The 121,896-nt window shown below is 54.7% G+C and overlaps 1 protein-coding gene across 1 annotated transcript; it reads right to left on the reverse strand.

The window, feature by feature from the left end:
* Positions 1–58,833: 58,833 nt before the first annotated feature.
* On the reverse strand, positions 58,834–106,195 carry EFNB1 (ephrin B1). The gene is made up of 5 exons (XM_058813882.1): positions 105,981–106,195; positions 77,506–77,783; positions 65,253–65,345; positions 64,196–64,324; positions 58,834–63,277 (listed from the first exon to the last, which is right to left on the reverse strand). Exons 1-5 carry the CDS (start codon positions 106,094–106,096, stop codon positions 62,889–62,891), a joined length of 1,005 nt encoding a protein of 334 aa, XP_058669865.1. The 5' UTR covers positions 106,097–106,195; the 3' UTR covers positions 58,834–62,888.
* Between the last annotated feature and the right edge of the window lie 15,701 nt (positions 106,196–121,896).

Here is a 121,896-nt window from a genome sequence, read left to right on the forward strand (position 1 = left end):
CGTAAAACACCTCGGCCGTCTCCCATCCAACATTTATGTGTTTGGCATTAAACTTCCCCAAATTAGTGCTAAGTGCATTAAAGTTGTAAAACTACCCGGAGTAAAACCCCATTAAATGCTCAAACGGGCGGATGCGGTGCACCCCCAAACCCCTGGAATTCAGGTTGAAATCCAGGAGCCCCGTGACGCCCCGGGCTTGCACCGGGAGCAGCCGGGAATGCCGTGGTGGAAGGGATGAGCCATTCCACCACCACCTCCCGGAGCAGCTTTTTCCCAACAGGGGATTCCTTTGAGACGTCAGATGTTGCAACTCTATTAATTCTTGCTGGAGCATCGGATACAGACAAGACAGGCTGTGGGGACAGGAGGGGAGGATGCAGGAAACATCCAGGCTTGGATTGGTGTCCCAGCATCCCTGGCATGTCCGGGGACAGCGGGGTGGCAAAGAGCCCCAGGAGCTGAGGGCTGGCCTGAGCTCTGCTATTGTTGGGCTGCAGGAACTCAGTCCTGCCCCAGCTGCTCGGGATGGAGCTGCTGCCACATTCCAGGAGGAGCCCAGAGGGCTGCCAGCATTTTGGCAGGAAGTTTTGCATGGATCCTCTGCCCCCCCCCAGTAAGGCTGGGGAACCTGGGAGACCCAAACCACAATCCCCCAGAGTTCCCCAAACACCTCAGGCATTCCCTGTCCCCCCAAACCCTGTGCCAGCCCCTGACTCCATGTGCCACCGGGAAGCTGGCATGGAGCCTGCCCTATTCATTCCATCCCCTCTCCTCTGGCAGCCCTGTGTGTGTTTGGTGTTTACATCCCGGGATCCCTGGATACTGCCGACCACACTCGTGGTGCTTCCCGTCACTGGCTGACATCTTCCTCCCGATGCTGCTTCCACAGGCAGGAAGCGGCTTGGCTCCTAAAATTCCTCCTGTGCCAGACCATCCATGTGAACCCACTGATGGCAAGGACACGTCACCAAGTCTGGGAAGGGAAATATCCCACAGAAGGAGGGATGGGGATGGAAGGCAGGGAAATTGCCCTGATTGCCCTGGGTGAAACCCAAGCTCTCCACAGGCAGGAGCTGTCCATGCAGCGAGGGAAGGTCATATCTTTGTGTTTGCTTTTCCCACGTGTTCCCAGAAAGGTGGGGATCTCTTCCCAGCTTGCTCCTGGCTGACGTGATCCAGGAATTGTGCAAACAGCCATAAAATCCCACAATCTGAGGAGGAAATAGCTCTGCCTCCCTGGCAAATTTTCCTAAGGGAGGTAATTATCAGCTTGGCCTCCAGCTGAAGGGCAGTACTGCAAGGGTCAGGGACAGGCATTTGGCTTCTTTGATCCAAGTCAAACTCCAAAGGCTCTGACCCATTCCTTCTGCTGTGCTCCTGCCTCTGCTGCACATTCCACACCACCACTTCCAGAGGCCCACACAGAGCTGAGCTTGGTAAAGAGGCTTCCCAATTTAATCCCATCCATCCTGTCCCACCTGATCCCATCCCATCCCATCCCATCCCATCCCATCCCATCCCATCCCATCCCATGCCTTTTCCCGTTATCATTTTCCACCTCTCTCCCTTGCCCTGCTCCAGAGGCAGGAGTAGGATGCAGGGCCAGGTCCATGCAGGCCCTTGGCCATTGCCTCCCGTTCCTGCTCTCCAAGGTACCTGTCCAGTTTTATTACTGTCCCTTCCCAATGCTTTGGAAACCTTCCCAAGATGTACTTACAGAATTACTGTTCCTGCTCTGAAGAGAGAACAGCCAAATCCTTGTTTTAATTCCTTCCCGTTAACATCTGAAAGGGGGATTATCCTCCCCACAAAGGGCCAGGGTTTGGGTAATGCTGTTTTCACTCATTTAAAAGTGAATTTTGTAAAGTCTTTCCCTCCCTGTGTCTCCTCCTCCAGTTCTTTCCATACCTCCATCCCATCTCTTGGCACATGGAAGGTCCCAGGGTGGGTATGGAATGGAGACAACTGCCACCACTGATCCAAAGAGAATTCCAACATTAACAGGAGAAAAATTCATTGAGTCCTCAGGTCAGGGTTGGAGAACTGAGCCCAGAAAGGATTTGTGGTGCCCTCACTATTTCAGTGCCAATTCCAGCAGCGCTGACAGGATCCAGGCAGGACAAGGACGGGATCATGTCAAGAACGGATTTCCCCACAGTCAGCAACAGCTGCACAATCACCTCCAGGACACAAAGAATAGGGGGGAAACAGGAACAGAATTCCAGCCCTGAAAAGCTTCCAGCACATCGGAGTGGCTGCCGACATCTCCCACCCTGAATCCCTCCATCCCTCTGGCACTGAGCACGGAGCCTCCAAAGCTTCCTGATCAACGGTGATGTTCTTTTTGAGCAGCCACGCTATTTATAAATGGTTGGTAAAATATTTATGTTAGGAGCCACTTTGCCTTGCTGCCTTAGAAAATTAATACGACGTTAACTGGGCTCCAAACATTTTGGGTTTTCAAAATCGAGCTGAAAATTAAACAATCCTTGGATCTGGGGTGGGAGCAGCACGGCAGCAGGAGGATTTATCACACGGAAAAGCAACGGGGCCACCACTTCTCTGCCAAAGCCATCAGAATTCAGAGGTATTTTTATGCCTTGAGTAAATATTCCCCTTTTATTTTCTTGAAAGAGTTTAAAAAAAAGAATAATAATAAAACCTGGTCGTTAAGGACAATCAAAGCCAAGCTGAAGACATTGATGTCATATTTAAAAAATACAGGAGGCTTCAAGATAAACTTTTACATTGCTCAAATATAGAAACTAATTAGACCTTCCCAGCCCCTACAAGGATTTCTCTGGAAGGTCCCTCTGGTTTTGTGCTCTTTAAAGAACTGCTGATGCTTCATGGAAAATACAGATAAACAATTTGTTCTCAGCCCAGTCTGGCTCTTCCCTTTTCCCTCTATTTATCTCTTTTATCCTCTCCTACTGAGTTCAGTGATGGAAGTAGAGGCCAAACTCATTTTTGGTGGAGATGCTCTTAGGGGGTCATTCCAAGGCTGTTCCACCACAGCCATTCCCAGGCATCTTCTCCATCCCCTCCTTCATCACCCTCACCAGGCCAAGGAGTGCCAGTAGAAATGGGTAAAACCTCAGGAAAAAAACTGCTTTTCCCCTCTCTTTTCCAGGCACTTTCCAAGAGTGTGGTGTTGCCAGAGGTCCACGGGCAGGTGGAGAAAGGGCAGAGTCAGAGGAGGAAGAGAAGGAGGAGGAAGAGGAGGCTCTTGGATGGTTTCCTCCTGCCCTGGAGGCAAATGTTTCCCTTCAAGATGGGACACGCCAGCACCTGCAATAAATCCTGGAGTTGGCTTTCCCAAAAGAGTCAGGAAGGGTGAGTGAGGAGACAGAGCTCTTCCTATGGGGATGGATATCCAGTTGAGTAACTCTTGTTTGAGTAACCCTAATTAAGCTCTTACATCAATGTGAGCTGAGTCACTGGGAGAGAAGTAGCCTGAATCTTCAGGAATAACCAGGGATTTGGGACCCCAGCTGGAAGATGGCGCTTGGAAAAAAATCAGCGCTGTGTGTTTGTCTTCCTGACCTCAAGAGGCTGGAAAAGGTCTTGGAATGGGCATCCCAAAGAGCCCCTCTGCTTCAAACTGCAGAGGAAACTCTCCTGGTAAATCCAAGGAATGTTCTCATGGTGCAGTTGTGCAAGAGCAGGCTTGTCCATTCGCTGCTGGCCCTGCCCATGGTTATAAAGCTGGAGGTGAAAGGGCTGGGATGGGGAAAAAGGCGGATAAAAAACCTCAAGGAACACCATGGAGGAGAAGGCTGCCCTGAGTATCAGGGATCAGCTGTACCACCATGGGAACCAAACAATTCCTTGGAGAGAAAGAGAGAAAGGACAGAATGGAGAAGGTCCGGGTGGATTGTCATTCCATGGATGTGCTGAGGTCAAGGACAGGGAAAAACAAGCCCAAGCAAGGTGTGGCAGCAGGGAAGGAGTCACCAGGCTCCCCTACTCCTCACATTCCTTGAATAGCTAAAATAACACCAACCAAATCCAAACTCAGCTGAAGACACTGATGTCATCCTCGGAAAGATTTTCCAGACCTGCATTTTTTATCCTAATAAAATAAAGGCAGCAATTAATTAAATCCCAGCAGGCTTTAAAAGGCATTTTTGTGGCTGGCGTGTCTGGAGGCCACGGGGCTGGTGTGCAATGGTGGTGACACACAGAGAGGGAACAGGATATTCCTGAAGGAGAAAGGAGGTCAGGAGCTGCGGAAGGGCGAGCTCTGGGAAAGGGAGGTGAGAAACAGAGGGATGGCTGTGTCACACAGGGAGAGGGGAGCAAAGCATCGTGGAGTCATCCAATCATTCAGGTGGGAAAAACCCTCTGAGATTGAGTGCAGCTATTTTCCTAGCCACTGTTAGCACATGTTCCCCAGTGCCACATCCACATTTTTTTTTTTGGATACTTCCAGGGATGGTGATTCCATCACTGCCCTGTTCCAGCACTTGACCCCCTTTTCTATGAAGGAATTTCCCAATATCCAACCTGAACCTCCCGTGGCACAGCTTCAGACCATATCCTCTCATCCTGTCCCTGTTCCCTGAGCAGACCCCATCCCTCTCAGCTGTCCCCTCCCTTCAGGGGTTGTGCAGAACCAGAAGTTCCCCCCTGAACCTCCTTTTCTCCAGGTTGGAACCCCCGGGAGAGAGACTGAGACTCCAAATTGAGCAGGGGGAAAACCAGCAAGGAACACCTCCCACTCCAGGTGTGCAGAGCCAGCGAGGCAGCCAAGGTGTCCCTTGTGCCACCCTTCCAACCACCCAACCCTGGTTATGGCTGGGACAAGAGCTGAGTGCTTGGGCCACCCAAGGAAGCCCAGGAGGATGCGCTGGGGCCACCACCAGTGTGAGGACCTGTGGCACCATGTGTGAGGGTGGGTGTTGTCACATGCAGGTGTCCCCTGTGGAAGGCAGCTCCATCCTGGCAGAGCAGCAGCTCGGTGGGCCCGGCAGAGCAGAGGAGCCTGTGTCCAAATTGCCTCATTGACTCCATTGTTCAGCTGACTCCGTTGAAAATGGAGCATGTAATTGTTTCCCCGAATAGAGTCGAACACCATTAAACGTTGGGCTGAAGCTTTGCCATCCAAAAAATATTCCAGCTGGCTGGCAATCCTCTGGGATTGGCTCTGCATCACCATGGTTACGGGCCGGCCACAGCTTTATTCCTACGGTTAATTAAAAAGCCCCTTTTCCGAGGTGGATGTGCCTGGGGATTCTCTGGCCAAGGGCTCTTCTGGTGCCCATCCATGAATTCTGTGGCCCTGGGAAGGCACCAGACACCCACAGAGAGCTGGAGATGTTGCCAGAGATGGACATCCCATCCACAGGGATGTGGGCTTTCCAGGGGAATTTGGGAGTTGTAAACAAGAGGTTTGTAAACACAGGTGAGGGATTGCCTTTTCTGTCCTGTCTGCTTGTCCATCTCCCACAGATTAGACAGAGGTGGTCCTTGAGCAGTGTGAGAGCTGTTCCCAGAGGATGGGGATGGAGGGAGAAGTGGCTCTGAAGGACCTTTGTGCCTTCAGAAGGCTGAGGTGGAAGCACAGCCCAGCTGCCACGAGGGGGTTGTGATGTCCTCGGGCACCTTTTATCAGCAGAGTTGTGAGATCACCCCTGACAGCAGGAAGTGCAGTCCAGGGAGCATCTGAATTTCAGAGAATCATGGAATAGTTTGGATTGGGAGGGAACAAAGCTCATCTTGTCCCACACCTGCCATGGGCAGGCACACCTGCCACTAGCCCAGGTTGCTCCAACACCCATCCAGCCTGGCCTTGGACACTTCCAGGGATCCAGGCGCAGCCACAGCTTCTCTGGAAAACCTGTGCCAGGGCCTCTTCACTGTCATTGCAACTAGCTTCTGTATATCCCATATAAATACTCTTTTTTTAGTTTAAAACCATGGCTCCAAAATTCCCACCAAAAATTCTGTTCCCAGGTAGAATCTGGGAGCCCAAGGCAGGGATGGTGCTGGGAAGGGAAGGGAAGGGAAGGGAAGGGAAGGGAAGGGAAGGGAAGGGAAGGGAAGGGAAGGGAAGGGAAGGGAAGGGAAGGGAAGGGAAGGGAAGGGAAGGGAAGGGAAGGGAAGGGAAGGGAAGGGAAGGGAAGGGAAGGGAAGGGAAGGGAAGGGAAGGGAAGGGAAGGGAAGGGAAGGGAAGGGAAGGGAAGGGAAGGGAAGGGAAGGGAAGGGAAGGGAAGGGAAGGGAAGGGAAGGGAAGGGAAGGGAAGGGAAGGGAAGGGAAGGGAAGGGAAGGGAAGGGAAGGGAAGGGATGGTGCTGGGAAGGGAAGGGAAGGGAAGGGAAGGGAAGGGAAGGGAAGGGAAGGGAAGGGAAGGGAAGGGAAGGGAAGGGAAGGGGAAAATCAAGAAAACAAGAGAAAGGGAGGGAGGAAGGGAAGGAAGGAGAGGCGCGAACATCGAAGGAAAGCCTGCACACAAATGAGCCTTAATTATCTTAATGACATGGAGCTGATTATCAAAGCCAACATTTAGGGCTGGGGATCGGATACCATCTGGTGCTCTGCAGCAGCCTGGGAAGGGCTGGGACTAAACAAACTCAGGTTAAATCCCTGGAAGTCCGGCTGGGGGGTGCTGTGTCAGGGGCTCAGCTCTCAAACCTCCCCTCAGTCCCTCCCTCGGGGGCTGAACATCACCGGCCCCCCAAACCACAATCCCCAGCTCTGGGGCTTTCATCCTCAGGTTGTTTCCCAAGCAGAGCCTGCCCTGCATGAGGAATTCCATGCTTGGATTCTGGGAGTGAGCCTCGCTGCTTTATGAAAGAGAATTTTTGAGTCCTTTTGTCAACAGCTAAATGTTGCAGTTGACAAAGTCAATGCAAGATGCGATATTATAAATATTAGATTAATTGTATTGTATGGGATTTATAGCACCTAAAGATCCAAGGAGTTATTTTTACCTCTGTGAAAAATAAAACAAGAGAGTTAAAGTGATTTGTTCAGACACATTCCTCTCAAAAACTTTGTCAGAACCAGCAGATTCCCCAGGAACACTTTGATTTCCATAAAACTGCATTTCTCAGTAGGGAAACCAACCTGTCAACAATTTCAGGCTGAGCCCTCCCACAGAACCAAGCTGGCTCCAGAGAGGCACTGCCCAATCTGTGGAGCCAGTTTTCCATCCCCAGGGTGTGGGGGTCCCCCTAGGCTGCCCCGTGTCCCTCAAGGGCTGCACACAGTGACAAAGCCATGTATGTGCATCCTGTCCCCGTGCAGGTGAAGGTTTGGAAGTGCTGCTCATTGCTGTGAAACATTGGTGCAAGTTCTCACCAGGATGAGATGCAGCAGCCAGGGGCTGATCCCACATCCCAGGAACTTCCCAAGCCCTGGGACCCACAGGGATCTGTGCACACTCAAGGGGAGAGATGGTCTTGGAGTCCATCCATGCATGGAATGGTCAGGAATCATCACTGTGATTTCATCAGCTTTACTTTCCCAGCAATAAAAAATAGCCTACCTAAAATTCCAGGGAATTAGGGATTAGCTCCAGCCTGGAGAGGCCCATGTGCCTGCCCTGGTGCTGTCAGGGTTCTGCTGTGCCAGGCTCTCCCAGCTCTCCCACATCCAATTCCTGCTCTCCAGCCCAGGTCTCCTTGGATTTGAGGCATCCTGGGATGTGCTTGGCAGCACCGAGCCTCCATTCCCACAGGCACAGGGATGGGATGTGTCCTCATGGCACACAGAGGGATGTGTCCTCCTGGGGGACACGGCCCTGCCAGCTCCTGAGAGCCTCCAGCCTCCACTTAAACCATTTAGAGGAGCTGGAGCTATGTCTCTCTGTCCCTGGTGATGGTCTCAGCCGTTCAACTCCCTGACGGAGCACGACGTGCATGTCTGGAACATCCCCAGCTTCTTGGATGCACTTGGAGCAGGGATGGTGCTGTTTTTGCTGCAATTCTTAGCAGCCACTTTGCTTCCTGTGCTGAGTGTTGGGCTGGTGGTGCCCCAGTCCCCTCTGCTCCCGCCTCATCCAGGTTTCCCAGACCCCCTTCCTGGCGCTGCTGGTGCCATTTCCCCTCCACTCCCCACTCTGGTGGCTGCTGCTGCTGCTGCTAAATTTAGCAAGGAGCTTCTGTCCATTCTAATACTAATAGGCCCATTTTTAATAATGATGTTTTCACAGCAATTTCAGCCCATCACGGTGTCACGGGGGGATTGAGGGAAAAAGCCTCTAATCCCTTTTAATAGATTCCATTTGACAGCGAACGTGTCTCGGGGTTCCTTCCCAAAGGCCCCGCTGGGCTCGGTGTCACTTAGGGCTGACCTTGGAGGGGAACAGGACCTTCTCCAGAAGAATGGCCCAGTGTCCATCTGTAATGGGCCTCCCCACCCCCCTCAGTTCCCCTTCCCCATGTCTCAGGTTTCTTGGAAGGTCTATTTTGGGATGTCCCATAGGGTGGAGGTCTCATTTGCTTTTTCTTCCCTGCTGGGCACAAAAGTAGGTGCTCCTTCCTTCACAGATGAGGAGATAGGGAATTTATCCTCAGCCTTGATACTAGGAAGAGGAAAATCCTCTTTTTCCACACTAGGAGGTAGGGAAAGAGCCAAGGGATCAGAATGTGCCTGCTCTGAATAATCAGCAGGAGCTGCTGGTCCCTGTGGTCCCAACACACTGCTGGACAGACATGAGGTGGGTGTCCATGACAAGGAACCCTCTTGGAGCCTCACAGTCCCCTCAGAGCCAGCCTGCCTGACCTGTGGACTTAAATATCCCAGGAAACACCTACTGGAAGGTGTCAGCCAGCACCTCACGAAGCTGCAGGTCCGGAAATCCTTAAACAGGGAAGAATAATCAGCAGTTCCTCTCAAAGCATGGGGAGCTCAGGCTCCATTTCCCCAGCAGTGGAGGAGCAGGATCCATCCCCCAGCACCTCCCAGGATGGACAAACAGGGGATGCAGTGTGGTGGAAGTGCCTGTGGCCGGACACCTCCTGCTGCTCTGCGATGGGCCGTGAAGGTGTGAGAACCCCCCAGCCCTGCTCTCCCCCCTCTCCAAGGCTCCTCCAGCTGGAGGTGGTCTGCAAAGGGGCAGGTCAGCCCTGCCTGGCTGTGACCCCTGGCCCCTGCCAGCCCCCAGCCCTGACCCCTGCTCCCCCTGGCTGTCCCCTCGCCCTCTGCTCTGTCCGGCTCATTCCCCTCCTGTGCCCTCCTTTCATCCTGCCGGGATGGAGCAGGGGCTCCGTGTGTGTCCAGGGGCTGCAGGCAGGAGCCAGGGGCCCCTAGCAGTGTTTTGGGGGGCAGGAGGAAGGGCAGAGCCCTGCTGTAGCTCACAACTAAATGCTGCCTTTCACTCCAGCATTCCTGGGGAAAGTAATGAGAATAATTAAAGGTAATTTCATTTATTTCAGCTCCAGAGTGTAAAGCAGATGGGGGTTGGGGGTTTCAGGCTCTCACTGAAGGAGGGGAGGGCAGAAAGCAGAGCCCCGGGGCTGAGCTGCCTTCAGGGGTTACAGGGATGCCCTTTTCCCTCCTGGGACCACATCCCTCTCTCTGAACCCAGATGTTTGTGTGGCTCACCTGGAAGAGAAGATCCCACAGTGTCCTGGGGACGCTCAGTGAGTGGTTCTAGGGGGAGAAAGATGGCCCCAGAGGGAGGCTTGCCTTTGAGAGGCCTGTGCTGGATAGAGCTGTGGAATTACCCAGGAGAGAAGCATGGAACAGGGAGAGCTTCCCTGGAGCCAGGCTTCCCCCATCCCTGCACAGGGAGCACAGAGTGAGGCCCAGCCCAGCCTGGCCAGGTGGAGCTGTGCCTGGGAGCCCCCTCAGAGCAGGGCCCGTTGTTCTTGGGAGCCTAAACCCCCAGAAAGGTGTCAAGGGCACTTCCACCATCCTGATTCCAGTGAATCAGTGCTGGGATCCAGAGCAGGACTTTAACAGGCTGTTAGCCCCACAAATACCTTGCGTGGAGGGGCCTCGCTGGGTGATGATGATGTCCAGCTGGGTAATTTGGAGCCCATAAAGCACCCAGGGAACAGGTCCTCCAGCAGCACATTCCATCCCCATGAGCCAGGTGATGCTCCCAAACACGCAGACATCTTTGGAGACTACAGGAACTTCATCCCAAAACTCCATCACCTACAGCATCACAACAGCATCGCTGGGTGGCTCCAGCTGATGGGAGAGCTGAGACAACCCCGACTGCCAAACTGTGACTGTGCTCTGACACATTCCAGCACATGGATTCATATCTCAGAGCATCCCAAACCACCTCCCTGCAGGTGGGGACAGGGTGACAGCGCTGCTGGGCGCTGGAGCAGCTGAGCAGAGACACCCACGTCCCACGGTGCCTGTTGTGACACAGGGATGCTTTGACTCACACGAGCTCCCGACCCCATTGTGTCTCTTCCACATGAATTCTGCACACAGGCTCATGAAATATAAATTGGATGCTCAAATATTCAACAGCAGCATTTGGAATGGCGTGTTTGGGTGCGTCTGAAGTGTTCCCTGTGCCAGGGAGTGACAGGAGCCACCCAACTGTGGGAAAGGAGAAATGCCAGGCCATGCCCGTGGCCGGGTGACAAGGATGAGTTTCTGAGCATCTGCTCTGCAGGGATTCACGGGCAGGGATGAATGTCAGGGAGAAATTTGTAATCTTGTTCCTCACAGTAAATGTGATTCAGAGAAGTGTCCTTGTCACTGAGTCACTGAATCACTGAATTACTGAATCACTGAATCTCACAGTCCCAGAACGGTTTGGGTTGGAAAGGATCTTAAAGCTCATCCCAGCCATGGGCAAGGACACCTCCCACTATCCCAGGTAGCTCCAAGCCCTGTCCAACCTGGCCTTGGACTCTTCCAGGAATGAAGCAGCCACAGCTTCTCTGGGAATTCCATCCCAGGCCCTCACCAACTTCACAGGGAAGAATTTCTTCCCAATATCCAATCCTGAAGTATCATTAGAAACAAAAGAAGAGAAGAAAGGCAAACATCCCAGCAGGAATGCTTTCCTTGCATTTTATTGTCTTCACATCACCAAACCCACATCCGTGGCTTCCTGACCTGAGGGCATCTGGATGCCCTGAGGGTGCATCCAGGACAAGAACCAGCTCCTGCCGCTGTTGGATACCTATAGTTCCTCATCCCAGGAGTTGTGAAGATCCATGAAACCTCAGAGGGCACCACCTTATCCCAAGAGTTGTGAAGATCCACAAAAGCTCAGAGACACCACCTCACCCTCCAGCCCCTGGTGCCTTCGGGATGGCGGCTGCCGCTCACCCTTCTCCTGCTCCCAATTCCCGAGGCAACTCCATGAACCCACTGCCCTTTCCCGGTGCCCCAGCCTTGGGGAGGGGGGCCGGGGGCTGGCAGGGAGCCCCCAGGTCCCCTGGATCCCAATCAGCTGTGATTGAAGGCAGCCCCGAGCCCCCGTCCCTGTGCCTTTCCCGAGGAGCATCCGTGGAATCTGCAAGCCATTAGCTGTGTGTTATCTTTCGGGAGATGCTGAGGTGAGCCATATGGAAGCACTTACTCGTCAACAGCCTGGGACAGGGTTTGGTGGGGTGGCCAGGACTCAGCCCTTTGTGAACTGCAGAGAAGCTGGAACGAGTCCATTGACCCATTTAATGAGCTCCGGCAAGGGGAATTTCACACTGTGCCTGGAGCAGCAGTAACCTTATATGTAGGGAGAGGGGGAGATAATTCCTAATCTTGTCAATCACGCCGTTGTGAAATCCACAGCAGGGTTTCTGGGAGCGGGAGGGCCAAGGAGAAGGCGAGGGCCTGATCCAGCTCCTCGCAGAGCGGGCCTGCACAAGAAAGGCCTTTCATTATTTTTCTTCGCAGTCTCCTCATTTCCTCGCTGCAAAAAACAACAATATATTTATTAACTAGACAAATATTTGACTGGGACAACATGCTGGAATGACCTGCAAACGCCTCCTCGTTCCCACCAAGAGGGGTTCCTGCTCCCACCCACGGCCCCAAATCCTGCAGGGCCTCCAGCAGCTCTGGTCACCCCCTCCTCCTTCTCCAGAGGAGGAGGAAGGCAGGGAAATGCCTCCCCCAGGTATCCCACTGGCTCAATCCTTCTTGCCACTTGCCAAAGTTTCTTGGAGGGGCTGCTGGGGGCCACCTCAAGACATCTCCTTGGGATGGGGGCACAGCTGGGCCTCAAGGAAGGACAGAGGACAAGGGTTTGTATTTAGTGTTACCCCAAACAGTCTCTCTCACATCACAGAATCACAGCATCACAGAATTATGGAATCATTTAGGTTGGAAAGGACCTTTGAGCCCATGGAGTCCAACCATCACCACCAGCAGGACCCTCTGATGCCACAGTGCTGCTGCTCCATGGTCCTCACCACAGGGAACCGCTCCAAGATTGAGCTCCAAGCTAAAGAAACAAACAGACCCTTTTTTCCCTGTTGTTTTTCCTGTTTGCCTAAGAAACATAATCTTGCCCCAAAATGAAAAAAATAATAATAACTCACAGGAAGGCCCCGAGCATGAGGCGCTTTCTGTGTGATTTCAATCAAAACAGGCTTTAAAAAACAAATTCCTCCGATATTCATCACATGTGTAAAACACAGTAAAGGAGGATGGTGGCCCAGGCCAGAGCAGCAGAGCCCTCCAACTCCTGCCCATGCTGGAAGATCTGACCAAGCATCACCCAGAGCTTCTCCAGCCTGGAGAGTCCCTGCCCTAGGACCATTTAGCTTGGAAAAGCCCTTTGAGCTGCCAAGGCCACCACTCAGACGTGTCCCCAAGTGCCACAGCTTTTTAAATCCCTCCAGGGGTGGGTCTGGACAAAGGACAAGGTGCTGCTCCAGATAAAGTCCTTACATTCTGTGTGAGCAGAGAAAAGGAGAGATCTGTGTTTTCCTGGCCTAAATGGAGCCTGGGAGATGGAACATTTTAACTCCACATATTGGGAATTCTACAAAATCTATGTTAAAATTCCCATCTCATGCTCTCCTTTGAATCTCTGACTTACAACAGCCTTGTGGCTTCAAAAATTGCCATATTCCTGGGTTTCATGCTGGCAGAAGCCACAGTGCCAGGCTGCTCCTGCCCTCTTCAGCCGTGTCCTTGCAGGTCCCATCTCTCGTGGCCTCATGAGCCACCTCAGTCACACTCCCGGCCACATTCCCAATTCTGCTGTTGTTTTTCCCTCTCATTGTGCTGGATTCAGACTTATTTGCACATAAACCAAAGTGAGGGGCACAGAAGAAGCCCCCATGTCCCACTCAGGTCCTGCTGCCTCTGGCAGGGTCCCTGTTCCCTGAGGATCCACAGCAGCTCCATGCTGGATCATTATCTTGGAGCAGCCCGGCCTGGCTTTGGTGGGTTCCTGTTTTTATGAGGTGTGATGGGGAAGGAATGCTGTGCACAGTTTAATTAGGGATTGGGAGCCTTGGGGGCAGTGGGAAGCTGCAGATACCCTGGGCACAGGCCATTAAACTGCCCCTTTGATGTCTGCAGTCCCACTGTCCCACCTCGCTCTGAGAGCAAGGGCAGGAATCTGGGAATTTGGGAACTCGGGGCTGCACTGTCCAGCCTCCAAATTTGGAATTGCAAATTTGGAATTGCAAATTTGGAGGTTGCACTGTCCCAGGCCCTGGTCTGGTCCCTTCTCCAAGAGGCTGAAGCCCCATTTTCCCCCAGCTCCTATTATTTTGCCCAAACACCTCTGGGAGTGGGAGCCAAGGGTAAACACAGACAATTTCCAAAAAGCAGCCAAGGATAACAGGATGTTCCAGCCAGAGGCTTCACTTCCATGGCCAGGGCAAGGACAAGGACTTGGCTGGCTCCTGACTCCCAGGAACTTGGGGCTGGGTGCTGCTATTCCCTACTTGAATGCCCCATTCCCTGCCTGGGTGCCCCCATTCCCTCCGTGATGCCAAACAGTGACACAGAAATGGGATTTGGCCTCAGGAACATTTAAATTCCCAACACCTCCCCAGCAGATCCCTGGCCCTGCCAAGGAGACTCCTTTTCCCCCTGCAGTCCCTGCAGTGAGGGGTAGCTCCCAATGTTCTGGAGGGTGTTGATCCCAGCCCTCCTTCCTCATCCTCATTGCTTCCCATCCCCACGGGGCTCTTCCCAGTGCCCTTTCTGCACAGACACCAGCGCTGCTCCCCTGCCTTTTCCTCCTCCTCCTCCTCTCCCACAATGTGACTCCTTTGTTCTGTAAATAATTCCCATTTCCATTTCGTAGCGCCAGGGTGACACATGGAAGTGGAGATGTGAACTCAGCACACACACAAATGCCTCCCCTGATTAGGACAACTTTTAAGTAGGTCAGAGCTTGGATTGGAGCTGCCTGACAGCTCCCCTATAAAACATCCCGACTTTAATGCCCTGGATATTCCTGGTGGTGTGGAGCAGGAGCAGCTTCCAGGGGCAATGTGGGGGAGCAGATGTTGTTCCCATGCTGGGGAAAGTGACTGCTGTAAATGAACTGGTGATTAAGGTCATTAAAGAATCTTAACCCAAGGGCGCTGCTGGGACAGGAAGGGGACAGCCATCAGCACTAACAAGCCACTCCATCCCATTCCAGCCAGCCCTGGCAGCCTCAGCTTCCCCAAGTGCTGAGGAGTGTCCATACACACCTCACTTTAGGTATCATTGGGCACCTTCTGACTCTATTTATAAATTCTCTTAAATCTCCAGCTCCCAGAGCCCTGTGATTAGAGGAGAAAGGTCATTTTTAGCATTGCCTTTCCCTTCCCATTTTTTTTTTTGGGAGTAAAAATAGTAGGTCACCTACATTTGTGGCTATGAGAAAATCACATTTAGGAAGAAGATCCCTCACCTGGCATCCCCCAGCTCACCCTCAGTGCCCAGAGGCAGCTGTCCAGGGACTCACTCATTCACCCCCAGCTCCCCCAAACCTCTCCAGCCCCTCAGTGCTGCTGTCACAGATGAGAAAGGAAAGAGGCACGATTTAAACGTGACCTCTCACCCCAAGCTGTGTCTGTAATCTGACGAGCAAACCTTAATAGGCCGAGCCAGGCAGCGGAGCCCAAAGCCCAGATAAAACCCAGCCCCGCCGACAATTCAATTTCCTTCCATAAGATCAACTTGCAGCTTTAGCAAACCCACTTGTGTGGGCACTGGGCTGAAACAATCTGGGCTGGCAGGCACGGCCACGCTGCCTTGGGCTGCCACCACCTGAGCCCAGCACCCTCCTGGGGCTGTCAACCAGCCCCAGCACCTCCCTAGGGCTGCCAACCACCCCCAGCACCTTCACAGTGCTGCCCAGCATCCTTCTGAAATTGCCAACCACCCCCAGCACCCTCCCAGGGTTGTCCAGCACCCTCTGGAGCTGCCCACTACCCCCAGCACCCTCCCAGTGCTGCCCAGCACCCCCAGCACACAGCAGAGCCCAAGGACACCGATCCCTTGGAGCAGGAGCACACAGGACTTTGTGCCTTCAGGGGAGGAATTTTTTTCCAGGGAAAGCTCTTCCATGCCCCAGGGGGTTTGTGGGCTGCCCAGGGGGGGGCAGGCTTGTCCCCCTCCCCAGAGGAGCCATGGGCATCACCAGCCAGGTTGGCCAAGGTGTTGGGAGGGTGGGAATGTGCTCCTGGGGCTGGGACAGTCCTGCCTCCAGGCTGATCCCTCCACAGGCACGCAACCACCACCTCCTCCTCCTCCTCCTCCTCCTCCTCCTCCTCCTCCTCCTCCTCCTGCTCCTGCTCAGCCCGGTGTGGAAAAGCTGAGCCTGAAGTGCAGGGGGGATGGATGGATGTGTTTTCTGTGCCGAGCAGCAAATAATGTCCGCATGAAAGGCGCGGTGCTGGCTTTTGCTTTCTCTTCTCTTTTTTTTTTTTATTGCTGTTGCTAATCTTTGACCTAGATAGCAAAGGAACTTGCTGGGAGAGGAGGAGGAGGGTGCAGGGGCTGGGGCACAGACAGGGCTGCAGCCAGAGCCTCCTGCCAGGGCACGGCGTGGGGGCTGCACGGGGGAGGCCCCGAAACCTTCGTGAGAGCAGGAACAGCAGTTTTGGAGAAAAAGCAAATGAAAAAAAAACCCCTCTCAAGCCAAATGTTCCTGAAGAGTGTTCACATGGATGGAGTCCATGGAGTATTGCTGTGTTATATCATTGCAATGCCAAGTTTTCAGTGAGAATTGGAGTTTCTTAATGTCTTTGTGTGTGTTCATTGATGGAGCTCACATTTATAGAATCATAGTCTCAGAATGGTTTGGATGGGAAGGGAACTTAAAGCCCGTCCAGTTCCGCCCCCTGTCATGGGCAGGGACATCTTCCATTATCTCAGATTGCTCCCAGCCCTGTCCAGCCTGGCTTTAAGCATTATACAGACTCATTTTCATTTCACATTTCATGCACAGGAGTGATGTGGAGGGCAGCAGGCAAATTTCTGCCAGAAGCCAATGCCCCACTTTAGGGCTGGAATCTGCAGCATCACCCATCTCTCCTTTCCCAGCCCAACTGCCTCCATGCACACCCAGTCCCCCCATTCCCAGGTGGAATTGCATTGATTCCCAGCATTTGAGCTCTCCTAGATGCCTCCAGTTTACAATACACTGCCACCCACTTCCAGCCCACTGGCACCAGTCTGGTCCCTATTTCTCTCATCTGAGCGCACACAGGGATCCTTTATTAACAAAGCAGATCTTCAGGAGGAGGCTTTTACTTTAAACGTGCCCCTCAATAACCACAGAAAGACCAAATGTAAAACTCATCATCCCAAACCTCAGCCCTGCATCTCCTGCATGGGCTTTGCTCAGCGATCCCAAACTCCCTCGTGTGCCGCATGCACAACTCCAGCAATCCCAGTCTCAGGGAAAAGATTAGCTCTTAATTCCCTGAAGCCAAATCAGGACACGACACAGCCCATATTGTTCCAATTTACACCTCCTTATGAGCTTCCTCAGCTCCCTTTATAGTCTCAGTCTCTGTGCTGTGAATCTTCCCCATTTCCAGTCGCTCCAGTCTGGGGGCCCAGCAGCCCCAGGGTCCCACCTCACCCCGGGAGTGTGGGGCCACTCCAGAGCCCCACAGCTTCCCCTCCATGGGCTGCACGGGTGGGACCCCCCAACAGCTCCTGGCCAAGTCCTGGGTGTCTCCCATGCCCTGCACAAGACCCTGGGCAGGGTGACCATCCCAGACAGAGAGATGCGTGACCATGTCACAGCTCTCATGGGGACACACTGGCAGAGGTTCAGGGGTGCCTCAGGCATCCCATTGTGGCCAAGCTGAGCTCAGGAGGGCCCTGACCAAGAGTTGGGGTTCAGCCTTGCCCAGGGTGCTCCACACTGGCAATGGCAGCTTCAGGCATGGAGAGGTTTCTCCCACTCCAGGCTGTTGCTATTCTGAATTGGAGGATTTCTTAATTTCTTTTAATGAAACATGAGGATCTGATGAACGAGACAGCAGCCTCAAATAACCTCTAGCTTGGCGTGGAGACAAGTCACGGCTGTTTGGGATAAACACCAGCCCTTTCCCAAGGCCAAAGCAGGGATCCTGTGGGAGGGGACGCTGGGGAGGTTGGGATGGAGCCATCCTGCTGTGGGCTGAGGAGCCCTGGGCACCCAAATCTGCTCTCACAGCACCTTGCCACCTCTGTACCCCTGCACTTCCATGGTCCCCACACAAGTGGTTGCACACCCAAGGAGTGCCTGGTCCTCTCTGTGCTGGGGACCCTCCAGCCAAACCACACACAGACACCCTGAAACCCCTCCGTGGGAGAGGGGCAATTTATCCCCAGATTCAGCCCTCTGGATGAAGGGATCTGATCTGGCATTTTCTGCTGTTAAACAATGGGATGAACACAGCGAAAAGCAGCAAAGATCAGGAGCTTTGCTGAGCCTGGCTGGGCTGGGGGCAGAGCCGAGTGTCCCTTGCCCTGGGGGAGAAGCTGATGGTGTTCCCCATGTATAAACTCTGCTTCCCACAGCAGCCATGTTCCCACGGGATGGTTTTCCCCATGACCTTTCTCTCCCTCCCTCATTCCATCTCCCAAAACCCACCAGCTGCTTCCCACAGCTGCAGCGCCATGGCCAAGGCTCTCAGCAGAGCCCGGGGCTTGATGTGGCCATGCTGGGGTTTCACCCTCTGTGGTGCATGAAGGAGTTAACGTGCTGAAAACCCCACATCCTCCTCCGGGGGGTTTCCAGGGATGTGGAGCAAATCCTATTACAGCAACACTTACCTGGGGAGCCATGGGGAGGGCAGCCATGCAGCAAACCTCAGTGGTTTGCTACTTGATTTGTTCCCCAGGAGCAGAGAGCTGGTGGTGGACCAGTCCAGGAGCAGCTGGAAAAAGCCCTCACAACCCCTGGGAGCTGCTTTTCTGCTCCAAATCCCATCATGGGAGGCTTGGAGGTGGCATTCGGGATGGGCATCGCTCCCCTGGAGCCAGGGCCACCGTGTACAGTGGGGGTTATGCTTTGTTGTGCTCACAACCACCCTTGTGCCTTAATTTTGGAGGGATCTGGACACCAAACTCATGGTTCTGGCCGCACCTTACCCAGCCCCATCTCTGCCCAGCCAAGCAGGGAGGAGAGGAAAAAAAACCAGGAGAAATGATTGAAAGTGAGCCCGATTGCCCCGAGAAGAGGAAGAGGAAGGCAGGAGCAGCCTTTTCCACAGCCACAACCTGGAGGCAGCCGGGAATGAGCCTCGGCACGGCCACGTCTGCGGGGCTGTCAGAGCTCGGGATGGAGAGGGCTTGTTTTGGGCAGGCTAATAGAGACCTAGCGGGATAATTGGCAGGAGTGAGAGAATGACACAGCCCTCTTCCGGAGCTCGGAGCCCTCCTAATGGGAGCCAGGTGGCAATGCCCCTCCAGCGCTGACCCCGCAGCGGAGCCTGGGCACGACCCCGGCCGCGGGATGAAAGCGGCACCCGACAGGTGTGGGGTGGCCGTGTCCCCCGGCACAGGCTGCCCCCGACACCGGCAGCAGCTGTGTCCCCAGGCCGTGGCACGTTTCCTGATGGCCGGCAGGACAGGCGAGATTTCCAGCGCAGGCGGAGAGAGGCGGAAGGGCTCTGCTGGAATGTCAAGGACGGAGGGGACAGATGGCCGTGTCCATCAGGGGACGGAGCGCTCCTCGGGCCCTTTCTCCCCACGCTGCCGGCAGGGATGTGCTTTCGGCTCGGGGGCTGCTGCCGGGGAGAGGCAGGAGATGGGATCGGGGACGAGCCACCCGCCGCAGCCATCGCCACCTCCGGCCAGCCCTGTGGCATCCCCTCTGCTCCAGCCAGCAGGGCTTTTTGGGAAGGAGGGGTCTTGGGATCAGGTTTTCTGTCTGGATAACCGAACGAGCCCTCCCAGGAGCTCCCTCCTGGCACTGAAACTCAAGAAATGGCACCAAACCAGCCCCTGTTCCGCTCCCCAGCCCTGGGAGCAGTGGGTGACTGGGAAGCACTTTTCCTCTAAACACTGTTTCTGGAGGTACAGCGATCCAAGAATAGAGTTTAGGCATAAAATTGGCCTCCTCAGTGAGGGTATGGAACAGCAGCCCAGCCACTGGCCCATAAATCATGGCTCATAAATCCCCGATAATGCAGAACCTGCGTGCTGGCTGCAGCCCAGCTCCAGGTACCTCGGCTTGGAGAGGAACCAAACTTGGAGCAACATGGAAACCAGGAACAGGACAGACCCATCCCATCCCTCCCAGCCCCACGATATCCCACACTCAGAGCTGCTCTGAGCTGCTCTGAGCTGCCCCAGCTGCAGCTTTTGGGGACAGGGACAGCAGAGAGGGCAAATGGGATGTCCCCAGCATCCCTGAGCTCAGGCTCCTGAGGTCAGGACTGGCTGGAAATGCAGGGAAGTGCAGGAGAGTCTCCCACATTCCTACATCAATTCCTTCTTATTAGGAAAAATTACCCCCTGTGAGGGTGGGCAGGGCCTGGCACAGGGTGCCCAGAGGAGCTGTGGCTTCCCCATCCCTGGAAGTTTCCAAGGCCATGTTGGATGGGAGTTGGAGCTAACTGGGATAGTGGGAGGCAGCCCTGCCTGTGACAGGGGATGAAACAAAAGGATCGTTAAGGTCCCTTCCAACCCAAATCATCCTGGGATTCCACAGTTCTCCATCCAGGATCACCATTCCAGCTGGTAAGCAGCAACAGCCCCTGGTACCAAGGGACACTTCAGACATTTGGTTAAAGCACCCAAATGCAGAAGTTTTTATTCAAAGCTTCTCCCAAACACATTTCAGCTTTCCAGCTGAGCTGGAAATTTCCTGAGATTCCCATGAGGATACTCTCCCCACAAGGCTTTTCCAGGTCTGTTCATGCTACCACGCTCCAAACTGCTCCAGAAGTAAAGGAGCCCATTTATGCCTCCATTTGGAAAATAAAAGATCCCTCTCCCATCTGCTCATCTTAGGGGCATAAGAAGCACCCTCTCAGCAATATGAGAAAGGAATCAAGACTTCCAGCCTGACATTCTCAAAGTATCCCTGGGAAAAATGGATGTACCTCCCACTTGTTGATAGACAGGAGATGGTTATCAATCCCTCTCAGTGTAGCGTATCCTGCCCAAATCAAGGCTATCATCCCATGAATCACATCCCATCCAAGGCTATCATCCCATGGAACACATCCTGCCCAAATCAAGGCTACCATCCCATGGAACACATCCTGCCCAAATCAAGGCTATCATCCCATGGATCACATCCCGACCAAGTCAAGGCTATTATCCCTTGGAACTAATCCCACCCAAACCAGACCTGACTTCCCATCAGTTGGAGTGAGGAGGAGGATTCCAGACATTTCCGCTTCACAACTATGCAGGGACAGAAGCTGACCCAGCCCCACCATCTCCACTGGGAAAGAAGATTCATTCCAAAAGATCTGTGTAATGCCAGGCAAATGTTGTTTCCAGCCAGTGCATCCCTGTCTGTACTGTGGAGTCAGAGAGCAGAGTTCCCAGCACTGACATCCCAGATGGAATTTCTTTGCCCTGCTGCCTCGCATGTATTTGTTGGGTTTTATAATATGAGGTGAGACTGTTTCCATCCTGACTTCCAAAAAAATCCCATTAACATTCACTTGCTTCTCACCAGGGATAAGTGGAGCAGCACGGCCAGCAAACAGCTCAACTGGAGCTTCCCAAAGTGGGAATGGTCAGATGGGCAGAGCTTTAGCCATGGCACCTCTTCCCTTTCCACAAGGATTGTGCCAGTTAGGCATTACTTAGATCCAGCATGGTGCCAGCAGTGCCCTACAATGGGAATCCAGGGTACTCCAGCAGCACTGAGGATGTGGATTTTATTCTTGCACCAAATGGACAGCAATAGTGCAGAAATTGCAGCTCCTTTGCCAGATGTGCTCCACTGCTGTTATCATGGAATATTAATCAGTAAAGCCTGCGTGTGATTCTGGAGTTTTGATTAGAGAAATCTCTCTTACAATAATAATCAGGCTGGGGCCTGGATAAATACCAACGGCTCCAGGGTTGTTGTTGGGATAAAGTGGCACGTTGATTGCTCCGCTCGCCTGCTCATCAATCATTCACATTGCCCCCACCTTCTCCATCCTCCTGGACAACCCCATTCTTCCCAGCTCCCCCCAAGCCTGCCCTTTCATTAAGAGCCACCTTCCTCCTCCCCTTCCTCCCTGACCCCACCGCCATCCCCACGCTCGCTCCCAGCCCCTTCTTCCTCAACTGCTCCCTGATCCCAGCATTCATCTCCCATTATATAAAGTTTGGCTGCCTTGAGTAAAATAAATTGCAAGCTTTTGAAGGGCTGGGGCTCTGTATATTTTTACGGTTAATGAATCTTCCTGTTTGAGTTTGGGAGATGGGAATGTCGCTTTCCAGCTGCCATGGGCAGCTCTGGCCGATTGAATCGGCAGGGGCTGAAAACTTCACCCTGGCATGGGAGAGCTGGGTGAAAGCTGGGTGGGAGAGACCAATGAGAGCTGGGTGGGAGAACAGAAGGTGGGAGAATGGCGGATGGGAGAGTATTGAGTGGAAGAGAATTGGGTGGGAGGGAGTTAAGTGGGAGAGCATTGGGAGATAACTGGGTGGGAGTTGGGTGGCAGAATGGCATGTGGGAGACCATCAAGTGGGAGATCCCCTGGTGCAACCTCTGCCTCCTTCCCCACTGGTCCCTTGACCACCACTCTCCGTCATCATGAGCCAACTCACAGCCACACCAACCCATCACTTTGAGCTGGACCCAGGTAAAAGGAGAAGGGATGAGGAACCAGCCAAAAATAAGGGATGAGGAAGAGGCTGCTCTGGCAACAGTGATGCTGCCCTGGTGGCAGCCACCTGGCTGCTCTGCACAGGCTGCGGAGGCTTCTTCTGAGCAGAAACTGCTTTTTTTCACCCATGCAAAGCCCTGAAGAGGCTGCACAGAGCCTGCCCAGCCCTCAGGGCCACCAGGGAGAGCTTTGGCTTGGAGGAAAAGTGAGCTCTGGGCAAGCTGTGTGCATGCCGTGTTTTTCCTCGTCGGCCTCTCCGAGCCGCCTATGGGCAAACTGCTCCAGCCCCTAATTTATTCATCATTGCAACTGATTCATCATCTACATTTTCTGTCTGGTTCCTTGGCCTGTAGATTATCCGCCAGCAGTTTGTTGAGCATATTTGACATGTGAAACTCAAGCTGTGTTTACTTGTAGTTCATGTACCATGGCGTTTGCCTTGGCCGCCTGCCATCAGGCACGTGGGGCCTGCGCCGTGCCCGGGTTGGTGGAGCGCGGCTTTTCCATGGATGCTCACACGCACCGCCTCAGCCCTTACATTCCCTGCTGCTGGTAGCACTGGCCTGGCTCCTCCTGGCTCTCCCCCGCTCCAAAGCCTTGTTTCAAACGCATGAAATCCCATCAAACCTGGAAGAGGAGCCGGGGAGGACCTGCCAGCCCTGGAACTGCTTTCTTCCTCCGAATTTTCCGAGCTATACAGAGCACAAGGGAGTCTCTGAAGGTGAATTTCCACTCTTGCTGCACAGCCGTGACCCTGAGTGAAGGAAAGGAAACCTTTCCCAGTGCTAGGTCCCAAGAAGAGCCGGAGGGGTGCCTTGCCCTTTTTGTAAACCCATAAGGGACTCCAGCCCTCTCCACGGGGCTGACCCAGACAGGGGAAGGGGACTGGGTCCCCTGTGTCACACCCTGCCACAATAACCCCATTAACGTCCCCACACATCAGAGCCAGGCACACACCGAGGGAAAGGCGAAAAAAGGAGCCTTTTCTGTCTGATAGGCTTAAAAAATATGTATTTGATTTTCAGATGTGAAGCTGGAATTGCATCCAGATGGACTGGGGGTCACCCTCCCTGACACTGGCTTCCCATTACATTGATATTGGATGCAGATATGCTTTATCCAGATAGCTGACAAATACAACGTGCTGCTGATTCTCCTGAGTTTTTTTAAGCCATTTCCCCCACCAGTGACAACATCCCCAAGTCTCCAGTTCCCTGTCACTGCCTGTTTGGTGTCCCAAATCCATCCCAATAGGACAAGGGAATGATTCCCTCCACTATCCAGCCCTCACAGCCTGGCTGTTTACACCCCCTTGTTTATTTCCCTCCATCACTCTGGAGATGGGGCCCAATTTTCAGGCACAAATCTGACTTCCCTGCCACCGGCATCATCCTAAACACAAACAAACCCAAAGCAGGATAAAAAGCAGCATTTAATAATATGGCAAGATTTGTGGGATTAATGTATAGTGTTAAATGTGGCCATAAAAATATACAGCTATTAATTGGGTCGTTCTAGCTCTGAGGCCCCCAGGCAACTTCAATCCTTGCTCCTGTGTTTTACGGTGTCCCCGGGATCTGTTGATGGAATTACTGCCGTGTTCTAATAGGAATAGTAATAATAATAATAACAACAATAGCAGTAATAATATATTTCCTTGCCTCCCGCCTCTCCCAGGGTACTTTGCAATTAGATCCTCGCAGAAGCCACAACTCATAACCGTCTCTTCAGCCTGATTTCCTCGGGAAGGGATGAGCCCAGTGGCGGGGGGAGCAGCGAGCACGGAGGATTTGCCCTTATCCATCTCTATCCATGACCTGCCTTTCCCAGGAGCCCCGTTGATGGAAGGGGATGCATGGGGGCCAGGTTGGCATCGTCTCCATGGGAGGTGTCTCATGTTGATCCCCATCCCTGTGGGAGCTGCAGCCATGGAGGAAGGGGAGTTGTGCATCCCCCAGCTCCCACCACGTCTCTGGTGGCCAGGGAGGAGCAGATGTGGAGCAGGAAAGATCCACTCAGGTCATTATTTACAGCCTCTGCCTGTGCTCCGGGAAGTTGTGCTCCTTTTTTTCTGCTCATTGAGTTATCTGGGAAAGGATCGCTGTTTTCTCCAATGTATTCATTATCCAGAATTATTTGGGGCCTAACTTAGGGGGATCTTTCCACTGACTTAGCTGGGTTTTGGATTAGGCCCTTAATGAATAATTTCTGCACATAATTCTTGGCCTGTATCTTGTTCACAGGCAGTTTACTGCGAGAATTCCAAAGTCAAGCTGCTTTATTGGCCCTATAGGTCAGCTGGGATTATTTCCCTTCCCTGAGTAGATGACTCTGAGCACCAGGGCTTCAGCACACACATTTTGTATTAATTCAAAATTTGCTTTCTATGAATATTTTACAAGAGGGCCTTAAAATTCACTGTTTCCATGGCCATTCCTCCTTGTAACTCATTCTGTTTGCTTGAATATTTGAAGGCAAACAGAGCAGGGCCATGTGGGGATTGGAGCCTGAGGAGCGGGCATGGAGACTAGAGGGGAATTCCACTGAGGAGCACTCCACAAATGTCAGTGCAGATGAAATAAATAATCCTGCCTGCTATGGCCCTCACCTCAGCTCCCTGCTGCCTCTGCATCCCACCGGTGCTCGCTCCAGCAGAAACGGAAACAATCCATTCTCACTTGGCAATTCGGGCTGCCCTTCCTCACCAGGGTGGTTGGAAGCACTAATAAAGTGTGGAAAATGGGGAATGGTGGTTGTGTTGTTTACCTGGCAAAGCCTCTCCCTGCAATCCCGACCACCCTGCATGCTCCAGAGGAGCCTTGCTCATGGGATATGTGTGCTGATAGGGAAGTGACAGGAGGACCTCTCCAACATCTTCTGCCGGCAGCAGACTGCCCCCAGGCAGGAGGAGAATTCCCACCCATTTCCATCTCCAACACGCTGCCCACAGAAGCTGTGGGTGCCCCATCCCTGGAAGTGTACAAGGTTGGACAGGGCTTGGAGCAATCTGGGGGGAGTGGAAGGTGTTCCTGCCCATGGATGACCTTTAAAGGCCTCTTCCCACCCAAACCATTCCATGATCCTGTGCTGTGTTACTGGGAGTCAGGAGGGAGAGAAACCAAAGCCCTTGACACCCCTTGGGGTCCCATCTCCACTGAGCTGTGTCTGCAGTCCCAAAAGCAACATCCTCTGGCCCTGGAAAACCAGTGGGAATAGAATCTGCTGGTGCAGGCTGGAGGGACAGGCTGGTCCTGAAGGAAGAGGAGCCCCTGGAACATCACCCTGTGGGACCAGAGGTTTGCACCATCCCTCCTCTGAGGAAGCCAGAGCTGGAGGGTCACATTCAGCTCCCAGTTAAAGGGAGGAAAAACCAGAACACCCCAGCTGACCTCAGCCTTTCCAGTGCCTATTTTCCCCAGTGCTCTCCACGGGGGAATCTGGCCAGCAGCTTCCAGGCTGTCAGGTCCATCCCCTTCCCAAGAAGCACATGTTTCCTGGCTGTCATGGAGTGAGGAGCTGAGGAGCGGGGAGGGCTCTGCCTGTTGGAATGTGCCTTGCATTTGGGCTGGGATTCTAATGGATTCTGATACGATTTTTTTCCCCCTGATTTGTACCAGGCCATCTGGATTTGTTTCTGCGAGATGCTGCTTTAATACACTTCAAATTTCTCATTGAGTCTCAGGCACCAAAGAGAGGGGGAGGGGGTGAATGAAAAGCAAATTTAATAACAGAAAGACCTGAAATCTATTAAATCTACATTAAAATACATTTGGTTTCCCAGTGGGTGCAAAGTGCCATAATGTTTTACTGGGTTTATGACGCTGGCAGAGGCTCTGGATGAAAATGGAGGAGCAAGTCCAGGGTCCCTGCTCAGTAGTTCACCGAGGTGGAGAGAAGGAGTTGTCTGCAGTTTGCAAGCGCAGCAAAAACGGAAAAGCCTTCTCGGGTAGATCCGCAGAGAGCTCGTTCCACATGTGTTTCCGTTAAGGATGTTCACAAAACCTGAACAGCCAGAGACGGTCAGGTTCTCAAATTATTCGGGACTCTCATTTTCCCTCTCGTGCTCCAGCTTTGGCAGGGCCCCTCTGCACAGCCTCCCCCCAGCTCCCTCCCGCTGTTCCACAGCCCTGGATTTGGAAAGCCATGCAGGGACTCAGGAAAAGTGCCACATCCAGACACAGGGCTGGATCCATGGGCTCAGGTTTTCTGCCCCAGCAGGAGCAGGGAGCACAGGCAGGAGACAGCAGCTCCCACATCCCATCCAGCTCTCTAATAATAAGAGCACATGGCATTCGTGTGAGACAGTCTCTGGGAGTGTTGTAGCTCCATCAGCATCCACATTTTCAGAGGATTAAACCCCTCTGCACATTGCCAGGAGGTAAAACACCAGCACAGGCTGCCAAGAGAGGTGGGAGATGCCCTATCCCTGGAACCACCCAAGGTCAGATTGGGCAGGGTTTTGAACACTCCGGTCAAGTGGAAGATCCCTACAGGAGGGTTGGTCTAGATGGCCTTGAAAGGTCCCTTCTAGCCCAAACCATTCTAGGATGGCTCCCTGTGTACCCAGAGTGCACCAATCCCATCCCCACAGTGTCCCACTCCCCTGCTCCTGCTCCCACTCTGTTCCTACAGCTCCTCATGGGCAGGTCTGCAGCCAAAGGCACTTCTGGTTTATCCAGCCCTGCTGGTCTGGCTGCTCAATGTCCCACCCCTGCTGTCCCTCACTGGTCAGGACCACCTCGGGGGCTCAATTCCTCCCCTACCTGATCCAGACCCTGGCATTTTCATCCAGAGTGTCCAATCCTCACAGAGCGGAGTTTGCCAAAGGGCTGAGAGGAATCCTTGGATGCTTCAAGAAGGGATGTTCCAGATGAACAGCCTTCCCCTTGGTGAAGGCCCCTCCATGTGTGCTCATCCTTCTGCCTCACATCCAGGCCCTGCCTGGTGTCCCAGCTCCAGGATGGCAGGGACAGGCTGTGTGTGCTCGTGTGTGTGCTCCTGTGTGTGTTCCTCTGTGTGTTCCTCTGTGTGTTTCTCTGGATGCTCCTGTGGATGCTCCTGTGGGTGTTCCTGACCACCCCACGGCCGTGCCAGCTGCAGCCCCGCTCCCGTCAAGCCAGCAGCAGATGTTTAGGGCAGAGCGAGTCATCCCCCGGCCAAATTTCCATGCTGGGAGGGAGACTCCTTCCCCTGCCAAAGCCAGGCCGAAGCTTCCCCCAGGATGGGGTTAGCCAGCAGGCCGGAGATAATGGGAAGATGTTAAGGCAACACAGCTGGCAACCATCAGCAGCTGCTCTGGCTGCTGCAGCTCCGGCTCCATTGTTCGTGGGGAAGAGGGATACCGACCTCTGGCCAGCGGTGGGTAGGGAACAGGAACAGCACAGGCTCTGGAAAGGAGGCCAAAGCCCAGCCTGGATGGGTCACAGATGATTAATCTCACAGGGATCTGCTCCCACAGCTCCAACAGCTCCAAGAGTCCCAGAGCTAATGAGTCAGCGGGTGAATCCCACCACGCTGACTTTAACAATGGACTGGACAAACTCCAGCCCTTCCTCTCCCCCTCCCTTTTCCCACAGCCACCCCAACCAAACCCTGCCGAGCTCTGCTGGGCCTTTATAAATTCTACCTTGTGTAAGCACTGAACTTGGGAAACTGGGTGAAAAGGCCAGGATTCAGAGGGAGTTCTGTGGGTGGACATGGGTGGTTGGGTTCCCTTTGCTTTTCCTCTCCTGGGCAGTTCTCCAAGCCTCCAGCAGAGACAGGGGTACAGCTCAGCCTGTCTGGAACATCTCTGGTTCATCAGACCTGAAATAACCAGGTCCTGCAGACCCAGGAAGTGCATCCATGGACAATCAGCAGTGTTCTGCTCCCGTGGCACCCGGAGCTGGCAGTGCCAAGGTCTTGTGACCCCTCAGCCGGAGCAACACAAATCCAGGGAGAGGAGCGTCATCCTTGGCTGAGCCACAAAGGAACAGGGACAACCACCCCTACCAGGCCACATGGCACGAGGGGGATTCTGCCTTCAGTGCTCTCATCTGCACTTCCAGCCGGAGAAGGAGAGCTTGGAACGGGTTCAGGAACGAGCTGGGAGTGAGTCAAGGCAGTGGAAAATGTGCATTACAGTGACAGAGCGAAGAAGCTCCGGCTGTTTGGTTTATTGAGGAGACCAAGAGGTGCTTTGCTCACGGGCCACGAGCATATGCACGGAGAAGAGATTTCTGATAGCAGCCGGCTCTTTAATCTAGCAGGAAAAGGCATTACAACATCCCTCCTTGGAAGCTGAAACAAGACAAATCCAGATTAGAAATAAGAAGCACATTTTGAGCCGTCAGAGCAATTAAGCGTTGGAACGAATCCCTGGGGACAGAGTGGGATCTCCATCACTCAAAGGCTTTTCACGGAGACTGAGGATCTTTCTCAAAAATCTGTTTCGGTTTGAGCACGAGCAATGGGGTCTCTGCCAAGGCTGTGGAATGCAGGGGGTCAGCCTGGCTGGTCACAGCGATCCCTTCTGGCCTGGAAATCCATGAATGGGGTTAGAATTTTCTGAAAGGGACAGAAAATAATGCAGAACACGCTGGACTATTTCAGGGTTAGAATTTTCTGAAAGGGGCAGAAAATAACCCAGGACAGGATGGAGCATTTCTCAACCTGGGTTTTTGCATGGAAAGCCTCAGAGATGGAGCCCAGTACTGAAGCCCCATGGCAGAGATGCCCACATTGGGAAAGGGAGGATGAGCCAGGACCAGAGCACTGATGTGCTGGTTTTGCAATGATTGATTTTTGGTGAAGAGGGAAAAAGTCAGCTGGTAACACACAACTGGTATTCCTGGGATACCACAGCAGGTCAGTTCTGCTCTGCTGTGTCCCCATGGCCAGCAGCCATGGAAAGTGTGCATTCTGGGGACAGCCACCATACCCCAAGACATCCATACACAAAGAAACCTCCCCCAGGCAGCTCTGGGAGATGCAGGTTCATACCCAGCCCAAGGTGAAGCAAACCCAGATGGAAAATCTGTCAGGGCTAGAAGGAAGCCAGCTTGGAATGGCTCCCTTTTCAATTAATTTAATTTCATTTTTAATGATTATTTTCAGGCACTTTTAGTCCTGAACAAAAGGAGCTTTAAATTCTTCAGGAGCAGTGACTGTTCCAGAAGGGGCGAGGGAAGGTGGGAAGCCCGCGGGACTTCATTAGGAACGCTGGAGCCGATGGGAAGGAGCGGCTCAGCACGGCACAAGCCAGCATGAGGCAAACCTGGCAATTAGTCCAGCCCAGCAAAACCCCCTTGGCCTGTCCTTGCCCTTGGAAAGGCTCGGGAGCAGATCCAGGAGATACAGCACCGGCAGACACAGAGGCACCGTGAGCAAGGACAGTGCTCCCACACTGGGAAGCTGCCTGCTCCTGGTGAGATCCAGCAAATGTCAAGCTGCCAATCCCACAGTGATTTGGGACCACCAGAGATTCCCCTGCATGATGGTAACACTGCTCCAGCTGCAAAATAGGTGTCCTTGGCTCTCCCAGCTCCTCCAGGAGTCAGGTGAGTCTGGCCATTGATACCACCACAGTCTTGGCACTGCTGAACATCCATGATCAACATCACATGGAATCATCTTATTCCATCCCTGCCATAGGCAGGGATACCTCCCACTCTCCCAGGCTGCTGCAAGCCCTGTCCAACCTGGCCTTGGACACTTCCAGGGGTTCACAGTTGCTCAGGGCACCCTGTGCCAGGGCCTGCCCACCCTCACGGTAAAATCCTTCTTCATGGCACAATGCTTCCTCCAGCAGACCACAGGACATTCCCAGGGTGGGATGACCAGTTACTGGATGTCCCATCAGCAGCTGGGATGAGGCTCAGCCTGACAGGAACAGCAGAGAGAGAGAGAGCACACATTGAATTTCCCTCTCCAACAGCGTGAGATGTTGGAGGACTGGGAATTGTCTGGTGCTGCAACTCTGTGCTCAGTGTGGGTGAGAACCAAGGCCAGCATTATTCCATCCCCACCAGGACAGACAACAGAGGGACAGGGGGATGGAACATGAGCTCTGAGGGGAGAGGTTTCCTTCACTTTCCCTCACCTATGGATAACCAAGAGTGGGTCATGAACTCACCAGCTCATAATCTCCAAGCTTTGGTTTTTTTATTTAATTTAATGCTCCTCTTTCTCCTCTTTAATTGCATTTATCGTCATTAAAATATCAACAGAAGATCCTGGCTCTGGCCCAGGTGCACTGATGCTCCCAGGAAGTTTCCCATTTATTTGATGGATTCAGCCACCTGCTCTTGGCTCTTCCCTGCTCTGTTTGCAGAGGGCAAAACCTCATTGAGCCAAAAAAACGGAAGAAAATCAACATGGGCACAGAAATTCACCCATTTTGGAGCAGTTGGAGAAAAGGTGGGGCAGGATTCCACCTGGGATTTGCCAACCTCATCCTCGCCAGCTGAGGGAATTCTGGTGGCATCAGTCCATCTCTCTGGATATTCAGTATTCATGGAGCAGTTCCTCTCTTTCAAAAGGAGTAATAAATAGGAATTAGGTTTTGAGACCACTTTGGCACGACTCAGATGTTATAAATGTCAGGAATTAAAGGCAAAGCAGGAGGCAGCTGATCCGTTGTGGATGAAGGCAGGGATGAGGGTGAGGGAGGTTCACACCAGCATCTCCCAACGCCTGGAACTGCACCTTCTCCTCCTCTTCTCTTCCTTCAGCTGCTCCTCTCTGGATTCCCACAGATGAGCACCCAAAAATCAGGGAGAGATGGGGAATGGCTGCCTCATCCCCCCTCTGGACCCAGGAGAAGCCTCTGTGTGTGTCTCCACAATCCCAGAACTTCATCTCCCCGCCCACACCAGGGTGAATGGGGTTTGGAACAGCCTGGAGTGGGGAATCAGAGCAGGTGGAGAGGAGCAGGGAGGGATCCCATGGATGCACAGTACTGGGGTACCTGGGGAGCTTGGGAAGGCCAATGTGGATCTGGCAGTGTCCATGAGCAGGAGAACACGGGAGTGTTCATTACACCACTGAGGTGACACCAAGGACGCAGAGTTACCATCAGCCAGTGTGTGCTTTGCTATGGGGAGATAGGAAAAATCCCACAGCAGTGGAAAAACCCTGTGTCCTGTTTGGGGATGTCCTCAGGGACCCAGAGATAATTCAGAGTCTGACAGAAAGAGGCCCAGCTCCCCCCTTCCCTTTAGGTAGGGCTTTGATTCCCTCCAAGTCCCAAGTCAGCTGCTCCCTCCTGTTTGCTTCCCAGCAGAAAGACAATCCACAGCTTCAGCTTTCCAGTCCAGCCCAGGGCAGCTCTGGCAGCCAGAAAATGGGAGGCACAGAGCTGCTTTGGGCTCCAAAATGGAAGCAAAACCCAGACACATTTGCATGGGAGCATTCTTGCTGTCTCTGGAGCAGCAGAAATGCCTCTCCATGGACTCGTGTGGTTTCTGCCCGGGTCTGTGATGAAATGTGTGGCACGGGGAGGGGCCCATCAGCACAGCCTTCAGAAGGTCTTGCAAAGGCCTCAAGTCCTCCAAGATGTTACCACAGGGAGAGCCAAAGACGAGTCCTTGGCTCCAGTTCAGCACTGCCTTTATTGCAGGAGGCCTTGGAACGGGGCAGGAGGAGCAGAGCTCTGGCAGCACCACGTCCTGGCCCATGGGTCACAGAGCCATGCAGGAGGAGCCACCCCCAGCCAAACCTCCCCAGTGTCTCCCAAGGGTGGGAAAGGGTCAAACGACGCTCCCAGCAGCGAAGAGATGAACAATGGAGCCAGACAGCCAGAGCACAGCTCTGCCTGGCCAGGGGATCCCATCCCATCCCATCCCGTCCCATCCCATCCCATCCCATCCCATCCCATCCCATCCCATCCCATCCCATCCCATCCCATCCCATCCCATCCCATCCCATCCCACCAGCCCCACTCAGTGTCTGTGCCTATGGGTCACAGCCCTAGCCCCATGGGGTAGGATATGGGCTGCACCAACCCTGGAACACCCAGACACTCTTCATTTAGAATTTGGAACATTTCAGCACAGATGAGCCTTTTGTTGGGGAAGAGGCTGAGTGTCAGCTCTTACAGCTTCCAGCAGAAGATGCTCATGGCTGGCTCATCCCTGGAAGTGTCCCAGGCCAGGTTGGATGGGGCTTGGAACAGCCTGGGGTAGTGGAAGGTGTCCCTGCCCATGGCAGGGGGTGCAACAAGATGAGTTTTAAGGTCCCTTCCAGCCCAAACCATTCTGGATTCTCCAACTCTGAGCTCTTCAATACCTCAGGTCCCCTTGCACCAAGGATGGGCCCACAGTAGAGCTCTCCCTTCCCAGCCTGGCAGAATAACCCAGAAAAAGCATTTGATAATGCAGCATCAGATCCTCTGTGCCTCCTCCTGAGACACAAAGGGAGAGCAGTGCCTGGAGCAGAGATTCCAGAGGAGATCTGGGCTCCATGGAGGGTCCCCACCAGTGACCCAGTGCAGCTGCATGGTAGGGACACCCAGCAGACAATCCTGTGCCACACAGGCAGATTCAGCCCTCCAGATGGCACAGAGATAACTAATTACTTGCTAATTAATAATCAGTTTCCGGTGATTTTATCTTAATTGGGCTCTTTTCTACCCAGCCTTCTACAACATGGCCCTGGTTTGGAGCTGAGCTGGGGTCCCCTGGCTGCTGGGGTCCCCATTCCTTGTCTGTGAATGAAGGGAATGCTCCCATTCCCTTCCCAGGATGGGAAGGGGCTGAGTTGGGCAGTCTGGGAAGGCCTGGGAGCTCTCAGAGCTGTTGATGGGAATGTTGTGCCTCAGGGCATCACCTACAGGCTCTGTTTGCCCATAAAACCCTGAGTACTTTACAGAGGAATATGAATAATAAATACATAAAAATAACCAATAACAGGAGAATTCCTGGTTCAGGGCTGCCAGGGACACGTGGCAGCATCCATCCTCTCCTCCTCTCCTTGTGTCTCCCCTGCCAGGCCAAGACAGGACATTTTAATCTCCCCAGTGGAGCTGACACTTCCCCACCACCCCATCCTGCCCTTTCCAACACCTCAGACCCCCCAAATTCCCCAGATCCCTCTGGATGCAGACTGAGCCAAGCAGCCCCTGGCCACACCATGACTGTCCCCCCATCCCTGCTGGTCCCTGCCAGCCCCAGGTGAGCAGCAGCACTGCCCTGGCTCCCTGCCCTGGAAAACTCAACCCCATCCTCATGGAGCTCAGGGGAAGGGGCACAAACCCTGGGATTTCCTGCTGGGAAAGGAGCTCTGGCACAGCGAGCAGACACTGGGCTGCAATGATCCCTTCCAGAATTCCTGGGAAGGAGGTGTGTGGAGGGCTGGGGGTGTCCTGTCCCCATCCCTGGATTCCAGCAGCTGGAGGGGATGAGGGGCTGGGAAGAGGAGCTTGAGGAGCTCCAGCTTCCAGAAAACCCCATTTGTGTTCAGCCTCACTGCTGCCTCCAGGCACAACCATGAGGAAGAGGAGGGTGAAGGATCTCAGCAATTCTGGACTGGAAAAGCGTGGCAAATCTCCCCCCAGGTCTTCCCTAACTTTCATGCCAGCCTTGCCCAGCCTTGGCTTTGCCCATGGATGTGCTGGCACCCCCAGGCTGAGCTGGGTCCCACCAGGACCCCCTGTGCAGCAGCAAGGTGGGGAGAACTTGGGGCAGAATGAATCCCTGGGAGCAGCTTTTCCTTGGTTTATTCACATTCCAGGTATTTTGGTGCGTTGGCTGTAATTACAGTTCAACATCTGAGGCAAAACAAGAGCAAAAAATCTCCCAACCACTTTAAAGAACGACTTTGAGTGAGGAAAGCAATAAAACACCCCGTGCTTAAACAAATCCTTCCCACCTTTCATCATTCCCCTTCCCAGTCCTGGCTAATTATCAAAGCCATCCAAAGTGTTTTGGGAATGGGCCCCTTTCCCCCTCCACCCTGCCTTGCAGTCCTTCCTCCGGGGTATCCCAGTCCTTCCTAGTGAGCAATGCCAGGCTCAGGCTGGGAGGAGCTGGGGGGTCCCTCAGCAGTGCAGGGGAGGTGACAGCAGCTCCCAGGGAGGGGACATCCCCTCCACAGCGCAGCAGGGCAGGGGGCTCAGCATCCCCAGAGCTGCTTTGCCTGTGGCTGCCCCTCATCCCCACGGAATAATGGAGCCTCACATCCCTGCCACGGCCGGGCTGGCATTGTTCACTGGCATGGAATTCATCCCAAAATGATTTATTTTTAAAAAAGGGGACAAAGAGGGGGGTCTGGCTTGGCCGCGGGGCACAGCAGGGAGGGACAGGGGGGGAAGGATTGAAAGCTCCCATTGAGTGCTCCAGCCTTGGGAGAGCTCCCTGCCCTGGGGAGGCTCAGGGAGCACATCTGGGCACTCTGTGCCTCCCCCTGCCCTGCTGGTTCCCAGGCTGGAGGGCTCCTGCCCCCCAAAGCAGCTGCTTTTTCTCAGGAGAGCAGCATCCTGCAGCATCCTGGGGCAGATCCCGCTGCTCCCACCCATCCCAGGACCACCAAATTTCCATTGTGGGCCCCACAGAGGGAGAGGCAGCCCAGCCCCACACAGGGGGGGCACAGTGCTGAGATAAATGGACAGGAGAGCAGCTCCAGGGTGGCAGAGGTGGCTGTGGGGCACTGGGAATGCCATCCCTCCAGGGATCCGTGCAGGTGCTGCTAAAGCCAGTGGTCCGTGCTTCAAAGCATCCCTGTGATCCCAGCAGCTCGGGAAAAGCTGCTCCCACACCTGCTCCCAGCCCTGATTTATCTGATGAGGTTTCCCCTCAAGCCTGGCAGGAAAACAAAGAGGGAAATATGAGCGCGATCACTGAAATAACAATTGCTTTAATGCATTATCAGGCACAATGATTTCCTGGTGGCAAAAGGATGATGGAGTGGGGCCGGCAGGGACTGAGGGAAGGCAGAGCACAGCATTCCAAGAGGCAACAGCGCGGCTGGACCAGCCTTGGAAAAACCTTGGGGATGGGAATTACCTTGGGACTGACCTTGGGGAGGGTCCTGCAGGAGGGGCTGAGCCAGAGCTTGGGAGAGAAATGCCGGGAAAGGCAGTAAAGGGAATTCCATTTGGAAAGCAGGAGCATGAGCATGGGGAGACCTGCTGCTTTGGTCTCCATGCAGGAGATGAAGGTGAGGGAGGTTCACACCAGCATCTCCCAACGCCTGGAGCTGCACCTTCTGCTCCTCTTCTCAGGAGAGGAGAAGGTTCCCAGAAGATTCCCAGAGCCAGCTGTGTCCTCGGCAGCAGATAAAGGCAAAGCCGTGGAAAGAAGGTTTCCAGCCCCTCCTGGAGCTTCTCTTTTGAGGAGTTTTGGGAGCAAACTTCCCAAAAGGCCCAGAGTGCAGAGCTCCCAGCTCCTGCAGCAGCCTCACAGAGTCCAGGGATTTCCCTTCCTGTCTCCAAGCCAGCTCCTCCAAGGGCTGATCCCTGCCCCAGTGTATGCTCCAGGGAAAAGCTGGATGTTCTCCACTCAGTGCTCGCTGGCAAGAGGGATGCACAGCCTGGGAAGGGCAGGGCTGTGGAGAGGGGAGCCTGCTGCTCTCGTCCCTCTCCTCACTGGGATCAGCAGCACAGAGAGGATGCAATCAGGGATCAGAGATGTCAGAACCTGCCTGTGGGTGGGATGTCTCCTGGTCCCCGTGGCTCATTCAGCATCAGGAAGCCGTGGGACCTGCCAGGAGTCAGGATGGGAGATGGAGATGAAACACAGGAGCAGAGAGGGCAGCCCCAGTGCCAGGCTGGGAGGTGACCCCAGGGCAGGACACGTGGTGACCAATGGCACACGGCTGTGGGGCATAAAGAGCTGCTCTGGGTGGCACTGCCAGCATTGTCCCATCATGGGGACACTGCAGCAGGACACTGGAACAGTCTCCAGCAGCTCAGGATGGGCATGGAGGTGGGATCCAGGTTCATCCCAGAAAAGGGTTTGGATGTGGTTGTGGATGAGTTGGGTTGCCCAGAGAAGCTGTGGCTGTCCCTGGATCCCTGGACATGTCCAAAGCCAGGCTGGACAGGGCTTGGAGCAACCTGGGATAAGGGAAGGTGTCCCTGCCCATGGCAGGGGTGGAACAAGATGAGCTTTAGGGTCATCCCAACCCAAACCATTCTGGATTCTGTGACTTCTCCATCCTGCTCCCCCATGGATGGGTCCCTAGATCCCATCCCTCCTCACACCCTTGCCAAGGCTGATTTGCCCCTCTGTGGTGCCATCACTCACCCTGTGACCCTCACACATCTCCCTGCACCTCCTCACCTTGCCATCCCCCTGCCATCTCTGTCCCCTGTTGCTGGGTCACACTGCACTGACTCCCTGCCCCATGGAGATGCTGCATTCCCAACCCTGAGCAGTGAGCATGGAGCTGCTCTCCCATCCACCTTGTTTTTGGTCTGGATTCCTTTTTCCCCTGAATCCAGGCCTGAGAGGCTGTTGGCAGGTCAGGCCCAGGCCATGCCAGCCCTGCCAGCCCCTTGCCAGCTGCTCCTGCTCTGAGTCACCCGGCTGGGCACATTCCAATGGAAAGTGCATTTTTTCCCTCTCTTCCCCTTCCCCCTTCCAGGAGCCCCCTTTGATTTAGTGCTTGTGGAAAGCAGCAGGACAGGCCCCAGGGCACAGTTCAGGTCTGGAGCAGCACAGATTACTTGGGATTAACCTGCCTGGGAACGGTGCCCGAGCATCCCGGCCATGCCAAGTGCTGCTCTGTCCTGGTACCCAACACAGAGCCAGGCTGGGAGCCGGAGCACCTGCTTCAAATCCCATGGAAAAGGGTCTTGGACACCCCAAATGCAGATGTGTGGGGAAAGGCACCAGCAAGGGAGAGCCAGGGATCCCCCATCCCAGTGAGGAGAGAGCTCTTCCTGCCCCTGTTGGAGCACGACCACAACCATCAGGGAACATTGTGGTGTTTCAAGTCTCATTTTCCCAAATTCCCAAAGTTTTTTCATTGAGGAAAACCTCCCCAGAGCCTGTGCAAATTCAGGAAGGGAATGAAAATCAAATCAGCTACACCTGCAGAGATGGAAGAGGGGATTGGTGGCCTGGCCCCAACACAGGCTCTCATCTAGAATTCATTGGGATTGGATCTGGATTTGGAACAAAACCCAGGAAAGCTGGAGGGCTAAAAACTGGGAGCTCCCATTTCCACCTGCTGGCATGGGCAGCAGGGCAGGGAAGGATGTAGGTCAGGAGCATCCCTGCAGCTCCATCCCTTCCACTCCAGCTCCTGTTCCATCCCTGGAGCTCCATTCCTGCCAGTCCATCCCTGCAGCTTTATCCTGGCCATCCTTCCTTGCTGCTCCATCCTTGCCTCTCCAACCCTGTGGCTCCATCCCAGCCCTGCTCTGCAGCTTGGAGGGCTCAGGATCCTCCTGAAACAAAGCCACACGTCGGGATGATGCTTTGGAGCGTTTGAAATTTGACCACCGCCAAGGAAAAGATGAGGGAACCAAAAAGAAAAAAAAAAAAAATAATAAATTGCAAACATTCCTGTGGTGGAAGTGGATTCTCTTCTCCTTTTATCCCTGCATATTGTCCTCGCAGCAGCCGTCTGTGAAATTGCACTGTTATTGAAGTAATTCTGGGGGTAATTAGAGTTAATAATTCAGTATTTTATTTCTATTCTCCAGTTACTGCAGGGGGAAAAACACACAGATCCATAATCCAGGGAGCAAAGGCACAGTTTTCCTTTTCATGGCAAAAATAGCTTTGGTTGGGTCCAATCCTTCCCCGTGCCCACCCACAGCCCACGGCACTCACTTCCTGCTGCTCCCTGCCTGGGGAATTCCAGCGCCATGAATATTCCACAGCCTTCAGAGCATCCTCGGGTGGGATTGGGGTTACTGGAGCAGGGAAAGAGGGTGATTCAAGCACCCACAGAGCCCCAGGGAGCTGGGGAGCTGTCTGATCCCAGGATCCCTGTGAGGGAATGCCTGATCCCAGAATTCCTACAAGGGGCTGCCTGATCCCAGAATTCCTGTGAGGGAATACCAGATCCCAGGATCCCTGTGAGGGAAGGTCTGATCCCAGAATTCCTGTGAGGGAATACCGGATCCCAGGATCCATGTGAGGGAATGTCTGATCCCAGAATTCCTGCCAGGGCCTGCCTGATCCCAGGATCCCTGTGAGGGAATGTCTGATCTCAAAATTCCTGCAAGGGCCTGCCTGATCCCAGGATCCCTGTGAGGGAATGTCTGATCCCAGGATCCCTGTGAGGGAATGCCTGATCCCAGGATCCCTGTGAGGGAATGCCCAATCCCGGTGGGCACCCACAGGGTGCCAGGGCCCAGTCACCACCTCCTCACATTTCCCCCTTTGAAACATTAAAGGAGTTTCCCGTTCAATTATTTGGAATTAAGTTTGGCAGCGGAGCCCTTTGGGAGGGATCAGATTGATTTCCTCAGTGAAATGACTTTGGAGAGGACTCGAGCTGGTTCCTCGTGCTAATTATCGCAGGCAATAATTAAGCCGTCAGCAGTTGTGGGGCTGGGAGTTTGTCTGGGGAGGGGAGGGGAAGGTGAGCCCACCCCAGGGGCTCAGCCCGGCCCAGGGCTGGGCTCAGCCTCTCCAAACAGGATTAGGGCAGGAGACAGACCCAGCACAGGAGTTATTAGAGCAGGAAATTTCAAATTATATGGAAATAATCTTTGGAGTGCGAGTTTATTTTGGAACTTTAGACTTAATAATTCAGCACTTCTGGGATTTGGCATGTGAAGTGACAAAGATTAAAGGCGCATTGTCAGGTTCACAATTCCGGGTTTTCCAGCGTCCCGGGCTTTACCTGGGTTACAAACACAGCGGGATGGGGTTGATCCTCATGGATTCCCTGTGCCTGGAAGTTCCTGCAGAGCTGCAGGGATTTCAGAGCCTGGACAGTGCTGGAGCAAGGGCTCGGATTACCAGGATGAAAATACTCCTCAGAACATGTGCGAGCACATTACGAAGTCTAATCATAAATAATTAAATTTTAGCTACACTTGTCAAATAAATGAACAAAGTACAGTTTGTGCTGCATTATCCTCGCCTTCCCCCGCCGCTGTTTGTCACCAGCTCCTCGAACCGGGCAGACTATTTATAGCAAACAACTTATTCCAAGCATTTTGCCCTTTTTGTTTTCTTTCTTCCTGCCTGGGAATTGTTCACGAACAGCCTCTGATTCTTTGCTAATTTCTCCGCTCTCCATAATTGCTCCAAATCCGTTTCATGTGCATTGACTCCAGTGCTGGGGTTGATTGCAAACAGCTCCCAGCACATCCCAGCGCTGGGTTTGCTGCTTCCAGCTTTGGAATTGCTCTTCCAGCCCCCAATGCCACAGGGAGGGACCAGATCTGGCGTTTACCTGGAAGCTGGAGCATCCTGAGGGGGTTTGAACTGTTTGGGCTTGGAGAGGTTTTCATTTTGTAGAAGTGGCCCTGCTGTGACCCCACGGATACTGGAGATGGGAAAGAGGGGAAAGATGGTATGGAGAGATATCCTGTTTTATTGCTGAGGTGTGTGAGGGAAGAGAGATGCAAATTCTCGCACTTATTTTTTAATAGTGGTGGAGATTGGGAGAACAAGTTCCCACTTTGTGTCATGTTTTGTAACAGGGAGGAACAGAATTCATATTTCAGTGTTTGGTACGGAGGAGGAGTTGGAGGGTAAATAAGTCTGTTGATATTTTAGACTTCATAAGGAAGATTTAAGAAGGGTTTGTTTATAGAGAACCATGGAATCATAAAGTGAATCACAAAATGTAGAATGAATCACAGGAGAATTTAGGTTGGAAGGTGCCTAAAAGCCCATTCAGACATGGGACATTCCCACTGGACCAGGTTGCTCCAAACGCCATCCAACCTATCCTGGAACACTTCCAGAATATAAACCCTGCACCTTGCAGATCATGTTCGCCTCCACTTGCTGTTGAGGAGGTGGAAAGGGCTCTCCATTCCCACCAGAAGATGTCCAGGGATCCAATTCCAGCACAAATCTCTGTTCCAGCTGCACCAAGCTCAGTCTGTCCATGAGAAGCAGCATCTCCATGGACAGATCTCCCTTTTCCACTGGTCAGGCTCAGCCCCCCAGCCCCCTCCCCATCCCACCAGGCTCTCTGGGCCATGCCTGGGAAGCAGGGCTGGCTGGGATAACACAGCTCAGGGCACGGCTGCTGTGGGCTGTGGCCACTGGGGCAGGATTTTACATGACCCAACAGCTCTTTGTGGCTGCTTTTATGGCAAATATGCACCAGGAGATGCTGGAGCTGGGAGAAAAGGGTTTCAGAGCCAGCGTGAGCCTTCAGGTGGTTCCTCGTTCCCGAGCTGGGTTATTTTCCTACAGAATTACATCGCTTTGGTTGGGGATTTTTTAATAAAGGAGAAATCACCTTCAAAGCAGCATTTCCGTTAACCCCTTGCTGCCTGTGAGCCAGAGCCAAGTTCCAGCATGGAACAAGGAGGCACTGGGGCAACAGCTGTGGCTGTGGCAGGGAAAGATAAGGGAGAATCCCTGAAAAAATCAACCACCTCCAAAAAACTCATGTGACCACCCCAGTCATGAACATCCACACTGACTTCTGCTGCTGGGGGACCACTGGAGCATGCAAGACAACAACAAGAATCTTGGCCAGTCAAGGTGGAATGGGACCATGGAAAATTGCTGCAGTTTTAGTGTCAGTTTTCAGTTTAAAAAAAAAAAAGTAAATAAAATTTAGTAAAAGAACACAAATTTTAAAAAATTAAACAAATTCAAGGCACTCTTCTGAGAAGTCAGAGGATGAACGAGGCAGTGTCCAGGGGTGAAACCTCTTGCAGTGCATGTTCCAGATGATTCCCCAGTGGCAGGAGCAGGCGATGTGGGATGGGGTGGCACTGCCAGCTCTGCCCTGGCTGCTGCCAGTGCTGGGTGAGCCCGGAGTGACTCAGGGGATGGGAGCCAGCCGGGCTCACCTTGCCCGGGGGCAATGTCTGGGAGCTCCGCTCCTGCAGGGAGGTGTCGAGCCCATCACCCGCATCCAGCGGCCCCGAGAGGGGGAGATGAAAGCGGGGCACGGGAGGCACCCCCAGACAGAGGGGGCACACCCCGAGCCCTCCCTTCCGGCCGGGGCCACACCCAGACAGAGACAAAGAGCCCGAGCAGGAATTTGTCCCGGGGCTGGTGTCTCGTCAGGGCTTCGTCATCCCGGCCTTGTCTGGGATGCGCTCGGGAGATTTCCAGCCGGATCTCGGGAGGAACGTGGCACCTCGCACCTCGCACCTTGCCCCGGGGCGCAGCTGCCCCCGCACCTCTCTCATCCTGGGGGTGCTACTGTCCCTCATCTCCCTTATTCCCCGGGATGCTCCTGCCCCTCATCCCCCGGGATGCTCCTGCCCTGCATCTCCTTCGTCCCAGGGGATGATCCTGCCCCTCATCTCCATCATCCTGTGGGATGCTCCTGCCCCACACCTCCCTCATCCCGTGGGATGCTCCGTGCCTGCCTTGCAGCCCCCTCTCCCCCTCCACAGCTGGTCCCCCACTCCTTCCCCATCTCCCCAGCTCCAGACAGGCAGCTCCCGGGATTCTCCTGGTATTTCACTGCCCCGAGGGAGCTGGGACCTTGCAGCTCCCCAGTTCCCGGGGTGGCTGGTGAGGAATCACAGCCCGGTCAGCGCAGGGAGTCACGGCGCAGCTCCCGGGCTCAGCCATGCCAAGGGATTTGGGAGGATTTTAGGCCTTTCTGTGTCTTTCCTAAACGCAGAAAATGAAGAGGCACTTAAGAATCTGCTGTTTATATTGAAAGCCAAAATCCCTTTAGAATTTAATCTCCCGGTGATGGATTTAATACTGTTACAGATAGGCGAGTTCTTTTTATATCACGGGGGTGCTGGGAACTCTTTGAAGCAGGATTTCATTGCAAACAGGGTATTTGTCCCCAAGGCCCTGTCACGGCTATGTCTGGATCTGTGGGTGACAGAGTGGCCGGGGAGGGGAGGTGCCACAGGGGACATTCCTGCACTGTGACATCCAGAGGTCACACTGAGGCCCCCGGTGACATCTCAGGGTGCACGGTGACACCTCAGAGAGTGTGGTGGCACCTCGGGGTGCACGCCAAACACCGTCACTGCCAGGAGCAGAGCTTTGCTCTGCCCAAGGCCTCCTGGAGTTCCAGTTTTCCCAGGGAGGTGGGTGATGCTCCAGGCTCAGCAGATGCAGCACCCGGAGCTGCCCAGCTCTCCCAGGGCTGTGCTGGATGAGTGGCTGCTGCTCTGGGACTCTCACTCCCTCTCTCACATAAAAACAGTCCTTTAAACTATAAAAATACCCTATTCTTTACATTTCCAGCGAGAAGGGGGTGGCCCAAAGGCCGGGCCTGCAGCAGCAGAGCTCCCCGGCCCTGCTGAATCAGCCCTGGCTCAGAGGGAGCAGCGGCACCCTCTGAATCACCGGCCCGGTGCCGCGAGTGCCGGCCCGGCTCCCACCGCTCCCATCGCACCGGCTGACCCAGTTCCCACCGGGGGAGATTTTCCATCCCGGACACCGCGCCCGCGGGCCAGGGAGGGCTGAGCTCATCCTGACGCGACGGGAGGAGGAGGATGAGGGAGAGGGAAGGGGACGGAGCCGCGGGGTGGTCCCTGACACTGCTGCCAGCACCGAGACCCGCACGGGGCCGGGGATGCTCCCGCCAGCACCACGGCACAGCGGCAGGGAGAGTGGAGAAAAACCAACACGGGGGGATGGAGGGCACAAAGATATCCAGCCTCCCATCCCGAATCAGGCAGTGGAACAGTGCTGCCCATCACCCTGGAGCACCCAGGGCCGGGGAGGTGCGGGGCTGGTCCTGTGCGGGCTGCTGGAGCCTCGGGAGCGCCCCCGAGATCTGAACCTGCCCCTCCTCAGCAATAAACCTGCCGGCAGGAGCCGCTGACCTTGTCCCCATCTTTCAGCTGCTGTTGCAGGAGACCGAGAGGGGACACACAAGGTCACTGTCTCTCGCCGGCAGCGGCTGAGTGGCCGTTTCATCACCGAGGAATGGGCTGGTGTGAAGAACGCCCGGGCCGGGGAAAGGAGCTGACAGACGGGCGGGGGGCTGGGACAGCGGGGAGGGGGCTGCAGGGGCTGCGGGGAAGCTGAGACACTTTGTCCTTGTCCAAAGACCCCCTTTGAGGTCCTGCCCCGTGGGGGGCTCTGACACAGCCCGGCTGTGGGGCACAAGGGGTCCATCCACGCACAGCTCCTTCCCCTGCCTGGAAAAAGCAGTTCCAGCCTCAAATCCCTCCTGACATTTCCCTGAGCATCGGAGCTTCCCATCGGAAGCTGCCTGGCTACCATGCATCTGTCTCGCTGGAGACTTTCTGGAATGACGTGCTCGAAAGAGCTGTCAGATTCGGTTAAAATTAGGCAGCCGACTCCAAGTTATTACTGGAGGACAGATGGACACTCTGGGGGTGCGGCGTGTGCCCAGCAGCTCTGGAAAAGCGAGCCCCAGCCACCGCCGAGAGACGGGGCTGGGAGGGGCCGGGGGCCTGGGGCTGGGGGGGACTGTGAGACACGCCGGGCTGGCCCTGGCAGATGGTGTCTGTGCCACAGGGGCTGGAAATTGGGCTAAAACCTGTCCTGGGGGGAGCTGGCCCCGCGCCGACCCGGCGGAGCCTCGGGTTGCTGCTTTCCCCAGCCGGGAAAGCTCCAGCACGGAGGATGCTCCTGAAATCCTTCAGAGAGGAGCGGGAGAGCGGCCACCACCCAGGCTGGCAGCCCTTCAGCAGCCGCCCTCAAGGAGAGAACACGCTGCTCAGCAGAAAAGCTGTCATTCGAGAAGGAGACCATGACCTCCTCCCGCTCCCCGCGGCCGCGGGACGGGAAGGACAAATCCCGTGTCCGGCAGTGCCCTTGGACCGGCAGCGTGTCCCGAACGCCCTCCTCTCCAGGGCCCGAGCAAAGCTGCTCGGGAGGCACAAGGGAAAAACCAGGGAAAAATCCCCCAGCTGGAAAATCCCTTCCTGCGCTGGAGATGCCCAAAAGTCCCGACACTTCCCCCATGAGGGACTGCGGGGTTCAGGGTTCAGGCTCTGCCTCAGGGGTCCGTTCTCCCCTTTCCCATCCTGTATCCATCCCGGTGAGCATCCCCGGGGCTGGCGGTGCCGCTCTCCCTCGCAGGCAGGTGATTACCATGTCCCCGAGTCGGCTGTAATGAGCCCAGGTGCTCCTTTGCCATCCAAGCAATTTAGCGGCGGATCCTGCAGCAAGAGCCGGGTCCCAGGGAAGGGGCCGGGAGCGCGGCTGTGCCGGTCATGGATGCGAGGACACGGCAGCAAAATTACCTGCTCCGGGGGGAAGGGAAAGGGGCTGGGAGCGAGGGGAAGGAAGAGACAAAGGAAGGAAAGGAGTAGTGAAGGGGACAGGTGGTGGTGGAGGAGCAGGGAGGGCCAGGGAGCATCTCTGTGAGAGGGAAAGGAGAGCCAGGATATGCAGCTGGAACATGGGTGCTCCATGCCCCGTGGCTGAGGGATGCTGTGTGTGACATTCCCTGCGGGTGACATTCCCTGTGTGCAACATTCCCTGCTGTCCCATGCAGACAGAAAACCCTGACTCCTAGCCCTGGAAGGTCAGAGCTCTGTTCACAGATACCAGGGGTGAAAGAATAAAAACACACCATAATTCACACCAAAATTAAGCACCTCCCTCCAGGTCCTTCAGGCTGACTCAAATTCCTGGTAAATTTCCCTGTGTTGGATGTTTTCGTGTCCAGCAGCGCAAATGCTTCCATGAAATTCCAGTCCTTAAAGGAGAGCTGTAGGAAAGGTGGAAGCAGTGATTTGGGCAGGGACTGTTGTGACAGGCCAAGGGGAGGTGGTTTGAAAATGAAAAGGGAAGATTTAGATTAGATATAAGGAAAGATTTTTTTCACAATGAGGGTGGTGAGAGCACAGGTTGCCCAGAGCAGCTGTGGCTGCCCCATCCTTGGAAATGTCCGAGACCCGGTTGGACAGGGCTTGGAGCAACCTGGGATAGTGGAAGGTGTCCCTACCCATGGCAGGGGGAGGAATGAAATTACCTTTAAAGTCTTTTTTCAACTGAAACCATTCCACTATTTCTTTGAAAGCCACTGAGCTCATTTCCAGACCCTGCCAGGCTCCTTTCCCCAGGGGCTGCCCCAAGCCTCCACCCATCACCTGGTCAAAACCTTTCCCTAATTCCCAGCCTAAATTAATTCTTCACCAATTTAGAACCATTTGATCTCACACTGATATAACCACTGGAGTTAAATGCCTTCCCTCCTTATTTATATTTTTCTCCCCCAGGTTTCCAGGGAGCCATTCCATCTCTTCCCTTTTGTGGAGCTGAGCAATCCTCTGTCCCTGCATCCCCTGTCACCAGGCAGATCCAGTGACACAGAGCCTGGGATCAGGAATCAGCTCCCTGAGCCACAGGCGGGCGCCTGCAGCAGCCCAGGCTCAGCAGGGTCAGGTCCAGAGTTGCTCTGAGCATTCACTGCCCTAGTTCTGCTCTGCACATTTATCTCACTTGCAGCTGGGCAGCTGATCCAAATGTGAATGTACCCAAAACGGCCAGTTCAGCAACCCTGCTCCCTGCAATGGGGCTTTTCCTCGTGCCTGTGCTGCAGAACAAGGGATTGGAGCTAACAGAGGGCTGGGCAAGGCCCAGGCAGAGATAAAACACTATTAAAAAAACCAAATGATCTAAATGTTAAGGGAGGAAAAACTTAATATATTAAATGTAAATCTATTTTTGTTACATCTGTTCAGATCCTTTAAGGAGCTTTAGGACAGCTGTTCCTATATCCCATTTAATCTTGATGTTATTGTAATGAGCTGAGGCTTGGGGGCTGAGCTGATTGTCTCTGCAGGCGAATTCCTGAGCACCAGTGAAAGCGCTGCTGCCAGCCTGGAGCCACTTCCATCCCAGGCACGGCCGGGTTTTTCCAGGCCAGGGGGGGCTTTGCCACCCAGCAGCCCCTCAAAGCTCCGGGGACACAGGGGGGGCACTCCAGGCCTGGCTGATGCAGTGGGGACCCCCATCAGTGCTTGGGGCTGAGCTCCAGCCCAGCTCCCGCTGCTGCAGGCAGGGCAGGGCAGGCAGGGCTGCAGCCGGTGCCTGTCCCAGCCTGCACACCCTGCACAGCCTGGGGGGCCAGGGCTGAGCCCCCCACCCTCCAGGCTCCCATCCTTCCATCCCTCCCTCCATCCCTCCCTTGTTCCATCGCCCCTCCGGCCGCTCCTCCTATTTCCCTGCCCTGCACTGTCACGTCCCCCTTTGCTCCTCAGCTCTTCCCCCACTTTGCTGGCAGAGTTATTCCCCCGACATGAGAGGCTTTGTTTTTAATTTCCTAAATTACAGCATAATTTAGGCTAATTATTGCTTTGTCCCTCTGATCTTATTAAACCTTTAATCCCTCGGTGATTCCCCACCCAGAGCAAAGTCTGCTTTTCTCACATTCATTCCTGCTCTGGGTCTGCTCTTGCCTCTTGCCCGGGGCAGCCTCACCTCCCAAACCGGCTGCTGATGCCCTGGATGTTCCCTCCCTGGCTCCCTGTCTTCCAGTGCCATGGGAAGCTCTTCCAGAGGCAGGGAGAGGCTCGGCATGAGGGCAGGAACCCCTGGGGAGGGATGTGCCCCCTAGGCCGGCCAATATTCCAATATGGAGTTTTAAACCTCCCTGACTTTTTTCCTGCAGGACAGTGTCCAGCTGCCTTTTGATCCCAGGCCCTTTGGGGTGGCACATCCCGCTGAGCTCCATGGAGACCTCGATCCTCCCATCTCCAATGGGGTCAAGGCCAGGCTGGACAGGGCTTGGTCCAGCAGAAGCTGCCCCATGGCAGGAAGTGGAGTACAATAAGTTTTAAGGTCCCTTCAAGCCCAAACCATTCTGTGATTCTGTGATGGGCAGCCTCTGGCATGGATCAACCCCGTTCCCTCCTTGCCAGGTCTACAAACAACATTTAATAACTCCTTCCTGTCCCCCACCCAATTATTACTGACTTCCCAAAGGCTCCTGTGGGCACCATCTTCCCAAGGTTTTTCCATGCTGGGATGTGCTGAGATTGTCACCCATCCATGGGCACCTGGGGCCACCTAAGCCACTGCTTCCCAAGGAGCAAGCCATGGGATGAGGGGAAACAGCCTCAAGCTGTGCCAGGGAGGTTTAGCTGGATATTGGGACAATTCTGTCATGGAAAGTGTTGTCAAGGCCTGCCACAGGGCAATGGGGGTGTAAGAGGCCTGGAGGAGTGGCACTGGGGGACACAATCAGTGGTGGCCCAGGCAGCACTGTGAATGGTTGGATTTGAGGATCTCAGGGAGCTTTTCCCTCAGGTGACCCCCAGCTGGATCCAGCCAAGGCGCCAGCATGGAATGCTCACCTTCATTTGCTTGGGCAAAACAGATGATGGAATTTTACTTTTTATAGCTACAAAGTTGAAGGATTTTCTGACCACAGGCTGCAAAAATCCCCTTAATGAAGCCCCAGAGCTCTCCAGGGCTTTGGGAAGAGCTCTGGCCCCCGGCCCCCCTTCTCCACTTGAAGTATTGTTTCTGTCTTGAGTCTCCTGCCAAGAATCTCTTCAGCTCTGCAGCTGGATTTGATACAGGGGTGGGGAGAGGAGCTTAATCACAGCACTAAAGAGAGAAGCAGTTCTGGGGGAGTCTTTCAAGGAGCTGAGTTGAAAGAGTCCCTGAGAGTGAAGGGGGCTCCAGCTTGCACTGCCCAAACAGGGAAAAAATCCCACCCCAGAAAAGCCAAACAAAACCTGGCCCAGGCTTTGCTGCCCCTAACTCATGGCAGGCCCTGGATTGAAAGCAGGTCATTGAAGCAGCTGTGGGAAGGGCTGAGGGCAACCCTGCCTGTGGCACTGATGTGATGGTGGTAAAACACAGCCCCACTGAGGCTGCTGTGCCTGGAGAGGAGCCCAAATCCCAGCTGGGTGTGAGAGGCACCACTGCATCCCCAGCCCTGGGAGAGGGCACAGCCACGGCAACCTGGGGTCATCCATGGCCTGAGAGGGTCAGGAGCAGGGTGGAGAGGTGCAGGGATCAGCTGGGACTGAGCCATGGAAGCAGGACAGGGATGCTGGGACCGGGTTTTGAGCACTGAGCTGGTGCTGGGGCTCCAGAGAGAGCCGTAGCACTGCTGGCTTCCCATCTCCTGCTCACCTGGATGGGCTTGGAGCAACCTGGGATAGTGGGAGGGGTCCCTGCCATGGCAGGGGGTGGAATGGAGGTTTAAGGTCCCTCCCAATCCAAACTGTTCCAGGATTCTACAGTTCTATGCCCTGACATTGCCCAATGCCCCGGGCAAAAGCTGCTGCCCACAATTGCAGGTGGGATGGGGAGCTCTGGTCCCTCCTCACAGGATGCCTGGCACTGTAATGATTTCCAGCTCAAACGAGCTCCAGGTTTGGTGCTGCCATCGCCCAGGGCCAGCAGCACCCAAACCCCAGAGTCTGGGTCAGAACCCCTTTTCCTGCCCCAAAATCACTGTGAGACCAGGGCTGCCTTTGCCACAGCCACACCATCCCTCTCTCCCTGCTCTGTGCAGCCCCTCCTGGGCTTTCCCTGTGTCCATCCTGCCCTGAGGGTACCAGGAGGGATCCATGCTGGAATCCTGCTCCAGAACCATCCATCCTGGGAGCAGGACCCCAGCAGGAGCAGGAGGGCAGGCTCAGAGGGTGACAGCAGAGCAGCACATGCCTCTCCCTTGTCCATTATTGCCACCTGAATTTTTGTGCCCCAGGAAAGACCGTGACACCTTTGTACTTGCAAAAGCTGAGGGGGAATGTGTTCCCTGTGGTCCCTGGGATGGGATTGGCACCTTCCCCCACAGGGGACTGTTGGGGCTCGATGGCCACACACCAGGAATGTCACAGCTCCTCTTCTCCCAGGGTGAGCAGAAATCCAGGGAGCACCAAAGGGAGAGGAGAGTCAGGGGAGGGAGAGGACAGCGGGGGGGGAGGGAGGGGGTCTCATCCCCAGATTAATAATAATAATAATAATAATAATAATAATAATAATAATAGTATTGAACAACTCTTTGCCTTAGCCATAGAAGGAAGTGCCTGTCATCAGCTGTGGCTCTCAGCTTTGCCCTGTGGAGCTGCAGGGATCAGAGGAGAGGCTGAGATTCCCAGTGACGCTGAGTACAGTGAGCACAGAGCTGCAGGAGGTGCAGGAGCTGCCACATTTCCCAGGGCTGCTCCAGATCTCTTACCCTCCTCACCTCACACTGCAGCCTTGGTGAGCTCTGAGATTTGCCATGAAAGCTCCTGGTTGGACTTTCCCAGGGCTCAGAACCCACAGGAGTGGTGAGTCCTTGATGCTCCAGCTGGGAGCTGGACCCTGACAGATGGATGAGACCCCATGGCACGGATGGGGAGCAGAGCACAAGGGGTCCATGTGGGAGAATCCTGCTCCTCACCTCACCCAGGGATGTCAGCAGAGCTGGGTGACCCTGTCCTGGGACGTGATTGCTCCCCAGATTCCCCTTTCCAGTGCCAACAGGACCCAGCTCCCTCCCCCAACCCCTGTGCACGTGCAAGACATCCCAGGTGGGCAGGCCGGATCCAGCCTGCTCCAAACCACACTGCTCCAAACCACACTGCTCCAAACCAGGCTGCTCTAAACCATGCTGCTCTAAACCAGGCTGCTCTAAACCAGGCTGCTCTAAACCACACTGCTCCAAACCACACTGCTCCAAACCAGGCTGCTCCAAACCAGGCTGCTCCAAACCAGGCTGGTTCCCAGCCTCTTCCAGGTGGCCGAGCCCCCAGCCAAGGAGGCTGCTGAGATCTGCAGGACCCTTCTGCTCCTCCCGGAAGGAACCCGCAGCCTCCCACCAGGCCAGAGCATTTGGAGCCCGTGCAGGAGGAGGGCAGCGGGGGCTCTCCCTGCCTGGTGCCATCCCCCTGTCCCCACCGTGGGGGACACAGCCCCTTCCTGTCCCTGCCAGCTGATGGCTTGTCCCGTGGCCAGCGGGATGGGGCTGCCTCCAACGCATCTTTCATGCCAAGTGCAAGCAGGCATTGAGGATCTTCAGCTGGCCATGAGCACCCCCCTCACCATTACAGCTCCCTGCCCACCAGCCTGGGGCGGGAGAATGTGGGCACAGGGAGGATGGAAATGGCTGCAAACGCTTCCCTGGGCCTGGAATGTCCTGGGGGTGTCTCTATCCCAGTCTGGGGGGTGCTCCGTGCCTGGCTCGGGGGTCTCTCAGCCCAGAGCTGTGCCAGGGCTCCAGCATTCCAGGAGCACTGACAATAGGAGGGAGAGCCGGCTCTGCTGGCGCCGCCGATCCTGGGCCGCCGGACTCGCCACCCACGGCACAAAAGCAATTAAAAGTTGCACACAGAGGCCACAGTGAAGAATGAGGACACGTAGCTGTGTCACCACCACTCCGTTCACGCCTGTCGCACCAGCCCAGCTGGTCCCGGGGGATGCAGCTGGCGCAGAGATGTCAGGGAGCTGCTGCTCCAGCAGGACCTGGATCTGGGAAATGGTGAGAAGCAGGGAAAAGGAGGCCTTGGATGAGCAAAACTTCCTCCCCCACCATCCTCTCCCTCAGCCACGGCTCGCTGCCCCCAGCCCATAAGGGCAGTGACCAGCAGAGCATCCACAATGACCGGCACAGCATCCCCATGGAAAACCCCACAGAGAGGAGTGGGCAGGAGGAGGCATGGGGGTGTCCATGGGAGGGTGATTTAAAAGCCCAGGGTTAGGGTTAGGGTTACACCTAGGGTTAGGGTTTTTAAAGCAGAAAGCCCCGAGCTCCAGGCACACTGCAGCTGAGAAAGGCATCCCAAGGGGAGCACAAATTGCCACAACATGGCTGCCTCCACAGCTTTTTCCTTGGGACCATCCCTAACCTTAGGCTGATTTACCTGCCTAGATTTAGGGTTAGGGTTAGGGTTACGCCTAGCTTTAGGGTTATGGTTTGGTTTAGCCCATTGTGTAACATGGCCGGGTCATCAGGACACATCTCATCACCATCGTGGCTGCGCTGCTGAGGACCCATCAGGGGAACCTGCAGGTGCCCAAGCTGGGGGAAGGGGAGCCAGGCATGAGCCTCAGCTTGCACGGGAACACCCCCTGTTTGCTCCCCTGGAGCATCACCCACCGCCCAGCCCAGTATCCACAGAGGATCCTGGAATTAGAGTTTGGAAAAGACCTCAGAGATCTTCCAGAGCTCCCTGAGGAAAGGGTGAGCGGGTGGTGGAGCAGGACATATCCCTAGGGATCCCCCTCCCATGGCATCCCCTTGGTTTTGCTGCTACAAAATCCTCCCAGCCTGAGCACACACAGCCTAAAAATCCCTGAAGTACGCACCTCAAAAACAAACAAGCACCCCACAAGGGTCCATCCATGGGAAGTGATGCCCCAAATCCCTCTTCCTGCTGGTGGGTAATGGGAAAGTACTGGAGAAAACCCCACTGCAACAAGAGGTGTGAAAATAACGGATTTGGGGTTTCCTTCAGCGAGCAAATAATAACAAAACCCAAATCATTTCAAGGATCCCAGAACAAACAAGGAACACCACAAAAGCAAACGCAGTGGTCTGCACGAGGATAAACAAACAATCCCACGTTAAATACAGCCAGAGAAAAGGCCAAGTTTGTTTGGGAAGGCAGAGTTAGGCTGGAAAAAATGTTTTTAGAAGTGCTCCCTATGGCTTCACCTGATCTCCCCGTTCAGACTCCAAAGGCAAAGCCAAAATATTTGATTTAAAAAATGTTGAAGTGAGACATTTTTATATTTTTAAAAATCCATTCTTTTGGCCATGAACCCAGAACAAATGAATAGTCCAGGCCAGTCCAAAACTGCATATTTTTGTTGAGCACAGCTTTAATTGAACACGTTTCACCCCACTCTGGTAGAAACAAAGGCACCACGGCTGAGCCAGTTCCAGGTTTGGTGCTGGAAGGTTTTGGGGAGCAGAGCATGGGACACTGGGCAGGAGTGGCAAGTTCAAAGGACACTGTGAAGTGGGAAATGTTTATTATGGGACTTATAGGGCAAAACCATTCCTTTAAAAACCTGCTGGAGGAGAAGGAATAGTTTCCCCATTTTGCAGATGGAGGGTGAGAGCCAAGCTCCCCCAGGCCCCTCCACGGCTCCCCCAGCACCCCCAGCTCTGGGGTGGGCTGGGAGCATTCCCAGCTGCCCTGCTCTTGCTCCTGGTGGGGTAAATCCCATACGGCTGAGGAGCCTTTGCTGTGCCAGCCTCCCCTGATGCTGGAGATGGGAGGGGCTCCCATCCCAGCTGGAAACCCCCCGCAGCAGGAGCAGCCCCGGTGCTGGGTCAGGAGGATCCAGAGGGGCTCGGCAGATCCCGCCGTGCTCCATCCAGCTCCGTCATCCCTGCCCATCCCGCCGGGGCCACGGGGCCTCCCCGGCTGCTCCGCGCTCCGTGCTTGGCTGCACTCCCTGAAAGAGCCTTTCTCTCACATTCAGGGCAGGATTCGCCCGCCCGGCTCTCCCCGCCGCTCTCCCGCAGCCAGTGGTGCCACAGGCAAGAGAGGAGGGAGAGCGGGATGCAGCGGGGCTGGATCATCCCATGGAGCATCCCATGGAGCATCCCATGGACCCATGGAGCATCCCATGGATCATATCATGGATCATCCTATGGAGCATCCCATGGAGCATCTCATGGATCATCCCATGGATCATCTCATGGCGTATCTCATGGATCATCCCATGGAGCATCCCACTGATCATCCCACAGAGCATCCCATGGATCATCCCATGGAGCATCTCCAGGCAGGCCATGCCCAAGACCCACTGCTGCTCCTTTTTTGGCTCCTTCCAAGCCCCTGCCCATCCCCAGCTGAATGAGGGGGTTCCAACATCCAAATGGCATTCCTGGTGGGAATTCCTGCACTCCCCTCACATGCACAGGGTTCTGTGCCTGGAAGTCCTCCTCCAGCAGCTGGGATCACCAGGAAGGTGCAAAACTGATTCTGAGAAACACTGCAGGATTTTCTTCACTGGAAGTGTGATCAGGCCCTGAACAGGTTGCCCAGGGAAGTGATGGAATCACCATCACTGGAAGTGTTCAAAAAACATGTGGAAGTGTCACCTGGGGATGCAGCAGTGCTGGAAGAGCAGCTGGACTCCACGATCTCAGCGGGATTTTCCCACATTAATGATTCTGTGATCCTATGATAAGACATGGAATAAAATCCCCACCCCCAGGCTTCACTGCCTCTGCCTGAGCTGTGAGAGAGCTCTTCCTAGCTGGGATTTCCTGGGATTCGGGATGAGTCCCCTTGGTCCCCCAGCCCTCTGCACCCCCAAGGACACCCAGGCTCATCTTCCCCTTTATCAGGAGCTAATTGCCCCTCTGTTGGCTTTGAGAAGGATCGCGGGGTGTTTGGAGGCTCAGCCTTCCTTAACCCTTTCCCCCCGGGCTGAGGCGGGTTTCCGGGTGCCCCGGGGGGCACAGACACTGCGCCTTTGTTCGGCTGCTCCCGCTGCCGCCGGGATATCGGGATATCGGGATATCGCCTTACGAGCCCAGCGCCCCGGCCCCACTCCCGCGTCCAAGAGCAGCAGAGCCCGGCCGGCACCGGGATTATTGTTGGAAGCCCAGGGAGGGCGAGGAGAGGTGTCAGGCTATGGTACAGGGATGCACGCCCCAGCAGGACCCACCTCTGCCTGCTCAGAGCTGCCTTCTCCCGCTGGGATGAAGTTCAGCCCTTCCCATCCATCCCTGGGAAACCTTTTCTCTGGTCACAAGGTCCCCTGAACCCTCGCTGTGATCCAGCCCCTGCAGGTGCCCCCAGCCTGGCCCTGTAAAGTCCGTAATTAATGGCCAATCCCATTTTGCATCAAGCAGTGGGAAGCCACAGTTCATCCTCACGAGCTGCTCTCTCGTTTCCAGCCAGGACAAAGTCATGGATGCAGGATGGGAGCTGCCATCCTTCCAGGTTCCTGCAGCCCTGGCACTGGAGCGAGCTGGGCATTGGCACAGCCACAGTTTGGGGGGCACCAGGGCGTCCCATGGGGCAGCAGCCATGGGAGCTCTCCACCCCATTTCTCCAAGGGCAGCTTTCCCTGCTGGGGCTGGGGCAGCGGGAAAGCTCCTTTGTTGATGCAAAGGGAAATAACCCACAGGCAGCTGCGGGTTCACCCACTGGTTCATCTCCCCAGATATTCCCTGTATCCCTCCCCACCTCCATCCGCACCAGGAGAGGCCCATCTCCAGCTGGGGCACCCTGGGAAGCCCTTTGCCTGCTGCTGGGCAGGGCTGGCACCCCACAGCACCCCATCCCCTGCCGCAGGGATGGTCCCACCCCAGCTCTCAGCAGCATTCAGGGCTTTTTCCACCCCACTCCAGACTCCAGCCGGGCCACGTCCGCGCCTGAGCTCCCCCAGCCCCCAGGTGGAGGAGAGCAGAGCCCCCCAGCCCTTTGGGGTCTCTAGCTCGCTTTTCCTTCTGGCTCAGCTTCCCTACAAAGACCCCAGAGCCACAGGCAGAGCCAATTTCCAGCAGGAACCTGGCGCTGGGCTCGCTGGGGAGGATTACACCAGGCTGCAGGAATTAGGGGGGAGCTGGGCTGAAACCGAAGCCTCGCTCGGCCCTTCCCAGCCAGGGCAGGTCCAAGGCTGGAGGCGATCCTGGGATGGGAACCGGAGCTGCAGGATGGGAACAGCAGCCCAGCTTGTCCTGGCTCTGCCCAAATCCCATCCCTGAGCCCTGGGATGTGGGAGCGGAGAAAGGCTCAGCCACATCCCTCCATGGGGCAGGGTGAAGCCATGGGATCACACCTCCCCCTGGACACATCCAGTTACAGTGTCCTTATTCCCTGAGCCCTGGGGAACAGGGGAGAAGCACAGAGTGACCATTGAAATGGGGCAGCCTCCCAGCCAGATCCTGGGCTGGCTCAGAGGAGAGAGAACCCCTCACAGGGTCCTGGGATTAGTGAGAGGCAGAGCAAGCCCCATCAGGATACCAGGATTGCTGAAAAGCAGGACAAGCCCCTGTCAGACTCCCAAGATTGCAGAGAGGCAGAACACCCCAAGACTAGTGGGATCCTGGGTTGGCTCAGCAGCAGCTCTCAGGGTGGCCACAGCTCTGATATTTCCCATTTTTCTCTCGTCCTCCATCCAAAACAAAAGGAAAAGCTCTGTGTTTCCTTCAGACCCCCTTCCAGCAGCTGGGGGACCCTCTCCAAGGGTTGTGTTTCAGGAACATTAAAACCTTGCACATAATTAACTGATGTTTGCTGTAGAGCCGTGTTCATTCCTTCTTAACGAGCCAAAACCTACTGGATTTATCCTGAAGCTCCCTGTTTCTCTGGGACAAACCTTCCTCCTCATCCCCCCGTGGTTTCCTAGCCCTCTCCTTTGCCTTTTCCAGTCCTGTGACCCCTCCAGCCCAGCCCTTCCTCATGGTTATCCCAGCGAGTTGCTGGCAAAGCCAGGGAGGTCACTCACAGGAGCCCCTGCACATCCCGGCTGGCTGGGATATGACCAGGGAAGAGCCTTTTCAGGATGCTGGAAGCGCTGCCAGGGGAAAAAGGCTGCAACCATCCCTGCTGGCTCCGGGCCTGCCTGCAGAGGGAAAACCTTGGCAGCGTGTGACGCTTTTCTCCGAGCACTTGAGCTCCGCTGGGTCCAACTGCAGCGCCTTTGTGCGAGCGGCGCCGGGCCCGCTCCGCCCGGATCTGCTCCACCTCGGGCACAGATGGCTGCCCTGGCACAGGGATGGGGCTGGCAGTGGCACAGGAACACAGGGAGAGAGCTGGAGCCCGACCCGCTGCCTTGCCAGCACCAGCTGTGCTCTTTTCCTCCTCTGCCTCACCCTTCTCCTCCTCCCATCCCATTCAGCGTCTGACACAGAGATCACTGTCCACATTCCCACCTCCTTCCCATCCCCTGCGTGTCCCCATCCCTGTCCCATCTGATCCCACCCCATCCCATCCCAGTGACAAACAGCCCCCCAGTGCATTCCCGTTATTGCTCTTATTACGGAGCCCGTGGGACTCGTTGCATTCCACGACAGCCTAATGGATCTTCCAGGCTCCTCTCCCTGGAAACCAGGTGCAGGCGAGCCAGTGGATGCAGCAGAAGGCCTGGCTGTGGGAAAAGCCCACTGCCTCAACCAGGAAAACCTGTTAGTTATTTTGGATACACTGTAGGGAAAACAAGGATAAACTTCCCAATCCTGGCGGCCGCAGCTGGTCCAGCCAAGGTTTATGAGCAGGAATTGCCGTTATCCAGCCCCTTCCAGGCTGGGGGGGTCAGATGCTCCCCTTGGAGTGGAAATGCCAGAGGAGGAGGCTGAGTGTGCTGGGAAGGGTGGATGAGGCCAGGAATGGGCTGCAGCAGTGGGGTGTGATATTGGAAAGGAAACCTGGGATATGTTGTCCTGTTCACCCTCAGCTCTGCTGAGATCCAGGGAATACAGCCAAGGATGGGAAGAGCAGAGGCTGGAGGTTCTGGTGCTCCAGATCCATCCCTGCTGCCTCCCAGGGCCAGCTTGTCCATGGATGGGCAGCAGCCACTGCTGCTCAGAGCCTTGAGAGGAGAGGGAAGCTCCAGGGATGGCAATGCCTTGGCAGTGCTGGGATTAGGAGGGAGAGGATGGGTGGAACAGGGAGAGCACCCTGTCAGCATCAGGGCCACCAGCACAGCCCCAGAACACTGAGCCAGTGTTCTGCGAATCCTGGGGTGTTCCTGTCCTGTGCTCCCCCTCTCCAGAGCTCATTCTGACCCCTACAGCAGCCCCAGTGTCCCATCTCCAGCTGAGCCTGGTCTCAAACTGGAGCTGGAATTGCTGCAGGTCCATCATTCCCGGCTCACCTTCCAAGGGGCTTTGAGCTTCCCATCACTTAACCAAGTCATACAGGCGCTTCCCATATGGGCTCCCCTTCCATGGGGGCTCCACTCTGGCCATGGCACGGTGGCACCATTCCTGCACCTGGGGTGACCCTGGCATCCTTAACCCCAAAATGCTTCTGCACCAGGGACATGGTTACCCCAGCATCCCAATGCCCCTAAACACTCCTGCACCAGTGACATGGTTACCCCAGCATCCCAATCCCCCTAAACACTCCTGCACCAGCGACATGGTTACCCCAGCATCCCAATCCCTCCAAACACTCCAGCTCTGCGGGCCTGGCAGCCGCCCCACTCCCAAGTGGGATCCGGCCAAGGGCGAGTTAATAAACTCGACAAAAAGCTCCTTTATGTGAAATAATTAAAATAACTCCTCCAGTCCTGATGGACATCCAAAACCATCAGCAGCTCTGCAGCTTTAATGAACTTTCCAGATCCAGAGGCTCCCGGGTAGGATCCTGCTGATCCCTCACTGCCAGCCGGCCTCTGGGAGCAGAGCAGAGCCACCACATGGCCTTGGCACCCATGTCCCCATGGGCACTGACTGGCAGCAGGGTTTGATGTCCCCTCCCACCACAGACAGGGACAAGGGTGCTCCCAACCAAACCTTTCCTAGCACGGGGACTTCTGCAGGATCTCACACTGGGGTGGGATCAGAAGGAGAAGCAGCTCCAGCACATCCCTGTCCTATGGAACCCCTCAGCAGCTGCCTCAGGGCACACATGGAGCACCAGGAGTGACCCCGTGGGGCTCACAGGCTCTGCACCCCCAGTCCGTGCTGGTCCCACCCAGAGCAGCCCCAGAGCCGGGGGTGGGTTCCAGGAACCTGTTAAAGCACTTTTCCCTCTGCTGGCAGGTCCCAGCACGTTTGGCACTTCCAGTTCTCCCTGCAGGCATCAGGGCCCAGCGAAGCTGTTTAGAATTAAAAGCCTTATTTCATTCCCACTGGGATCAAAGCATGCAGAGAGAGAGGATTTTCAAACCAGCAAACCACATTTGAGCCCAGCTGGTGCACCCCAGGGCCCCCCATCCCGACCCCCATCCCGCCATTCCCTGCTCACTCCAGCAGGCTCTTCGCATGGTCCCAGAGGTTCTGCTTGAGCCCAAGCAGCTCTGAACCATCCCACTGTGGTCCATCTCCAAGGCTCACCTCACCCCAGGATGGATGAGTTTTCTCCAGCCTCTCTTGGTGAGGTTGGTGCCTCAGCCTCACTTTAAGATCCCATAAACCAGACCCATTCCCTCCCATACCCCTGTGGTCACCCCAGAATCCAACACCCACAATTCCTGACAGGACAACCTGGACTGGAGCAGGTGTGGTTTGCACCAGGCAGGAACTTCCATTACTCCATCCTCTCCTAAAGCAACTCCAGGGCGAGGAGGAGCCAGCCTCACTCCCTTCCTGCATTTCCCTGTGCCTGTGTGGGGCAGGCTCATTCCTGCCAGGAGTGGGGACATCCCTGTCCTGTGCCACCAGCAGCTCCCAATAGGCTCTGCCTGCTCCAGAGCACAGGAACAGCCCCTCACACCTGAGGGGAATCCAGTGGCCCCCAGGAGCTTCCAGCGGCAGGGACAGAGCCATGGAAACACAAAATCGTTTGGATTGGAAAAGACCTTTAAGATCATCAGGTCCAACCATATCTATGGAGTGCCCAACAATATCCAACCCTGAGTTCATGAAATCCTGAGTCCATGCTGTAAATACTGAACAAAAATATCCCAATTTTTCCTGACTAAACCAAATCCACCAGGTCCTTCCAGGACCAGCTGGTGAGGACCTGTCCCAGCCAACTCTTTCCAGATCTCTTCCACTCACTCTGCACTTTCAAACCTAGGGCAGGAATAAAGCACACGGGAGACAGCCAGGATTCCATAGGAAAAAAACCCTTTTATTTAACAATATATCAGGTTCCATCACGGCTCCATGGAGTTCAGCTGCCACAGAGCTGTTACCGATGCCGATGATATGCTACTGGGCGGGAGAGCTGGGAGAAGGCGAAAGGAATCAAAACCAGGATCGTGACACGAAGAAAGAAAATCTGCGGCGCCGGGAGCGCGGCCGAGGGGATCCCGGCACTGCCGGAGCCCCACCGAGAGCCGAGGAGGATCAACCAGCATGGGGATGCCAAGGCTGGAGCCAAGGAGGTGCCAGCACAGAGGGGCCTGGCTCCCCCTGTGCCCGTTCCCAACCATTCCCGCTCAGCCCCGGCCCCATCCCGCATGCCCCGCACCAGGAGCACGGCCAGGCTCCGTATCCGCCCAGGGCTAAGGGCAGAGCAGGGTGGACAGGGAAAATCTGTCGGCCCGGCTGCTCCGGTGGTGGCACAGGGGTGGGGCAGTGGCAGTCCCAGCTGGTTGATGGCAGGGCCGGGCCCCTCGGGACAGGGACGGTGCGGATGTGACGCTGTGGGATGTGGAGGTGGCACAGCTCTGAAATGTGGGAGCGCGGGAGGGACGTGCGGGGGCGCGGCGCTGCCGGGATGGAGAGAGGGATTGTCCATCCCTGCTCCAGCACCTCTGGAACCTCCCAGAAACCCTCTGTCAATATAATGCAGGTTCAGAGCCCAGCTCCTGGGAGCAACTGGGGGAACTGGGGGCTCCCTGATGCCTTCCAGCTGCCCACGACAAGGGCCACATGACACCAGAGATGGCTCCAGGCACGGCCACCACCCCTGGGCAGGGACCCTGCACTGGGCACGGCTAAGGAGAAGCCATCCCAGCCCTGGCACCAAGAAGAGATGGAGCCATGGTGAGCTGGCAGTTGGCAACCAAAACAGGCAAACACAAAATGGGACAGTTGGGAAAGGGACCTGTACCAGGAGCAGCTCCACAGGCCCAGAAAATCAGAGCAGGATCTCAGGATGTTGCATGGAGTTCTGCATCCCCAGGTCAGGGATTTTTTGGTTAAAGTAAGAAAGCAGATAAATTTGATGTCCCTTTAGATCACCATGTGGTCCCCAAGTCTCTGCCTTTGGCCAGGACAGGGCTCAGAGCTCTGGGAATGAGCCACAGATTCTGGGATGGAACAGAATCCCATATTCCTGCCTCGCTCTCTGCTTGGAGCCCATCTGATCCTGCATTATATTGAGGGCAGGTCCCCAGTCCCAATCCCGGCAGTTCCCACACTCCAGCACAGCCCACAGGCTCCAGGCTGAGCTCTATGACAATGTTTTACACCCGTTCTTGTGGTTAAAATTTCTTTTTTTTTCATCTTTTTTTTTAAGTTCTCATTTGTTTTTCTAAGAAAAAGCAACCAGAAAATAATTCGGAGTTTATACAAAACATCTTTACATTATTTCTTCCAAAAAAGACTAGTATTTACACAAACAAAAGGAGGGGGGAGGAAACAAAAAAATTAAAAAAAAAATTAAAAAAGGAAAATCAACCAAATTTCAATGCTTTCCAAGAAAAGAACCCAAGGGACACACTCTGATCCAGGACCCAGCAGCCCGAGGTGCTCAGCAAAAACCAAGAGTTCTGATTTCACCCTTTCTTCACATATTTACAAGATTTTGCAGCTGTTCCCAGCAGCAGGAGTGGGACTGATGGAGACCTCAGCTGGGGACAACCACCATGAGAAGCCATCAGCACTGTCAGATCACTTTTGGTACAACCTGTGGCCAGACTCTGTCCCTTCTCCACCAAAACCAAACCAAAACGACATTGCCCCCTCACTTCCCCCTCCACTCCGGTCACTATTCCTAATGGATTCCACTGTCACTTTCACCATCACCACTGCCACCACCATCCAGCCAGGGCTCCTCCCACTTGGGGAAACACAGGCTAAGGTTTGGCAAAGGGAAGAGGGAAAGGGGATTTTTTTAAGACACAATTCTCTTGGGATTTCCCCATTGGGGAATGGGGGTCCTGGTGGGGGCGGCTCCCAGGCCAGGATGGGCAGTGGATCCCACAGAGGAGAGAGGGATGGAAGGTGCTACACGGGGGAAGCAGGGCTGGGATGGGGAATAGGGGGAGCACCCACTGGGGTGCATCTCTCCCGAGGGAAGCAGCTGGTTTGGGGCCCTGGAAGCAGAACCACCTCAGGATGCCAATGGCAGGAGGGGAGCTGGGACACCCCGCTCCGCTCCAGCCCAAATTCCTGCCCTAAACCCAACAACATGACACCACAGGATGCTCCCATCCTGCTCAGGGCCAAACCCCAGCACAGCAGCCGGGTGACCAGATCCCCCCGGGCCACCGGGTCCCCCCAGGTCACCAGATCCTGCCAGGCCACGGCCCCTGTCCCTGCTCTGCCCCCGCCCCGCCCGCTCCTTGTCAAGGCACTTTAGCAGAGCAGCTCCCTCGCTCTTTGGGCACTTCCTAACGCGGGATTGGGGCCCTGGGGACAGGCGGGAACAGCCCAGGCAGGAACAGCCCTGCCGGCCCCACTCCTGCTCCCTGAGCAAAAGCAGCTACTGCTGGAAGGAAAAGAAACTGAGGAAGGGGGACAGCCCGAGGACAGGCAGTGACAGGGCACTGCCAGCCCTGCTGGGCTCACTGGCATCAGCCACAGTGCTGGCGGCTCCTCCCGGGAGGAGGAAGCTGGGAATGATCCCACCAGACAGGCTCAACCCCTTCCAGTTTTGGTGGGAGATGGGCAAGGCAAGGGCAGGGGAGCCCGGGCTGGGGACCCCTGGGAGGTGGCAGGACAGGGAATGCTCCTGCACCAGGAGCAGGGCAGGGAACAGGCACAGTGGGGCTGGTCCCCTAAGCAGGTCCCACCGAGGGGCACTGGATTCTTCAGGTAAACCAGGAGGGTGGAAGAGCCTTTGGCTCAGCTCCCAACCAAGCCAAGCCTGGTGCTCCAACCTCTGGGGGTCTTCCAATCTCGAGCACCAGCCTCCTTCTGACACTCCTGGCACAAGCTGCAAGTTGGGAACCTTTGTTTTCCAGTTTTCCTTTCCAAGGACAACCACCTGCAGTATGCCCAGCTTGGGAGGGGGCTGCAGCTTCCCTCTGCCAACCCCTACTTTGCTTCCAGCAGGCTTAGCCCCAGCCTGATGGAAAGCCAAAGGCTTTTTTCCACAGTGGGATGCTCCAGAGGGGTTGGGAAGAGCTGCCAGGCCATGGCTGCTCCACGTGGGGCAGGAGCAGTGTCCAGCTTGAGACTGAACGCTTGAAACAGGGTGGAGATAGAAAATTTTTTTTCTTTCTTTCTTTTTATAAAGAGACTAAAACAAGAGTCAACAGCTACGAACACAAAAGTTTCCAGGGGCAGTGGGGGGAGCGGGATCTGCCCCATGGCCGGCAGGATGACGTGCTGGAAGGAGGTGATGGCGTGTGCCCAGAGGTGGCGGGCCAGAGTCCCGCCCGGAATTCACAAAAATAAAAATGTTACAAAAAAATTAAAATAATTATTATAATAATAATAATAGTAGTAGTAGTAAATCGGGTTTGCCAGCTTCCTCCCTGCACAGTTGTCTGCATCTTGGCACCATGGCAAAGCATCCTCCTCCTCCTCCTCATCCCCCTGTGCGCTCGCTGCTCCTGGGACCGAGGCCCCGGCGTCGCTCCAGGCTCCGGGACCCTGCGGCGCTGGCGGGCACTTCCCACAGGCCCGGAGGGGTGACGCGGGGAAATCCCAAACCACAAAGGGGAGGTGGAGTCTCCGGGTTTGCCAGCGGTGTCCCGAGCACAGAAAGGCACGGCGCCCGCCCCCCACGGCCGGCCACAGTCTGGAGAAGAAGAGGAGGAGGCTGAAGGCTCACCCTCAGAGTCTCGGGATTACAAAAGCTGAGAACTACAAAACTAAATACAAAGGGGAGAATCAGCACGTGAGCGTTGAGCCCCCTGCTCCCCAGCGCCGCTCCCGGCGCTGCCCGCGCCGTGCCAGGGTGGGGGGAACGTTTCGCTTCCTCCCTGCGGCGCCAGCCCCGCGATCGGCGCTCCCGCGCTGCTGCATCGGCCGTTCCCAGGCTGCTCCTCACACCTTGTAGTAAATGTTGGCTGGGCTCTGCGGGGGCATCTCCTGCACGATGTAGACGGGGTGCCCGTAGTCCCCGCTCACCTTCTCGTAGTGCGGGCAGTAGTTGTTCTCTGTAGTCCGTAAGGGGATGATGATGTCGCTGGGCTCTGAGCCCGCGTTCCCGCTGCATTTGGGGCTGGCCAAGGTGCTGAGGGACAAGGCTGCGGCTCGCTGCTGCGTGTGCTTCCGGTGCCGCTTGCGGATCTTGATCAGGAGCACGACGAGGAAGATGATGATGAGGATGAAGATGACACAGCCGGCGCCGATGGCCGCGAACACGGCCACCTTGGAGCTCAGGAAGCCATCGCTGGGACCTTGGGTCTCCTGGCCGTCCTGGTTGACGGAGCCTGCAAGGCAAGGGGAGATGGGGGTCAGAGAGGCAGCAGATCTGTGCTCTGTCCATGCATGGATCACACCTGTGGAGCAGGGGGATGAGTTGCTCATTGGAGCCCCTCTCTGCCCCCTAAACTCAGCACAACATTCTCCTGCCGGGCTCCCAAGGAGGGGAGTCCCTCACCTCCAAGGGGACGGCACTTGGTCCCCACCTTCCCACCCCAGTCAGACCACACATCCCTGGGAAGGACTGGGCAGGGCAGGCAGGAGTCCCAGGCATCCACAGAGGGGGCACCACATGCGCTGTTCTCCATCCTGCACCATTGCTCCCCTTCCCATCTCCCAGCCTATGGAGCAGAGTGTTGATTGTGTCCAGGTGACACCATTCCAGACCAGGGTGCCCTGGTGAATGTGGACTCTGACACCCTGGGCCCCCCAGTCTCCAATTACTGACCCCTGGGCTGGAGCAGCTGCAGCCCCTACAGGGGCAGTGCTCAGAGGCTGATCCAGGCAGAAAGAAAAGAAAAATTTCCCAGCTTCATCTGATTCCACTTTGCTCTCAGAGGGGTCAGGAACTCAGGAAACCACCTTCAAAGGGCTCTCACACCCAAGGACCTCACCTCCTCCAAGCCCTCTCAGATGTCCTGTGAGGAACACATGGGAGGAGGAGGAGGAGGAGGAAGAGTGCTGAAACAGCACTTCTCTGCCAAGCTCTGCCAGGAGCTGAGGAAACAAACCCAAGCTGCTCTGCAACCTGGGCTTGGGACAGCAGAGATGAGCATAACGCTTAAAGCAAACCCATCCAGATCCCCGATCCAGAGAGTATGGTATCCCTGGCATCCATGCAACAAGCTGAACTTGGAGGCATTTCATTGGCCCCATGGCAGGCAGAGGATGCCCATCCCTCTCCTGGGGATCCCTGGAATACCCACCTGGCTTGCCAGGCTCCTCCACTGCTGGGACCTTGCTGCGCGGGCCCTGCGTGACGACCTTCACGGTGTCATCCGACTCCTTGCTCGGCCGACTCGTCGTCAGCTGCTCTGGGATCACCGCGTTGGGATCTGGGAAAGGAGAGAGGAGGGGTGCATGAGAAGCCTTGGTCCAACCTGGAAGGCAGCAGCTTGTCCCCCCTAAAGAAATGCCCCCACTTGTCAGCCACTCCCATGGGGCACAGGAGCACTGGGAGATGCCGAGAGCAACAGAGCAAGGCTGAGCTGCTCCAGGGCTTGTGGGAAGCAAGTCCCCACCCTAATTCCCTGGTTTGCTGTCTGCAGAGCTCCCGTGTGTGGGCTGGGACAGGTTTCTTGCTTGGGCAGCAGGAGGAAAGGAAGGGAAGGGCAGGCAGGAGGCCAAGGCTGCAGCACAGCTTTGCCTGTTTATTATAAATATTGGCCCCAACGTGCAAACACAATAATGAGAAGCAGAATCGGGAGCTGCGCATCCGAGTCAGGGCTGAAATGAGGCCGAGGCATCAATGGGGCTGGGAAGCAGCTTAGGATGGAAGTGGAGGGGAGCAGGAACTCCAGGAGAAGAGCCCGTTGGTGACACCCTGGTGTCCTACTGCCACTGAAGTCCCCACAGCCTGGTGGCCTCCAGAGCTGAGAGCCACCAAGCCCAATCCCTGATGCCTGGCCAGATACAATCCCCCCTTGGATGCCCAGGAAGTCACAGGGCACTGCCTGTGCCAGCCCCCTGAGCCACTTGCAGGGCTCATGGGTCCTGTGCTGAGCTCACTTCCCACTGGGATATGGCCCACGAGGTAACCGGGAACAATCGCTCCCTTTCAACCCCAGTGCTCCGCACGTGCGCCATGTTGGCAGGACAAAAAAGGCAGGAAGAAAGATCCTAAAAATGAAATTCCAAGAGTGCTCCCCGGAGCAGCTGGCCTGGCCTCAGTTTCCCTGCAATCCTGAACTCCTACATTCCCCAGAGGAGCAGGGACCCTGGATCAGGGGGCAGCAGGAGACCCCAGGGAATGGAAGGACTCACCCTGCCCCACTTTCATGACAATCTTCATGGAGCGTGTCTGGCAGACCCCTCCTTCCCGGTTCTCCAGGCCATCCAGAGTGCCATTGGAAGTGGCTGCAAGAAAAGAGAGGGAATGTTAGACAGGTTCCTAGGAGCTGGAAGGGCACAGCTGGGCAGCTCTCTGCTGTTCCCTGGCATTACTGTACAGGTCCTCACTGTCCCCTGGCACTGCCACGCAGGTCCCAGCTATCCCCTGGCACTTCCTACTCCAGGAATTCACTCCTGACCCCCAATTACAGCCACATCTTCACACCCCAATCCAGAACCCTCCAAATTTCCAGATCCCGCCCCTTCCAAATCTGCCTGCAGCAGCGAGGACATGATCCCTGCAGCTTCCTCTCACTGCCACATCCACACAAGTGAGCCATTCTCCACGCCTGCACCCTCCTTCCCCTTTAATTCCTGGATAATTTCCTTTGCTCCTGGTGCAGAATGGGAACACTTGCATATGCACAGTTTAAATTATACATCTCTAATTACACCCTGTGCCTCGGTGAAGAATGTAAACTCAGAGCCCCAGTGGACTCCGGGGGCTCTAATTGCAGGGCAGAAGTCACTTAAATTCACATTAACTTTTCGCTGGAGCCGGCACGGAGTTTTCAGCCCTTGGATCCCATGGGAGCACAGGGAAGATTCCCCCATCCTCCCCCATCCTCCAGCCCTCTGCAGGGCTCAGGGCAGGGGGAACACAAGAGAGAATAAACCCAAACACAAAGATTTCAGGATTAAGCACCTAAATGGCAGATTCTGCTAAACAGACTCAAAAAACTGGTTTCTGACTCCACCAGGGCCCTGGATGTGGGCACTGTGCCTGGCCCAGGGACCAGGATGGCTCCCACCCCATCCCACCCCCATGCAAACACAAAGCATCCCAGTGCTCCACCAAATCTAACCACAGGGATCAATTCACCCCGGGAAGCAGGGAAACCTGGGAGGAGCTCAGCAACAGCTCGGGGAAGGCAATGTGATGGAGAATCATGGAGTCCAGGAATAATTTTCCAGACACAAGGCAGGACTTGGCCAGCACAGTGCAGCCAACACTTCCCAGAGCCTCAGGTCAAAGCTCAGCCCCAGGGTTTCAGGTTCCCTGTGCAGCCCAATTCCTGCCTCCATCCTGCAAAAAAGCAGGTCTGGGAGGGCAGGTGACTGACAGAAATTTGGGATGAATCCATTGGACCCTGCTGGGTGTTGCTGAGGGGACAGGAAGAGTCTGGAGGACAGAGCAATGAGGCACCCAGCAGGAGGTTGGGTGCCTCCAGGAGCCTCCACGCTGGGATAAACTGGAAAGCACGCCCAGATCCCTCCAGGAAGCAGGCTCTGAGTCCATCAGCTCCTTCCAAACACCTCTGTGCAATCAAGGCTCCTGCCTGAAATCCCAGCAAATGTTTTCCTAATCAGAAAGTCCCTGGGCCATTTGCTGAGTTAACACCTCTCCCACAGCAAGGTCCCCCCTGCCAGCAGCTCCTGGGATGGGATGGAGCCGTGCCTCCAGCTGGGATGGTGCATCCAGCTGGGATGGTGCATCCAGCTGGGATCTGCTGGCAGCCCTTCCAACAGCAGCACTGTCAGCACCAAGCCCCACGCAAATGCCTGGGAATGTGGAGAAACGCCCCTGACAGCCTGCACGAGTTCTCTGGAATCCAAACAGGATGGACCTGAGCTCAGACTCCCCGTAAAAACCCATCAGGAGTGAACTCCAGCAGAAGCTCGGCAGCCCAGTTCTCCCAGGCTGGAGGCGCCAGTTTGGGGGTGAAATCAGCAGGTACATCCCAGCTCACAGCCCTGAAGCAGCTCCTTGAATTGTTTCTCAGCTTCCCAGCTCCATGCCATGGGTTGTTGCACCTCAAAGAGACTCATCCATCAAGGGAGAAGGCAGCAGTCTGTAAAAACCAGTCCCTGTGAGGCCTCATGAGGTCTGATTTATAAATAATTAACTAATTATAACAAAATGTGTAACAAGCAAGTGTGGTTCAAGTGGGGGAAACCAGAAGACTCCACAAAGGCAGCAGTTTCTCCAAAGACATTCCATCCACAGACAACAAAAAATATTAAAGGTCCAAAGGGGACAGAGGGAGCAGCTGGAGCCACAGGGATGGATGAAGGGACACAGTTGAGCATCCTTCTTCCCACCCCACACTTGGACACAAAGTTTCTTCTTGTTCTAGCCATGGAAATGATGAGGAAGAAAGCAGCTTTGAGAGGGAACCATGTGGAAAAATGAATCAGTTGCTTGAGGGAACAAAAAAGGGAAAAACATTTGTAAAACCCACAGTGATGGTCTTGGAATGGCCTCTGGAAACAAAGACATGAGCTTCCACTTTCTGTGTAAATCCACAATGGGCCAGAGAGAGGCTGGATGCTCCACGCAGCTGGCTGGGCTTCCAAAAGTCAAAATCCAAAATTCCCAAATCCATCCAAATGGTGCAGAGTCCAGAGAGCTGGATGTGAACATGCAGGGCAGGGTGATGTGAGAGCAGCAGGTCCCTGATCCATCGGGAAAGGCTGCTCCAGTGCAATTCCCTGTGAAGCTCAGTGATGAAGAGCTGCTCCTCCCGCTCTGTTTCCTGCTTTCCCAGTGGAAGAAGCTCCAGCAGAAGGCTCCAGGCTCAGCTCAGCCCAGCACCAGGGGATCCACACTGGGATCTGGGTGGCACTTGATGGATTCCTCAGGTACCTGTGCCACTCACTGCCACAGTTAGGGTGAGTTGTGGTGACACCACCAATCCTCAGCTGCCGATGGAATCCAGAGTCAGCAACCCACAGAGGAAAATGTTAAATCCACAGACACGGCTGCAGGAGAGCTGGGAGAGCCCCGAGCTGCAGAGAGGCAGCTGCAGAGCAGCAGCAGGAGGCAGAGCTGTGACACAACAAAGGCAGGCAGGCAGGGAGCTGGGCATAGCTATGGAATAGGAAATGGCAGGTCTCAAACAACACTGTCACCTCCCCATGCCACACCAGCAAGGCTCAGTCCATCCAGACCCAGCAACACTGAGCACGCAGGAGCATTTTCCTGCCTTATTCCATTTTGGATGGATTTGCAGGTTGGCTGTAGGACTGGGAGAGCAAAAATAACCTCTGGCCAGTGACTTCCAAAGGCTGACTTCCAAAGGCTGCTCCCAGCCCAGAGAGCCATCAGATGCCTCTGCCCTAATGGAGCATTAAGCCCCGGGCTGCTGAGTGATGAGGATTTAACAGTGATACCATTAACCATGTAATTGCTTGTCAATTTAGAGGAGATGCTCAGCCACCATGGAAGCCAGGCAGGACCTCCACTCCTGGAATCCCACATGCCCATCCAGCCCAGTGACACACAGCACGGAGCTGGGACAGATGGCTGAGATCCCCAACAACCCCATGGTCCCGTCTCCAAGCCAGCAATGCCATGTGCTGTCCCTGCTGCCTCCCCAGCGTCAGCACTCGGTGTCACCAGAGCTTTTCTCCCTCCCCTAAAAATATTTCAAAGGAGAACTCGGGTTTTGGCAGATGGGAGATGCTGGAAGTAATACCTGGCAAGAGATGAAGGCATGGGTCTCTTAAATGGTCAGCCCTGGCCAGAGCGAGATGTTTGGTTTCTCTGCTGGATTCCCTCTAGCAGGGCTGCGTTATGATTTGGGCCCCAAAGCACAATTAATGTGCTGAGACTGTAGTGAATCCAAGTCTCTTTCCTTTTATTGCTCTTAATCACTCTTCCATCTGTGCAGCTCAGCCCTGCTCCAGCCCCAGCCCCAGCCAGGCACGGCGTGGCCACAGCCCGGCCACCATCCCCAGCACCCTCCTCACCCCCAGACCTGCATAAGGTTTGTGTTTTCATCACTTCAGGAGAGGTGGCAGCATCCCACCAGTGTCTCACAGCCTGACCCTGATCCTGCCAGGACCACGGGGCAGCTTGTAGAGTAGCCTGAGCCCAGCCTGGACACCCCTGGGCTGAAAGCCCCTCCTGGCACAGACGAAGCCCCTCTACAGGTCACCCTGGAGATGTGGCTCCCACATTTCTGACGTGCTCGGACACTGTCAGAGATCCCTGCAGAAATCCACAAGCAGACGGCACCTCAGACAAAATCCCAGCTCCTGCCACCTCCCCTCTCCAGATCTTTCAAGCTGTTTTACACTCCCTCAGTACCGACACAGAGGTGCTGCACTGCCCAACCTACCACGGGCACTGAGCTCCTTCCCCCCATCCCAACCAGGCTGGCACCCCAGGGGACACGGAGCCACTTCCAGGTCACGGAGCAGAGGCACCCGCCTGCTCCACTGCACACCAACTCCCTGGGGCCTCCGGGGAGCACGGCTTGGTTACAGCCCCTGCTCCTCCTCCTCCTCCTGCCGCTCCTCCCAGACATCAGGGCCACGCAGCTCCGGCTCAGGGCATCCCATTATTGGTACTATTAATATTAATATCGGTGTCACTTCCTAGCCAGCCCCACTGTGGGGACACGAGCCCCCCACCCTGCACACATCCCCCGGCCCCTCTCCTGAACTCCAGCACATTGGCTGGGGCTGCTGCCAGCGCGGGGGCAGGGGCTGTGCAGAGGGAGCCCACCCCATGCTGTCACACTGCCAGAGGGGCCGGCAGCCGCCTTCCAGCCTCCTTCCAGCCGCCTTCCAGCCTCCTTCCAGCCCTCTCCCAGCCTTCCCGAGGCAGCTGCGCCGGGAAGGGGCCCTGCAGCCCCTGAAATGCCTGAGTGAGCCAGCCCGGCCCTGTCCCGTCCCTGCAAGGCTTGGGTTTCACAGCCACTCCTGGCAGCTCCAGAGCTGCTCCAGAGCTGCCCCAGCCACACGGTCTGGCATGGAGAGAGGAGCCCCTCTGCTCTCCTCCCTGCCATCAGGGCACTGCCATGCCGTGAAGCCGTGGGGATTGCGGCGTCCCTCCCCACAGCTGTGCAGGGCAGGTGAGGAGCCTGTCACTGCAGCAATGGGAATCTGGACATCCCATCCCACACTCCCTGCTCCAGCAAACACAGTGGGAAAATCTCCAGTTCAAATGCACTGCTGGAAATAGGAATGAAAACCATCAGGTGGGGTTTGGCTGGGATGGGGTCTGGCTTTCCCTGGCCAGGGTCAGCACCCCCATAATCAAATTAAATTATCCCCATTCCTTATAGAGAGCAGAGGGACACACACAGAGCTGGAAGAAGGGAGGCCACCACCCACCACACTCATCCTCACCACCTATAGTTCCACTCTCTCCCACTCTTTCCTGGGGCAAAGGGAGAATAGGCAAACACTGAAGTATCCACTGGAAAAAGACACTTTAACCCAAGTAATGCTTAAGTGAAAAGCTAATTTCCCATTAAAACAGCTTTCTGGTGGAAAATTATAACCAGCTCTAATTAGTATCATAATTAAGAGTCACTGCTGGATTGCAGGAAACCTCATCCAGGCTGGAAAACACATCTTGGCTGCAGGACCACAGCTTGGTGACTCACTCAAGCCCTTTATCATCAACACTGTCTGTATGGATGAGCTGTGGAAACTCCCGGTGTCCATCCTGCTTCCTGCTCAGCTCAGGAGGACCACAGCCCTAAATAAACCCTTTGTCTTCAGGTCTGTCCATCCCTTCCAAAGAAAGAGCACATCACTGGGAGAGGAAGGTGACTTGCGCAGTCTCTGTGGTCACCCCAAGCAACTGGAGACAGATCAGGATGAAAGTGCCACATAATTCCCCACCTGATGCTCTGCCAGAGTCATTTGTGGGCCCTGCTGGGAGCCGGAGGGGAGGAAAGCACTTACTGCCTTTTAACAGGGTGTAAATCTCTCCTGTTAGGTAGCAAAACCTCTGGGAGATGACTGAGAAATCCTTTGGGAAGGGGATGGAGACAGACAGTGCCATCCTCCTGCAGCAAGGCTGATGTCAGCTGCTCACCTGAGCTCAGGCTCCATCCACACTCCCAGGGGCTCAAAGAAAACTTCAGGTGATCAGGGATAGAGGATCTGACAGAGCAACAGTGTGATGGTGCTTCCTGGAGCTCCCAGCGAGCTCTTGGTCTGACAGACAGCACCCACCATCACCAGCATCCACCACCACATCCCAGCACCTACCATCACATCCCAGCACCCACCATTACAGATCCTTCCACACCAGTCTGGAGCTGCAGTGATGCCAACAAGACTCTTTCCAGCACTACGGGAGCAGTGGATTGCAATAGGGATCCCAGGAGAAAAGCCCAGGGAGAGGGTCTTGATGTTATGGTTATTTAAAAAAATATGCTAAGGAAGTAGCTGCCTGCACTTATCCACACACAGCTTCCCAGCCACACCAGTATGCCAGGATTTGTTTCAATTCCTCATCAAGCTGAAAACTCTTTCTGTCTTAAGAGTATCCTACTCAATATTTAATCCAAAAGAAGCCAGGTTTAATCACTTCTAGTGTCCCAGAGGAAGTCCTCGGAGGTGACCACCACTGAAGAGCCACGTCCACCACAATCCATGCAGCTGCAGGAGATGCCCTGGGATTTGCTGCTGACATGGCAGGAGGAGCAGGGGCTGGAAGAGCCAGGGTGAGGAAAGGGAAGATGGGATGCACCAAAAATCTGCTTTGGCGTGAGCCTCCCACCACAGCACAGCAGGATCAGGCAGGTGATACAGGGGGAGATGTCACCTCTTCACTGCCATCATCTCTGCCATCTCTACTGTCACCTCAGTGCTCAGGAGCACTGAGGAGTTAAACATGTTTTGTTTTCTCCTAATGGGTCGTGACAATGTTAAAGGGGTCGTGACAATGATAGAGATGCTCTTGCCAATCATTTCTCTTGGGGAAGAGCATCCTGGGATGCAGCCAGACCAATTCCCCAGGCAAACAGCACCCAGTGCCCAGCTCCAGAGCCCTTGGTGTGCCAGGGCTGTAGGCAGAGCTGGGCTGCCCAGCAGCCAGGGAGATGAGCAGGCATGGGGACCCCTGGGTGGATGGTTATGGCAGGCAGGGACTCTTGGGTGGGGGTTTGTGGCAGGCAGGGCCCCCCTGGCCCCAGAGCAGATCAAAGCACGGGGTATTTACCTCCCGGCCGGGCCCGGGACACCGGCCCTTTCTGAGGGGGCTTTTCATCCCTATTAGGGCCATGAAAGGCTGAGCCATGAGATCAGCTGCCAGGGGCTGTCCGGGGACAGCGCTGAGCCGAAAAGGTCAGGAGGGAGGAGGAGAAGAGAAAAGAGGCAGAGGCTTAAGGGACAGGGCTCAACAAAATCACATTTACTGTGGTCACGCTCTTCAGACAAGCCTGCAAGACAAGGAACCGCGTGTTGTCTAAGGGCCATTATTTGGGTTTGACATGGCCAGGGCCCGGGCTTTGAAGTCGGGAGCAGGACACCGTTAGAGCCATTTGTGTCCAGCCAGCGGCTCCCACGCGGCATCACCATCCCCTGCCAGCAGCTCCCAGAGGGATGGGAATGGGGATGGAGCAGCAAAGCCCCAAAACCAGATGGATGCCACCAGGCCGGCTCTGCTTGGCCCGGATGTGTCGCAAGCCGGGCCCCTTTGGGTGAAGAATGAGGAAGCTGCTTAATTGGAGTTTTATCAGCTGAAGTTCACAGCTCCCATCATGGCATCAAACGGCCCTTGGGCTTTCAACTCCCTTCCACCAAACAAGTTGTGGGAAGGAGCATGAGGAGCACATGAAAGTGGCCACATTCAAATGGCATCAGTAAAGAGCTGGCAGGCTGACAAAGCCCCCCCTGGCACAGCCCCCAGCCCAAGGAACCAGGGAGGGAATTATCAAATCCCAAGGAATGCAGGAAGGAGCACGAGCGGCTCTGCACACATGCACTGGCACGGGCTGAAGGCTTCCCAAACCAACGGAAGCCGGAGGAGCACAGCCAGAAAAGTGAGTATGGCAACGTGTCCCAAAAAAAGTTCCCGAGGAGGAAGGATGATCCTGGCAGCTGGCAGGGTATAGGTGACCCCCCTTCCTCTTGCTGAGCTGCAGGAAAACGCTGACGAAGCGTGGCCCGGGGACGAAGCCACATCGCAGCAGCAGCGATGGTTTACAACAAATAACTCTTGCCAGGTTAAGACTAATTGCATCTAAAAACAGAAATGCAAGACAAGGGCTTTAACACAACACTCAGGGTAATAGATCCGCTCTCACTGCATCCCGCTGCCAAAAAGCGTTGGATTGGATTACGGACGTTATTACATCAAAAATGGATTGAAAGGCTTAAGGACTCACAATAAACAGCAAATGTGTCGGATTTATGAGGAAACATCTACTAGGACCTTGCTTTTCCTTCAGCATTGTCATCAAACAAGCGCTCTGTGCTTTAAAGAGGCTCATGGGACAGGTTGGACACTGAGGAATAACACCTGGAAGTACACCTCAGCACCACCACCACCACATCTGCAAACAGCTGCCTGGAGCACACCCCGAGGCTGAGCGAAGTTTGCCTGGGGTCTCCACAACCCACTGAACACAGAAGGAGCTGCCAGGACCACCACCAGCCCCAAAAACCAGAGAAGGAACTGGGAACTATTAGAGTCTATCCAGTTCATCACCCGCCATAAGCAGGGACACCTTCCACTACACCAGGTTGTTCCAAGCCCCATCCAACCTGGCCTTGAACACTTCCAAGTATGGACTAGGTGACATTTAACAGTTCCTTCTAACCCAAACTATTCTTTGATTGTCTGATCCAGAGCTCTGGGATAGCAGGGAGCCACTCCAGGAGCTCCTCCTCATGTCACCCTGCTGCCAGGACACAGGGATTAATGGATCTCTATCCAGGCACCTCATTACCAGAGATAGTAAAACTGGAGCAAGTTCAAAGAGGAGCAGCAAACGCAATTAGGAGCTGGAGTGAATTAGGAGGGGAGGTGAAGGGAGCTGAACCTGCAGGGCTGGATAAGCCATGGTGGGGCTGGAGCTGCCCACGACATCCCAGGAGTGCAGGCACCAGGCAGGGGGGAGGCTGTTCCAGTGGGAAGTATTTTGAAGGGAGGGCACAGGACACTGGGGACAGTGAATCACACCAAGACACCAAAGGCAAGCAGGGAAACACCCAGGAGACCCAGGGATGGAAGTAACCACAGCACATCATGATATAAAACACAAAATTCCCCAATTCTCATCTCCTTCACCCTCTCAGCACTTCATCCTGGGGATGGTGCCCACGTCCTGCTGAAGTCCCTCGTGCCCCCCCCCAGCCTTTGTCTCCAGTGTAGACCTGCAGGCAGATGCTGCTGCATCTCGTTCATTATGGAAAGCTTTAGAAATAAGCATCACCTTTCCTTATCCATCCCCAAAGATGCTTTTAAGGAAAGCCTGGAGCTGGTGTGGAGGGGGTCAGTGTGAGGCTCCAGAGAGGATGGGGACAGGGAACAGCAGCTTTCAAAAGCCTTTTCATTGCTAAGCCGAGGGCTGGGGCCGTGTCCCTCCGTGATAAAAGTGTCCCTAAACAAGGCTTGGCATATCCAAAGCGATGGCAAGGAGCAGTCCTGAATAGAGGGACCCTGGGAAGCCCCCCAGCTCCGGTGAGGAGGTTTTCCAGCCGCTGGGGAAGGTGGGGGATGAGTGGCACACGCCCTGCTCCCCTCGGCTCCAGCGCTGCTTCCCCAGCTTAGAAATGAAAAGGGAGAAAAAAACCCTTTTGTGTGTCCAGGCAAAGCTTGGGGAAAGGGAGGGGAGAAAAACTGGGGGGGGCGGGGGGGGGGGGAAAGACAACATGTGGGTGGTCTGCTCAGGAGACTTTTGACTTTGCTTTTTTGGCTATTTTATTTCTTGGCAGAAAGAACTCCTGGGGTTGCTCAGCAGAGGGTATGGCCAGATCACAGGAGCATCCTCAGCCCACCCAGGGGCCAAAGTTCAGCTGGCAGCTCCCAGCTCCGAGGGGTTTCGCATCAAAGCTTGGAGGAGTCAAGAGAAATTAAAGTCAGAAACGGTCCACGGCAGGGGCAGAGCGCACTGCCGGCCCCCTGAGGAGAGGGGGGGCATCCCACAGGGATTCTCCAAACACCCCACTCACTGCATCCCTATACAGCCTGAAACGGGGAACAAGAGGATAAATAGGATTTTACATTAAGAAATGAGTTTAAAAGGCTCAGCCCAACATCCAACGGGACGCACAGCCGGGATTTCCCAACCTGGGCTATGCCGTCTTTGCAAAATCCCGGCTGCGTGTCGCGTCGGATCCGCAGCGAGCCAGAGCCGGTCACTGCAGTGACCCAGGTGTGCTGGCAGCCGTGCAGGGGAGCTGGCACCGGCTCAAAGCTGCGGGGGCCCCGCGGGAGCCGCGTTTGGAGTCGGCAATGCACCGGCGGCCGCCTCTGAAAGCACCTCCCAAAGCTCCGGGAGGTTGATTTTCACTTCAGTTTTTGTGTGAAATGCAAAACAGCTCCTTAAAATTTGGGTAATTCGGAGGCTGTAAATCCTTCTGCCTCCACCCTCCTGATGGACTTGGTTACCATAAGAGGGATCCCATATTCATATTTCTTCTTCTCAGTGCTTTGTTCACCTCCTGGGCTTGTTTTGGGGAGCCTATTTGTCTTTGAGGGCTCTTTGCAGCCTGAGAGTCCCACGGGCTGTAGCTCAGAGGACCCCAATTTCGGCCCTCATTATTTTGATGACCATGTCAGTGCTTGAACTTGACCCTCAAACACAGAGAAGCCACCGACCAAGTGCTTCAAGATACTTGGCTGACCCAAGTCTGGCACTTTGGCTTCTCTTCCAAATTTTTGCCTACTGCAGGCAAAGATTATATTCAATCAAGCTTTCCATCAGCTGAAGGATGGCAGAAGGGCTGAACTTTGCCATCCCAGAGCCACCAGGCTGATGCAGCTGTGCTAAGGGAGATGGGAGCCTACATGGGAGTTGTGCCAGGGGTTTTGGCATCCCCAGCCCATCTGGGGCATCTGGACTGGAACCAGTGTCCTGCCCACAATGGCTTCAAAGCTGGTGCCTGTCAAATATCCCCATGTCTAGACAGTGACAGTGACAGTGACCATTGTTCTGGAAGAGCCTGGCCCTGCCACAGTGACTCAGCCAGCACCGAGCCAAGCTGGCGCTGCAGGTTGTGCTGCCAGGTCGTCCCTGCTGTCACCCCTCCTGTTAGGGAAACTTCCCTGGCTGACCATGCAGAAGCCACCTTGGCATCTCCATGGCCACACAGGTAACAGAGTCCCCTGCGAGTCCCTGTCACCACCCAGCCAAATTTGTCCTGACAGAAGTGATGAGGGCTCAAGGCTGACCTGCCAGAGCTAGGCCCGGCTGCTTCCTCTGCATCAGGTTTATTCCAAATTATTCTGCAGCAGGATTCCAACAGCCCCAGCCAGGCTCACTGGGGACATCCAGACCAGCAGCCTCACCACAGCACCACATTACATCACAGCCCCCCTGTCTCCACTGCCCACCATGGCCTTGCTGCCCCCTCCCAAAGATTCCAGGCTAAAAATACCGTGTTTCCAGCAGGGAACACACGGCTCCCAGGGCTGGGAGCTCGCTCCCACACGGGCAGTGACCCCTGTGCCAGCCGCTCGCCGCAGAGCCCACAGCACACAGCGAGGGGAGCTGAGCCGTGGCCACCGTGCCCTTTGCAGTGCACCCAGCCAGGCGGGGAGGGGAGGGGACAAAGAGAGAGCTGGCAGCACTGCCCAGACACGGCTGAGCTCCCCTTCCATCCACAGCAGAGCAGGCACAGGGGGATAGATTTCTGTGCAGCAATCCCCTGCACGCACACACCACAGGCTCCAAGAAAATTCCAGCCTCTTCTCTCTCCCCTCCATAAAATGCCATGGTGCACCAAGACACAAACAGAACAAGCCAGTGTACAGAAATTTTCAGCCATTTCGATCATATCACACACTGGACACCACCACCACTTCCTCATGCTGGGGCTGCTCTTGGAGGCAATACCCAGGAATTAGGACAAGCATCACTGTTCCTCTTTCTCCCCAGTCCCAAAGCAAAACCCTGCAACACTTCCAGTAAAGATGGCAGCAAAAAATAGGCTCCAGGAATGACAGCACTTCAGGGCCGACCCCAGAGGGGGATGTGCTCCTGCTCCCAGCCGTGAGCAGGGCAGGGGAAACAGCACAGCAGCCAGATAGGGACTGGTGACCCACTCGGCCAGTGACACATTCCTCCCCCTGCTCCCATCCAGCGGGACATATTTTCCATCCGTGTCAGCTCTCTGCACCAGCCAAGTCACACACAAGCGCCTGGTGACACTCTCCAGGCGCCCGGGCCCTCCCGAGCCAGGGCTGGCAGCGAGGAAGAGGAGGGCGACTCACATGTGATGAAGTAATCCTGCTGCCGCTTGAATTCCAGGCCCATGTAGTTGGGGCTGAACTCCTGGAACTTGATGGTGAAGCGGATCTCCTGCTCGGGCCGGTTGCACGTCACCAGCACGTTGGGGTCCATGACGGTGCTGCAGGCATCCGCCTGCTCCTTCCTCACCAGGTACAGCTTGTAATACTCGTAAGGCTTGGACGGCTCCGCCTTGGGGCAGATAATGTCCAGTTTATCCCCAATCTCTGGGTAGATGACCAGCCCCTTCCCAGTCATGAACCTGGAAGAGAGGAGGGTAAGAGGTTACCACGTGCTGGAGCAGAGGCCACACCAGCCCAGCCCACTCCACTCTGACACCATTTTTGTGCTTCAGCTCTGCTGCTCCCCCTCTGTAAGACAGGTTTTGACACTGAAAACAAGTTCTCCTCTTCCCTCACCAACTCAGCCTGTTCATGGAGCCAGCACAGGCTCCTGCTGACAAAATCAGGGCTGGCTTGGGTCAGTCCTGCTCGCCAGCCATGATAAGGGTGGGCACCTTTCCCGGCCCCAAGCCTGGCATCCAACTGGGAATGAGTCTTCCCACAAAGGCTGGGAGACGCCGCGGCTCTGCCCGACGGCCAGGCAAGGAGCTTCCTGCAGGGACAGGCAATAATTAGGCATAGGGAGAAGTCCTGACAATGGGGTGAAGGGAGGGATCCCATCCACGCCTCAGCTCCCTGAGGAATTCCTGTCCTTAAATGGAAGGGAAGGAAGCATCCTGCAGGACAACTTCTACTGAGCCAGGCTCAACAGCGTGCCCAGGAGCGTGGGAGGACCGGATGGAGAGGAGCAAGGAGGGAGGAAAGCTATTCAGGGCTGGAAGGCAGGGCATTGGGAAGGGTAGGAAGGCAAGATGCTGATAATTAACATTCGGATCTCGTTATGGTGGGGCAAGGCACTGATTAGGTTTTTTTCAGCGTGAAGGAGAGGATTAGGGCAGCAAGGAGGGAAGCAGCAGATCATCTACTTTGATGTAGGCAAGTAAATACGTTCCTGATGGGAGATAAGGTGAGAATGGATTTTCCTGCAGAGTTATCTCTGCTGCAACTCCCTCAAGTAATCTGGGCACGGCAAACGCAAAGAGAGCACTTTGCCAAGGCTGCACGGCCACGCTTCCCCTTCTGCTGTCGGACACAGCCCATCCCTGTGCCAGCCCACCCTGGAGACTGGATGGGGCTGGGATACCTCCTCCCTCAGCCAGCTGCTCCGACTGGAGCTGCAGGCTCCATGGAAGGAAGATCAAACACACAAGACCAACCTGCTCTGTGGCTCCATGCAAGTCTTAGCAAGAAGCCACAGAGCTGGAACCAGCAGCAGGCCTTTGGCTGCAGGAGCCTAGCAGATCCACAGGCTGGGCTGGAGCAGGCAGGCGGAGCCAAAGCCCACGCACCCCCAAGTGCCCTTGGCACAGGCTCTGGAGCTCAGTGCCAGCTGTAGTAGCAGGGCAGACATGCAGACATCATCTGCACCTCGCCTGCAGCTTGCCAGGTCAGAGGAGCATCCCAGGCAGCCAGAGCACGGCACAGGGATAGCAGGCACAGCCCCATCACAGAGCTGGATTTAGAGGGGTTACGGGTCCATCCTCCCTGCCTGGCTGCAGCTCCACATCAGCTCCAGTAGTACCCAAAGCAGCGCAACGGGGCAGCTAGGATCATCCCAACCCCAGTACCAGTGGCACAGTAGCACCTTGGCCGTGTGAGGTTGTAGGGAATTTTTTACAAGCCATGATTCAGGCAGATGGTGACCAGGAGACAGTGGGAAACTTGGCCCATGAAGGGTCTTTAGGGATGTAGGTGGGATGCAGAGCCCGTCTCCATCCAGGCACTGCCGTCAGGTGAGCCATGCTTTGCTTCACACCACCAAGTAGGTCACCTGGCCAGTGGCCAGCAGGCACTTCCAAAGGCTTGGGAGCGATAAAGGCTTCCCCACCCACGGCCAGAGCTCTGATGCAAGGCCAGAGCGAGAGCAGGAGGCGGGAGCAGCCCCTGTCCCTCCCTCCCCGCCCGGCCGCAGACACGCAGCGCAAGTGAACACTTGCACGGGTTCCCACCCCGAGAGGCAGCTGGATCCCACACTCCTTTCTCCACGGTTGGGCTGAGTCAGAGGCTTCCTGGCACAGGATTCTGGAGTGACTCAAGCTCCCTCCTCCAGCTCCTGCCAGCTCCCTCCTGCCCAGAAGATGCCAAACAGGAAGCCACAAACAAGTCAAGCAGATGTCTTGCACCGCCGGAGCAGGAGGAGAAGGCTCCTATCCACCCTCATCTCCATACCACGAGGACCTATCACACCTCTGTGGCCAAAACCTTGGCCAACACCTGCAAACCAACCGGTCCCTGGGCCACCAGCCTGTTGGGATCAGGCCAAATGGATTTGTAAGCAGGGGAGGGGCCACGAAGCAGCTGAGGGAGCTGAGAACCTCCCAGTACCACATCCTGCTGGCACCTCTTCATCTCAGGAACTTCAGGACCAAGGCCTACCTTAGGTTTATGTAAGGATAAAACAAGGAGGCAAATCCTTTCCACAAACACTCAATCTCAGCTCCAGAAGCACACAGCTGCTTTCTGGGAATTAGCTCAACATCTTCCAGATCCACACAAACATGGAGCAAGACAGAGCCACTTCTCTGTGCATGGAGCTTTTGCGCTGCTCCCTCCAACTGCTGTTCCCCACCTGCACACAGATTGTTTTCCCTGTGTCCTCCAATTTCCCTGATTTTTTTCTCCTCCATTTCCCCTCTTCTCTAACAGCAGGGCCATTTCCAGATGACAGCCTGGGCAGCACAGGAGAGGAGAAAAACCTGAGGCATGTATCTCAAAGCCCTCACGCAGCTCTTCCAGCTTTTCACCACACACAGAGACCTTTATTTCCCCCAAAAATTCTGCTTTGTCACAAGAACAGCTTGTGATGATCATCCTAGGGAAGACCAACAATAGCTCCCACTATGCCAGAGGCTGGTTCTCTGGGAAATTCTCCTTTAAAATACACAGTGAAAAGCAACATTTATCACAAGAAAAGGAGAGGGAAAAAACGTCCAAAAATTGTCACATGCTGCCTGAACATAGGATTTCAGCCAGTACTGGAGACGAGGTATTTTAGTTCCTAGGGATGGTTGAAGACAAAAAGGAATTACACTCTTGACTTGTCTTCACAAGGACATGTCTTCAGATTTATCTTAACCCGGAGGAGTGAATAGAGCAACTCTTAAATTAACAGGGAAATTCATCGTGCCCTCAGAGAACCCACTGTAATTTCAGGGAGAGAAAGGGGAATCTGCTGCTCCTCTGGAAAACACAGCTTGATTTCCCTGTTTTAAGGTGGGATGGGTTAAAAAACAGAAAAACTAAAACTTAGCTCAACCTTAAGGCTGGAACAACTCTCAGCATTAATAATCACCCTCCTCTACCTTGCTCACCACGCAGGAGGAGGAGGATAATGTCTCCAGCTTTCTTCCTGCCCTATTCCTGAAGTGTCCAAGGCCAAGTTGGATAGGGCTTGGAGCAACCTGGCATAGTGGAAGGTGTCCCTGCTCATGGCAGTGGGTGGAACTGGATGAGATTTAAGGTCCCTTCCAATCCAAATCATTCTGGGATCCTCTGATTGCCACCATTCCCAGTTCACAGGTAACATCCCAGCATCATTTCCCCTGGTGTCCAGGGGGTGGGAATGATTAACTACAGCCACTAAAGCTTAAAACAAGTATTTTTTTTTGCCAGCTGAGCAGGTGGAGAGGGCTGGCAGATTCATCCCTTAGAGTCCCTGAGGTGATTTTTGGGTGGCATCTGTGGCTGGCCACCTGCAGAGCCAGGGGACCATTGCAGCCAGGCGTCCCCATCCCCAGCGCCTGCCGGCCCCCAGCTCCCGGCCCCGCAGGTTCCTTGGGAGCGATCAGGTGGCAGCGTCCAATTTCCTCATTGTTTCGGGAGGTGTTTTCTGATGGGAAAGGTGAAAAGGGGATTTGTGAGCCTTGTAAACCGATTCCTCTGAGTTGGGTAAACAACGGGAGCTCTGTTGGCAGCAGGATGCCGGGATGCCGGAGCAGGGAGATGGGATTAAAGTGCAGCCTCTCCCGTGCCCTGAGTTGGGGGGCTGCTGGTGGGGCCCCCAATCCCTTGCAGAGCCCCCCTAACTTCCCCTTGGGGGTCCAAACTACAGGATCTGATTGAGTGACCAGGGGCTACAGGTGGGACCTGCTGGAAGAGCCATGGACTCAGCCAGGGCCCAGTGCTGCAGGCATCCCAGAGAGGGTTTGCTGGGACAGGAGGAAGAACAAGCTAAGGAGGAAAACCAAGTAAGTCAGCCAGAGCAAGATCAGGAGTTATACTGGGAATGAGACCCCACTCCTCCACATCCCCCTCCCATGCATGCACCTCTCCTCCATGTGGGCACACATGGATAGACATGGATGAGCCAACACATTCCCAGCAATCCCACAGACACAAGTGTCCTGCATCTGGAACCTTAAAATCCAACAGTCCCTCACCTCTTTGTTAGGGAAGACTAAAAAATGGCTTAAAAATACCATTTTTTAAAATAATAGGTTGACATATTTTCCAACTGCTCTCCCCCTGGATCCAGGCATTCCTTCAACCACAAAATCTCTGGGGCAGCATCACCTTTCCCCACATCCACAGCATACAATGCCCCTCACCTGATTTCAGGCTTGGCAGAAACAGAACAACATTTCCCAAGAACCTTCTCCTTGCAGAAGATGCTCTAACGCTGATGCTGACATACATATAAGATGACATATGCTAAATGCTGTTTGCTTCAAAGAAATCCAAAAATAACTGGATCTTACATGGAGGACGTGTACGTCTGGCAGGGAAGGCTGACAGTGCCCGGCAGAGCGAGACCTGCAGGAGCTGGGACGTTTCCTGGTGTCTGGGCAGCTGAAGCCCCATGGGCCCAGCTCTCCACACCAACAGAGCATGTGAGTCCTTCCAGACAGATCACAGCTCCCACCCACCAGGAATCTCCTCAAGGAAGGGATGGGAAAGGGCCAGATGCAGTAAAGAAGCCAAAGCTCCATGTTCAAACTGGGAGTGGGATCCTGAAAAACACTCCCGAACACTGTGATTTGCTGGTGCCCAGACACACACAGATCCAATCCTGCCCTCTCTGCCTCACTTGTCCAAACCTCCCTGGGACACAGCAGCCATACCCAGGCACGGAGGACTCTCTGCCACCTGCCAGAAGAATTAGTCCTGTCCCCAGAGCCGTTTTCCAGACCCCAATGCCACAGAGCCACATCACACTCCTGCCATTGGAGGGTCCCTGCACAGCTTGTCCAAAGCTCCCTTGGTGACACTCAGCCACCTCGGCCTTTGTCTAAATCTGTATTTTCACAAAAAAAGAGAATTGAGAGGTCAGTAGTAAAAACTGAAATCTAACTTGGGTGACGTGGAATGTCACAGGTCAAACAGCATTACCAGACAGGGACAACCACATGGTGCTCAGGGAGCTTGAGCTGGGAACATCAGCCACCCCCTGTCATAGGGAGAGGTGTTCCTCCTGACATCAGTGAAACAGAGCAGTTCCCACCCACTTCACTTCACCTCTCCAGAGCAGAGGACAATCAAACCAGAGGAATTACACCTAATCCCAAAGGCCCACCTGATCCCAGCACACCACCAACATCCACAGCCCTTCCCCAAAGTGGTGACAGTACACAAAGGCACAGCCCCTTTCTCCTGTTTGACTCCCATTCAGCTCTTGGGAACAAAGATACTCCGTGGAAGGAAGTTAATTACAAGTGGAATGAAAAGGTTCCTCCCTCTGTATCGGTCGCCTTCTCGCTCGTCCATCGCACGGCTCATCACCACAAGAGGGTAAATAGGAGCACACGAACCCCCACGCTCTCAGATCCCACTCCTTTCATGTGCTCCTCTATTATTAGTCTCCTTTAGAAGAGCCTGCCATCTTTTTTCCCCCTGCTAATCTATGGATAATTATTTTCCTTGCCCTTCAGCAGCCCTCTTCTATTTCTGCTCTATCCTTTTGGAGCGGAGGTGGCCACACAGAGCCAGCAATCCCAGGTATCTGAAAGCAGCTCATATCTCCTCCACTCCTTTGGTCTCTGCTGTTCAAGGAGATATTTTTCACCTTCCAGCCCCCCCAGCTCCTCACTATCCCTGGGAGAGGGAACAGCCTCTGCTGAGCCCCCCCGGGGCCGTCCCGTCCAGTCCCCCTCCCAGATACACTCTAAGGCCCTTTTTTTCCTCATCTCGGTAATGAGGCCCATTCAACCCTCCCAAAGACAAAAGGCCCTTCTCGTTCCCAAACGGATTTACACGACGCATCAGTGAGGCATAAACGGGTCTCCATGGCAACGCTCACCGACCCCCCCCAGCTCTGGGATGCCATTTTACAACTCTGCTGCTCCCCAAAACCCTTTTGTTGCTTCTCTGCCAGCTGGGAAGCTCCTCGCAAGCTGGTAACCCCCTACCCCACACGTCTGGGTGCCAGGGGTGACATTTTTTGAGGTGAAGTTACAAGATGCCCAAGCCAGTGTCCCCCTGGCACAGACACCCCGGAGAGCTCCGCACTGTGACCGACTCAGGGTCATGGTCAAACCAGGGCTGGGATGGAGAGGAAGGGATGGAAACACCAAGTGCAGGGGAAAACAAACCCAAACTGCCCCTCTCTGCCCAGAAAGGGGGGTGATGCCCAAGGCAGTGTGGTCTGTCCATGCTCAAACACCAGCCCCAGTCACAGCGTGGCTCCCAGCACCTCTCCACAGGGAAACTGGTGACTCTGGTGATTTCCATGGCTTTGGCAATGGCCAAGAGGCCACTCCAATGCTTCACACAGAGGTTTGGCAAACAGGAGCCCCATGTTCAACACTGGACCATAACTCTCCCCAAGCAGCCTCAAACACTGAAGGCTGAGAGAGCACCTTGCTTACCCTGAGCAGCCATGGAAGCATGGAAGGTGAGATTCAGGGAATGTGGGATGCAGGGAATGTCTCACTGCAGCTCCCTGAGCTTTGCTCACATGTTGCAGTCACTGCCATAGCTCTGAAGACCAAGCCATTGTCCAACATCTGGGGAACACACCAGAGAGCCCACTTTTTCAGGAAAATACCCACCACTGCTGGGTTTCTCAAGCAGAAAGTCAGGAGCAGGATCCTGGTTTCAACTGCAAACCTGCAGCTTGTGGACAGGTCTGCTTTCCCCTCCTGCAGTCCAGACCCCTTCTCCTACCACCAGCCAAGAGCAGAGGAGGATTCCAGCCATCAGGATGCTGGGAGAACAGGTCAGCAGGCTTCAGGAAAGATGGCATGGATGCTGTGGGATGCCAGCCACACCTCAGCACCCAGAGCCAGCGGCTGCCACCACAGCTGGTGACATCCCTGGCCCCAGTGACTCAGCCCTCCTGTGCCACAGCAGGGCTGCAGGAAGAGCTTTCTCCCTGAGTTATCCCCATAATTACAGCATGGCCAGGGAGAGTATCCAAGTGCCAGACTCCCCACCAGCCCCAAGGAGGATGACAGATCACCACCACCAAAGGCAGCACCCACAAAAGGAGAATGTTCTCCTATGTCCCATTGCAGGCTCAGCCAGGATATATCCCAATGCCAGTCCATCACTTCTAGGAACAGCTGCTGACCACCCTCATGCCCCAAGGAGGAAGAAGAAGAGAAGGAGGAGGAGAGGGAAGGCTCCCAGTCCTCACAGCAGCCGGGCCTGCCAGGAGCAGCCATGTGCTGCTCCATCCTCCCAAGTCCGCGCACACTCCATGCATTCAGACACTGCACCCAAAATATCTCAGTGCAAACCTAGCAAGGGGGGGGAAAACAAAACCTGCTGCTAATTGAGGGATTTTGGAGTCGATTTAATTAGGGCCAGAGCACTGGCGCAGGCTGCTGCTGCCACCTGCAGCACTCTCCGCAGCCGCTGGCGTGGGCTCGGGGGACCCCGGGCTCCCGCCCACGCCCACCTGGGGTCCAGACAGGGAATGAGGAACACCGGGAGTCCCGCAGGCTCACCCCCGTCACACACCCACCCCCCAAACCCGTTATTTCCCAGCACAATAAGCACCTCCAGCAGCGATAGAACCAAGGGCTCGGCCAAAAAATAAAAAGGAAGAAAAGCCATATTTTCTCCCTGGAGTCGGATCGTCCCGTTCTCCCCTCAGAGGAATCAAGAGGGGCCGAGTTATCTAATTAATGCTGGCAGAAGCGGGAGGCCGAGGGCTGGGGGGCGGCGGCGGCCCACAAAGGCGGCGTGGGGAGCGGTCTCCCCGCCGCCGCCGCCGGCATCCCCCGGCAATGGGGCCCCACGCTGGGAGTGAGGTAAGAGGGGATTCAAAGGGGGGTTTGTCAGGGGTTTTGTTTTTGGAAACGGGGGAGGGGAAGGGGACAGGGCTTGACAAGAGCTGACAGACAACTGAACAAAACCATAAGGGCCATGAATGGCAACACGGCGCTTTAATTGGCGTAGGAACGGAGAGAGAAGTGAGACAATGAGGCTGGGCGGCGGCGGCAGTGGGCACTCACCTTCTCCTACCCGCACCCCAATCCCTACCCCAACAGAGGTTGGCAGCTGGAGGCTGCACCGTGACCCCCATGCCAAAAAGCACCACCTAAAACCCACGGGGAGAACAGAAGGACAGAGCCCAGCACACGTCAGGCATCACAAAACCCTGACGGCACCAAGAGCAGCACAGTCCCAGCCCCGGGATGCTGCAGATATTAAATGATCCATCGGAAACAGCTCATGTTCCCGCTCGGCTCCGTGTGTTTTCCGGCTTTGGTTTGGCCACTCGTGCCCTGGCTACAGCCCCGCTCATCCGGAGGATGGGGGGCCGGGAGGGGGAGAGAGGGAGAGGCAGGTTAAAAGGGAACACGGTTGGATCAGCGGGGTTCCCACTCCTTCCCTGACCCCTCCGAAATAAAACGGAGGAGATTTCGTCTCCCGGTCCAAAGCAAAGAATTACTTTGGCAGGGGCTGCGGCGGCGGCCGGGCGCCCACTTGGAAGGGAAAGCAGCAGGAATATGCCCAAGGAACCCAAGACAAGCCCTCCCCGCCAAGCCCCGCTCATTCTCATGCAGATCAACCCCAGTCGGGACAGAACGGAGGCAAATTGCAGCCCCCCCCTCCCCAGAGCAGGGCTGGGGGCACAGGGAAGGGCGGGTGGAGGGTTCAGCACATCAGACCTGACAGAAACCCCAGTGTTCTCCAAGATCCCCCCTCTTCCCACCTCTCACTTTTCAAGCTCAGTTGGAAAAAAAAAAGAACAGAAAGCTAAGAGCCAAGAGGTGAAGTTACAGCTGGTAGTTGGGCCTTAGGAGAGAAGGAGCCCCTTCCTTCCTGAACCCCAGGACCTGACACCCCACATAACCCTGGCACCCCACAAACACAGTTTGCAGCCAGGAGTCTCAAAACTCCCCACGGGACAGTAACTGAGTGCTCCTGCTGCTGCATTCCAAGGGGTACAAGAGGGGTCCCCAAATCCCTCAGCTTCCCACTTCACTGGCTACCTCCAAAGCAAGGGAGAGGAGCCACCAGCCTTCCCATTTTTCTGAGAAATACCAGAAAAATAAAGCCCAAACATGTCCTGGGGAGCAGTAGAAACCACAAGGTCTCCTGGATTTCCCCTGCTCCCAGAAGCCCCTCACTGTGTCCCAGGGCTGGGGTTTCCATCCCTGGTGATCCCACTGAGGGCTGGGAGGCAGCTTCAGAGCACCCACCCAGGTCCCTGGGGCTCTGGCTCAGCCCAGGGATGCAATGCTGCGGTTTCAAGGATTAATCCCAATGTTAGGAACCGGGCAGGGAGGAGCAAACCCTGCGGAGGGTTCCCCATCCCAGCTGTGGGATGCCCTGCCCTGCCCTGACAGGTCTCCCGGGTTTTGCCAGCCCTGCCAGCCCCTGGTCCCAGGGGAGCAGCGTCACCCCCACCGCACCGCCCTGACTCACTCCGGGCCCCTTTGATCCCCCGGCTCCCGGAGTGGCCAAACGAGTTCTGGCATTCCAGCCCTGGCTCCCGTCTGGAAGCGCCATCTTCCCAGGCAGCTGCAAATCACCAGCCCTCAGCCCCGGCGTCATTACTGGGAACTTGTTTGGCTGCCACCGGCACGGCACCGGGGGTTATTAAGAGCTTCCCAACCCCCATCCCAACACAGGCCATGTGCACATCTGCCCACAGCTGCCCAGCTAGAAGGGACCCTGATGACCACCCAGTTCCAACCCTGCCATGGGCAGTGACACCTTCCACTAGCCCAGGCTGCTCCAAGCCCTGTCCAACCTGGCCTGGGACACTTTCAGGGACCCAGGGGCAGCAACAGCTTCTCTGGGCAACCTGTGCCAGCGCCTCTCCACCCTCACAGGGAAGAATTTCTTCCCAAAATTCCATCTAATCCTGCCCTATGGCAAGTGGGAAGCCATTCTCCCTTGTCCTATGTCTCATCCAAAGTCCCTCTCCAGCTGTCCTACAGGCCCTTTAAGCACTGGAAGGGGTTCCAAGGTTTCCCTGGATCCTTCCCTTCTTCAGGCTGAACCAGGTGACCCCATGCTCCTCACTCCCACACCAATCCCACCACTGGCTGGCTGCACTCAGCTGCTCCAGACCTTTGGCCCTGCTCCACGGGGGTGGATGGGGCTGGGTTAGGTCCGGGAGAAAAAGCTGAAGATGAGTCACAGGACCTCAAAAGTTCATTTGTTCTCTCCTCTCTTGTCCTCCTGCACATAACTGAGCCACCACCAAAGCCTGGAGAGCTAGCTCTACAGGGAAGCTGGATCCAGTCTCCTCCTCCAGTCCTGTTCTGGATGTCACCCAGCAGGGCAGAAACTGCCCCTTTCTCCCCGGAACCTGTTCCCAGTGCTGCCCACACCCCTCTTTACTGCGAGGTCCTGTTCTGGAACAACAGCCCAAATTTTCTCCATATTTACACCAAAAAGACCTTCCTCAAGATTTCACCACTGGAAGGATTTGGGACACTCTTGTGCTGACCCTCAGCAGCCCTTCCACTGCCCCCAGTTTACCCAGCTGAAGTCTGAAGGGAAGAGCAGCAGCTGAGGGAGGGGCCAGCAGAGAGGCCAGCACAGCACAGGAGTGTCAGGTTTTAATCCCTCCTCCAGTACAAAGAGATCTGGCTTGTACTTGCTTTTATTTTTAGGCCAGATTTACATGTACAGCTGAACTTCAATCCAATGTACAACTTTCAGCTGGGAATGGGAGAGGAGAGGAACCAGAACCCAGCCAGAGATCTCGGGACTGGTGCTCCTTTCCATCTCCAAGGATGTCACCAGACTCCGCCAGGACACATAGCTCCCACTCCCAGAGGGAGCTTTCACAAGGCACTAAGCAAAGCTCATGTTTAAACCTAAAAATAACCCAGCCCTTGGGCCTGGAGAGGAGGAGGAGGGCAGAGCACCCAGCCTGTCCCGCTCCAGCGCCAGCAGTTTCCAATTGCCTGCGGACAGGGAGTGTTCCCAATCCTCCCCCCGAGACGAAATCCTCCGCCTTGCCACCCACACTCATGGAAGAAAACTGGAGAGAGCCGCAGGAGAGACCAAAGTCTCCCCCAGCCACATCCTGCCCCCCTGCTCTGCTGCCAGATGTGATCCCCCAGAGCCCTGTCCCAAGATCCCACTAGCTCCAGCATTCCCAGCAGCGCTCCTCGCCCCACTCAGTGTGTGCCACCAGGCTGGGGCCACGTCCCAGCCGTGCCACCACGCTGGGAGCCCGAGAGGGCTGATGCCACCACTGCAACCAGAGTTCATTCCAAGGCTGGTGTCTGTCTGACACGCCAGTTCCCAGTCCCCAACACAGAGCAATCCTCAAACCCATGGAGCTGTGAGAGCAGAGACCAACCTCCACCTTGGAGCGATGGTTTTGGGGTGCCCCCTAGAAGAGGGAGTCCTTTAACCTGGCTTGGGAAAACTCCAAATGAGCAGCACCAGTGCTGTAGTGGGTCCTCCCCGTCATGCCCTGCAGCTCCTGGCAGGACTCACCCACACAAATCCCTCACCAGACTCCAATCTCCTCCCTGACCGTCAGCTCCTCCATTCTGCCCCTGGCAGGATTCAATCCACAAACCCCTCACTGGACCCCAAATCTCCTCCCTGACCTCCAGCTCCTCCATCCCCTTCCTGCTTCCCTCTCCCAGAAAACCCCTTCATGGGGCTCTAGCTTCCAACTATCCCACTTCACTCCAACTCCCTCAATCCATTTAAGTCTTTCTTTGCATGTAAAGTGTTTTTTTCTCTGCCTTTCTCTTTTTTTAACTTATTAAGGAGAAAGTTCAAACCGTTGGCAGTGTCTGCGACGCACTAATTTGGAACTTAGTGCGGTGTCGACATTGCATTAAGTATTTCTGTCAACCATGAGGACACACCATGTCTGTGTAAGAAATTACACCAGCAATTATAGCTAAAGAGGCATGTAAAATTTTTAAAAAAATTAATGTATTCAGAAATGATAACTGACATTCTTATTAGGATTAATCTAATTTTAGTAGACTCATTTATATCCTGCCTCTGGATAAAAAATGAGTTTCAATTTTAAAACCTGGATAAAAAGTGGCATTCTTTAAAAAAGTACTTTTAGAAGTCACCCTGCATGATTAAGCGGGATGATAATGCGAGGAAGCTTAACAAAAAGCTGCGCCATTAAAGGAGATATTTGTTAAACAAAACAGAAGCAGAGATATTTATCGAGCCCAGCAGATTATTCCAGGGTAACTCTGGACCTGGCACTGCTGGATGTTGCTTGCGGTCGCAAGTTAATGGAGAGAAAATTGGGAATGGCAGATAACGGGGAAGGGGCAGGAGTTCTGACGGGTGCATCCTGCACCAGCAGGCAGGGAATGGCAGCACAGAGGAGAGCCATCCATAGCCTGGATGAGTCCATGCCCCATTGGACACAGACAGGCACAATGCAAAGCACAGGAGTCACTCACAGACTGGGAAGAAAAACCGCAAAAGATGTAGGCAGTTCACATATCCAAAAAAGAAAGAACACGAGATGGAACACCAAGATCCTCCCTGAGGTTTGCCAAACACCAAGTGGGGCTTGGCCCATTCCAGCATGGCCCAGCCCCCCTCCATGGCACTGCCTTAGATGGGCTGCTGTACAAAATGTGCCCCTGGCCTCAAGCTCTGGTGCTGGCATGTTTAACTCCATGGCAATGGGTGCTCTGATTGACACAGGTTCTGGCAGGGCACAGGAGTGTCTCTTCTCCCTGTGCCAGCCCACCACACACTTCCATCTCCAGCAACACCTCACCAACCAACAAATCTCCTCATCCATTGAACCAGCCACCCCAGATGAGGAACCAGCCAAGAGGCCTCCTCCAGGCTCACCTGTTGCTCCACATCCCCCCATCCACATCCCCCATGTGTCCATGACCACCACATCCCATGGGACACTGAAGAGATCCCAGCCATCCCATGGGACAGGACACAGAGGCAGGAGGACACGGGTAGCCTGCATAGCCAGGATGGGAGCCATGGTACCCACAGGGCTGGGCTCCCTCCTCTCACCCACATCCCCCCATTACAAGGGAATTAAGCACGGAAGCAAAGCACTGAAAGATTTAAGAATATGTGGAAAGACTCAAAAGCTGAAGAGGAAAAAAAATCCCAGGCTGATTATTTTATTTTCTCCTGACAGTTTGAGCCACAATGGCCAATAAATCCCAATTACGGATTTTAAAAATGCTTCCTGCAGACACTTAGACCATCAAGGCAATTCTGGGCTCCCATAACTCCTGGTTTATGATGGTCATACATGTCAGTTTTCCACAGAGCCCAGCATTTCAATAAAATGACCATAAACCTAGATTAGAGATTAAAGGACTGACTCAGAAGTTGTCAGAGGAAGAAACAAGTTCCCCTGCAATTGCTTTGCCATTTTTACCGACCAACAGTTTGGCTTTTTGATGGGTTTATGCCAGCAGTAAATTTTGGGCTGCTGACAGCTCGGTGTGCGAGACAAGTGAAGGCAGCAGCAGGGAGGTGCAGGGAGGACACGAGCCCAGCCCCGGGCTCAGGCGACAAGGCCGAGATGAGAAGTGACAGAGCTCCTCCTGGGCTCCCCAGTGCCAGCATGGAACACGGATGCCAGCTCCGACCGACCTTCCTGGCCCCCCCTCCCAGCCCCCCAACCTGTCAGACTTCTCTCCAGGGAGCAGCTCTGTCCTCGTTTCTCCTCCTCCCACCTTGGCGGGGTCAGGAGCTGCCAGCACATGGGAAGGTGACACCCCGAGAGCTCCCCACTGCCAGCACAGGGGAAGGTGACCCCCCGAGGGTTCCCCATAGCCAGGCAGGACCGGGGATGATGCACTGGGGAGCATCCCCGGGCCCCCCACCAGCAGCTGCCTCTCTGCCCAGCCTGTCTCAGCAGCAGCAACAGCTCAAGGGAGACGCCTTTGAAAGGATAAACGGCAGGCGTTTGTTGTGCTCCCGTTTCCTGGATGAATGCGCTGCTTCCTTTTACTAAGTGCTCTCTTAGGAGAAGGAAAAGGGAAAAATAAAACAGCAGCAGAAAGGAAGGAGGATGACTCACAGTGAGGCCACATCTCCACCGACACGCGAGAGCTGCGAGACGGTGCCAAGGACAAAGGCTGGGATCAAAAGCACGGGAGAGGATCAAACACGTGCCCTCCCCGGGGACGGGGAAGGTTTCGGGCAGCTGCCCGGGGGGAGGAAGGTGGGATGGAGCCGGGCCCTCCCGGCCGCCCATGGGCTGCAAGCAGCCATCTCCCTTTCCTGAGCTTCAGCCACAGCTTTCACCATCTGAACAAGAGCTCCGGTTGCTGGAGTTCAGTTAAGGCACGCACACAGGGCTCCGCACCAGGACACGGGCAGTGATGGGGACAGAGAGCACCAGGAGGGACCGTGGCTGCACTCAGCAGGAGGTGAAAAAATGCCCTTTTCCTGAGGAAATGAAAGAGCTGAGCCCGGAGCTCAGCGCGCCGAAGGGGGCCGGTGCCCTTTCTGCCGGTGTCTCTCAAAGTCTATCAAAAAGTCCCATTTACATCAAAATGCCCTTCCAGACATGCTTCGATTTTACTTTTCCCCTTTCATCTCCGTCCCCCTCCCGCCCCACCTCGCAGCCCCATTGTCCTCGCAGCACCAGGAGCGGGCCGAGCGCGCTGCCAGCGGGAAGGGAACAGGAGAGAAAGAAAAGAGCTGGAAACTAAGGGAGAAGCCGGAATCGCTGCTGGTCCCGCTCCAGCGGGAGCTGTGACCCCATCTCCTCCCGCCTGCTGCTTGGCGGCCGCCCCGGGGGACGGCGCTGGCCGTGTCCCCTCCGCGGGGACGGGGACTCGCTGCCCCAGCCTCCGCTGTCACCCGGGGCTCTGCTCAGGCTCCGGTGGCCACAGACGGTTTCAGTGAGTTTCAACAAAAGCCCGGAGCAAGGGCTGCAGGAGCCACCATCCCCAGCTGAGCAGCACTGCACACCCTGCTCCCAGCACCAAGGACACTGGTGGCACTGGGAAACCGCGACACTGCGCTCTGGGCTTGGTCATGACTGCACATCCCAACCGGCAATGAAGTGGATCGAGCATAAATGCTTCACTCTGCAGATGAGTCTTTGAAATGCCAGGGGAGCTGGAACACTTCCACAGGTGCCAGTGCCAGACTCTGCTCTGCTCCAGCCCTGTCCCACCTGCCCTCCTCCAGCAATTTGGATTTACTGAGCTGTTTCCTTCCCCAGCCCTGGCCCCAGCAGTGCCATATCCTTCCCTCACTTCTCCAAGACCCTTAAAAGCAGAAGTGCTTTTCCCAGCCTGCCGGATGGACACTCATGCCCAAGACTGAAATCTGCTCCAGGTTCCAAGTGCAAATGAGGTTTAAGTGCAGTTTAACCCAGTAAAGCCCAGCACTAACAGTGCACAGTCCCAATGCCATTCACCAGGCTCTGTCCACCTTGCCTGACACAGAGCTTTTCCAGTCCTCCCGTCCTATTGTCAGCATCTATTTTTAACCCCCAGCATTATTTCTCCCTGCGTGACTTCAGACACTCTCTGGGGACGAGGTGGAATTGCTGAGCTGGTTCCAGGCAAAATGACTCAACTCTCACCTTCAGAAGCCACACAGGAATCAGAGGAGAAGTAAATTTTCCTCCATTCACATTTTCCTTTCTCCTTCCCTCCAAGCTTTGTCTGGGGCTGAAAGCAGGGAAAGCTGCAGGGAGGTAAAGCCTGCGTCCATCAGTGAGAACATGCGGCAACGCCGTTTCCCTCCCTTTTCCTCCCTGGTACCTTTGTAATCAGCTGGATTTACCTTGGGAAAAATCCTGCATCAACTGCTGGTGTATACAAAGGTTAGAATGTTAACCTTAGCACAGGTGTTATGAGTGGAGCTCTGAGCTGCCAGGCACAGGGAATCTCACAGAAAGAGGCTCCATCCTGGCAGAAGGGAGGGAGCAGCACACCCCTCGCGGGGCCCTGGGCCGAGCGCCGGTGCCGACGCTTCATTGCTCCCTTTGAGCTGGTCTTGCCGGCGCCGCAGAGCAGCAATTAAGAAGAAGGTCAGCAGCAAAGCCCTTCAAGAATCTGTCCCTTCAGGGGAATATCCAAACAACCCCACCATTTGCTACCTTCTAATTCCTAAAGCGCACAAGCCCAACGCCAATGCAACGCCAACCCAACGCCGAGCACTCGGAGATGCCTCACGGAATGAGGGATGCGTGTGCTGCGTCAGCCAGATGTTGACATTATTTGGCATTAAGAGCCAATAAATAATCATTAATGCTGCTGCAGCAAGCAGGCTCTCTGCAAGAAAGCCCAGATGCCAAAAACGCCGTGTTTATGGCACAAGGAGAGGCAGGATCCGGGAGAGCCGCCTGCTGTGCACAATGCAGCCAGCACTGCCAATTCCAGGGCGCATCCCAGTCCCCCAGCACTCGGCACTCCTCCTGAAGCCCCAGCTCAGGGGCTGGCAGAACTGGGAGAGCCCCTGCGAGCCAACCTGCTTCCACAGCCACACAGGATCACTCTGGCCACCAGAAGCTCGGGTGACATCAGGAGCTGTTGCATTCCGAGCTGTCTGACACTCCTCCAGCCAGCCCTGTTTTTGGGATGACTCCCTGGTTTCGCTCACTGGAGCTGGCAGAACGCTGGAACACACACAGCCCTGGAGACAAGGGGAGGCAGCATCTGGAAGCAATTATCCCAGCACTCTTGTATCTGTCACCCACTCCTTTTGTAAGGAACCATGCCCAGTATCAGCAATCTCTCTGTCATAAACCAGAAAAGGGATTTCATCCCTCATCCCAAAGAGGCAGTGGAGAATTTCGTGATGGAGAGCAGGGAGAGCAAGGCTCCTCCTGCCAGGTCACAGGAGAACTAGGCACAGCAGGGACAGGCACCTGTAGGCATGTTCAAGAAGAAGTCCACTCAGATAAGGAATACAACAATTTGCCTCCTTTGCCTGTGCCCTGGTATGATGCTGCAGCACTTTCAACACTATATTTCTGAGTTTGATGCCCCAAAAACCTCCAACTGTTTTACAGATGAACTTCTGGGAGCTCTGTGGGATGGTCCCCATGCCTCCAACGCACCCCGTGCAATTCCATCCCCAAACCATGTGCTCCATCCTAAATCAACACGCCTCCAGCCTCAAACCATGTGTTTCCATCCTCAACCCACGTGCCTCCATCCTCAAAGAGGAAAAACAAGGAGGAACAGGCCTTGTCTAGGAGAGCAGGAGGCAGGAGGATCCCACAACCCTTCCCCACCACCCTGAACACTCCCTCCCCAGGCTAGGTAGTCACTGCACTCTCCCTGGCATCGTCCTCATCCCACACCATGCTCAGGGACAACATGTAGCTTGCACCCCAAAAGGAAAACCCAGCCAAGAAAGGCTGCCCGATGGGCACCAGGGCTTTTTCAGCTGGCTGACACATCCAGAAAATCCCCAGCACCCCAAACAGGGGCACACCCACCCACCTTCCCAAGCCCACAAACTCCACACACAGCAGAGGGAGGTGGCTCACGAAGACTTTCGTGCCTCTCTTGGATGTTATGAAACCAGGCAGGGAGCATGAAACTGCCTGCCGTGGGTGGGAGCACCCAGGGCTATATGGAGAGCCCGGAGGATTCCTCCGCGGTCTGGGAAAGCACGTGGCTCCCCCGCCCCGCACACACCCTCGCAGGGTGGGTTTTTCTTCTGCAGAGGCTGGGTGAGCACAAATACCCAGAACAGCCCCACATGAAGGGGGTAATTAGGGAACAGCACCCAGTGCTCACCAAGCCAGAGCAGAGATCAAAAGCAGAATTGAGCATTTAACCTGACCAGGATCGGGAGCTGCTCCTGGGAGTGGACTCCTGTAGGACACCCCCCACTAATCCCTGCATCCCAGAACCACTCACTGCAGGTAGGGAATGCCAAGCCAAGGCAACACAAGTAGGCTTTCCTCCATTCCCTACATCCAGCAAGTCTTCTTGTAGCTCAGGGAAATGAAATAAAAAGAAGGAAAATAGGGAAAAGCTCTTCTACTGCCATTAAATGAGCAGCAAGCATGAAGCTCAACGGATGGAGCAGTGGGAGAGGGCTGGGGGTCCAGGAAGCACAAGGGACTCTCCTCTCCCATTCCCCTCCCTCCACTGCTTTGCCAGAATGTTGCTGCCTCAATTATTTCAGTAATTAGTGGAGCGCAGGCACTGCTAATGGGGGGCAGGAGAAGGGGGGCACAGGGAAAGGGGGTTGCAGGAAAAAGGGGGCACAAACCAGCTGGGATGCACAGCCAGATTTCAGCCTCACAAAATTTCCATGAAAGAAGAATAATACAAATCTTAAACCCAAACACAGCTGAAGGGGAAATTCCACTGCCTCCAGCCCTTCACACCTCCAAGCACCTTCCTGAAACCCCAATCCAGCCAGGCCTCCTTGGCCCTGTGAGAGGGAAGGGGGCTGTGCATCCCCAATGGCACTGGGATTGCCTTTCCCACCTCCTGGGGAAGCATCTCTTTCTCTTCCTCCTCCTCCTCACATGCTGAGAAGGAAGCTGGGAACAATGGGATGCACCAGCGCCAGCTCCGGCAGGGATGGACACTCAAGGACCACGCACCTGACTGCCCAGGGACAAGGGACAGGCTGGGAGGGACAGCCTGGAGCAGGGGGCACAGGCAGCTGCCAAGACACCCTACCCTTGCTTGGTGTGAGGGGCAGCTCCCTGTCCTGGTGACATGGGGGGACATGAGAGGCACACAGGGAACTCAGCAACTGCAGGCTGTGGTCACTGAGGGAGGGGCTGTGCCGAGCTTCCTCATCTTCCCCCACCCCAGCTTTTCCCATAGGAGAGGGGCTGCTGGCTGAGCCATGGGCCAGACTTTCCCTTACAAAAATAACATTTCATCTTTTTTTTTTTTTTTAATTTCTTCTTTTGAAATAATTGACTAATTGGCTGAGCCCCAGGTCCGTGCTGGGAGTGGATCCCAGGTCTGCTCTTGCATAAAGCCTTTATTATAGACATCACAGGAGGACAGGAGAGGAGAAGAGAGGAGGGGGGCCAGGCAGAGCATGGCAGGCCGGGGCGGTGCCCAGAGCACGCTGGAAATTTCACATCGCACCCAGAGGGAGGAAGCCCAAAAATTAATCCTGATCATCCCCCGCAGCACAGCTCTGCCCTGAGCAGGGCCTGACTCAGCCGGGATGGGCATCACCCGGGGCGGGCATCACCCAGGATAGGCAGCAGCCAGGGAGGGCACCCCAGCCCCAGGACCCTCAGAGCGGGGCTGTGAGTACGTGAAAGGGAGGGGGTCCCCCTCCTCTCCTCCCTTTAATCCCCAGCCCCAAAGCAGAGCCCTTTCAGGGGAAAGTGTAATGCAATACCTGGAAAATTTCTCCCACCCGTTCTCCGCTGTCGGCTGCCAAATTTAAAACATATTTGCTGCCTGGCCTTGAAGAAACGTAACCTGCTGCCCAATTCCAACACGTTCATTCTTTGGGGGGCAAGGAAAAAATTCACAGAGCCGCTGGTGGCTCCTCTGCTTACACCCCACAGCCCTCAGGGCTGGGAGCTGCCAAAAAGCTGCCTGGGAGCCTCTGCCAGCACACACCGGAACGCCGGGAAAGAACAGGAGGGAGGGAGCCCTTGCACAGCAAGAGGTTTTTGAGTCCATGTCCACGAGCCCTGAGAACCAGCTGAGGGTGCCACCAGACAAAAGCCCTTGGAATATGCAACATTCAGGGTAGTACAAAACTCTGGAGCATGGGGAATAGGCAGGGACTTGCAGGGAGAGGATTCCCACTCTGAAGCGAAGCCATCCCATCTCCCTTCACAAGTGGAGAATTGAGGGAGCAGGTGGATGCACACGCAGCCCCATTCTTCATCCCACCACCCCAGCTCCTCACCAAGAGGAATTTTCTGCAACCAGGGTTTCAAGGGGAGGCTGGAGCAGTGGGAAGGGGCTGGGGGAGGGCACAATGTGTTTAGCAGACTGAGCGATCCGACAGGGCCCATTAAAGGAAACAATTTGTAATACAATAATTATTATGTCGTTTCTCTGGCCTCTTTCCTAAGCCTCCCTTTAAACAGTTTGAGGCTTGAGGGGCCTCTAGAAAGCAGAAATCTGTGGGGCTGAGGGTGCTTCAACGTCTACATGTGCCAGAATGAGGAAGATGAGATGGACATATGGAACAGACGCTTGAAGCTCTCCATGCAGAGGGAGCTCATCCTGGTTTGCTCACAATCCTTGAGGAACACAGGGAACAAAGAGGAACTGCTGCTCCCCAAGTGCAGGGGATCCTCAGCAGATAAGGGTTCTCTCTGGGAATACTGGATGTGGATCCATACTTGCTCCAACCTGGAGCGAGGCCGGGCCCCGCGGCCACTCCAGCTCAGCTTTTCTGCTCTGAAGTTCTCGGCCACACATCTGAAGAAAGCGGCAGTAGCGAACAACAGAGCAAGAGCAAGCAACACAAATCCCCAGGATAATGAGCCCGGAGGAGGGAGACGGTGGGCTCTGTCTGAGGAGGGAGCAGTGCTTTTATTGGAGAGGCCTAAAAGGGCTATAAATCCTCAGATTCAAAGGCGAACTCAAGCTCTTTCAAGTCGGAGGAAGGCCTGGGATGTGTCAGCTGGGAGGACTAACCACGCCGCGTCCCCTGCTGAAGTGGCCTCTTCAGCAAAGCCGCGGAGCAGCCCGGGATATTACACCCAGATCCTTTCCATATGCTCCCAGCCGGCCGCAGGCAGGGCACGACGGCATCCCTGCCGGCACCGGGAGCCGCCCGGCCCCCCGCACAGGAACAGCGCCCACCCTGCCTTAACGGGGGTGCCTCTGTGCCCATTCCCCTTCCAAACCCACTGAGGATTTGCCCCCCAAAATCCCAGCGGAAGTAGGGGGCTGCGTCCCTCCCTCTCGCGTTTGGCTGCGATACTACAGCAAGCCCAGACAAAGAGCGCGGAGCCCAGCACCAGCACATCCCTGCATCCCTCCACATCCCCAGGCTGCCAGCCCTGCCTGCCAACCTGCACACCAGGCCGTGCTCCCACGTTTCAGAAATCCATTAAAAGGGAAAAATCGGTGGCAAGAGGAGACGGCGCCGAGCCTCAGCCCTGCGTGAGCAACCGCAGACGCTGCCCAGCTTAATGAGAAGGAAAACATGGACACATTCTGGGATCAATGGGAATGGTGTAAGGGGGTTTATAGCTCATAAGCCATGAAAAGGCACTTTGCTTTTCCCAAAGTATCTATTCAGAAGAGGTGGAATGGCAAAAGCCAGGCAGTGCAGCTGGTACACAGGGCTGGGCTCATCCTGGTAGGATGCCAGGGGTAAGGAAAGGGATTGCTGGGAAGTGGGATTGTTCTTGTCCCATCAAGAGCAGTGACGCAAGCCTGGGTGCCACCAAAACCAGCCAGGACCCCCAAATAGGGAGGGCACCCACTCCAGGGCTTTGAACTTCCCAAACTCTGACCTGAAAGTGCTGGGACAGAAGGAGCTGGGACAGTTTGTGTGGTGTCTCCCAAGTATCCCAGCCTGGCACATCCACGCTGGCACTAGCAAGGGCCAATCCCTGTTAAAACAGGTGACTTCAGTCTTCTCACCACAGCCCAGCCCCAGCAGACATGACACATGTGGATCTCCGTGCAGGCACAGCACCACAGAGGGATGGAGCCTTTGAAAAACACCAAGAGGAGCTCATGGCTGGACACCAACCAAACCCCCGGCTCTGCCCTCACAAAGCCCCCCTGGAAAAGCTGAGTCCCATGGCCTCAGAAAGGGCAAGCAGCCCACCTGGGAAGGGCCGGCTGCGGGTAGGAAAAGGTTATTCCCGAGCAGGCGAGCCAGGGTTATAAATAGCTGGCATTTTTGAAGTGCAGCTGCTCAGCTCAGCTCAGCTCGGCCGGGGCAGCGCTGCCACGCCGGCACCTGAGCCGGCTCGGATCCTGCCGGGGGGCTCCGGCAGGGAGAGCTCACAGAGAAGCCACTGCTCACTGCAACACCACGAGGAACCCCCCAAACCTGTCCCCTCATCCTCCAGGGAGGAGGGACTGGAGGCCCCCGAGCCACGCTCCGGGGACCGCCCGCAGCCTCCGCTCCAGCTCCAGCAGAACCTGCTCCACGGAAGGGCAGGGGCCAGGAAAACCCCACTGTGCACAAACCCAGCCTCACCGAGCAGGACGTTTAGCCCTGGCTTGTCCGACTCCTCTGGGACCAAGCCTGGACAGGCTGGGGAAGCCAGGAGTGCCAGGACTCAAAGGCTCAGCTGTGAGAGAGCACTGGGGCTCCAGCCAGGGATGGGATCCTGAGACTCCATGAGCCCAGCACCACTGCTCCAACCAGAGATCCCAAGGCTCCAGCACAGCCCTGAGCAGATCAGCAGGGACCCCAAAGCTCTGAGCTGGTGATCAAACAAGAGACAACGCAGAAGGGGCAAGAAAACCCCTCCCAAAGGATGCCAGGACTGCACCAACCCTCTCCACAAGCAGGAGGACCAGCACCACCATCCCTCCTGCTCTCCAGAGCAGGATTCTCTGCCACACCACCCGATCCAGAGCAAGGGATGGGAAGGGGAAAAGCATTGAGAAACAGCAGCAAGGAGCTGGGCTCTCCCTCAGCCCTGCACAACAAAAGCCCCACAGCCCGGCCGCGCATTCCTGCCCAGATGTGACGCCGCGATAGCGCCGAGCGAGTCCCGCTCCTGCTCCCTGATCCCAGCAATCATTAATTAGAGACAGAACGGAATCAGCTTTGTTTCTCCCCACCCTATTCCAGCTGCCAGACTCCAAGTAGCATGTGCTACTGATCGCTCCAAGATGTTTTCCCACTGGAGTCCAGCGCTCCTTGGGCAGACAGGCTCCCCAGCAGCATGGCCACTGCTGTGCCAAGGACAGGGTGCCCTGCCACAGGGGCAGCGAGCACAAAGCTATGGGAAAGCTGGGGGAAGCTGGGACATACAAATCCTACAGGGAAACAAGGGATCATCCCCACTGCTAAGCCTCTGGTTTACAGGGGACAATCCAAAAAGCTCCTGAAGGACGTCATGCAAGCGACTACTCGTGCACTCTGGCTCTTTGTGATCCCCACGATCTCTAAAAACATGGACAGGGCTTGGGGGGACCCCTGAGCCCCCAGTGAAACTGTTTGGGGGAGCCCCTTAACACCTCATGAAGCTGCTCAGAGGGACCCCCAGCCCACCTGACCACACCACCAAAGGCACATCCCGCCCTGCCACATCCAGCCTGTTTGGGATGAGAATTCAAGGGAACAACTTAGACCCCAAAGCGACACAGGAGCTCAGGTGCAGTGGAGGAAAGCAGCTCCTGCCAGCCCCCTGCCAGCCCTTCCCAGTCAGAACTGGCACAGAAGCCCCATCCAGCCCCACTGCCAGGCAGATCCAAGGAGCTGCAGCAGCTGTTTTGCTCCGGAGAAAGCTCCGGCTCCTTTTACAATCAATCAGCCACCCCATCACGGCTCTTTTTTTCTTTTAAAGGAAGCAGTTAAATCCATTTTATGGAATCCAGTGGTATTTACCCTGCTACTGCAAGAGCCGCAGCCCTGCCTTCCCCTTTTTTTTAATTTAAGTTAATGAAGTCATTCCCAACCGACCTGCAAGGAGCCCTGGGTGCTCCTTTCCCCCTGGCACAGGCAGAGGGAGAACGCCTCCGGTGAAACGTGGGCTGGGCACAGAGTGTTCTGCCTTGTGGGGAGCAGGAGCTGGGAGGGCTCCCAAAGGCCTGGCACCCAGCAAAGGGTCCCCCCCCTTCCAAAGGGAAACTCCAACTGGAAAACAGGCTGTTCAGGCTTGCTCTGCCCATGCCAGCCTTTGGAGATGAAGCAAAGCCCTGTAACGGCCAGGGTGCACATACAGGATATGGGATTCTGGATGGGACCACAGAATCATAAATCCTGGAATGGTTTAGGTTGGGAGGGGACCTTAAAGGCCATCCACCCCACGCCCTGCCATGGGCAGTGACACCTTCCACTAGCCCAGGTTGCTCCAAGCCCCATCCAACCTGGCCTCAGACACTTCCAGGGATGGGGCAGCCACAGCTTCTCTGGGCAGCCTGTGCCAGGGCCTCCCCACCCTCACATCCAAGCATTTCTTCCCAATATCCAACCTAAACTTCCCATCTCTTTAGTTTAAACCCATTCTCCACCTCTCAGCCCCAGGAAGGGGGAGTGTCTACAAGTCAGAAATTTCTTTTAATTAAAAATAAGCAGCGAGTTTTCCCTATTGCCTAAATCCTGACATCGCAAAGCACCTCCCGCGCCCACAGCTCCCGCAATTCCATCCCATCTGCTCCGACAAGTGCGAGCCCCCTGCTCCAGAGCTCCAGGCCAGCCTTTCCCCTCGGAAACAGCCTTCCCACAAGCACTTTGTCCCTCGTAAAAAGGCATTAAAAGAGGCAAAGATCTGCCAGGCTTCAACCCCAGCGCTGACAGAATTCCATGGGACACCATCATGTCATTAAAAGCAGAATAAAAATACCACGAAGGATTAGACTTTTGTCTGGGTTTTTTTTTCCTCTTTCCCTCACCTTTTTTTTTTTTCTTAAATAAATGCATTTATTTGGTTTTTAACAAGTTTGGAACTGAGCAAAACTTTCTGGAAGGGAAGAGGGAAAAGCAGAGGCGAAAGGAGGCGTTCTCCGGAGCGGCGTGGATGATGTGTCCCATTTCCCCCACCTCCTTATTAAAATACTTTCTGGGGAGGCGAATTCCAGCCTGAAATGAATTTTCCAAACCATATTTTATTAGGAATGTTTCCCTTTAACGGTCGGTACAGGAGCCCAGCAGGGTCAATATTTCTCCCAAATTACAGCCGAGGGAGTTGAGAAAGGATTTAGCCAGAATTCCTCTGGCAATTCCCGGCTGTCCAAGGAGAGCACGCTCCCACCGCCCCCCGGCTGCGCAGCAAAGGGGACGAGTAAATCCCAGAAGCACTTTTCCCAAAGCCCCCCTTGGACACGATGGAATAAATTAAAGCCATATTGCCTCTCCAAGCCCCCTTCCAAAGAACTCTACAGGCATCCCAGGGAAAGCTCACTCAGAGGGTGAGCTCATCCCAAGCACAGGTTTGAGACAATTATCACTTTTTCCAACAAAACCGTTCCTGGGCCTATTTTTTTCTCTTTCAAGCCCCAGCATCCTCACAGTGGGAAGTGGGTGATGATTTCACCGCTGGCTTTGGGACACACACCCAGGAGCCGACCTGGGCTTCCCAAGCCAGCAAACAGCTTAAGCCTGACTTAACTCGATTAGGAAATCATTCCATCTATCGGATGTGTTATCAGCATCCCTCTGATAACACCAGGAGCCCCAGATTCGCTGGTGGAGAGGGAGCCCACAGCTCCCAGCTGCCTAGAAAGGGCAGGAAAATATTTTCCTTATTTACAGCAATCGCGCTGAGGCTGGCCGGGCCCAGAGCCCCACGCTTGCTCCTCGGATTCGTTGGAAAATTCCACTTAGCTGTGTTATTTTTAAAGGCTTTAGCTCTCTTTACTCTAAAAACAAGAGTTAAAGCTCAGCAGAATGGGATGGGGGCTGGCACAGCCCCGGTGCTGCCCCAGGAAGTGGCTTGGAAGCCCAAGTACAGTGGCGAGGGGTTTTTATGGATCTACCTGGAAGATAATCCCAATCCAACCAAGAGCAAGAGATTTCCTCCAGCTGGAGCCGGACTTTGCCCAGCACACCAATCCCCTGACTGGTTTCCTCAGCTGGGTTTGCTGGGAGCAGCCGTGAGGAGGCTCTGCCCGATGCCACGCAGCCGGCAAAGCTCGGACCCGGGAAAGAAAGCGACAGATCCCAAAGATGGATCCCGGACACGAGGATCCGGGGCTGCTCCACAGGGGCACAGACTGGAGGGATCTGAGTGGGATCACAGTCAGGCCCTGAAAGCCCCAACTGAGGCAAAACATTTCCATGGGTTTTGCCTGTGCATGTCCTGGCAGAGCCATTTCTGGGTGGAAACGCCGACGTTCGAGCGCTTCTCACTCTCTCCAGTCCCTGTGGGGATACAGGGATGGGGAAGCAGCCACAGGAGCAGCCCCACACGGGATGGCACATTCCCAGAAAGCTGGGTCCAGGGCAGACAACCTCTGAGCTCCAAATCTACAGACAACCGAGAGCAGACAACCCCCCAACTCCGAATTCCCGGAGAAGGGAGAGCGGGCAAGCACCGAGCTCCAAAGCGGGGTGGAACTGAGGGTGGCAAAGCACCAAGCTCCGAACTGGGGGAGGAAAAGCACCAAGCTCCAAACTGGGGGAGAACTGGGGGGTGGCAAAGCACTGAGCTCCAAACTGGAGTAGAACCAAGGGCAGACAAACTCCAAGATCTGAATCTGGGGAGAAGAGAGAGTGGGCAACAACGAGCTCCAAACTGGGAGAAAACTGGAAGCAGACAAACTCGGATCTCCCAACTGGGGAAACCGAGGGTGGACAACCACAATTCCTGAATTCAGGGAGAACTGAGAGTGGGCAACCACTGAGAGCCAAACTGGGGAAAACCAAACCCAAACAACCTCTGAGCTCAGAACTAGGCATGAACCAAAGGCAGAAACCACTGAGCCCCAAAAACCGGGAACAGAAAACCACCAAGCTCCCAGTTCGGGAAAACCAAGGAACCCCTCAAGCTCTGCCTGGGCACCCCATCTCCAAGGCCACCACTCCAGGGCTCAGTGGGAAGTCCTGGAGTGTCACCCATGTGCCAGTCAATGGCCATGGCCTCCTCCCAGCTTCCTAGTGCTCAGGAGCTTAAGGAAATCCAGGGAAAAGGAAAGGAAGAGGGGTGACATGGCATCCTCCACCACCAAGCCACAGCCGCCTCCACCTCCAGCTGCCTTTTCCCAAATAAAAACTCTATTTTCTGGAAGCAATTTGCCTGCCCCTCACCAAGCTCACGAATCCAGCGGGGCAATTCCTGAGGGAAAAGGCTCTCTCTGCTCTCAGCCAAGTGACACAACTCCCAAAGAAAGGAAAGGAAAAACACACCGAGGAGAACGAAGCCACGGAGCCGCCGTCCCGGCACGTCCAGAGCTGGGGACGCGCAAAGTGTGCCTGCAAAGTTCCTTTTTCCCCACCAAAAAACCACGGAAATAAACATTTGGTTGGAATACGTGTCCAGGCAGGAAGGTTGTCCAAATTGTTTCGGTTCTTTCCAACCCTCAAAAACTCTTTGGATTATTTTTGGGTTATTTTTTTACCTTGAGTAGTGTGGTGGGGGAAAAAAAAATAGCAGCAAGCTAAAAGCAGGAATTTTTTTTAAGAGAGAAAGGAGTAAGATAAATAAACATTCTATGATCTACAAGATAAAGCTGAGCAAGGGCCACCGACCCATCCTGACCACCAGCCCCGACGTACGGGTGACCAAACACCCGCCACTCCTCCTCTTCCTCGCCCTTCATATTGTTCCTACACGGCAGCCGCGTCCATATCCAGAGATTTATATAAAAATCTATAAATTTATAGAATTTAGGTGGCTCTACAGGCGGAGCAGCCCCACCGCCCGCTTTGTTCGGACCCAGCCCGAGGTGGGGGCGGAACGAATCCCCTCGCTTTCCTCCGCGGCTGATTTCGGATGAGAAAACCCAGAAAAAACAATAACAATAATTACAAAAAGGTAATAAATCCAAACGCTGGAAGGAAGCAGCGATCCGGGGAAGAAAAAAGAAAAAAAAACCGAGGCGTGAAAAACGAAAAAAAAAAAATTAAAAATCAAGAAACAAAACGTGGTTTTCAAAAACAAAAACGGATTTCAAGAGAGGAAAAGCTGCGAGAAGTAAAAGCATAGTTAAAAACGGGGGGCAAAAAAGGGAAGGAGATTTTTTTTTTAGTAAGAAAAGCAGCGCGGCGCCGCGGGTCCGTCCTCAGCCGGGGGTCGCTCCGTCCGCCGCCCGCAGCCTCCAGGCGCGATTTTACCTTGAAAACCTCGCTGTTTCCATTAAATCCGCATTCAGAACGCGGTTTCGGTGCCTTTTCCCCCGCGGGGGTGCGAGGCGCGTCCCTCCCGACCCCCCCCCTTCTCTCGCCGCACGTACTTGGGGTTCGCGGAGCTCCACGACACCGGCTCCAGGCTCTTGGCGAGCGGCGCGGCGAGGCGGCACAGGGCCAGCAGGACACCCAGCAGCCACCGCCCGCCGCGGGGCCGCGCCATCGTCCCTCGGCGGCGGGACGGGCCGGGCGTCAGGCGCCCATCACGCTCCGCCGCCGCCTCCTCCCGCTCCGCTCCCCACCCGCCGCCTCAGCCCGCCCCGCACCGACTGAGGCGCCGCCCGCCGCGGCAGCCGCTCTACCCCTCCGCGCAGGCAGCGCCGCGGACAGCCCGGACGGGCGGCCAATGGCTGAGCGGAGCGGGGGGGGCCTTGCGGGAGGGCACGCCCATTGTGGGTTCTTAAGGGGAGCGCGGAGGATTTTTGCTTTTTTAACGCCCCCCCCCGCTTGCCCGCCGTTGCTACCGGGTTACCGGGGGGAGGTGAAGAGGCGACAGCGTTGGGGACGAGCTGGCAGAGCGCCGGTTTGGGCGCAGCACCGGCCCGGCCCCATCCCCGCAGAGCCCGGCAGCCCCCCCGCTGCGCGCCGCGCTTGGCCTCGCCCTCCCGTTCAGCCGCGATCCTGCAGCGCCCCCCAGCGGACGCCGCCGGCAGCGCCCGGAGCGGCGGCGGGACCGAAAAATTCCCAAAAATTCCGAGTTGGGACGGGGTAAAGGCGTTCCAACGCTTTGGGGCTTCTTTTGCAGCGGATTGGAGAGTATTTACATTTTTAATTAAAAAAAAAATAATTACTTCTTCTAATTTTATTTTATTTTTTTTTCCAGGGTTTTTCAAAGGTTTTGTTCATTTTTCCCCATTTTTTTCAAAAATATTTTCAACTTCTTCGATGTTTTGGAGGGTCTCTGAAAAATTTTAAAATATTTTTACTTTTTTTCAAACGGTTTTTAAAAGATCTTTCAATATTTTGGGGCTTTTTCCTAAAGTTTTTTTTTATATATATTTTACTTTTTTGGCATTTTTTGAGCATTTTTCATTTTTTTAAACTTTTTTCTCTTTTTTTTTAAATTTCTAAATTCTTTTTACTTTTTTGATGGTTTTTAAAGTAATTTCTGACGTTTTTGACTATGTTTAAAATTTTTTTTTAAACTTTTGGACTTTTTTAAGCATTTAAAAATATTTTGCGTTTTACCAGCTTTTTTAAAGATTTGGAGGTTTTTTTACTTTTTTACAGGGTTTTTAATTTTTTTCTCAATTTTTTATTCTTTAAACTTTTTTATGTCTTTTTCAGTTTCCTGATTTTTTGAAGTATTTTGAAGTTTTTGCCATTTTTTATTTTCTTTTTAATTTTTGAAGGTTTTTTATTTTTTGAAGGCTTCTTCAGTTTTAAAGCCTCTCAAACCTTGATTTTTTTCCTTTGGTGTTTTTAGTTGGTTTTTTTTTTTTTTTAATTTGGGAGATTTGAGATGGTTTTCAGAGGGTTTTCTTGATTTTTTAAGTTTTCTGAACTTTTTTTTAACTTTTTTTTTCATTTCCAGAATTGTTTGGACTTTTCTTTCTTAATTTTTTAGCTTTTTAAAAATTTCTTTTATTTTTGAGGGGTTTTGAAGTTAAAATAAAATTTTAAATAAAATTTTATTTAAAGTGGGGTTTTATTTCTGTGGCAATTTTTTAATGTGCTCTGGACTTTTTGGAGTTTTTGTAATTTTTGATGGTTTTTTATTTGGGCCATGAAGAAGGAGGAGCCAAAATCCAGAATTAATTTGCTTCCTGTTAAGAAAATCTTTGGACTCACTTCACTTTCTATTACAAGAACAATAATAAACCCCTTTGGAGTTGGTTTAATTTCTATTAATAAAATAAAAACAAAATAAAATAAAGCCCCCTCCTGAGTCTGTTCACTTTTTATTAAGGAAATTTTTAAAAAAACCCTCAAGTCAGTTCCTTTCTGTTACAAAAATAAACCGACAAATTTTGGCGTCGCTTTCATTTGTGTTGAGAAAATTGAAAAACAAACAAAAAAGTCACTCTGGAGTATAAAAATAAACCGAAACCCCCCCCCCGAGACCCTTCGGTTTTTATTAAAATAATTCAAATTAAAGCTCAAAAATTCAAAAAAATGGCAGAGTCATTCCGTTTCTATTGAGAAAATAATAAAAGAATTATACAGTCAGGGTCAAATTGGCTCCATATTATTAAAATCTATTAAAATTGGAGGGTTTAAGTGTGATTTTTCCGTCTTTTCCATGAAAACCCCAAGCTGGGGGTGGCACGTGAGGTGTGGGGCTCTTTGGGCGCAGGGATTTGGGCTCTTGGAGCCATCCTGACCCAAAGGAGAGGGAAACACCTGAGGGACGAGGAGGAAAAACATCCAAAAATGTGATTTTTTTTTTAATATATATATATATATATTTGAGCTCCTGGTTGTGTCCTGGGAGAGGGGCCTTGCATCCCTGTCTGCTCCCTGCCCACTCCCTGCCCGTTCCTTCTGTCCCTGCCTGTTCCCTGCTCGTTCCCCATTCTCTGCCCATTCCCTGCCCGTTTCTGTTCTCCCCGCCCATTCCCTGCCCATTCCTTCTCTCCCTGCCCATTCCCTGCCCATTCCTTCTCTCCCTGCCCATTCCCTGCCCGTTTCTGCTCCCCCTGCCCATTCCCAGCCCATTCCTTCTCTCCCTGCCCATTCCCTGCCCGTTTCTGCTCTCCCTGCCCACTCCCTGCCCGTTCCTTCTGTCCCTGCCTGTTCCCTGCTCGTTCCCCGTTCTCTGCCCATTCCCTGCCCGTTTCTGTTCTCCCCGCCCATTCCCTGCCCATTCCTTCTCTCCCTGCCCATTCCCTGCCCGTTTCTGCTCTCCCCGCCCATTCCCTGCCCATTCCTTCTCTCCCTGCCCATTCCCTGCCCATTCCTTCTCTCCCTGCCCATTCCCTGCCTGTTTCTGCTCTCCCCGCCCATTCCCAGCCCATTCCTTCTCTCCCTGCCCATTCCCTGCCCGTTTCTGCTCTCCCCGCCCATTCCCTGCCCGTTTCTGCTCCCCCTGCCCATTCCCAGCCCATTCCTTCTCTCCCTGCCCATTCCCTGCCCGTTTCTGCTCCCCCTGCCCATTCCCAGCCCATTCCTTCTCTCCCTGCCCATTCCCTGCCCGTTTCTGCTCTCCCTGCCCACTCCCTGCCCGTTCCTTCTGTCCCTGCCTGTTCCCTGCTCGTTCCCCGTTCTCTGCCCATTCCCTGCCCATTCCTTCTCTCCCTGCCCATTCCCTGCCCGTTTCTGTTCTCCCCGCCCATTCCCTGCCCATTCCTTCTCTCCCTGCCTGTTCCTTCTCCTCCCGCCCATTCCCTGCCCGTTCCCTGTCCGTTCCCTGCCCATTCACGCTCTTCCTGCCCATTCTCTGCCCTTTCCTTGCCCATTCCTTCTTTCCCCGTCCGTTCCCTGCCCATTCTTTCTCTCCCTGCCCATTCCCACTCTCCCTGCCTGTTCCCGGCCCATTCCTGCTCTCCCTGCCTGTTCCGTGCCCGTTCCCACCCTCTCTGCCCGTTCCTTGGCCATTCCCTCTCTCCTTGCCCATTCTTTCTCCTCCTGCCCATTCCCTGCCCATTTCTGGCTCTGCCTCCACATTCCCTGCCCATTCCCTCTCTCCCTGCCTGTTCTTGGCTCTCCTTGCCCGTTCCCTGCCTGTTCTCTGTTCCCTGCCCATTCCCTGCCCATTCCCTCTCTCCCTGCCTGTTCCCTGCCCATTCCATGCCCATTCCCTGCCTGTTCCATGCCCGTTCCCCGTTCCCTCCTCATTCCCTGCCCATTCCCTCTCTCCCTGCCTGTTCCCTGCCCGTTCCCTGCCTGTTCCATGCCCGTTCCCCGTTCCCTGCTCATTCCCTGCCCATTCCCTGCCCGCTCTCCTGCCCGTTCCCCACTCTTTCCCGTTCCCTGCCCCATTCCCTGCCCGTTCCCGTTCCCCGTTCCCGTTCCCGTTCCCGCTCTCCTGCCCCTCCACCCCCGGCTGACATCAGCCCCGTTGCCATGGCGATGCCGCTCTCCGGCTCCGGCTCAGGTGGGGCTCGGGAGCGCGGGAATCCTTTGGAAGGAGGAGGAGGAGGAGGAGGAGGAGGAGGAGGAGGAGGAGGAGGAGGAGGAGGATGCCCAACCCCGCCCCTCCCGGCCAGGAGGGCACAGGATCCCTTTGGGAACACTTTGGGAACACTTTGGGATCAGACCCCGTGGGGGATGTGGATCCTCGGGATGGGGGAAGGAGCAGGAGAGGCAGGCAGGAGATTCCAAAGTTCACCTCCTCATGGAGAGCTCCACACTTGGCACAGCCACACCTGGCACACCAGGAAAAACCCGGATTGTGGCCTCTGCCCGCCCTGGAATGTGCCAGGGACACCAAACCAAACACTTCAAGGTGGGAGAGGCCCCGTGGAACGGGAGCAGGGCTCAGCCAGGGCAGTAGGACACCTTGGAGGGGTGGGAGAGTGGGAAAGCTCCTTCCCAGCCCTCCTGGTGCTGTCCCAGCAGGAAACACCTGCCCAGGGAAGCAGAGCACCTGATTTTCCCACCCAGACACGAAAAGGAATTGGTGGTGACCAACCAGGGCAATTCCTTGGATGGTTCATGGATAAACCCCAATAAATTAAATGGGAAGCAGTTCCCTGCCTCAGGTGCACCCATGACACTGGGATCTGGGCTGGGCTCCAGGTGGGAGAAGAAAGGGATCCATATCCTGGGGGCTTTGAGCAGGTCCAGGGCACCACAAACCCCATCCATGCCCAAAATCCCAGCCATGGTGGATGATCCTTGTGATTCCACAAGGAGTTAATGGGATTTCCACGTCCCTTCCCTTCTCCTGGGGCTGTCATGGACATTCCCATGTGGATGTCACCCGTTCTGGGGCACTCAGCTCCCACACAGCTCCATCCTGGGCTGCTGCTCCAGGCTCCCATTCCATGGGGGATCCAAGAGCCACCCACAGACCTGGTGCTCCCCAGAGTCCTCACCCGCAAATGGTGAGGGACAAGAAAGGACATTGTTGAATTCCCAAATCCTTCACCTTTTTGGGACCCAGCAGCTGCCTCATCCCCCTCCCACAATTCCTGCTGTGCCCTTCCACACCCTGTGGATTCCAGACTCTTGGCTTCCCTCTCCTCTCTCTTCACCTAAAAACCTCATTAAAACATTTTTGGGTATAATCTGGGCGATTTTCCCCTACCTGCTCCATTCTAAAAGGACTGGACCGGTGACACCCAGCATCATTCCCAAAATTCCCGGCTCTCCCACCTCCCTCCCTGCTGGCAGAGTCTCCCCGAGCCCAATCAGCCCCTCATCAAGTGATGAGCTGCAGCCCAATGTATTCCACAGCCACTTCACATTTAAATTACCTGAGAAATTTCTGAGCCGAAAGAAAAAAAAAAAAAAAAAAATGAGAAATGGGATAAAACAGAGGGAAAAAAAAAAAAAAAAAAAAAAAAAAAAAAAAAAAAAAAAAGAGAAATTCGGCTGAACACCAGGAAAAAGTGCTTAGTGCAGAAATCCGGGGGATGGATGGTTCCCCCAGGAAAGCGCTGGAGTTATTTAAAACTCACCTAAATAAAACATCGGTGGGGAATAAACTTCTCTCATCCCACAGGCACCGTGGGACCAGGGAGATATTCCCCCTAAGTGATTTTTAGGATGAAAGGGATGAGATCCCACCGGGCTGGCACGTGGATCCCAAACACCCTGGCAGAGGCACAGCCCCTCTCCCTGGAAAGTGCTTTCACAAGGAGCCCTGCAGAGATGGGACCAAAATTCATTATTAACCCAAATTTCTATAAAACGAAAAGCAAAAACAGAACAAAACAAAAAGAACAAAAAACCAAAAATTACCTCCCCAAAAAGAACAAAAAAACCCAAAAAAAAACAACACAAACACACACACAAAAACACAAAACAATTTTTTTTTTTTTTTCTGGGATGCATGGAGACATCCAAAGAGCCTCGCACCCATGGGATGCCAGCCAGCCAGGCAGGATGGGTGCCAGGGAAGCCGAGAAATCACAGCATCAAAACCAGCAATGAAGGTGATGTCAAGGATTCGCCTTTCCCGTGATTTATCCCATCATTCCCGCGCTCAGGCTCCGGGAATCTTGCACCTTCTGCAGATGTGCTGCCTGATTAAAATGATGCAACATTTTTGCTGGCTGTGTCATAGGATTTCAATTTAAAAATAAAAAAAAAAAAGCCCCATTTCCCACCTGGAAATCCGGGCGCTTCCCACCTGCCCCAAGGGGAGAGCTGGGAGTGTTTAATCCATGGGGAAAGGATGGAGCAGGGAAATGCAGCAGCACGAGGCCATGGGGCTCCAGAGGAACATTTTATGGGGCTGAGAAGTCGCTGCATAATAGGCTGGGGAAGGAAGTATTAAAATCTTTAACCGGTTTTCAGAGCCGCGATAATTAAGGTGTTGCAAGCTACAATTGCCTGGAAAAAAAAAATCCAAAGGCAGGGAATAAGATTTTTATCGCTTGCAGAAGTGGCCACTCATGGATTTGGGGTTTGAAAAAAAAAAAATTAAAGGGAAAGAATAAAACCCTGCAAGAAAGGGGAGAATTCAAAGGTGGCTGAAAAGGGGTTGGGCTGGAGATGGGAAGTGGGAGCTGGGGGAGCAGCTGGGAAGTCAGGGAAGCATTGTCTGGAGTCCAGCACTTTAATCATGAGCTTTAATGGAACTGGAGTAGAGGTTTAATCCTAAACATCCTCACTGGAGCAGCTCCCTTTCCTCCGGAGCTCTGGGAAGGGAGGAATATTGGCTTCAATGATTGAGGCCACAGAAATGGGTGAGAGAGGCCGAATTCCCTCCTGGCTCTGCCTTCCTGCTGCTCTCTGGGACAGGACACATCATTCCCCATCTTCAGCAAATCCATGGCTTGGGCTGTGCCCTGGCAAAGACAAAGGGAGAGGGAAGGAACAACAGAAAACACAAGAAAAATCCCTGGCAGAAAGCTGGTGCCACCCTGAGCATGGACAGAGGGAAACAGAGGGGCCCTGAGCATCCTGATATTCCCAGAAAATCAAGCAGTGCATCCCAAAAACCCCACCAGAAGTGAATCCTCTCACTCTTGTAAGAACAAAGGTGAGGGGTGAGACGTGCCAGGGAGCTGCCTTTAGCTCTTCGACTATTATTGTTGAAAATATCAGAAAAATGCCTCAAATTGGCTGGAGAAGGAGCAGCCCTGAACGGCGCAGTGGGAGATTAGAGGAGGAATATGGTGGGAAAAGAAACATCTATAGATATATATTAATGTGTGTATATATTTTATAAATGTATATATATATACATTAATATATATCTGTAGATGTATATATGCAATTATGTGGGTATATATGTATTACATGTGTGTGTATATATATAGTATATATTTATATGTGGGTATATCTAGATTTTATCTATTTATACATGATAAAGGAATTTTTGCATTTTAATAGATTATCTATGTATATTTCTACATGTTTATATAAATTTATGTATATATATGAGGTATATACATATATATATTCATATATATATATATGAATATATATATGAGGCATATATAATGTGTGTATATATATATATATAAGGCATACATATATATATATATACACATATATATATGAGGTATATATATGTATATATATGAGGTAGCAATATATCCATTTATGCAAAGCTTGCTGGAGGGGGCGGGAATATCCAAGGGGACACCGCCGAGGTCACTCCTTAACATCCCTCTTAATGACCTGCAAAAGGCACCACAGCTCGTTAATGACCTGGCAGCGAAGATAAGCAGCTTGTCGCTGGAATTCCCGCTGAAATTCCCTCCGCTATCCCGGTGTGCGGGGCAGGCCGTCCTTCCACAACCAGGGGAGACATGAAAGGGGCCTAAACAGCCAGAAAGGAGCACAGGAAACGCCGTGGTTTTGTTCGAGGGGGGAAAAAAAATAAATGTAATCGGGTCTATCTGGGGCGAGTGATTAAAAAGTTGTTGGAGCGGGAGAGCGGCGGCGGCACCTCGGGAAAATCCGAGGGGTTTAATATGCAGCTATGCCGGAGCTCTCCTCATCCACCTCTCCCAGGGAAAGCACAAAGTGCATTTTCAGGTCAGCGAGGCAGGGAAAGAAGGAGAAGCCCCAAAAAGGAGCAGAAGCTGGAGGAATGCTGTGTAAGCTGAGATTTTCAAACACACGGATCTGTTTTCTTTGGAGCGGCAGCGGCCGGGGGAAGTGGCAGCGGCAGACAAAGCTCCCGCAGGGCTCCGACACCAAAGGAAAAGCGGTGGAGGTGGCGGAGGAGCAGGAGGTGACCCGGGGCTGTGTCCTGCCCCAGTGGCAGTGCCCGGAGCCCGGGGCTGTGCCGGGACACGCGGCTGCCCAGGGATGTGCCCAGGGATGTGCCCAGGGATGCGCCCGAGGGATCGCCGCTCCCGGGGCTGCTCCATCACGCTGCTCCTCAGCCGGGGGGCAAAATCCGAGTGCTGCTGTCCCCAGCGTCAGACCCGCTATTCCCAAGGACGGATTTTCCATCCCCAGGGCCACACCTGCCACGCCCAGGGCCACACCTGCCATCCCTACCATGAGACCATCCACTTCCAGTGTCGCAATTTCCATCCTCAGTGTCACAGCTTCCATCCCGAGGGTGAAACTCGCCATCCTCAGGTCAGACCTGCCATTCCCAAGGTCACAACTCCCATCCCAAATGTCAAGACCTGTTTTCCAGTGCCAGAGTTTCCATTCCCAGTGCCAGACCTGCCACCATTCGGGTCAGACCTGCCATTCCCAGTGTCAGACCTTCCATCCCTAGGATCACTTTCCACATCCAAGGTCAGAGCTGCCATTCCCAGTGCCAGCCCTGCCATCCTTAGGGTCAGACCTGCCATTCCCAGAGTCACACCTGCCTCCCCCAGTGTCCCATCTCCCATCCCAAGGGTCACACCCGATACCCAGCGCCAAATCTTCCATCCCCAGTGCCAGGGCTCCTCCCCAGTGTCACACCTGCCATCCCCAGTGTCCCTTGCCAGGCTCAGAGCCAGCACCCGGCTGTGACAGCAGGTTCCTGCCCGCTGTCTGCAGAGCTTGGGGAACGCTGTCTGTGGCCACACGGGCACGGTGCTGCTGTAAGAGGGCCCCGCAGGGAGAGGAGCTGGATGTGCTGAGCTCTCCTCGCAGCTCGCAAGCGGCGGGCAGCCCCCGGGGCAGGGTCCCAGAGCTCCCGGCTCGTCCCCACCCCGTGCCCCGAACCAGCCGGTGATCTCACGTGAATGAGCTCAGAGCTGGCTGCGTCCTGCCAGGATTTACATGGGAGGCTCCAGAGAGTCTGTGTGTACTCACAAGCCTCCCGCCGAGAGCCACAGCTCTCCCCGAGGCGAGGAGGAGCGGGGCTCCCTTTCCTGCTTCCCCACCCTGCCCTGCCAGCCCCGGCTCCTGGCAGCCCGCCTGCTCCGGGCGGCCCACGCTGCTTCCCGGGCGGCTGCGGGAGCCGGGACGGGGAGATCCAGCCCCCCTGGACCCCTCACTGCTGCCCTGCACCCCTGCAATCCTACAGCCCTGCACTCCTGTATCCCCGTGCCCTGAATCCGCTCTGCATCCCAGTGTTCCTGCATCCCTGCATGCTCAGTCCTGCACCCACACACACCTACACTCTTGCAGCCCCTGCATCCCTGCAATCCTGTCACTGTGTCACTGCATCCCTGTATCTGTGTGTCCCTAAATCCCTTTTTGTGCCCCTGCATCCCTGTATCCTAAATCCCTACATCTCTGTGCCCCTGCATCCCAGCATCCTGTTTCCCCTCTAATCCCCTGCATCCCCATACTTGCACATCTGCACCCCTGCATTTGTGCTTCCCTGGATCCTGTGCCCCTGCATCCCTGCCTCCCTGGATCCTGAAATTCCCTGCATCCTGTGCCCCTGCATCCCTGCCTCCCTGCATCCTGTGCCCCTCCATCCCTGCATCCCTGGATCCTGTAATCAATCCCCTGCATCCCCTCACCCTACCCTCCAGCATTCCCTGCCATCCTTCTCCCCTAATCCCAACATCCCAACACCACCACATCCCTGCATCCTCACATTCCCACACCCCATCCCAACCCCCAGCACCCAGGAGGGGATCCCAGCTTCCCACAGAGCACAAAGCTCTGTAATCCTCTCATTTAGGTAGATCGTGGCTCCGTGATTCCCCCTCGGACTCCGTGCAGGTTTTGGGGATGTTTTCAGCCCCGTGGTGCCGCTGAAGGTTCCCTGAGCAGGGCAGGATGGGCTGAAAGGCAGAAGAGGAAAGTGGAGAAATTCACTTTTATCTCCCAGCAATCATAAAAAGGGATAAACTGAACATCCTGAGCAGTTGTAGCGCTGCTTTTGTGGGGCTGGTAATTTGTGACAGTGAAGATCGCTGGAAATATCTTAATTAATGTTTATTTTGATGGCTGTGGAGGTTTGGGGTGACGTGTCCCTGAGTCTGGAATGGGGAGGTGGGGGGGCAGGGTGGCAGGGGGGGAAAAAAGCAGATTTTTTTTTTTGACTTGCTGCCCAGAACCACAAAAATGCCTTTTAAAGCGTCCCTCCCTCGCCCGAACAGGCTCGTCGGGAGCAGAGCAGAGCTCATGGAAAGAGTAGAGATAGAGAGATAGAGACTCGGAGGAAGGAGGTGAGGGGCAAAGACATGGGAAGGAGACAGACAAACACACACGGAGCAATTTGCATGGTTTATGAGTCTTTGATTCCAGCCTATTTACAACCTGGGCGCTCACACCCCGGTGGGAAGTTGGGAGATTACTGTACTTACCCTCGACTTCGCTTCACATCTTTATCGAGGGATCTCTCTCGCCTCCAGCCAGACTTTAACGAGCTGCAGCTACGGCAGGGACGGGCCCCGTGCGGCCGAGCCCCTTCCCCGCCTGCTCCCGCTCCATCCCCGGCTCCGGCTGCCGTTCCCGGCTCCTCAGGGACACCCTGAGCACACAAGGGACCCTCTGCGGGCCAAGGGACATCTCTGAGAGCCAAGGGACATCCCTGCTGGGACATCCCTGCTCTCCTTTTGTCCCCCCATTTCAGTTGGTAAAAGAATTTCTGGGATCAGACCAGGCAGTTTTGGGTTCAGCATAGAGGAATGAGACCCCAAACCCAGAGGTGCAGGAGCTCCTGCCCTGCCAGCATCCCATTCTCCCACTTCCTTCTCATTCACCATCTCATTCTTCACTCCTTTTTTTCTCATCTTCCTCCTCTCTGACCCATTTTCCCCCTGCTTTTTCACTGAAAAAACTGAATTCCAGGGAAAGGGGATGGATGGCAGAATTACCGGATGCAGCGGAAAGAAGCGCGTGACTCAGGGCTCTTTGTTCCTTTGATATTTGAAATCCCAACATCCATGCCCAGAGCAACTTCTGGAAAATTCCCTGGGGGAAAGGTCCTTCCTACCAAGCAAAGGTGAGGCAATTTGGGGTGAATTCCAAGCCCTGGGTGAATCCTTCATCCCACTGAGAGCCCCAGGACGAGCCAAGAGCCACCGGTTGGTGCTGGGTTCCTGAGCACCCTCATCCACCTCCTGCCATGATCCCATCATCCCAAGGACACACAAATCCCTCTCCCAACGCCCTTTCCAGGGTATTTTCTTGGCATGAATCCTCTGATCTGCCTCCATCACTCAGGGCAAACCTGGTATTCATCTCCCATTCCCCGACCCCTGAGCACACCAAGGGGTGATCAAGGGAAGCTTTCCCGCCGTGTTTTGGCTCCTTTTCGCTGCTGGATTTCCCCCAGGTGCTCGGGATGGTTTTTCCCTCTCAGTTTGACACCCACACGCGCGGGGCTGTGCCAGGAGGGGCAGGGGCAGCTCTCCCTGCCTGGCAGGGGCGTCGTGCCCGGGCTGGGCCTCGGCAGCCGCTCCCTCCCCCTTGGCTGCGACCCCCGGCACCGTTTCCATTCCATAATTGGGCAAATCTTTTCCTATCAGATCTCAGCACAAGTGTCTGCAAGCCTTGCCCGAATAATGAGGAATATTCAAGGAAAAGCTGGGTGCTTTTTCTCATCTCCTTTTTGCCAGGAATCTGGGTTTTTTTGGGGATAGCGGCTGGAGCGCAGGCAAGGGCAGCTCCCGCATGACTATTCATGGGCAATCTTCGGGGATTTGCCTAAACTCAAAGCAGGTTCGGAGGAAAAATAGGAAACCTGGAAGCCTTTGCTGATGACTCCTCCCGGGCAGCTCCCGCTCGGCACCACGGGAAGCTTCTCCTCTCGCTCCTTCAGCTTGTTTTTATTGAGGTGTTTTTGCCTTCCTCCCCCTGACGTTATTTAAATCTTGTTCTTTAATAAGTCTACAACTAAAAGCAATTAAGGAGCTCAGTGAGCAGCATCCATTTCAGCGCTGCCTCCAAGGCACGTCCAGGGCACAAATCCTGCCTGGAGGCACTGAGAGCATCAGGAGAGCATCAGGAGACCAAGAATGCCCAAATGTGTGAAACCTCCTGCTCTGGGGGGCACAGAGGGTCCCTTCCACCCCCATCCCAAGCCATCCCATCCTTCCAGGGGCTCCCAAGCCTTTTCCTCAGAGGTTTGGGGGCCCTGCCCACACGCCCCTTCACCTAAAGGTGTTGCTAGGCTGATAAACGATGCTTAAAATAAAATAAAGAGAGAAAACGTGTGTTTTCCTTTTCCGGGAGCAACAGATCAAAGCAATTCTGAGGCAGATGATAATTCCTGGCAGTAACCACCCACAGCAGATAAGGGGGTTGGAGGGATCCTCGGAGAGATGGGCTCAGAAATACAGGTGACAGGCACAGAGAGGGCTTTAGCCATTAAAAGGGACACCAAGATTTGCCATCAGGGTGGCTCAAATCAAACCCACACTGTCCAAAAGTGCCCTGCCAGAGCCATGGCCAGTGCCCACACATCCTGGAAGGGCAGCCCATGGAAAGCCCTTCCTGCCAAACCCCTTCCCTGACAAAGGGCTCTTGCTTCCAGCTCAGGAGCAGCAAACACAGAGGCAGGCGAGGCAACCTCTTCCCACAGCATTTTAATGAAGAAAACACCCACGGAGATGCAAACACAGCCTCAGCTCGCTGCCTGCCCATCCTCCTTCCACCTGGGCCCATCCTCCTTCCACCTGAGATTATCCTCCTTCCACCTGTCCTTCCACCTGGAATTGTCCTCCTTCCACCTGGGCCCATCCTCCTTCCACCTGGGTTTATTCTCCTTCCACCTGAGCCCCTTCCACCTGGGTTCATCCTCCTTCCACATAGGCCCATCCTGCATAAATTAGCAGGAGGCAATTTTACCCTCATCTTCTAATCCCTCACACACCTGCCCTGAGAGGTGAATGGCAAAGAGGGGCAGGTTTAGTCCTTCAGAGGTGAGAACAGAGGAGAGGCCACGCTGAGGGCAGCACACCCCCAATTCCCAGTAGGAATCAGGATCCTGGATAGGGATAAGCCAATGCCAAGCTTCCACAGCAGGGTGGGCGCACCCAGCAGGACCAGCTCAAGGCTGGAGGCTGCTGAGACCCCAGGGACCCCAAAACTCCCTGAGACCTGGGCTGATCCTGGCTGGGAAGTAGGGAGGGAGGAATTCTGTCCTGGTCAGGTGAGACCCCACCTGCAGAGCTGCCTCCCAAAACAAAAAGGACCTGGACCTGCTGGAGAGAGTCCAGAGGAGACCACGGAGCTGTTCTGAGGGCTGGAGCCCCTCTGGAGCCAGGCTGGGAGAGCTGGAGGTGCTCCTCTGGAGAGGAGAAGGCTCCAGGGAGAGCTCAGAGCCCCTTGCAGTTGCCCAGAGCAGCTGTGGCTGCCCCTGGATCCCTGGAAGTGTCCAAGGCCAGGCTGGACAGGGCTTGGAGCAGCCTGGGACAATGGAAGTTGTCCCTGTCCACAGCCAGGGGTGGGACACAATGGAATTTAAGGTGACTTCCAAGCCAGACCATGCTGAGATTCCATGATTATTTCCTGTGATTCCATGATTATTTCCAGGCTCCAGCTCCTGAGGACTCTGAGATGGAGACCAGGCTGGAAGGACTGTAAACAGGAGGTGGGAAGATGCTGCCTCCGATGTAATCCTGCTGATCCCTGGGAACCACCAGCATCTTCCCACATCTCCCTTGGCCTTGGGAGCCCAGCTCAGCTCGCCCCACCACCCTCCAGACGGGCACATCTGACTTGTCCTCGAATCCAGCCAGCAGCTCCAAGCATTGGCCATAAAAAAACTTTAAAAGAACCCAAGAATGATTTATTGAAATGTTCCCATTTTCACTGGAAACACAAAGGAACGATCCTTCAAGAAATGTGGTTTGCAGCTGGGAATTCTTTAACTAAAAGTACTAAATCTGTGCAAACGAGAGAGACTTTTGGGGGAAAAACCAAAAATGCAACTTGAGAGCCCAAACATCTGTTAGAAAATGATTCCCAAAGCTCAGAAAGGCACTACCAGCAAACCCCAAGCAGAGGGAAGGGCTGTGAGTGAGTCAAGCCTTCCCAGGTGGACACGGGTGCCACATCCATAATGTGGGCATCATCTCCCCTTGGGAATTTTTGGGATTTTATGGAAAAGCTGTGGGAGCACTGCCCCAGGACTCCCAGCAGAGCAGCCCAGACGGGTGAGGCTCGTGCCTGTCAAAACATTTCAGAATAATCGTCATAAAGCACGGCCAGATCAAAACAAGTTAAAACAGAGCCGCCAAGGTCTGGTCACCTCATAAACCACAGATAAAGCCAGCAAGGCCTTGCCAGAGCAGGTTTGATCTTCCTCCCTTCCTGTATCTCTTCCATAAACATTTTGGGGAGCCGCAGGAGAAGAGCCTTATTGATGAAGTCTGAACACTAACATCCCACGGATGCTGGGAATTATCCCACGCCTCATCCTCCCTGTCCAGGGTAGCGCCAACCCAGCGGATCCTGCCAGCCCTGCAGGGACTCCTCTGTTTACTTTAAACCAATTCCCATCAAACTCCTCACTCAACAAGGGGGAAAAACTGGATCAAAAGAGGCCCTTTGGCCGCTCCCTTCCTTCCAGTTGACCGGCCTTGGCAGGTGTTGGCCGAAGGAGCCAGGGTCATCAGCAGCACCTCGAGAGCTTTTGTTAAATCCAAAGAGCTTTTCCCAATCCCTCCACCAATCCCAATCCAAATCCACCTTCAGATGCTCTTGTGCTGCTGCATGGAGGGGCTGGAGGATGTCCAGGGAAGGGAATGGAGCTGGGGAAGGAGCTGGAGCATCAGAAGGAGCTGGAGGGGCTCAGTTTTGAGAAAAGGAGGCTCAGGGGGCTCTGCACAACAGGAGGGGGCAGTCAGAGGGGTCAGGCTCTGCTCCCAGTGAATAAGGGATGTAACAGCCTCAAAGTCTTGCCAGGGGAGGTTCACTTTGATATCAGGGAAAATTCCTCATGGAAAGGGTTGTCCAGGCCTTGCACAGTCCCCATCCCTGGAGGGATTTCAAAGCCATGCGGATGTGGCACTTGGGGACACAGTCAGTGGTGGCCCTGGCAGTGCTGGGACATGGCTGGACTCCACAATCCCAGAGGGTTTCTGTGGTTCTAAGGATCATCCAGCCCCATCAGGTGAAGGTGTCCATGAATTTCCAGGTCACTCAGCTCATGCACTGCTTGGGATAGAGACCTGCCAAGTCTCCAGCCTCCAGGAGAAAAGTGGGATGAGCACCAAGCCCTGGCAGTCCTGGGGCTGGTGTGTCCACACTGGCCATGCTGTAACATGACCTTAATTAGAGTAATTGAGCTCTTGGACAAGGCTTGGAGCAAAGAAGCTGCAATATTTGGGGTTTCTAAAAGGTCTCTGCAAGGTCACTCAGCCGAGGCTGGTGAGGCAAGAGCAGCCCAGGGATAAATGGGAATGTTAATCCCTGGTTGAGGATGGCAGGATTTGGGAAACAGCCTGTTTGTGCAGGAGAGAAGACTTTCAACAAGGTCCCACAGGAGTTTGGCCAGAAGCCTCCTCTGGTGCCCCCCAAAAGGATGCAGGAGAGGGAAGAGCA

This window comes from Ammospiza caudacuta, chromosome 14, assembly GCF_027887145.1.
Source record: "Ammospiza caudacuta isolate bAmmCau1 chromosome 14, bAmmCau1.pri, whole genome shotgun sequence".
In the NCBI taxonomy this organism is placed as follows: domain Eukaryota; kingdom Metazoa; phylum Chordata; class Aves; order Passeriformes; family Passerellidae; genus Ammospiza; species Ammospiza caudacuta.

Bases quoted from the DNA above. Each gene is read 5' to 3' on its own strand.
- EFNB1 (XM_058813882.1), bottom strand. From the start codon at position 106,096: ATGGCGCGGCCCCGCGGCGGGCGGTGGCTGCTGGGTGTCCTGCTGGCC. The intron at 77,784-105,980 runs GTACGTGCGGCG...CCTCTCTTCCAG, and splicing joins TGGAGCTCCGCGAACCCCAA to GTTCATGACTGGGAAGGGGC. The intron at 64,325-65,252 runs GTGAGTCCTTCC...CTCCTTTCCCAG, and splicing joins TGTCATGAAAGTGGGGCAGG to ATCCCAACGCGGTGATCCCA.